This window comes from Corvus hawaiiensis, chromosome 7, assembly GCF_020740725.1.
Source record: "Corvus hawaiiensis isolate bCorHaw1 chromosome 7, bCorHaw1.pri.cur, whole genome shotgun sequence".
In the NCBI taxonomy this organism is placed as follows: Eukaryota; Metazoa; Chordata; class Aves; order Passeriformes; family Corvidae; genus Corvus; species Corvus hawaiiensis.
Genome location: NC_063219.1, coordinates 19411321 through 19531255, shown reverse-complemented (window position 1 = coordinate 19531255; position 119935 = coordinate 19411321). Strand labels below are relative to the sequence as shown.

At 41.8% G+C, this 119935-nt stretch overlaps 2 protein-coding genes across 8 annotated transcripts; both read left to right on the top strand.

Annotated features, from left to right (window-relative positions):
- The first annotated feature begins 915 nt into the window (after nt 1-915).
- MAP3K20 (mitogen-activated protein kinase kinase kinase 20) lies at nt 916-91324 on the top strand. Of its 4 annotated transcripts, none has more exons than XM_048308811.1 (20): nt 916-1058; nt 7736-7925; nt 29875-29962; nt 34120-34221; nt 34994-35059; nt 35983-36011; nt 36129-36266; nt 42536-42622; nt 46138-46212; nt 51462-51568; nt 57809-57944; nt 68613-68657; nt 69537-69567; nt 69687-69826; nt 71002-71064; nt 72060-72152; nt 83126-83242; nt 84765-84839; nt 85878-86028; nt 90364-91324. In XM_048308811.1, the coding sequence occupies exons 2-20, from the start codon at nt 7767-7769 to the stop codon at nt 91041-91043; spliced, it is 2382 nt and encodes a 793-aa protein (XP_048164768.1). In that variant the 5' UTR covers nt 916-1058; nt 7736-7766; the 3' UTR covers nt 91044-91324. The 4 variants fall into 4 exon arrangements, with proteins under 4 accessions (XP_048164768.1, XP_048164770.1, XP_048164771.1 ...); XM_048308812.1 differs by lacking the exon at nt 916-1058 and adding an exon at nt 7493-7513; XM_048308813.1 differs by lacking the exon at nt 71002-71064.
- Nucleotides 91325-96769: 5445 nt separating this feature from the next.
- Nucleotides 96770-111886, top strand: CDCA7 (cell division cycle associated 7). 4 transcript variants are annotated; one of them, XM_048308819.1, is made up of 10 exons: nt 96770-99199; nt 104243-104368; nt 104775-104885; nt 106318-106569; nt 106950-107027; nt 107713-107904; nt 108333-108473; nt 108900-109049; nt 109629-109765; nt 110075-111886. In XM_048308819.1, exons 2-10 carry the CDS (start codon nt 104303-104305, stop codon nt 110103-110105), a joined length of 1158 nt encoding a protein of 385 aa, XP_048164776.1. In that variant the 5' UTR covers nt 96770-99199; nt 104243-104302; the 3' UTR covers nt 110106-111886. The 4 variants fall into 4 exon arrangements, with proteins under 4 accessions (XP_048164776.1, XP_048164775.1, XP_048164773.1 ...); XM_048308818.1 differs by lacking the exon at nt 96770-99199 and adding an exon at nt 102641-102730 and having other exon boundaries at nt 107716-107904; XM_048308816.1 differs by lacking the exon at nt 96770-99199 and adding an exon at nt 102641-102730.
- Nucleotides 111887-119935: the final 8049 nt, after the last annotated feature.

The following is a 119935-nucleotide window of genomic DNA, read 5'->3' as shown; positions in this document are numbered from 1 at the left end:
GTGTCCTGGGGGCCATCAGGCACAGCATCGCCAGCCAGGCTCTGCACTGGTGCGGCCTCACCTCGAGTACCGTGTGCAGTTTTGGGCACCACAATTATGAGAAAGATATAAAGCTCCTAGAGAGTGTCCAAAGGAGGCCAACAAAGGTGGTGAAGGGCCTTGAGCAGAAGCCATATGAGGAGCAGCTGAGGTCACTTGGTCTGTTCAGCCTCGAGGAGATCGAGGGGAGACCTCACTGCAGTTACAACTTCCTCATGTGGGGAAGCAGAGGGTCAGGCACTGATCTCATCTCTGTGGTGACCAGTGACAGGACCCGATGGAATAGCCTGAAGTTGTGTCAGGGAAGGTTTAGGTTGGATATTATTAAGAGGTTCTTCATGCAGTGTGGGGTTGGGGACTGGAACAGGCTCTCCAGGGAAGTGGTCACAGCACCAAGCGTGACAGAGTCCAACGAGTGTTCGGACACCACTGTCAGGTACATGGTGCGATTCTTGGGGATGTCCTGTACAAGGCCAGGGGTTGGACTTCATGGTTTTTGTGGGTCCCTTCCAACTTAGCATAGTCTGTGATTCTGCGATTCTGTGATTCTGAGAAGCTGATGCTCCATCCCGCTCGCCTCACGCCAGCCCCAGCACAGCGCTCAAGGTGTGGGTGCAGGGTGCGCAGCCCGTGAGGGGCTACGCGCCCGGTACCCCGCCGCCCGTGTCCCAGGGTGGGGGGAGCCGCTCTCGCCTCCGCCCGCCGCACCCGCAGCCCGAAGGGCCGCTCCGCGCCGGCACCGCCCGCCCTGCCCCGGCACCGCGCCCCCTACAGGTAGGGCACCGCGCCGCCCGCACCCCCGAGCCGGCGGCGGCCGCGCCTTTCCGCGGGGCCCGGCGCGGAGCGCGGGGTGGCGCCGCTGCGAGGCGGTGCGGGGGCGGCGGCGGCTTCGGCTCCCGGCACCAACCGGAAGCGCGGGGGACGGAGCGGGAGACGCGGTCGCGCCGGTTGTAGCCTCCCTCGGCGGCTCCGGGATCGGCGCCGCTCGGGTCCCGCCAGCCCGGAGTCCCTCGGGAAAGGTGAGGACGGCGAGGCGCCCCCGTGGAGGCAGCGGTGGGGGCGGCGGCGCGGTGGGTGCGCGTTTCGCTGGGCGGAGGGAGGCGGCGGGCAGCCGGCGGGGCCGGGCCGGGCCGGGCCGTGGGTGCGCTCTCCGGGTTTGACGTTCCCCGTGCTGAAGCAACTTCAGAAGCCCCGTGAAGGGAGGCGGCCGGCCGGGCACACGGCCTGACCTTGCGTCGCCTTGGTGCCGCCGCGCCGGCCAAACGCCCCCGTGGTCAGCGGCGCCCACGCGTGGCCGCGCAGTGGGACGGGGGTCGGGAGAGGAGCCGTGCCCCGCCGGGAGGACAGGGCAGGGCAGGGCAGAGCGGTGTCCGCCGAGCGACACCCGGGCGGGACGGCCCGGCGCGGGAAAGGTGCTGCCGCTGGCTGCCGCCCGTGAGGGCGGGCAGCGGGACCTGGGCAGCCGGACATGGGCAGCTGGCGGCCGGCTGGGGGCTGCTGCCCTCGGCCACCCCTGTGCTCCTTAGACTGTGTATCAAATGCAGCGCACCTGCTGCATTTTGCTGTTGTTTTGGGCATGAAATAGGTCGGGTTGGGATTTGAAGTGTGACTTTCATTCCCTCCGGCTTTTTCGTTTTGCTTTTTTTAAGTAAGCTGCCGTTCTTTGTTTTTGCTGTGTTTGCTTAAGTTAGCTCGTTTCCAGCAGTATGATCTTTTATTAAGCACGCGTATGTGAGCCATCTATTACCCCTGTATCCAGCATGCTCTGCTGGGAGTTTCAGCGACAGAGCCATCGGGAAAGCCATGGATCATTACTTTTTCTAAGTTCCAGAAGCAGAAATAATTTGAAAGCACCGGATTAACTGGGTCACTGCCTGAAAACATCATAGCTTTCCGCAGGAGGCATGCGGTTAGATGTTTTCAGGACTTTGTCCTGAAATTGTAAGTCCTCAGAAGCCTACTTATTTTATCTATCCATAATGTGCTTTGCATACCGGTGGCATTGTGTGAATAATGGTAGCCCTGGAGAGCCTGGCTGACTCTGAGGGGAAGACAGAAACACGGACAAAACTGAGGCCCAGGTCCTGCAGTCTGGCCCGTGCCAGGACAGAGCTGTGCTATGGGCCTGAGTGCCGGCTTAGCTGCCTTGTCGTTCATGCATGCTATTGTGTGTGTGTGTACCTGCTGGCAGGCATCACTTACAAGGTATAATGTCAGTGAAGTGAGCAATTTAGGGGTCTTCTGAGATAGTATGTTTTCTATTTAAAGTGAAGCCTTTAAAGCGTTCAGTCTCCGCCACTGACACAGCTTGGCTTAAAAATTATTCTTTTCCTGCAGTACTCAGACTGTTGAGGCAGAGTTGAGCCCTTTTTCTGTAGCGATGGTTATGTAAATTAAAATAAAGTTAGAAATGTCATTAATGAAAGTTATGCAGAATTCTTAGGTTCTGACAAAGGACAGGCTCAAATGTTGTTGCTTCTGTAACTAAGGTAGGCAGAGCCATGCCTCCAGTCTCACCATCTGCAGGACTGCTTCTCAGTCTGATTAAGAAAGTTTAGGAGTTGTAGGGGTTATTTGCTTTATTTTAACTCATTGGGAGATTAGAAGATTAGGATATATTTAATTTGGATTTGTGCTTGGAGTTTGTTTGCATCTTATCCAGTTTGTTTGCATCTTATCCATGAGCAGTTCCTGATGTGATTAAGGGGTTTTTTATTTATAAAAACTTCTTTCTGCACTATCTTTTGTAGCTCAGTGTCACTGCAACTCCTTTTCTGTTTTCTGTTTGGACAAGACAGTGGTTAACCATGTTTTGGTGTTTGAGGGTAGGTTTTTAATTGGACATTTTAATTTGTTTTTCTAATATATATATTTTTTAGCTCTGTATAAATATGCTGCTGAAAAAATCCAGGTCGGTATGCTCAAGGACTGTAGGCCATGTTGGACACAAAGGATGATTTGGGTCTAAAAATGGATGGTCAAAGATCCTGAAAGCAAATGGGCTGTTTTGCCAAATAAGGAAACTTGGCACATTCAGCTGTGTATTTTAAGATAGCACAAGTGTGGTGTGCTACTACTTTATTGGCAATATGTTGGCAGTGTGCCTTCCTGAAAGAAGCACTGAATCCTACTTTGTGGAACCACGCAGTAAAGTGAGGGGCAGGGAGTTGCATGGTTGTTCCCTGTAATAAATTACAAAGGGTGTTCCTGAAGTAATTGAATACTTGAGCAGCGTCAGGTGCACGTGCAAGATGAGAGATGCAATTTTTGGTTTCACAGCCACGCACTAAACAAATTATGAGTTGCAGTTACTGTGCAGTTTTTAAATTCTTTACTCCCTCCTGTCTCTAAGTCCCTCAAGTGGAAGCTCTCCATGCTCTGGGAGCAGTAGCTGAATGACAAATAGGAGGGACTTCTGTTTTGTACGTGGAATAAAGCAGAGTATTGGGCATGGAAGCACTTTGCCTAGGTTGCAGCCTGTTTGCAGGGAGCTGTGAGGTATAAGTGAATGTGTCAGGTTCTTCCAGTGTCGCTGTGCTAAGATGCAGGGCAGCCTGCAGCAGGGTTGGTCTGCAGCCTGCGTGCCTGGGGGTTCCCTCACCTTGGGGGGTCGAGGGGGAGCAGCAAACATGGGGACCTAAGCAGGGTCAGGACCCTCATGTGGTTTAATCCCCTAAAGTGCTGTAATCACAAAAAGCCAGTGATGGCAGATGGTTTCCTACACCTACATCATTAGTGTACTGAACTGAGCTTGTGATGACATAATGTGGTGACTTTGCCTGCTACAAAGTGACTCTGCATAGTAGAATCCTGACATGTTAAATACTGATGTTAAATAATAATTTCAAATGTTAAACACTGCCAAATGCAACTCAGATCTGTTACTTTTTGGTATGAAATGAACAGCTTCTAACAACATGCTCAAATATAAGTTACTATGAGGAAAAAAAGAGCCAGGAGAAGATGTAGATGTTGCTGCAAGATTACAAGCTCATGTTAACTATTAGAAATAAAACAGAAAAAGGAGCAAATTCATTTTCCCCCAGGAAGATCCCATAGGAATAACTGAAATAACCAGCAATGTAATTATTTCCTGAAATACCTGTCATTCACTGTTTCTAAATTGTCATGTTTTCATTTAATCGAGAACAAGCAACAAAGTCAGTCAGTGTAGTGTTTCCCTGCTACACAGTGATGGTACTTACACACCTGAAACTGTGTGAGTGGGCAAGGAGGGTGTAGGTGCCAAACCCTCTTTAGCTGTCTGCAGAGGAGTTGCCATAATGCCCCAGGCCTGGAGGCCCTCTTGCAGGGGGCTGCTCTCCTGACTGCAGAAGTGTAAGATGCAAAAAAATGCTGCACATTGTTGGAATGCTGTGCTTGTTTCAGATGCAAGTGGAAGACTATGGAGTTTAATGAAATATCTGATCTATTTTTTTTTTCTCTTAACCAGTGGTATAAACTCAGGTTGCTAAATATCTTTAAGACAGGATGACAAGTTAATAACTGTGTGTGGATTTGTCACTTGAAATTGTTAATCTAAACAGTTGTTTTCTCAAACATAACACAGAGATTGATCTGAGGATTAATTGAGGATTAACTGCCTTGAATCCAAAACATGGAGTAATGTTTAAACAGGTCTGTTGTTTCATCTCGGAGAAAACTAATGTAGGTTTTTAATTACAGATCTCTCAATAAAGAATGTCTCTTGTAAACCTCCTCTACTTTCTCTGGAAAAAAGCATCTGGAAGAACCTGATGCAAACCAATGAATCATTCTTTAAATAACATTAACTTATTGTATGCTGGTGCCCTATAGCATCTCTACAACTACCTGAAAGGAGGTTGTGGCCGGGCAGGGATCAGCCTCTTCTCCCTGACAGCCAGCGACAGGACAAGAGGACGTGGTCTTAAGCTTGGGAAGTTTAGGCTGGACATTAGGAAGAATTTATTCACAGAAAGGGTGATTAGACATTGGAATGGGCTGCCCAGGAGGTGTTTAAGGAAAGACTGGATGTGGCACTCAGTGCCATGGTCTAGTTGACATGGTAGTGTTCAGTCACAGGTTGGACTCAGTATCTCAAAGGTCTTGCCACCTGATTCATTGTGTGATCCTGTGATCTGCAGCTGGTTGATTATGTAGGTAAATTTGAAACTGGGAGGGTGTTTAAAGAATGAATGGTAGCTTCTGCAAATGCTTGTGTGCCAGACACTGCATTGCGAGTGCATGAAAATTTAGGTAAAATTTGAAGCAGTAAGGAGGACCCATCAGAAAAGTACTCATTTGTATTTGTCAAGTGTCTGGTGTGCATGTTACTCTGTGCTAGTGTAATTTTCAGAAATCAAATAATTTACTAATTTGAACAGTTGATTTGGTGGTTCTGGGTGAACAGTAATGTTCAATAATTTGACAGCTCTTCAGAACTACTGAATTCAGATAGTGAAGGCCAGAAATATTTCTTTCCTGGGATGTGTTTTTCTTTTCACTTGGTTTCTTCTGTGCAATGATCTGTTATCAGCTATTCCTGCTTTCCTGTTAAATTTATGGTCTAGTCGGTGCATATGCTTTTGCCTGTGAGTAACATCACTCTTCCAACTAATTCTATTATCAGTAAGGAAATTGTTCACTTAAGTGTGATTACCCATGTGCATAAATATGTGAAGGGCTTCGGCCTTGAATTGTGAGGTCTTTGGGTTGGGAAGGCAGCCTGTTTTATTTGTCTGTAAAGTGTCACATATGCTTGAGACACCATGTACACAGCATGAACTTGGAGTAACTGCTGGAGTAAATAAGGCAAATGAACTTCTGTTTCTGAAGATCTGCTAATTAAGCAGCACTGGCAAAGAGCAAAACATTAAACCATTCAATACTCTCTTGGTTTGTAGGATTGACCAATTTTCTTTCCTTTGAGCTTTTTCTAAAGAAAATGTGTGCAGGCCATGCAAAGGATGACTCTGGGATGGCAGGAAATTAACGACAGCAACAAGGTTAAAACAAGAACAGAAGGTCAGCAGGACAGTTCAGGCACTTGTCTTAGGGAAGGGGCTGCAGAGCACTAGAAGAAGGGACTTTATTTCACATCCTACTGGTAATCCCTGCTCTGACTTGCAGCTCTGGGGAGAGAGCATTCATGTTCCCGAGAGCTCTGCAGGCTGGCTGTCAATGAAAGGCTTGAAGTCTGCTCCTTCCTAAAGAGCCTCCTGTAAACATAGTAAAGTTGTCGTGCTCTGGTCAGCATTTGTCTTTATGGGTGGTCAAGAGAAATAAAATGAAGCAGGCAGTTTCAGAGAAGGCTGTATGTTATGTATAGAAAAGTGTTGATATCTTCACCTCTCATTTGGAGAATAGCTGCAACCAAATATTCCTGCCAGAAATATGCCAGAAATTCCTGGTCAAATGGTATCTCAAAGTTTTGATCAGATTAGCTGCACAATCAGGAGACCCAGGGGGCAAATAATGCCTTTGTTACAGAAGGGACTAGCATAAAGGGATTCTGGCAGTCAGCAGTACAAGGAGTTGCACAGGTGTGTTTTCCAGCTCTGGGCAACACATAATGTGTGTTTCATCTCAAAAAGACCTGTGGAACCTGAGGTTCCCAGAAGGCATTGTATGTTTTGTTAGTGTAATTTACCAGTGAAATTGGACGTGTAGTTTTCACCATCAGCCCAAAATCTCTGGTTCTTTTCTGGCTTGTTTTATTAAAACCCATCTATCATTTTATGCTGATAAATTTACTCATTAATTGCAAGTATAGTAACTTTTGCTGGTAATTAAAACTACTTTGTCTAGACTGGTACATCTGAACTGAACCCATGGCAGACTTGCAGATGGCTCTGGAGGATGCTGTGTCTTGCAGTCCCATTAAAGACCTTAGCTTTCTGATCTTACATCATTAAAAAAAGAAACCTAAAATTAGTCATTGTTCATGCATTTAGGTGATAATGTTTCTTGAAATTCGCTACAGCCATAAGCTTTATCACCATGAAATCTCAGGGAAGGACATTCTGTTCCCCTGTCAGCAGACTTGGGATCGTCTCTTGAAACTGCCAACACCAGTCTTGGCACAGGCTGCAGAATTTCACATATTGTAACCCAGATGAATTACCCTGTACTTGTGCTTTGTTACAACGTGCAAACAGAACTGAGTCACTCAGGAAGGGAGATTTACCATGGCCAGGTTTTTCCACGTCCTTGCACGAAGTGCTCCAGCCTCGCCCGGAGCACTGTTAGGGCGCGTGGTGTGTGCCAAGGTGCCGCTGCTTGCCGGCCACCGCTGCTGCCCGGGCGGGTGGCGTGTGCCTCGTGTGGGCCATGGCAGTGTGAGGACGGCGTGCCTGGCGTGCCTGAGCGGGCAGGCAGCCCGGAGCCGAGAGCACGCTTCCTCCCTGTCCACAGGGACGGAGCGACGTGCCTGCCTTTTGCAGAGCTGCTTCCAGGGTGTTCGGGAAACGTCGGGATTACTCTGAGGAATACTGTTAGTTGTTTCTGTCCAACAGCTCCTCCTCATAGCTTGTGCAAATTATCCAAACTTTTGCACAGCCTGTTGGAATGCAAGTTCCCAGGCACTTTTCCTCTTGTGGCTTGTGGATTTTACTGTAGTGTGCTTTTAATTCTGATTTTTGGGTGACTGAGCATGGGTAAGAAAGTCCATAAATCCTTGGAGCATGTGCATTAATAAAAGCTTTTCTCTTTACAGGTTTTGCTGTGGTATATTTTGTCATTATGAGATGTCGTCTACCAGTGCTTCATTTGTGCAAATTAAATTTGATGACTTGCAGTTTTTTGAGAACTGCGGTGGAGGGAGTTTTGGGAGTGTCTACCGAGCCCGATGGATTTCTCAGGACAAGGAAGTGGCAGTAAAGAAGCTGCTCAAAATAGAAAAAGAGGTAAAAGTTTACTTTTCCTTCACTTTGTCTGCTGTGGTAACAAGAACAAAACTTCTTTTCTAGTGTTTTCCATCCTCTAGGTAATGCAGGCAAACTACCTTGGGATTTTTGTTGGTTTAATTACAAAACTCCATAAGTGATGATGTTACAGTAAAGACATAATGAGTGGTCCAAGCCGAGGGGGCTGATTTAAAGCATTATTGTTTTACTGTTCACTGTTCTCTCCCACTTTTCTTGTTTTGCAACTCTCCTCTGCCTGGCCCTGAGGAGGAAGAGTGCTGGCTGCACCTGTGGAGCTACTAATTTCCCTTTGATACCACCAGCATGTTGCTAGATAGGAAGTTCACTGTCATTACTTGGTACCATTTTCTCCTCTTGATGTCTGCTCTGTGGTTCACATCTGTATGTTCACTAGAGGCTTAGAGTTGTCTCTTCCCTGCCTGCTGAAGATTTTGATCTAGGGCTCCACTAGCTCCTAGTTAGTCACAGCCACATAGTCATAGCTTGGTCTTGCAATGAGGTAGTTTTAACCCTAACTGTTCTACCAGTCACCTTCCTTTGGGGCGTCTTGTGACCTGGAAAGGCAGACAGGTCCTTGGCAATCCTGAGGGAAAAGGCAGAATTAGCTTAGTGCACCTTTACCAGCTAAGGTTGGTTTGTTGTTCGTTTTTTTTTTTTTAGAGCTTTTTAAATTTCCTAGAAGTCCTTTAGACCCCTCAGCTTTGTACAGTTTCAGCAGAGACATGGTGTATGTGGTCCTCACAGCGCTCCAGTCTGCCTGCTGGTCAGCACCACAGATGGAGCAGTGAACACGCACCAGTGTAGTGATGGACAGCACAGTCACTGGACTGCTGTTCCATCAGAACTATATCTAACTTGTATACAATATCCTCAGACTATTTTAGGAAGACGGTTACAAGCTGGAGGACAGAGGAGCAGCGCTAGGCATAGTAGACTTAGTAAATAAGCAGACACCAAAGTTCATCTACCTCTGCAGCAGCCGAGCTGCCATGATTGTGTCATGCTTAGTGATGTGATAAGCATGTTTTATCATGATTAAGCATGTTGCTGTCTAAAATAATGTAAAAGGATCTCAAGGTTTTTCTAGGACAGTGGAAGATTTATACATTCTGTCCAATGTCAGTTTGTGCTGTTCTCTTTATTTCTACTATTTGTTAGTATCAAGATACATGAGAAGTAAAATTTGTGCTATGCAGTATCAGTAATGCTCTCCTTAAAAATCATCTGGCTGGCAGATCTCAGTCAGGGTCAGTGAAATACCTTTATTGAACATGTGTGTTTCTGAAGAAGTTACACCTGTATCTGTGCTAGACCTGTTGATATGTACTTAAAGCATTTTTTGAAAGTAAATTTAAAAACAATATTAATACATCTTGTGATGACATAAAACTTAATGGAATGGGAAAGGATGGAGAAATGACAATCCTTTGTATTACTTGACACGGTTGGACCATTCAACAGAAATCCATTTTTTTAAGACAGCACAACACAAAGTTCAGTTTGGAGTATCAAGGTACACAGGTTGTACAGTAGGAAAAGGAAACCATATGCCAGAAAGTTCATTATAATTGAAGGGTTTATTTAGGGATTAATGAAGGCTTGCAACTCAGTAAGAGCTCATATAATGGTGCTGTTAGGCAAATTAGGTTAATTGTTTTGCATATGCAAATCAGGGTCAAATAATTTGTAAGAACCAGGCGTGCTTTGTCTTGGTAAGTAGCACTGGGAAAATTGTTGTTAGGCATATGTGGTTTTGCTGTGTTTAAAAGAGCGTAAATGAATTGGAAGGGGAGCCCAAGGGAATCTGCAAAACACAGAATGGAACGTTAGTGAGGGTGGGGGTGTCAAGAGGGGGTGATGAATAGCATCGGTCAGGATGAGTTGACAGAAGTGGAGCAAGTGCCTTCCATCACAAATTTGTTTATTTTTCCTCAGACTAGTTATGATTTGCAGCTTAAACTAAACAAGACAGGTTATGGGAGCAGCTTGGTATGGGCACTTTCTCTTGAAAGTTTTCTGGGAAGGCAGCAGAGAGGCAAGAGGTGATGCCTTAAATAAGTCTAACAAGCTTTGGCAGAACTTTTCTGTCAACAACCTTAAAAAATTAAAAAGTAAGAGCTTATATAGAAAAATTGCATTTTCATATGGAAAAAACAATGGGCTCGTTTAATCTCTTGCAAAAAGTTATTGCAAGAAGTAGTGCTTGGAATTTGTAGCCATAAAAATTAGAATGGAAAAAAAAGCACAGATTATCAGGAGTGAGGATGAGTAACACTTGGCACACACTACAAATGGAAGGAGTGAACATGAAGGATTCTTTTCATCTCTTGGTCTTCTTACTGAGATATCTTTTTAGACAATTGTTTTTGTCAAGTTGTTGAGCTCAACACAGGAGCATCTTGCTGAAGTAGAGTGGCCTGTGCTGTACCAGAGGCCAACCTTGGTGGCCAGAAGGTCTTCTGACCCTAACGGCTGTCACATGTTTACACATGTAGCATCTTCATCTGTAGTGGTGACAATAATGAATGTCTGTGTCTGAACTGCGCTGAAAGTCATGGTGAGTTAATGACTCTTCTGATATCAATACAAAAATAACTTGCTGTAACTCTTGTGTATCTGTGTTTAGTAGATACTTGGATGCATTTAGTCCAGAAAACAAATTATTCTGTGCATTTGGACAATGCTGTCAGGCACTCTTGGGGATGGTCCTGTGCAGGCCTGAGAGCTGGATTCAGTCATCCTTGTGGGTCCCTTCCAGCTCGGTATATTCTGTGATTCTACTCTTTCTAGTTTATTTGGAAGGAAGTGTCCTTTTATCTCCATGACTGCTTGTCTTGTATTTCTGTTAACTGCTGCCAATAATCCATAACAACTGATTAGAGGGAAAACATAGGAGAGTTGTGAAAAACTTGCTCAGAGGCATTTCATGCTAGCCAAGTGCAAGGGCACAAGCCAAGTCAATAGAGCTGTGGTATCATTCTGCAAATATGTTGTATTTGTGTGTCATTTTATTAAACAAGCAAATCACAACCATCAAAGATGTTGAAGGTTTTGTATTAGCCAGGGGGCTAACAAGTTCTAACATGTGAAACAAAGCAATTTTTGTTCCAGCATAGCATACTAGAATATGTGCTTAGAAAAACTTGCAAATACTTGTAAGAGTGTTACTCAGACAGATTGCTTTGAAAGTCTTTGAAAACTGAGAAATACCTCTGCAAGGCATTAACTTTTTAGAGCAGACAGTACAACACAGCTTTATGGGAAGAGATGTGTGTTTATGTGAAAAAATACACATAAATAGGTCTGCTCGGAAAAATACATATATGCTGCAATGCCTTGATTAGAGTATCAGATGTGAAACTGGGCAAGACTTGTGCTGATTAAGTAAAACATAGGAATGTGGCCCGACTGATTAAATAGCAAAACAAAAACAAGCGAACAGCAGCAAAAGCAAAGCAAAACAAGAAGCAAAACAAAAATTAGGTTGCCATTTTACTATCTAGTACAAGCACTATAGTAGTTTTAGATTTAAAGTAGGAAACAGGAGCTCCTAGTGAATTGTTTCATGGAAAATCAAACTGTCAGCATGATGTTTATGATGCATGTGGCAGAGTCGGAATGCCTCCTGTAGCAGGATCTGTCCTTGTTCCCTAAGTGATAATTGTGTCCACTCATTGAAGAAAATTACACATCTACTACTCTGGAAGTTATTTAGTATTTTTTGAGAGATTTATACGAATTATTGGATAAACCCGTAATTTGGCTCCCACTGAAATGAATGAGAGAGACTGGGGCCAGGGGCCTTATTCTGAAAATTGCTAGCAGTTCTTTTGACTCCATTATCTTGAGCAGATAACTGCTGGAGTGAAGTGTTACAAATGTTGTTTTATGCCTTGCCATGTTAGCTTTTCACTGAAGAGCACTCACCTCCTTTGATTGCCCATCTCTGAAGTTCACCTGTTATTTGTCATTGCTTTTGAGGGCTGTGCTTTTGGTGGCAGTTTGTTGGCAACTGGAATGTGGAGCATGGTTTTTCACCAGGAGGTTTATTACTGGTGGAATTTCACCTGAAATTTGAATTTGATTTTAATATCACAGGTCTTTGAAAGTACTCCATGGTCCATAAGCTGTCTCCATGCTATTGATGGGCAGCAGTATTGCTTCAGCCATTGCAACCAGCGTACTTGGGCACAAGATCACTTGATTTCGTTCAGTACATATGTTCCCAGACTCCTTCAAAATGCTGGCAGCGGTCTGTGCAAACTGCAGGAGAGATGGAAAAAAACCCAGTAAAATGTAATTGTGATCTTATTGGAAATGCTTAAATATTTCTGGTGAACTAACAGAACTAACTTGTGGATAGAAACAGTTAAATCGAGCAGAATTAACTATGCATGCTTTGTTCAGTCATGTCTGTAATGCATTTGAGTTTTATGAGACTCAAAAATAAAAACATGTTTTCTCTAGTTTTGATGCTGTATTGCCTGGAGTCTGACTACCATGGAAGTTAATTTTATATTGTCAGGGTTTCTTGTATGTAATATGTGTGTTGTATGCTTTAGGGGATATTTTAATGCTTCATAAAATTTTTCATATGGCATATAATGCAGCTTGTTCACTTTTTTGATTTTTATGATCCACTTCTGGAAAGGACCGTCCAGAAGACATAGATTGTGCTTGTACCTTCTGAAGGGGATGAGTTAAGTATAATCATATGCATGTCACTGGAGTTACCTCATTCATGTTTGTAGTGCTAAAAGAGAGCATGTGATAATTTTAATGTGGGTCATGAGAATAAGGACTGGCAATGATTTTCCAGAGTAACAAGAGAAAAACAACAGATTAAAATAAAGCAAAACAAAACAAACTGGAATTGATACTTTAGTCCTGACAGGACTAAAAATAGTAGATGTTCTTTTTCTTTGTAGTTTGTAGCTGCTATGCTTGCTCTGGTGCCAGCCTTGAATGACTTTCTACACTGGGTCCTGGCTGTAATGAAGGGCAATTTTGATGCTCTATTATTATTTTACTAGCTCTTTCTAGGAGCTCCTACTCCCTTACCTCTTTCAGGTCTGAGTCAGCAAGTATTCAGAGGGATGAACAGTGAGAGAGGGCTTAGAGTGTGTGCTGTATGAAGTTATGCAGGGTGTAGTAGTCAAACATATGAACTTTCCAGGGATTATCTGCACCAATATTGAAAAATTACGAAGTTCATAGTAAGTGATCTCATGGGAATGCTTCCAGCTCCATATTAATTCAAAGAAATACAGAATCATACAATCAACTAGATTGGATGAGGCCTTTAAGATCATCAAGTCCAACCTATGACCTAACACCAGCTTGGCAACTAGACCATGGCATCGAGTGCCACATCCAGTCTTTCCTTAAATACCTCCAGGGATGGTAAAAGGAGATAAAGGACATAAAGGACATAAAACTATATTTATTATACCAGAGGAGTGTTTTAAAATGTCTTAGTTTCTGTTTTATAGAGTGGTTATTTTTCAAAGTTTTCTGTTTGGTTTTTGTAATATCTTTTGGTAAAGGAATTGGCTTAGAACACATCTCTTGGTGCTGACTAGGGTATTCCCAAAAGGTATCAAGAGGATACTTAGAACCTTTATAGACTGGAAGTTGTCAAAATTGCTTCAGATGCTCCAGCTGTTATGTATTATGTGTCTTGCAGAATAAATAATTTTGGATAGGACAGACTTCTGCAATGAATCTGACTGATTCTGTATTTGCCCTATTCTTGGCTTTCATTCAAGGGGTAATTTTCTGGAGGACTTTATTTTGTAAATGAATGTCATATTTCCAGGAGTCAAGTAAATGAGATTTTCTTAGTGGATGCTTTGGATAAGACTGTGTTGTGTCATGGCGTATGTGTTGCAACCAAAATATTATCAAAACCCCTTATTTGGGAGACACCAGTATAATGATGTAGCATTGACAGAATACAGTTATTCTTGCGAAGAACATGCTTTAGTTTCATTTTGTCTGTTTTAAGAAACTTCTTTCCTGTGTCTCTCCCTCCTAAACCAATCTTGGAAACATAGCAATCCAGACATAGAAAAGTATTTGTTTGTATTTTGCTACATTTTATTGTAGTGGATTTTTTTACTTGTGTATTAAAACGTATTTATACCAAGTTTTTCATTAGAAGCCTAACATCTGTGAGAGTTGCCTCATATAAATAATGAATATTTGTAGTACAAGTTGTGTGGCTTACTGATTTTTTTGACCAACTTAATTTGAGATTCGTACTTACACCAGCTTGTATATGCATGTTTTTTTAAATCAAGCCAACTTTGGGGTTAATTTGATACAGACATCAGCTTCAGTGAAACTGGCGTGTCAGAGCCCACACTGGCAGTCTGTTGCTTCAAAAGTTTTTTGAATCAGTTGAGACATAGTAACTGTCAGTGGTCTAAACCACTAGATTTTGTACTAAAATTATAAAGGGTTACGTACACATGTCCTTTTGACTGATGGCCAGTGTTGAACAGTTGCTACATAAGCAGATTTGATAAACAGGAAAATTAATAAGCTAAGATGCACCAGATATGTCTGTTCCTTTCTTTCACTTGTCCTTCGAATTGCCTTAAACTTTGTAAGTGAGAAGTGAAATTACCTTGCATGTGCTGCTTATTAGGAATATAGGTACAGCTTCCTTAGCTTGGTTGAGTCACAGGAACTTACTGTGTGCCTGATCCCTGGGTTAGGAATATCTTTGTGAGGTTTGGACCCTTTTATCTCAGTTATCTTTAATTTCAGTGGTTTGTTTTCTTTTTATTCAGAAGGTGCAACATCTGCAGGTGAACGAGTTTTTGTGCTGGTTTCCTATAAATTATGAATAACTGTTGTTTAGAATAGGGACAAAATCTGTCTCTGATTGTTTAGAAAACACTCTTTCTTATCCTTTTTGCTATCCACAACATGCAGTCTGTTAGGATATTGTTAAATGTTCTTTACTTTCATAATTAGTTTAACTCCACTGTATATTGTCTTAAAAATTATTCTGTCATTCTGCTGTAAGTTTTTGTTTGACAGTGGGCTGCTCATGTTTCCAGTAGATAGTTAGCTGCAATTAAGGGCATTTTTCCTAGGGTAGGGGTTTTTTTGTTTGTTTCTTTATTTTGGGGTTTTTTTGTGGATTTTTTTTGGCCTGTTTTTTTCTTTTAATTTTATTTTTAATTTTTCTCTAGATACGTTTCTTCTATTTCAGTCTTCTTTTTGCATGGAATCAGTTGTTATTTATAATTTGGAGGAGAGGTTGTGTTGCTTATTTCATTATGCCAGCAACCCTTGACATCAAATGGCAGCTCTTTTGTTTCCCCTCCCACGACATTTTCTGACCCTGAGCTTCTGTTGAAGTGATCAACTGCACAATGGTATTTTTGGATGTTTAAGCGGTCCTGAAGCTTTGCTGTAGAAATCTGATGGATACAGAAGAAATCCTTTTTTCTCAAAGTGCTGTTTTAGGCTGTTGCAGGCTCAGGCAATTGAGGATTGGTTCAAGTTACACTTATGTAGACATTTATTTAACTATATGGTTTTCTTAAAACAAGGTTACAAAACAAGTAGAAAATCACAATGATAGGTGAGTGGTAACTTGAGAGATGATAAGTGATTGCATGTTTGAGTCTTACATGTTTTGAGGGACAGCTGACGATTTAAGTGTCTGTGACCAACATGAAAATTTGTTGGCATTGCAATTCCTGGGGATACTAATTAAATAACGTGCACTCACTGCAGCATACAGAGTGACAAATTGTTTCTGATGGTTCCAGAGTAGCTTTTGAAGTGTGTGGAAGTATTGTTTGAATCTGACACAGTTTCTGGGTTGCTGCATGCCTGTGTGATGGTTCAGATGCAGTCAGAGACCTGTGCTGGAGTTGATGTGTTCTGAGTCTGGGACCATTAATGTCCTGAAGGTTGTTTTCCACAGGAGTATTCAAAGCTGAGCATGGGGGCCACAATCTTTGGTTGGGTCACCAAACTACCTGCGACACACATGGTAGCAATAGAATTCTAAACAATGTGTTTGGTGCTTTTAAGAGGGCAGTAAAATGCTCTGTAGAACTAGATAGGCCCTAGTTTACTTCCTTTTTTGTTTTTAGTCCTTAATTTTAAACTGGCTGCATGCGAGTTTTGTAAGGTTCTGGGGCACAAGATTTCACTGAAAACAAAGTTGAAGAAAAAAAAATATTGTAACTTGAATGAAAGCATCAAAATCAGTCTTTTTAATTGCAGTAACACAACTAAGACTGTAGAAGTTATTTCATATTTACCTACTGCTACTTACTAAGGTGCTGATAGAGAAAGTTTCCTTTTTAAGAGGACAATATAAACAGTCACAGGGAAACATTCAGATGTGTTTATGTTAGCTGGAGGCTGCAGAGGAGCCCAGAGAACAGCTTCAACATTAACTCTTCCTCTTATACTCAGTTAATTGTGTTAACACACCAGAGACTTGAGGCCAGTAAAGGCAAACATAGAGCTACTCTTCTGATCCAGCTGCCTCCAAACTACCCTATTTCTCTTTTTAAATGTTTCATCTGTTACAGTTCAGCTACTGGGGAAGAATCCTTTTTGCAAATATGTGTTTGTTTATTAGACTAATGTTTAGGGAATCTGCATTATGCATAATTTCTATTTAAGAAAGTTAGCTCCACAGGGAAACTGGGTGTCTTGCACGCAGGAGGGGCCCCCTATGGCTGCACCTCCTTGGCAAAATAGGGCCTGGCCCTTGGATGTAATTGAAGGGGAACAGTGGAACACCTTCCCACTTCTCTTCCGCCTCTGGTTGCTTATTTATTTTACTGCAAAACTTCTGAAAATTGAGGTTCCTTGTGGCTAAATGGTGGAGGTAAGGGAGAAAAAAATGGTCATGATATACACAACTGACCAAATAGCTGTGGGTTTTGTGTATTGGGCACCTGATTTTCCAATAGCCACATCAAAAGTAAGCATGGTTTGTAAAATCTCTTGAGCTGTTGTAGGAGAAGTGATGAAGCTCTTGACACCAGAATATGAGATGCAGTTGCTTGTACCAAGTTGCTCTTGGAAGATGGGAAAACCAAAAGACAGGCATGCAGGCTGGACGGGTGGCAGCCTTTGAGTGAAAGCTGAGGCACTCTGCAAATTATTATCTGGCAGGGGCAGCATAGGAGAGATGAGTAGGTCGTTCTGGAATCTTGTTAAAATCAACTAGTTGCTGCACCCTCAAGCGAATGAGTGACATTTTCCAAGAGGTTATCTTTTTCTCTTACTGGGAAGAGTTGTAGAGCTGAGAAAGTGTAGTGCATGCCTATGCGAGGTTAGAGTGGGGGAAAAGCACAGAAATCACTTCTTGTCTAATCTTGTAACAACTTTAATTTTAGTTATGTTAGATGCATTTGAGGCAAACCTTTCAGAAATGAAGGCTTATAAGCAGTGATTGGTGTGTTTCCGTTTTTGAGAACTGTGCACCTCTAGTCTCCTACACCAAGGAAAAGGCTTTTTGTCTTGTGGTGTCTCTCTATGCTGAGGGTGCTGTATGTGATGTAAGTATGTAGCAACACATGGCTACAATTTGGAGCTGTTGAATTCCTCTTTCTTTTGGATGTTGCCTTGCTATTATCCCTGTAAGAGTTTGTGAGAGCCCTAAAGACAAATGCAGGATCCAGACCCCACTCAAAAGGACCACACATTTTGGAGTTCTGCTCTTAACTTTTGGGTTCTCGGCTGTTTATGTATTTGTACCGGAGTCTTTATTGTAAAGTCATATAATGCTATAATTCTGGAAGGAGTCCTGCAGTTTTTCACTGGCTGGGAATAAAGCTCAGTCCTCCTAGGATCAACAAGCGTTCTGTTTTTACTTAATAAATTTGAAACCTGCAGTAAGAAATCTCCTGCCTTTTCACTAGTAGGATTCTGTGCTATACTGTGAGAAACGGGGTATTCGCTGCCTGTTGCAGCTGTTAGTGAGATGAATGTGAAGTAGCAGCACTAACAGGGTGCCTGACTCAAGAAATTCAGGGCGGTGACACTTGATTCTGTAGCAACATTGGCATCAGCTGTTAGCTCTGGTGACATGGTCGTTGCCTTGAAACTGTGACCCGAGTCCCCTTTTTGAGAAACGAAGAACCTGCAAACCCTTTTCAAAGACAAGGGCAGCTGCTTTGTTTGTCTTTTAAAAATCTGTATTTCTGCCTTTTTGCTTGGTCAATGTTTGGAACCATTGAAAAAGTAAATGTGACATGGGGACTGAGATCCTGCAGCTAGAGTTCCTTTATGATTACATATTCAACCACAACCTCACAAAGGAAAATGAGAGTCCCTTTTCCTTTATGTACCATATTTCAGTTTTCCCTTAGGTTTAAATTGGCGTTTTGGACTATATTCTCTCGAGCCACTGAAGAGCTTATCAGAAAAGGAAGGAAACAGAGGGAGGGAAAGAAAGATAGATTTCCAAATGACAAGCGTTTGAATAGTCGAAGTTCAATCCCTAAAACAAAAAGTGGAATCTTTTTTTTTCTAAATAATGTGCTTTACAGTCTCACCTCTCATCTTGAGAAACATAAAAGAGCAAGTAAAAGAGATGACCCAAATCACAGAGTCCTTTGAAAGAAGAAATTCAGCTGTTTTGAACACTTACAATCAAAGGAAGTGGTTTCCCTAATTACATGAACTATGTGAAAGCTCTCAGAATAGCTCTTCCACCCCAGGATTCCTTGCACTTTAGAAGTTTGCATAAAAGCTCACATGGAGAATCAGATGCAAAGTGTTTGATTCAAATTTTATTAGGCAGAAGTGAGCATACATTCCTCTCTCTGGGTTTGACAGCTGCTTGGGTTTGGACCACAAGCCTGGGTTTGATGGATTTCAGTCCTGTACTTAAATCTTTCACTCTTCAGGTTCTCTGGTGAGACACCCCTATCGAGAAAAGTAGAATTGAAAAAAATGGAGAAAGGATAGAGGGATCTCTTTGTGAGCTTTCAGTTGAGGATTCTTCACCCTGATTAGGCTGTTCATTGTTGTGAAAACCCCTCCTTGTACGCAGCTTTTATGAGGAATTTTGCTTCCTCACATTTTCAAGAAACTGTGTATCTTAAAAGATATATTTGGAAGAATTCGGATCTGAATTGTACAACTTTAGTATTATTCTAGCACCACCATTTACTTCAATCCATCAAAATCCTGAATTCAGTAAAGACTTTGAACAAAAAAGCAGTATTTTCAAAAGGCTATTACACCTTGTGGTTTCTTTTTGTGCATACACAATAATAAAGGTATGTTAGTCTAAACTAAACAGTGAGGACATCTGAAAAGATGCAGGACACTTCTAAAGGCTTAAGATCTATGGTGCTGTCCCTGAGGATACAATATGGACTAATTAATGGTTTAAATATTTAAAAATAATATTTGCAAGGCTTGCAGTAATATGCAAGACCATCACACTTGCTCTGCACAACAGTGACCTCAAAATGGTCCCATCCTCCCCTCAGAGCTAAGTACAGTAATTATATCTAGATTTGATAAGGACAGAGATAATTGATAAAATTGACCTTGAGGAGAGATCTTAAAACTTTTCAAAGTGCAACAATTCAAACTCAAGAAGGAAAAAAGGCAGAAGGGTTGTGACAACCTTCTGCATATATGAAATCAGCTAAACCCTCTTTATAGTAACACTGTATGCTAATCACAAGATACCATTAACTCCTCTTGAAGAAGAAGGAGAAATGTTTCTCTAGGTCCTTTTTTTCCTACCAATACTGGGGTTTTTTCCCCTCCCTGCCTTCCCAGGCAGAAGGAAGGACTTTATCTGGAGTAAGGGAACTGTCTCCTAGAAGTAAATACCCTCAGCAGGCCAGTGGTGTTGCAAGTAAAGTGTGCAGCACAGTAGCAGCAGGTGTAGAAAGGGAAGGGAAATGTCGCACAGCCATACAGCTGTGACAGGGCAGAGAAGAGTTCTTGCTGTGTCTTCTAGAGAGTTGTGTCTCAGGCAGCAAAGCTTTGCTAGAGGATGATTTTGCTTGGTTGAAGGAGAATGCTTAAAGTCATTCCAAACTTGCTTGACCTGAAGGTGCATGGAAAATTACATTTGCTTGTGTCTGATCGTTGATAGGAGTCAATTTCTTAGGCAAGGGCTTGGGTACGTCTGGCATTGGAAAATGGGAAGCTGTGGTATATATGATGCTGTTATTCTTCTATGCCAAAGGACCTGTTGTGGATTTGAATGTACTCTGTGCCACCAAACATCATGGAGCTCCTGGGCCCTGGATCCAGCTTGTGAGCTCAGTTCATTGTACTGAACTTTGCTAATCTAATCCTTGTCGTGCTTGGAGCATAAATCAAACAGCTAGTAGTTATGCAAAGGCTACGGGCATTGCTAGAATAGGAAGAGATGCAAATTCTCTCTGCTGCACTCAGATTCAGGTTAGAATTGTCATTAGCTGCAGCATGATGCCTTCTCTTCAGCTTTTTCAGTACAGTCCAGGAGAGAGAGGTTTTGTTGGACTCTGCACGTGACCCTGGTCCTGAAAGTTCCTGTGGTCCCAAGTATATGGAGTTCCTACTTCCTCTCTGCTGTTTCATTTATTGCAGGTTCTCAGGGAGCACAGTGCAGGGCAATGGGGTCAGTAGTGCATGTCAGTTGTTTTGTAACCACAAAATAGATGATCTTCATTTTTGTAACTGGTCTTTTAAATGTTATTCATTCCCCATTAGGTATATTGAGCTACCATAAAGGCAGCATGAAGAATCCCAAGAAAAAATAAACACTGGGTCCATGTTTATTAAAATAAAAGCTCAAAATTTCAGGAGTGTCATCTAGTTTTATTTTTTTGGTCATTGCTGCACAGCAGGAGTAGCATTTGAACCAAATTTCTAAGTAAAATACAATTTTCAGTCTTAGACGAAGAAGAGTGGCTTTTCTGAAAAGCAGGTAGACTTCACCATGATTCATGCTGGATTATTTGGACAGTTTCACATAAAATCATGATGTGTGTCATTCAGATAATGGTGTCAACTTGTTTTCCTGAAAACCTCAGATTCGTGAGGTTGTGCTTTGGGGTAGGTAAATGTCACAGAAAAATGCCTCTCATCCGTGGATGATTCTCATTTGGTTCAGCAGAGTGCCAGCATCTGTAGTTGGCAAGTACTTTCTCTCCTTCCTTTTTATGCCTGCTGGTCACAGCTGTAAGTTCTGTTTTGAAAGCTTCTTTGAGTTAGGTGGACTCCGGGTAGGGAGCGATTCATACCTTTTCTGCAGGGGCAGCTCATTTTTGAGTGATAGCTGGGAAGAACTTTGTGCAGAGCTCTAGCAGCCCATGTGCAAAACAAAACCTTATGGTTTGCTGTTAACATGTAACAGGTAACACGTCTTGTGAAGTGTTTGTTTCATTATGGTGGGCTCAGCCTGCCTGGTTGAGGAACATTTTCTGGAATTATAACATTCACTAGGATTCCAATTAGAGGGATCCCATCAAGTGTTGTCCCTGTCATTAGCTATAGCAGGTTTGATTTATCCATTCTAAGACAGCCTGTAAGTGAGTGTTCATCAAGAACATGATGGGTTTTTTTTACCTGTGGTTAAATTACAGTTTTCATGATCAAGATGGAAAAATACTTCATTGTAAGGATCATAACTGCTTTAGAGGAGTGGATCAGGATGCAGAAGTACAGCTGTTGCTGTCTCTGTTGGGGTCTGTGCTAATTGTTCAGCAAAAGCCATTGTATAATGAGATTTGACTTGTTCTGGGTTGTCTTATCCAGATTCCTTACAAATACTCTGCAGACCTCAGAAAAATCACTGCTCTAGTTGTGTATGTATGGCCAGGGCTCCTTGAGAGGGGATTCGTTTTGCCCATCACTTTCATACCAAAATGCCTTTTCAACAAGGTGCCATGAAACTTACAGTGAATTTGATATCAGAAATAATTTCCTTGGATATTTTTCCATTTGTTGAGTCTGGAATGATCCCTGTGTTGCATATTAGCCATGATATTTTCTCACCTGCAGAGTGTGCCAGGAATCAGAAAGTTTCAAGTTTCGTTATTCGGTTGTGTTTTAGGAATGTTGAGGGTTTTGTCGCTGTTCTTCATAGTCAAAGCCGGTTTGTGTTCAAAATGATTGTGAGTAACTTGGAAAATTTCCCAGCACTGAAAAGAGAAATGATGATTGCTGAAAATAAACAGCTCTATGGGAGCTCAGGTATTTCAGCCCTGCCGTTTAGTCCACTCATCTATTGTTTCTACTCAATTGCTGGTGTTGCTTTGCAGCTGGAGGCAGTTTAGTACTCCAAATCTGCCTGAATTAAAAATTACAAATATTGCAGGACATTGCTCATTTCTAAACTCTTACACCGATACAAATACATAGTTTTGAATGGTTTTACTTTATGTGAATAACAGTAGTGAAATCCAAACTAAACTTGTTCTTGGCAGATCTGCCTTTATCAGATACCTTAATATTAAATGCTCATACAATGTCACATTGTATGCTGCAAAATGTAACAATCCTGTGGGTGTATTTCTACTTGAAATCTGTCTAAGAAATGAGTTATTTTTCCATAATCTTTGGGTTTGTTTTTTGGTTGTTTGGATATTTTTGTAAATGGCACTGGAAATGTAACACAGAATTTTTTCAAGCTTACTAAACATTCTGTAAGGATTTTCTGCAGAAAGTGCCTCTGCTTGGTTTCATCAGTCTGTTAGCAGCCTCCTCTCATGGATAACAAGTTTTTAACCCTCCTCATGAGGAAAACCAACACCACGATCCTGCAATTTCTTGGTTAGTGTGGTGTGGCTCTGCGTGATCGTTGCACTGGGCTGATGGAGGTCAGAGTGAGAATTGAGCCAGTTAGCTTGATCTCACTCCCTCTTGCTGCACAGGGCAGAGGCTCTGCTGCCGCATCACAAGGACAAATCCACTGTGATTTTTAGAGGGACCAGCCTGCTTTTCATGGGCTGAACAAGCCTTTGCAGTGTTTTGACGGGCATATTCTGAATTTGCTAGTTTTACTTTTAATCTCATAGCCTTCAAATTATCCATAACATACCAAGTTGTGTGCAAAGCTTGCTATAAAGAACTATAGTAGAGTACAAAACCCAGTTTTCTTTTCAAATGGTCAGTATCCGATACATCTTACTACTAATAAGTCCTATGGTGCTGCATGATGCAAATTAATTATTTCAAAGTGAATTTCATAAGGTGGGGTGAGCCTATAACAGCATTTAATAAATTTATGTCCATATTCCTTACCTGTGGTACATTATGACAGTTTAACAGAACTGAGCTGTCTTGGTAGTGTGTTTTTTCTTTCTTTAAGATTGTAGCTTTAGAGTCAATATGAGGTATTTAAAGTGTGTGTTTCATCACAGTATCTCCAAAAATGAGATTTTTTTTTTTTTGATGATATACACCAGTGAATTTAAAATAATGGCAAGATGATTATATAGCAATAAGAATTTATTAGTTTCCTGTATATTTCCACTTTAGTCTCTGGGATTTGTAACAGTGTAGGACACAATTTTGGATGCAAATTTGATGCTTTCAAAGATTTCCTCAATCAAAATGCTTCAAAGTACAAATTTTGTACGTCATTGTAGACGTACTTATGAGAATTTAATTCTGTTATTTACAGAAATGCTGGTGACATCAATCTGAGAATGTAATTTAACTCTTTTCTGTATGGTTTAAGAAACAGGATACTGTTTCTTAATACAGCCTGAATATAGAGGCTGTGTTCTAAGATGTAAGTGCTGACAGTTTTAACATGTACGTGGCCTATAGAAAACAGCTTTTTTTAGGGATAAGTTATCATCTAAATGAGTACTAAAAAAGAAGCCCAAGCTCACACAGCTTTAAGTGACATGCAACCATAGTTTTAAAACTATGATGGCCTATGGGAAGAGATGGTAACACACGCTGGGAGTGTGCCCATTGAAGCACTTGGTAACTGCTTATTTGCATGTAAAAAAATCTCACTGAGGATTCTTTGGCTTTGCCATGTTCATGTGGGTTTTGTCTTGCCTAGTTAGTATTAAAGACAGTTTAACAGATTTAACAAAAATTCATTAAACTGGACAATCAGTATCTTTTACTCGTTATTTGGGGCCCCCAAAGCACAAAATTCTTGGTTTCATTTTTTTCCTTAGAAAACCTTATGAGAATAGACAAATCAGTAAGCAAAGTCCTAATTTTTTATTTTGTACCTGTTTAATTTTCTTTTTAGTGTTCAAAACTGTAATAATTACTTAACATCCTGCTATATAATTCATGGTAATAATTTTATGTTTCTGAAATTCTTTAAGTATCCCTTTATTGCATATTGAGAAGATAATTTGTTAGGAATGACAGATGCTGATTGTCTTAGTATTGCATCTGTAAAATGATGTTTTGGGCTTGTTCACCTAGAGAAACTGGTATGGTAAGAGGTGTCATCCATTCTTAGACATCAGTAAATTCACAAGAAAGAATTGGATTCATGAGACCCTGGAAATGGAGATAGAGTGGATATACTTTTGAGCAGGAGTCTAGAAATAAAGGTGTGGGATTTATATATATTAGCATTCTGTATCTTTTTTGTATGTGGTTGTCACTAATAGAATGATTTTACTAAAACATCAGCTGGCCTCTTCCAGCTGCCCTTTTATTAGGAGGTAAAACCTCCTGAGAGTAGCTAAGTTGCAACTCTCCCAAGAACATGACAAAGGTCAAAGCCTTTAAAATGCTACAAGACTTAGGAAAAAAAATATCTTTCCAAAGCTGTCTTAAGTGTGTCTAAATATCTCCTTAATAAACATGGCAAAAATTTCTCTGGAAAATTAAATAGCCAAACTTTTGCATAATGTAATAATAAATATAAGGCAGTTAAGGAAGTTGTGTTAATCAGATTAAGTAGCTAACCATGTCTAACTCTGTAATTTTGCATGGAGGGAAGGTGCCACTTGCTGTGCAGTTAACCTGATTTACTAGCAGGAAAGTTGGTTGGCTGCTGGCTGACCCAATGGTCTCACAAGTGGCTGCAGCTATTTCCTGTGTTATTCCTAAATCAGTGTGCTCAGACCAGGGTGGAAATGTACTTTTACTCTTTCCAGTCAGCTGCTCCAAAGCCACCTAGAAGAAGTGGTGGTTGAGTTGCTTTGGGCTCAGTTTGTCTGAACCCATGGAAAAAAGTCTTTTGATACTGAAAAACTCTGTGAACAGATGTTCTTCTACAGTTCCAGCTGTGCTGCTGGAATAGACTGCTAGCCCAAGCCCTTGATCGCTTCTCTTGACTACAAGTGTGAGCATAACAAATTTCTAATATATTTCCAAGGAGAACTAGAGTAACTAAAATATGCTGAGTCGTTTGGTCTTTGCTAACTTTAACTGCCTTGGGATAGGGAGCTCTAACAAGAGCAGCTGCAGCTGCTATGAGTAGCTGGCAAGCAACAACACAGCTGTATGCAAAGTGCCTCCGTCCACATCCTTACTGTCTTTGCGGCTGCAATTAAAGATCTGACGATACGGCCTTGTCTGATTCCCAAGTAATGCCAGCTCAGCATCAGGTGGCCATTGCCCACATCTGCAGTCAGCAGCGACCTTGAAGACCTCATCAGAGCTGATCTGCACTTGCTGCTTTTGCTGCATTGGTACAAGGCAGAGCAAAAACAAGTGTGGGCTTGGGTCATCCTGGTGAGCTGAGGCTTATGCTTCTCTTAACGAGACCATGCTGTCCAGGCAGCTTGCTTTGTCCCGTCATCTGCTGCTGGCTGTGCTTAGAATTTGTGTTCGTGGTTTCTGTCCAGCAATTGCGGAACACAGACGAGACCTAGAGGAGGATCTTGTTTTTTCCTGCTGAAACACCTGAAGATATGGTTATCCATGCATGGTTGTTTGTACTACAAGGTTAAGAACAGTACTAGTGGGTCTACAGGCATCTCTAGGGTGATGTCAGTCTTAGATGATGTAATTGTCATTTTCACATATGTTAATAAGTAGAGATTAAACAGGCATAAAACCAAATTACCTGTTAAACACTGTGATCCATACCATGGTTCACAGGACACAATTACACTGGTAGTACACTTAGGGATTACCTGAATTCCAAACTCTTATACTGTAATTGTTTTATTAATTGGGTTTGATTTACAGTAACCCAGTAAGTGAGAATTAAATTTAAAAGTTTTCAATGTAATTTGTTCTGACCTTGGATTTTGTGATATTTGAATTATGTAAGCAGTGGATTAGGTTTGTTTAGAAATCTGAATCCCTTTGCCTTTGAGAAATGGTGTGCAGTCTGTAATCCCTTCAGCAGGACTCCACAGAGGGACATAATTTTATCCATACCTGTGATGTAAGCGCAGTATGAACAGTTATAGCATAGTTTGATGGTCAGTAACAGGCTCTTACTTAGCTTATAATGGCACAAAGCATAGTATTCAACTCTACTGCAGTTACCTTGTGCATCTGTGTCTCTATGTTAAGTCCAGGGACTTTGTATTTATGTTTGGATGTGTTTCCTTCAGCAGAACTCCGCTAGTTCTGGTTCAATCCAGCCTTTAAAAAAATAAAATTCTGTCTTTCACACAAAAAACGGATGTAATGAAGTAGTTGAATACTTGTTACTTGTCATCGCTATTTAGGAAGTAAATTGGTACTCATTTAGCTTGCATAAAATAGATAGCAGCTTTACTGAGGGAAGAGCGTCATGCCTAACCTAGCAAGGGCTGACTTCTTCAACAGTCTTTAGACAGCCAGATGCATGACAAGATTTTCTTTCAAGCATTTAGGCATTTTGGATTTAAGTACAGTTTTGATGCTTAAAGGTGATTCTAAATATTCTTGTTAGTGTCTAAGAAATCTTTGAAATACCAGTCTTTAACCACCACTCTGTAATTTGCTATCTGAAAGTAATTTTCATTGAAATACGGCACCTTCTTGTCAAAGATAGTACAAAAGCTTCAAAGATATGGACTGGCTTGCATCTGATTCTCGCTGTAAGGAGTAAGTGTCTTTAAATTGGCTAATAGAGTTTACAGCTGATCTACAGCAACAGAAAAGAACAAAACATGAAAGGAATAGTCTAGAATCGCTAGTGCTAACCAACAGCAGAGTGATTAAAAGTGTTTAGAGAGGATTTCTTTCTGATATAATAGTCCTTAGGAACAGTTGGCAATTTTTTTTACCCCAAAGTTGTTAATTTTTGTATCTGTGGGCAATTAGAAGGTGCTTCTCTGGATTTCTTAGATGGAAGCTTGCTTTGGTATCTGTTAAATCCCAGATTAGGGTATGAACATCAGTGTGAAGGTGATGGTATTAGCCATGGTCAACACAGCATTTTTTTCATACTTCTGTAATGTGATCTTAGTGTATATAATGTAAATAAGATAATGGTAAAAATTTTCTTTTGCATTTCCAATGATAAAAGCGCTGTGTGTCTGTGCCAGTGAAGTACTTGTCTTCTTGGGCTAATGTTCATATTTCGTTTCCAGTCCCGTCGTGGTAGCACTGGGTGATTGGTCAGTCTTGAGTTTGCTGCTGGCGTTGCTGCAGTGTAGCCCTTCTGTTGTCCACTGACCCTGATGGGCTTTCACTGGATCCAGCAGCAAATTGTGTGAGATGGAGAACAGTCACTGCGTTCTGCACATAGTTGTGATGGAATAGGGAGCTATGGCACTTGGATTGTTAATCATGGCACAGTTTTAATCATTCTCCTAAAAGATTCATCTAGTACTACTTTTATAGCCGGGACCTAAATATATTATGCTATGGGAAAAAAATGTGAGACCCATCAATTTAATTCTAATAACCTCTTGAAGTACTTGTGTTGTAAACACCACAGCAGATGGCATGCTCAGTGCTTTGAAGACATGGTGTGTTTTAAGTACTTTACAAGAAGATGGTTTTATTCCATTGCTCCAACCAAGGTGTTCATGAAAAGGTGGTTTTAGATGGTTTGTCTAACTGTTTGTGTTATTCCTGTCTCATATAAGAATATTCAGATATGCAGTCAAGGAGAGTTAGGTCTCCTGGTAATCTGGCAGTAATGCTGGTAAGAATTAGAGGACATTGCCCAATTGAGTATTTCCTAAGGAATATACAAACATAATACAAAAGTTTCTGAGATGGAGATTTGGATGACTAAGCAGTCACCTGCATCCTCCAGGCTAGCAAAGGAGGTTGGAGGTACAACTCATGCTGCTGCTGCTGCAAGAGTCCCTTGTCTTGGGAGGCTGGTGGGGCTGCAGTTGGAGGGCAGAGCTCCTTCTGCTGGCAGATCCCTTGACTGGCTCTAGGAGTGTTGCTGTTTAACTGCAGGTGAATCTTCCCACATTTGCTTAGGTAGCTGCCAGTTAAATTATTTTGTGGCCTTGTAGATTCACTGAAGACAGAAAAGCTATAGCAGTTTTGATGCAGAATCCCATGGTACATCAGCTACTGCTACTGTAATAAATGTAGAGCTATAGCAAAGCGGTATTTGTTTGGCCTGTGTTTTATAGGGGGTACCATGATACATGTGCTTAATTGCATAATTACAGATAAAGGCATTAGATGACTCAATTTTTTGCTGTTGTTGCTTAAAGACTTTTTGAGTAACTTCAACACAGTTTTCAATTAAGACCTTTATCTTTAGCTAATGCACAGACATTTACACATATTCAATTAAATCTTTAACTATAGCTTTGAACTTAACTTGGGTTACACTAACTCTTCATGCTGCTTAGCCTGCTCAGCAAGAAAAATAGTATTACCATCAAGTGAGTAATCTTTTTTCATAATACCAGAAAATTAACTTCTAAAATGTATGCTGTTTTCAGCAAATCATACTGCAGGCTGACTCACCTAGAAGTCCACAAAATAATTTAATTGGCAGTTATCTAAGAATATGTGTGAAAACTCTCCTCTGGGTAAACAGCAACACTCCCACTGCCAGTCAAAGGTCTGTGAAGGGATCTGTCAGATACTTTTGATAAGTTCTGAGGAGTTAATTGTGATGTTGCTCTTGTTAGATGCTCTTGCCTGGTATAGAGTTAACATAATCTCGAAGTCTTAAAGTAAAGCATTACAGTGGAGAAAAATATAAAATAGTACATATCTGTATTTGCATAATATGTATATTTGTGCAAAAACATGTGTCTAAAATCTGTTGAGTATTTATTTTAATACACTACAGAGGTGAGACTGTTGAGACAGCTTCCAGGAGATATCTGACCTTTTTTCTCAAAAACTACAGGGTGTGTATGTCTTAATTTATGTTGGTACAGTCTCATTGTCTTGCAGTCTCTTGCTGAAGCCCAGCAGCATTATTCAAGTAGAATTTGAAGGTTTTGCGTATTTATCCAGAATTGCCAAACATCTGTACTCTACATTGAGGAGCAGTTTCAACTGCACTGCTGGCTATTTGGCAATCTCAAAGATGCTTGCTGTGTGTATTTAATCAGACTCCACAGCGCATGCCTGGAAATTCCACATTTCCAGTAAACATTGGATGGAACTGTGTGTGCATGGTATGCTGTAACAGCCTGGAACACTGGACTCGCTGAACCCATGGTACTTTGTGCATAAATACAAATTCTGGATAGGACTGCTGCTGCTTTGCCAAAAATCCCAGATCTTTCTTGGAATAAAGTTTTCCAAGGTCTTCAGTTTTTCCAAAGACTTAACTTCCTACATCAGTGCCTTGGCCATGAAAGAATAGTCTGAAATTTATTTTTCCCACCCCCCCCAAACATACAAAGCATTCATCTGCCAGACTCTCTCACTAGGTTTTCAAATACCAAGCATTTGTGAACAGTCTTTTCTAGATACATATGTGCTTTTATATATATTATATATATATACATATATATATAAAAAATATGTTGTATATGTGTGTGTACCCACTGAGGTATAAAATAAACTATCATAGTAAATGACCCATTCCTAATTGTCTAACTTGTTTGTTTGTTTTCAACAGGCAGAAATACTCAGTGTGCTCAGTCACAGAAACATCATTCAGTTCTATGGAGCTGTCATTGAACCTCCAAATTATGGCATAGTTACAGGTAAGAATTTTTTCTGACCTTTTTCTTGATTCTTTAAAACTCCAGTTTTAAAAGGTTATCTCCAATGTTGCCCAATTACAATGTTTTGCTAATTGTTCTGGTCTTCTTTAAATGTTAAGGGTGCATGGCACCACCTGCTTCAATGTAAGTGGGAGTGCTGGAGGTGGGAACCAGACTGGGAGCATAGCTGGTGGCAGCATGGAGGCAGATGGGGCCTAGGGTGTTCTTAATGCACAACTGCAGGACCCCTTTAAACAGAGGCTTGCACTGTGTTCTCTTTCCCTGTTCAGAGAACTGCTTTTCCATTTTAATTGGGCATGTCACAAAAGCAGAGATTTTCATGATACGAAGTTCTGGCTGGTTCTGTGAGGAGGGTAGGCTGGGTGCCTGCTCAGAGCAAAGCTGCCCCATGAGTTCTGCCTGCATTGAAAATAGGAGAATTTGCATTGTGAAGTGGACAAATGGAAGAGCTTGAAATAGAGTCAAGGGTTTATAAGACATTGTAAGACACCTCCCTTTATTCACTGGAAGCTAGGTTTCATTTGTTTTGACATTCTTAGAATTATGCAGAAGTTGGTTTTTGTGGTATTGTTGGGGTTTTTTGGTGGTGTTTTTTTTTTTTTTTTTTTACAGCTTTAAGCTTCCTGCCCTTATCTTGGGAGATAGTCCAGATACAGAATTTTCTCCCTTTCCTGTATGGGACAAACTACGTAAGATAGGAGTAGAAAGCAAAGAAATTTCCCATCTGCTGAAACAAATGTTTGGAGAAATAAAATGCATGATAGCGTGGATTAGGAGTCATGTTTTGGCATGTCTGTAACCTTTCAAAGTTCAATGTGAGGAGTAGTCTTCCGTGTGTGGCACAATCTAATACCAATTTGAGTCACTGCCAGTAAGGTTTTTATTGGTTCTTAGATGGTGGTCAGAACTTGTGAAAATTCAGTTATTTCTACCTGCCTCTTAGACTGCTGGTTATCACAGCCGATAGCAGTGTAATCTGGTGGGAGCACATCCAAAATGCAGCACTTTTCAGGGCATAGGGAGCTTTGCTTACTGCAGGAGTATCAGCATACTGGAGGTCATGGTGTGGCAGTCAGCATTCCAGAGGTGCGTGGGGTGACTACAGTCTTCACCACTCAGAAATGCATTGATGATAGCATATAGACAGGAGCTTGAATTCCTTCTGGAGGCAATAAAATTAATAGAAAGCTAATAAATCAAGTAATGTAATTTTACTAGCCTTTTTAATGTAAGTGTAAACCAGCAAGCAGAGTAGCAAAGGAGAGGTGTAATCGATGACCTGGGATGATGTCTGGATCAGAAGTCCTCAGCTTGATCTCACAAAAGGTCAGTGTTTGGAGGACATATGACCTGCTTACCAGTCACAGGACAAACAGCAATTAAAGTAATTCACTGTGCTGTTGAGAAGGAGGACTCTTTAACTACCTGTGAGAAAGAGACTATGGTGTGTAGTTCAACAGCTTTGTTCCACAGGAACTCTGATCACACCTGGCTAAAGAAGAAAGAGGTTTGGGGGTTTTTTAGCATACTGTGTTGATTCTCCGTGCAACTTCTAAGGAGACTGGAGTCCTATGGGTTGGAAGGGAAGCAAGGTTCCATTTCCCCACACTGTTTTCAAATGAGAGAATGGCTACTGATAAAAGAAATGTTAATTATGCTTAAAATGTCTTTTAGAGGGATTTTCACTTTGTGATCTTCTGGATGGCCTTCAGTGTTGCAAACTTAACCCTGTGTTTAGTCAGATTCATTCTTGGGAGAGAAAATCACAAACAAGAAGAAATCTTGAGAAACGAATGTTCCTTCAGAGTGATGGAGATGAGAGCATTGAGCCAAGTATTGGCATCTACTGAACATTAGCTGCATGTACTGTCTTATGTGGGGTTGTTAAAGAGTTCTCTGAGAAGGGCTACAGCTGCAGTTAAAAGGAATGCTTTCCTGCTGGGATGTATGTCAGTGTTCCAGCTCATCCTGATGCTCAGTGAGCTGCTGACGTGGATCACATTGTTCTAGATGTTACTGGCCATCTCTGTCAGCAGCAGTCTCAATGTGTAGCTTTCAGATACGGCCTTTGGCCACAGCTGCCTCATCCCAAAAGGTTCTTAGAGCTTCTGCCCCCATTGCACAGAACCATATGTATCCCATAGCCCATCACAGGGTGCGTCCAGTAAGGCAATCAGAGCTTTCCTTTCTAAAGCAAGTATTTCTTTTCCATTATTATTGACAAAACATTGTCCTTGCAATATGATTTCCAAATCCATAAGCTCCTAGTAAATACCTGTGGCACAATAAGTATATAGAAGAAATTATAACAGTGGAGCTTTGTTGATTGAAGCTTACTTGCCTCTGTTCACACAGAGTGGCAAAGGGCTGGAGGAGCTGAGTTGTCCCTGACCCTGCTGGATCAAATTATGCACTGTAAAGGCATGTAAAGCATGCAGCCAACCTATTCCTGAAGAAGCCATTTTTAAGACAGATGATGACATCACGGGTAAAAAAAGCTTCTGTTTTAATTGTGGAAATGTGCAGGTCAGCAGCTTACTCCTCTCTCGGTGACATCAGAAGGTACACGTCTGTCCTTTCAGTGGCAGGTTGTGCAGCGTGATCCAAAGCTAACACTTGAGTGTTTACTTTCAAGGGACTTGTTGTTTTCTCCCTCTTTCATTTAGCACTGGAGTCTTCCCATCTGGCCTGCCATGTTCTAGGCTGCAGATTCAGTTTGGTCTGTTTCCCTCCCCATGCAGTGGTCTCCCAGTGTTTTTGATTTCCTTGGTGAGGAACAATGGAAATTTTTGTATTCATTTAGCCTATCATGTATCAATCATTGATTAATATTATTATTTAAAAAATTCAGATACCTTTGATGTAGGCTTTTTGTGGCTGCTTTGAAATGATGTGAAGATTTTGAGAGTCTTCTAAGTAGGTTCTAAATTCTGCCTGAGAAGCACGCTGAATAGCCTTGGGAGAGAGGGACAAAAGGCTTAAGTTGCTCCTTGTATCCCTTGTATCCCCTGGTCTTTGTGCTACTTGGGCTGCGCTGGGTGGCATGTGCCTGCCCCGTCATTGCAAACAGATAAAAGAAAATGTATCAGCTGCTTCATCTTATGAACCTCCTGTTGTGTTTTTGGTGAAACATCAATGAATTCTAAATAAGCATAGAACTTATTTAAGAAATACTGAGGGGAAGAGCTACAGCCTTTAAACTACTGTACATGACCTGCAGCACAGGGAAATCTGTCCTGCTTATCTCCGTGTTAGATTTCTAGTTTCATCCTTCCGTTTTTTTCTCCATGGGAAATAGGAGACTTTCTACCTGCAAACCCTTTCCTCGTAACAGAACATTATGTATTTAGCATGTGGCTTTACTTAAAAAAAAAAAATTAAAAATTATATTTTGTTATGGGGCATCATTTATACACAGTACTGCTTACCAGTGGGGAGTATCCTCTGATTTTAGAAACAATAAGATGGATCTGATACCACCAAACTAATCTATTAACTGTTCTGATCAAGAGTGGCAAATGCACTGTTCAAAAAAGTAAGAATTTTAGATTATATGAAAGTGGTACTGTGGAGATTTGAGTTGTCTCCAGTTTCACACCTAAATATGTGTAGGTATAACTAGCTTGTTATTCCTGTTTTAAGCCCCGCAACTCTGATAGTCAGACTGGATTCCATCTGCCACACTTCCAAACACCAGTGGGCCCCAAAAGCCCTTGTTTGTATCTACAGAATCCTGCTGTGGGATTCTGTAGGTACAGTTAAGGGAAATTAAGAAAAACATCTGCTTGTCCTGAAAAAGGAGCATACAGAACCTTTTACTCTGGAATTTGAACTGCTTTGCCTGATCTTTCTTGATGCCAGACCTTTCTAACGCTTTTTCATTTTAATGCCTATTTTTCTATATGATTACACTTTTTTGTTTGTTTTTTCATTTTTTGTTAGTAGTAGATTATGTCTGTAGGGATAATCAGATAAACTCTCCTACTACACTGGTAATAATATTAGGCTGTCGACCCCAAGTTCTTTGTCATTAAGGCAGAGGTTGACTGCTTTGTAGAACTGGCAGAGTTTCTACTACATCTTTCAAGTTAGGTGCAATGTTTTAAAATGTTGTGTTTGTTGCTGTTTTTTAACAGAGTATGCTTCTGCTGGCTCACTGTTTGATTACATTAATAGTAACAAAAGTGAAGAGATGGATATGGATCATATCATGACCTGGGCCACTGACATAGCTAAAGGTAAGCAAGAATAGTGGCGTATGCTATCCTACACAGCCAGCAAATGTACAGCTGGAGATGCTTTTCTTAGAAAGTCAGGAGAGCCTTCCTAGTCTTCCTTATTTAAATTGTAACAAAACCAACCAAACATATATAAATAAAAAAAGCAAAACCCATTCACTGTTCTTTGTAATATGTTCCTTGTTTATTATGAATCCGAAATATTCTGGAGGAAAATGGCTTCTGTGAGCCAGTTCTGGTGTGCTCCTAAGTCCCAAGAGGATAATTTTGCTGATGTAGAATAATTATGAGGTAAAGTGCATAATTGCCCTCGCATTTGATTTGATTTGGGGCATTTAAGGAAGCTAAGGGCTTATTCTCAGCAAACATACTGAAATTCTTTGTATAATAATGTAGAATAAGCTGTTCCATCCTTTGTGTTCTCTGTGACTGACCACACAAGAACTAGTGTAAACTAATGAAAAAAAAGTAAATTAATATCTGGCTTAATTGTGTAGACACCTCCTTAACTATATAGTTAGAGAAAATAACTACATATGATGTTAAAAACCATTAGCATATCCATATAGATGCTCTGAGATATATGTGAGCTTTGCTTAGTGCTTTTTACTCGAGGTAGATTACAGGAAGCTTTGCTTCTCCTTCAGCATGTCAATACGGCATACAGGTATGGCAGCTCATAATGAGTACAGCTAGTGGGAACCAGGAAACATGACTGAGATATGTGATGGCCCTCCTCAGCCTAACTGGATTGTTCCTTTTTTTTGTGTAGGAATGCACTATTTACACATGGAAGCTCCAGTCAAAGTTATCCACAGGGACCTGAAGTCCAGGAATGGTAAAGTAGCAAAACACTGAAATGCTCTGTGTTTACTGTTACCTGTTAATGTGGCATTTAAGTCTGTGCCTGAGCTTTGTGAACAAGCAGAACTAACTAATGCCTTGGTTGTCATCAAAGCTTCACTTGTTGAAGCACAGAAGAGCCTGTTCCCTCCTCCCCATCCTGAGCCTGTCTGAAGTTCACTACAGACTTGGCATCATCTAGAGCACTGTGGAGGGCTCTTCCAACTTGTGTCTTGCTGGCCATGATTGGCCATCTCATCAGCTTTCAGACACTGCCTGGGCACTCCTCACATCCTTTTCCTATTTGGAAAGGTTGAGTACCAGGGAAGGCTGGCAGACACCAGACACAATAGGCTGGATAAGGTCTATTATTTCTTATCAGAAAATCTTGTCTTTACTGTGGCTTTTTTTGAGGTTTGACACATACTCAGGCTTTTGAGTAATACACATTGAGTGTGGAGTCTGTACTTAGCAATTGACAGTCGTTCTTGAAATTTGCTGAACATTGCCTTTTAGATGAAACTTCTACTACTAGTGGTGGGATAGGAGGGACACACAGGGAGATAATAGTCAAGAAATATGTAGGTCTCACCTTGGTTGTAGGCTTTCTCCTTTTATTAACAACTCTTCCCGAGAGCTTCTTGTTAAACCTAACTATACTGGGGAGAATGAAGTTCATCTGTGGTGGTGTTGTCTTTTAACTCAGTAAGACCTGAAAGGTTTTGCATTTCTTTGGAGGCTTGCAGGTATCCAGCATATGTTCTGTAAGCTTCTCAAAGGAACCAGGACAGGTGTGCACATTCAGGTGCTGGCTCACCTTAGGGTCATTTGTCTTATTGAAAAACAAAGTATTTTGCTGTAAAAATGTATTGGACTTGTTCTCAGCATTTTTGTAACCTTTTGTTTTTTCATTTTCAGTTGTTATAGCTGCTGATGGTGTGTTAAAGGTATGAACACTTTAATTATTTGAAAACAGATGCTGCTGCTTGACTGCATGTTTCCATGTCTGATGAATGAGGTTGATACTGTTAATACCAGTTTAATATTTTATTTATTTTTGCCAGATCTGTGATTTTGGTGCCTCAAGATTCCACTCCCATACGACACACATGTCATTAGTGGGCACGTTCCCATGGATGGCCCCAGAAGTTATTCAAAGTCTTCCAGTGTCTGAAACATGTGACACATACTCGTATGGAGTGGTGAGTGCCTCATCTCACTATGCATTGTAGCAGTTCTCTAGTGTGACAGAATTCACATGGTGCAAGAACAACAAAAAACCTCACACTTCCTTTTAAGACTGACCCATAATTTATAATTATATGCTTGAAAGTGGTAGAAGAACATAGTATTTTGCATGTTTGGTAACATCTGATTAGAGTAGCAGCATGCCAGCATAGGAAATGCATGCTTTGCCACAAGTATTCACCATATGTCCAAAGGCTTTCAGGAGCTGCTGAAAAACCTGCATCATGAATCTCAGCTTGTGGGGTTTTTTTGTGGAACCGAGGAGAAAAAGGTTGTCTTGTAATAGGGGTGTAACAGGATGAAATCATTAGCATTCCACTTTCCCCAAAATAGTGTCACTGATTTTTATTAAAAAACAACTGCTCTATGCTCAATTGTTTAAAAGACACTGCTGTCACTATCTGTGAGAATAGACCCCATCTGAAAATATAGAAGCCCAGCACTGCTTTGCTGAAGGGTAAGGAATTAGTTATAGTTCATAAGAATGTCAGGTTTTCAGATTCAGTAATGTGAATTACTTTACTCTGTCTACAGTTAAACTCTAATTTAGTTTTGCTCTGCAATATAAAGTAGGCTAGAAATAGCCCTACTGGTCATATCAACTGTGTGCCTAACCCCATAGCCTTTCTCTGCTAGAGGACAGTAAAGAGTACTTTGGGGGGGAAAGGAAAGGATGTGGGGCTGTAGTTTCCATGCATATCATTGTATTAACCATTTTTCTGTTTGGATTCAACAGTGGGTGGCAGAATGAGAAATTCTTCGCTACCTGTCAAATATTGTCTCTTTCTCTTTGAGGGATGGGAGGAGATAGATGTGAGGGAGGCACTGTGGTTTTAAGCTAGCACCTATGGCTATGCATAGCTAAGCTGATGTCTCAGTGGAGGATGACTTAAACTTTTTGCCAAACAGTTGTTTATAGTGAGAAAAAAATTTGAGACCTGATGCGGCATCACCTAACAGCGAAAAGTTTGAAGGTTTGAAAGGAGCCTTTATTGTCAGATTCAAAATCTTTGCTTAACTGAACTGGGTCACAAAGAGTAAGAGAACATAAGCTAGTAAAATGTAAATGTTAATGTAAACTGTTAATGGAAGCAATCACATATTATCCACTGAAGGGAAACATTCCAGCTTCAAAACAGAGCAACAATGTTAGAGGAAAAATTCCATACATGGTGTTATAGTTTAAACTGCTCACATAGTCATCCTAGTCTGAATTGACTTTAGGTAATGTTTTCAAAGTGGGAGAAGGTAAGAAATTGTTTAATATCTTATCATGTCAAGTATTAACAGTGCCTTGGGAACAGTATGCTGTGCATAGTTTATTTTGCCTCATTCAAAAAGTAAGGTTCCTTTGACAGTTCTGTGCTTGGAGGTAGAACTGAACTACCCTCCTTATGAAAACAGTTCAGTGTTACCAGAGTATTTTAATGTTGCTATGGGTGTGTAGTGCTTCTTTAGAACATCTAATAATGACCCACAATTTTTAATATATTATTTTTGAACTAATGTGTTCTACTGTGGGTAGAAGCTTATGAATTCACTTAGGCTAAAGTAATTAATCTTTTTATAACTCTAGTCTTGGAACGCCATCATTTTCAGAGGAGATTGAGGGGTAGAAATGAAGAATGGCAGTGGCCCAAGTTCTCTGTTGCTGAAATTGCTGATACAGTGGGTTATACCAGCAAGAAATGGCCTGAATATAATACTGAAAGTTGGAATCTCCCTATAATAAGTGTAAAAACTATCAGAGAATTAGCTAGGGGTCTGAAAACAAGAAATCTGAGAAAGGGTATTTTTGTCTTTTCAAGTTATTATCATCTATAAAAACAAAATGTAAAGAATCCCTTTTTGAAGCATAACACTTGCCAGCAGCTTTTGTGCTAGAGAGACAAATCTGCTTTACTTCAGTTAAAGTCCTCTTAACAAAGAACAGAATCCTTTCAAATGTAAACTAGTAAGATGCTAGGAATAGATATTTCATTTGCAATATTTCTCATCTTCCCCATGTTTTTCTTTAATTTCCTTTCTTCTATTTTTTTATCGGATGGTCTTTTCTTTCTACAAACCAATCTGTGATTTTAAATATTCTGTTTAAGCTGTGAGAGAGCTTTTCTCCATGAAGTGTTGAAGTTCTTCTGCAGCCTCATAGGTCTGAGCTGCTTCTCAGCTGAAACGAATTTTCCTTTTTGTTAGCAGTTGTGTACATGTTTATAGCTAAGGTTTAGATTAGCTTGTCCTGCTCTTCCTGGATGTTTAAACAGGCCTATGTATTCTCTGAGATACATAGTAAATAATTTATAATACTGTCATGAAATGCTAAAGCTAAATTTTCCAGGAGATTTATTACCACACAGAGACAGATCTTACACTTTCCTTCAGCCATGCTTTAGTTCTCTTTTCTGATTCATTTCCAAATCTGTACTCTTGAACAACTGAAACCAAGTGTTACAAGTGATGAACCCAGAAACTGACTTGTATGTCATTGTATGTTGCTCAAAAATTATTCCTTGCCATCTCTGCCATTCCTCGCTATCTCTGCCAGATAGGAAAGTGTATGTGGGATGACAGTGTCACTCTAAAAGCTGTTTCAAAATCATGAAGACATATGCTCAGAATATGTTACCCTGGCAGAACTGTTTGCAGTGCACCACAGTGTGTGTTTGTGTATCAGTATAAATGGGTTTAATCACAGAGAGCTTATCCGATGTAGCTGAATTATTTTATCACTTACAAGAACAAATAAGTAAAACCATTAATTGGCTATTGGGGGAATAGAGACTGCCATTAAATGTAGCAGCTGTTCAAACATTGCTTTAGCTATGAGAACATATGTTATTTATAGAGGGAATGTTGGCCAGCTCCAGGGGTTATCCCTTACTCTTTTTGAAAAGAATTACACGATCTTTAACTGCAGTTGGATCAATGCAGAGAAGACAGACCTAGTTTTCATGCCTAAGGGCAGTACCTCTGTGAGCGCAATGCTAATGCTTATGCTGTACTTCTGCTAACTGTGGCTCCTGACCATTGTCTATGAACAGTTTCCTACCAGACAAAACAATTTTTTTTTTCAGTGAAGGTGTTCAGAGTGTTTTCTTTTCCTCAAATTACTTACTTGGATGTTCCCCTATCCACATGGCACTTTGAATCTTTGTTGGCTTTGCATTGGTGAGGAGATGGGGTAGGGGTGTTGTGGGTTTAAGTTTTCCTTTGGGTTATTGTCACATAGTTGAGAGGATAGGAATTGAAATGCACAGCTGAGCTGACAGAAATAAGTGTGTGAGCTTTTTCTGAAGACAAAATATTTCTTATTCTCAGGTTCATGTATAGGGTGAACATACATACATTTATCTCTCCTTTCTGTTCCTCTATATGCAAAGATGAGTCCAACATCTTCAGAGGCTGCAGCTTATAAAAATTTTTTTTTTCAGTGAAGGTGTTCAGAGTGTTTTCTTTTCCTCAAATTACTTACTTGGATGTTCCCCTATCCACATGGCACTTTGAATCTTTGTTGGCTTTGCACTGGTGAGGAGATGGGGTAGGGGTGTTGTGGGTTTAAGTTTTCCTTTGGGTTATTGTCACATAGTTGAGAGGATAGGAATTGAAATGCACAGCTGAGCTGACAGAAATAAGTGTGTGAGCTTTTTCTGAAGACAAAATATTTCTTATTCTCAGGTTCATGTATAGGGTGAACATACATACATTTATCTCTCCTTTCTGTTCCTCTATATGCAAAGATGAGTCCAACATCTTCAGAGGCTGCAGCTTATAAAACCACTACATTAAATGGCCTTGCTTTGTTTTTCATCATTTTTTCTAGTTTGGCTGTTTTCTCTGTGAGCAGCTGCTGTCCATCATTACAGAGATGTGATGTGATTGTGAAAGCAGGTGATCCTCACCATCACAGATGGGAGGGGATGTGAACCATGTCAGTCTCAGTTAGATTATACACCAAAAAGGAAGGATAAATTGATTTCCCTATGAAGTGAGCTGGGGAGCCAGTTCTGAAAATGAACAAGTGTGTACCTCATAGTAAAGAGGCTGGGGTAAGTCAGGTTGAGGTCCTTGTCTGCTGCTGAATCACCTTGGGGAGAGGAAGAGGTAAATGAGAATGCAGAAGGTACCCATTTGCTGCTTTTTAAAAGACTGCTGATGCAATCATTCACCTTAGCTGATGATTCAGGGTAGCAAGTCCGTGAGAGGGGGTTGAAACTCATGTAAAACTGAACATAGAGACATGTCACCATTGGAAGGAAAGGCTTTCTCTATACAACTGGCCTGAATATGAAAATTGCATTGTTATTAAAATATTTTCTAAACCTGTGTAAGTAAATACAAAGGTTTCCAACATCCCACTTTATTATCTTTTACTTTCATTTATAAGTAAAATGAAGGCATTAAGAAAAATCCTTCATATTGTGTCAGATTGCTGGTTTTCTCTTCAACTATGTGCAGTGTTGGAAGTGTTTATAACTAGCGCTGTTGGTTTAGGGAGGTGGTGATCTGTTCGGGCAGTGGAAATAAACACTAAAGGTGTCATGATAAAGGAATTTGGTGCAAAATGTTCTGCGCAAGCATATGTGCATGAATGAAACAAGACAGCTCTTAAAATTTACAGTCTTCTCAAAGAAAGGTAGCATCGCCGTAGTTTTCCAGCTCAAGGCTCTTGAAGACATTTAACATGTATTTCATTATGTTCTTTATTATGAAGATTATTTAGATACTGCTCTATCTGATGTGCAAACTTGAGTTTTTCCTCTGTGGTTTCATGGTACACACAGATGAGGTGGTTCTGCAAGGCTGCTCAACCACATGTTTGATTTGGTCCAGGGACCTTTGTTTTAAACTGACTGTTCTGTACACTGCTATTTTGCCTGAAGTACATGGGACTGCTAAATGTTGTCCTTCTCTCACAATTAAATTTCCTTCTCTACCAGTAGAGAGGTGATAATTTGAGTTACAATTGAGGTGCCTATTTTTCCTTCTGAAAGGATTGAACTAACAGGGTAATTGAATAAGTCTGCAAAAGATTTCCCCATATATTTCTTATTCTCAGAAAAACTGTTCTTATTTTTCCAAGATACCCTTACCTTTACTAATCAGTCTTCTGACTCAAGCAGAATTATTCAAATCGGTCTATTGTTGGAGTACCCTGTTCACTTGATTAAAGGCCCAACTCTGCTTCAATGCATTTTTTTTGCTTGACCTCCATCTGCCAATATTGTTGCATTTTCTTTCTAATTATCTTCATAGCTGTCCACAATCCATTCAAAACGATGCAGCTGGAATAAACCTGGGCACTAACCCAAACAGTGAGGATACAGAGACTTGCATAAGGATCTTAATGCATTTTGGCAAATCCTGCATTAAATGTATTTTGTTGTTGCTGTTATACTTGATATGTGAGCCGAAGAAAAAGTTTGTAGATATTCGTAACTAGATGTGTATATGAAGGTTCTGCTGTAAAAAATTGGGGACATACACAAGTGGAGGTACAAAGTGCTATTAATTTGGTTGAATTCCAATATGTTGTACCAATAGCAGAAAAACAAGTTGGATTCATTGACTTGAAGCCTTTTTGATGATGTCAAACTCTTTTCTACAGAATAGCTTAGATTCTTGGGTACCGTGTTACCAAAATGCTAAAAGCATGCAAAATTAGGAGATCTTTCTATATCTAAGGACAGTATGTCTATAAAATCTGGAGGAGAACAGAGTAATTTTTTATATGCCATGTATTGCTTAGTTTAACATGATCACATACTTGGAGATAAACAATTACAGTTTTGATTGCAAAATTATATTTTTATAGGCATATCATAGGAGCAAAATACCTTTTGGATCACATTCACTAGTTGCAATTGCATAGAAATATTTTTAAATGAAAAATTACTGCAAAGCAAAGATATGTCTAGTTGGAGCTGAGAAGGAGAGGAGGAGTTCATTGTCTTCCCAAGTCCCAGTTGCCAAATGTGAACTTTATAGTGTACAAAGATAGTAAAAAAGCAACCGAGTTTTTCATCTTGGCTTTTCTGTAGGTGAAAAAGCAGAAACATTCAAATTAATTTTGTGAGAGGATCTCGCACACAAACACTGGTCCAAGTTCCTGCAAATGAAAACTGGTTGCCTGGTAATTGGATACAGAATAGTGCTGTATCAAGGTTTAATAATGTATTTAAAATACAAAGTACAGAAATAAAAATTCTTTTCTTTTTTTCTCTTCCAGGTTCTCTGGGAGATGCTAACAAGGGAGGTCCCCTTTAAAGGCTTGGAAGGATTACAAGTAGCTTGGCTTGTAGTGGAAAAAAACGAGGTAAGACTACGTTTCTACATTCAGGTACATAGATCAGAAAACAGTATTGGGGTTTTGCAAAAGACTTTTTCATCTTCTTCAAATTGAAAGTAAGTTCACGCGTATGGAAAGATTAGCAGTAGGAGCTAACACAAAGGGTCAAAGTGATGTTATTCCTCATGAATGGACCCTTTACATCTAATTGTTGCAGCTTCACGTCGTGATGCTGTAGATCAAAAATTGTACAAGTACTGTACTAGTTTCTCAGTCTCAATTGTAAAACCTAGGGGTTTGTTCTTAGTGATGAAAGAAGCCATTGCGTCCAAGGTAGGGGAACAGTTTAACTCCATCTCCTGCGTTTAGGACATCTTTTTACTGGCCGGGAGTTGATATATCTGTAAGAGACCTTCAGCTACTTCAACTTAACTCTCCCAGCAGGAGTCACTATAGTACAAGAAACTGCCGCTTAGATGAAAATTTCAAAAATAAAAGAAGAAAAAATAGTTTTAAAAAAAGAGAGAAATTACAGTTTTGCCACCTACGTTCAACACTACATTGAAGATGAGCTCCTCACTGGTATCGGCAAGGCTGTGGCATAGCTGCAAGCCTCCTCATGCAGAGTCTTTCCATTTCAAAAGCACTTCAGTGGTGTAAACACCGTTTGTACAGTGTCCCCAGCCTCGCTTTTCTTCTTCTCACAAATTGAGGCTTTCAGTTAGTTGGACATGTGAGCGTATATCTGAACACATAGTCCCTTGATATCAAAGACAGTAACTACATTTAAAAAACATTTAAAGTTGTGACTGTACCACACACAGACAAGCATGGAAATCCTCCACAAAGATGAAACCTCCTCTATCTAGACACAGCGGAAGCTTGGGAAACATTACAATGGCGAGGCAGTGGCTGTACAATACAGATTTCTATTCTTCTACATAAACTGTTTCTCAAAATGCTTCCGAGTTAAACAGAGGAGTTAGGTTTCCTCCTCTTAGTTTAATGTTTTTTGTTGGTGTTTTTTTCCCTCTCTCTTTTTTCTTCTTTTTGAGGACTGGATTAATTCCAGTGAGTGACACTGTGATATACCAATTAGTTGGAAATGCTACTATAACAGTGTGAAGATTGTGAATGTGGTCTTCTACTGTATTTATCAGAGCAGGGGGCACAAAGACACTCTTTCTCCTAGTTTAAGAAAAGCCTCATGCATCGTTTTGAAGGAGGAACCATAAAACCTTCCATCAATAGTATTTGTTTCTTGTGCCTACCATGTGCAGTTTTACGTGAAGGGTACAGAGTGGCACTGGGAATGTTTTAAAGAGATGTAGTGACATGCTAAAAGATGTCAGAGAGTACAGCACATTTCTCTAGAGTTTTCCAGAGCCAGGGATTGTGTAAAATACAGTATCAGCAAAATGTGGACATGACTATTTTACTCATGGCTGAAGATACCCAAGGGGTGGCATTCTCAGAGCCAGCTCTTTGCCTGTCAGGTACCACTAGCCTGCTGCTACCATTTTCCTTAGAGGGCTGTGAGGGAGCTTAGAGGGCATTGCATAGTTTTTATTTTTTCTGGCCGTGACTTGGATAACATGTCCAGCATAAGCCTTGTAAAAGTCAGTTGTGCTACTTTTCTTCTTAGTTTTCTGTGTCCCATAACAAGTGTAAGGGTCAGGTTCTGCTCTCAGTTCAATCTGTTGATATCAGTGGGATTGCGTGGTTCCAGTCCACAACAGGACTGAATCACTGTTGAGCCAGTCCTCCATTTTTTGGACTGCAAGTCTTTTAAAATCGGTGTGGGATCGAGGCCAAAGCGTAATTGCATAAGGTGAAAAATCCCCTTTGCAAAGCCTGAGGCCAGCAAATGGAGTAGATTCTAATGTTTCTGTATGGTTCTCCTTTGACACTCTGCATCATTTCACAGTGTTATTTTTATTGTGGTAGAGATTTTTTTTTTAAGCCAAAAAAGCAAAGCATGAGAGTTCAGGTTATGCTAGATATGATCTCATAATAAATTGCCACTGAGAAATATATTCTTTATTATAATATGACATTTGGAACCTGCTACCTCTATATTACATATTATATAGGTAACCTTCTGCACGAGTGAGACAAGTGGTGATTGCAACTGATTCTCCACCTCCTGGAACAGTGAGGGTTACAGCCAGTGTATTTTTAGGCCAATGACTCAATTAGAGATCAAGCACCAGTACAACTTATTTATGCATTTTACAAATTTCTGTGTATTTCTTCCACAGAAACCCTTGCACATTAATTTATGACATTAATAATCAGACTTCTGCAGTGCCTCGCCTCTGTATCTCATATTTCCAGTTTTTATGGTGTTCAAATGCTTGTGGAGCAGAATTGTTAAACTCTTACTTTTGGCTGCCGTGTCTTGTAAGGCTTTGCAGGTCATGCTGCAGTAATGTAATGGTACAGAGTGGCATAACTTGCTCTGCTTTGCTTCTGAAATGGCAATAGTAGGGCAGTTGAAAGGGTCTTCCTGGCAGGTTAGTCTGAACAGGACTGTAATACCTGGTTCTCACCTCTTAGAGGACAGGAACCCTTTTTCCAGCTTGATCTCTCTTACATTTGGACTCATTTTCACTGAGAAACTGGTTTTTTTTATCTAATTTTAACAAATATAATATGAAACATCTGAAGTCAGTTAACTATATTAGGGAGAGCAGAGGGATCTCCTTCAGTGTGTAGTGTTGGAGGCATGTGCAGTCAACTGGAGAGGCTTCAGTATCTGTGTATATGAGAAAGGATTTCCTTTTAGGCTTTCCAGTCTGGAGGCAGGCTGTTAATGTAAAAATCTTCTAAGGCTGGCTGAGTGAATTCTTTCATGGTTTAAAACTCTCAGCAAATGAAACCAAACTAGCTTCAAACTAATTCTCTGTAGTGAGTGGTCCTGGCTATAACCAGGAACTCCTTGTCTTCAGTCATTAGGAAATATTTATGAGTTCACTGTGCTCTGTGAGTGCTTTCTGAGATCTGCATGTCCTCATTAATCCTTCTGACCACAGGCTCCTGAAACATCTCGTTTCATGTAGAGCCTCACTTAACTCTTTTTAACTCACTTAATGTAATCTATATTTCAGCTATTTGTGTGTCAAAAGTGATTATAGTATTGTACAGCTAGATCATTTACGTGGGAGAAAGGAATTAAGGCAGGCTGTACATTATGCCTATCTGACAAGCATCTTAAAATACTATGCAGTAACCTCCACAAACTACTATGTTATAGTATTAAAAGCTGTTTGTCTTGGTTTTGCTTCTTCTCTCAGCTTTAAGGAACTCCATTTGTGCATTTGATACATTACTTTCTTATAGGTCTATTAAAAATTATTTGTGCTTCCTGCTAGTGGTAGTAATTTTGATTTTTCTTTCTCATATGTCTCCACATTTTTTATATTGTGTTTAAAAGAGGAAGTGTGCTTCAATTCTTTGAAGTCTATTGCTCTTATTGGAAACTGTTAGTAGCAGCCTAAAGGGAAATGCTTCCAGTAACTGGTACATTCTCTTTCCATTAGAGATTAACCATTCCAAGCAGTTGTCCCAGAAGTTTTGCAGAACTGATGCACCAATGTTGGGATGCTGATTCAAAGGTAATTAAATGTGTGTTTGATTTCTACACCAACACTCCAGCCTTGCTTTGCAAAATGCATTAGCATTTCTTCGGGGGACAAGTCTGAGCTGACACCATTGACACATTTCTTCACAAAGATACCCAGGACTGTCTTTTTTTTAAGTGGATTTATATATTTATACCTAAATGTGTGTCTCTCCCTTATAGTCAAGAGTTACTATGCTGCTAACTTTCCTGACTAGTAAAGACAATGGCAAGAAATATGGTATGATGGCCAAAATGTAGCCATTTTGGAGCAAGTGGAAAAATTGCAGATTTTGTATTTTCTTTCAAAGGTTAATATTTAATCCCTCTTGGATGTATGTGAGCATCACATTATGAAATACATATTTCAAGGTCCGGTTCTGTGCCCTACTTGTGTTGAAAACACAAGTATAAGTAAAGAATAAGTGAATCCGTAAGACATGGGTAGGAACAGCAGCAACACACTCTAAATTAACATTAAACCTTTCCTAATCTCTTCCCTTAGGACTTGAATGGTGAGCTTTATAATGACTTTACTGTAATAATATAATAATAGCAGTACCGTTTAACCATGAAAACAGAATAAAAAGTTAAAAGAGCTGCACCATTGTCCCTATTAATCTGCTGCTACAAAGAAGGGATTAAATAAGTATTTAGAGAGTAAAAGCTTTTGTAGATTATCAGAGTTACCTTGTTTAAATGGACTCTGCGACCATCGTGTTGTACATAAAACTGTCTGGAAGGAGCCTGTGGGCATACTAGCTTTAGTACCAAGGATTAATATCCATTTCCTTTGCCTATGAAAATATTTAAGACATTGAAGAATAGTTAAGCAAAGGAGATTGTGCTCTTCTACTCAAGTCAAGGCACCAGGAAGAACTTTGTTTCTTTAAACTCAGGAGAAAGTAGGCTACTACTTCAGAGAGACAAAGATTAATTCCAAGACAAAGTAGAGCATATAGGTGCTCTAAACTAGAATTTATCGCCAGACAGTAGCCATAGAGGAATAACAGGAGAAAGAAAATATCTATTCTTGGTCTCTCTTTTTAAAGCAAGGAGTTGCTTTCCTACAGAATGGATCTGGAAGACTGAGATCCATCAACATGTGATTTCCATGTGAACAGACATAAAATTGCCATTCCCTTAATAGCACCTTGTATTCTCCTCACAGAAGGGAGGGGAGAAACATGCTTAGAGTTTTTGAATCTACAAGTAGGCTGCTTAAGTTCTAGGTCAGTAATTACTGAAGAGGACTTTCAGAGCCAACTACTTATCTTTACTAACTGCTCCCAAATGTCAGCATCACTACCAAAGGCCTCAGAATAAGAATTATTGGAGCTTCTTTTCTGTAATTGTAGCACATACTAGATTAGCTCACTGCCTTGTTCAAGCCACATCCATAAGTGTCCAAAAGACTGTTGCTGTTTTTCAAGGAGAGGGAGGGATTTGCATGTTGTAAAAGAATGATGCTTAACCATCCGGCTGAGCAGAGTAATTTATCTGGGTATGGGCTGGTTCCTGGGGACCTTGTTCCCAGAGGTGTCTCTGATGCATGCAAAGTGTGAATCTCACGTGAGATGAGGTTTTTCTGACAGTCTGGTCTTCACTAGTTTTTTTCATGCAGCTCTTCCTCTGTTAGGCAATTACAACTTTGTTCACATGACTGAAATGGAGTTATTTGTGGTCACAATTTGGGTATGTGACTGACCTATTCAGTCACGTGTTGGGAAAGGATCACTACTTACAGTTCTCAAAATGCTTTGATAAAGGGCTGTGTGGCCTGCATGAGCCAAAAGATGGAGCACGCTCCTCTGAAATACTGCTCTGTGTAACGTTCCCTTTTTGCCGGGATTAGCTTTAGAAAATCAGATCGTTGATGCATGAACAAGTTACTGAAGGTCAAGCAGGGGTGAGCTTGAGTATGTCAGCTGCTCAAAAGCAGTTGCTAAGGTGCATACTTTTAGCCCACAGAAAGCATGAGGTAACTTTTGGTGGCTTACCCCTGAGAAATGAGGGATATGCATTTATGGTGGGGCTAAGGAATACACTTGGAGAGCTGCTGCAGAGCAGCTGGAGTGTCAGACACTGCTCACACCATAATTTCTTCATGGGAACAGACAGAGTTATTAATGCTGCTTTGAATTCTTAAGAATTTCTTCACACATGGGGAAAAATATTTGTAGTGCATTGCTCCACGAGATACTTGGGATGATAGTATTTATGCAGTTTAAACTGCTAGTTGAAACAAACAGTTCACACCTTAAAATTTCTACCAAACAAGTTGCTTTTGCTTGGGTATTAGGTAATTGTAGAAACAAGGTTGCTCATGACTGATGTCTTTGTTTACTGGGGTTTCGAGACATGGGTGAACAATTCTTTCTCATTTCATCTGTTCCTTCAGTTTCTCCCCACATCAAAGATGTTTATAAATTATGGAGTATTTTAATGGAAATCAGAAATCTGGGAACAGAGAAGGAGCAAAAAATGAAATCCATATGGATTAAATATCCTGGTTTTATGCAGACCTATTCAGTAAGAAATACTGAATGGAAGGAAACAATGAAAATATTAGCCAGAATTATTTCTAGAGGGGCATATATTTTAAAGATTTCAGTATGAGACATCACAGATATAAAGGGAAACAGTTTTCAAAGGCGACTCATGCCTTGATATTTTAAGAATCCCTTATAATGGCTTTCTAGAAAGTGCTAAGCAGTTATCCACTGAAAAGAAGACTTTTTTGTTTTTTTAAGTTTCTCAGCTCAGGCTCCCAGTTTCCCAAATCACTTCTTGCCAGTTTTAACCAAGGTACTATTCTGCACTTAGAGTGCATTTATTAAATCTGAAATTATCCTTTCCTAGGGGCAAAAGACCAACAAAACCCACATGACAGTGTAGGCTTGTGCCTTCCTGTCAGGTTTTTCTCCATGCAAAGCTGTTACCTGTAAATCTGGCAGCTGCAAAGCTGGCAGGGTTGCTGCTGGCTGTTCACAGAATTTGCACAGCCAGAGATGTACAGTACTTTGACAGTACTGTGTGACTCTGCATTTATTCCAGCTCCAGTTGCACAACTCAGCAGCTCCTTTGCCTGTACTGTAGGACCCACCAAGTGAGTGTTGCTGCTTCCCCCAAATCAGTTGGTTGATCCTTTTGCCCACCCTTAGTAAAAGCCCTGTTCTCTGTCATTGTCTCCACTCCGGTTACTCCAGACAAGCCTGACAGTAGAGTTGACTGTGCTCGCTTAGTGTCAGCCCTGCCCTGTACTTCCCAGTACACACCTGAGAAAAAAGAAGCAAGCAAAACTCCTAGAAGTGTTTTGTAAATTATCCTGAATAATCCATAAAATATTGTAGATAATGCAGCATGGTAATGTTTGCCCTTGATGTCTTCCTGAAAATAGAATTTGTTTAGTACAGGCACATTATGGTACCTGCCAGTCTGTTGGACAGTGTGTAGCAGTTCCAGTACCCTTCTAAATTGGAAGGAGCCACTGTCTCCTGTCTGGCAGCTTCCTCACTATTTGGGAAGCCATTGAATCTCTTCAACAGTTCACATCTGCTGGTATGGTTAGAAGAGATCCAGTAGTAGCAACAAAAAGGGTGTGAAGGCCATTGAAAGGTTCTTCTGCCCCAAAACTGCAGTGGAGTTGGTGGTGGTGTCACGGATGGATTTTGTGCGCTGAGCCCCCAGCGCAGCCAACTCCTGACCAGGGAGGTTTGGGCTCTTCCAGAGTGTGTTCAGAGGATCTGCTCAGCTGTCGCAGGTCCAGCAGCATCATGCACCTGGAGGGAAGGACGGCCGCCTCCCCAGCCCCCTGTAAAGGCAGGGTGACCCTGCTGGGTTTCCATCCAAGGGGCTGTGTCACCAATGCAAGCAATGTGCCGCTGAACAGGTACCTGTTGCCGTGAAGCTCAGCATGCCCAGTTTGCCGCTCCCTGCGTGCTGGGCTGGGGACCAAATTGTGTAAGCACATGGGTGGCTGGGGCAAGCATGTCTGTTGCAAAGAAAATCTGTGTAGCTCACTGAACTGCCCATTGCCCAAAATCATGGAGGTAGACCAAAAAATGACAGACAAAACCTCCAGTTACAGCCGAATAGTGCAGCATTACAGTATAAGAGAGCTTGTCTCTTTTTTTGTTATGCATTTGACACTTTTTCATGCTGTTTGACATTTAAAATAAAGAAATTTTCTTTCTTTTATAATGTGGAAATCACTTGGATCTTCCTGAGAGAGACACCTCAGCATTGTTCCTAATTGTTTTTGTGCTCCCAAATTAAAATGCACGTTTTAATTGCGGCATCTGTAATTTTAGCAGAAATGGTATAATTAAAGGCACGATAGAGAGAGAATGTGCATCATCCCCTTATTATGTATCTACATTTTGTTTCAACCTTTTGTCTCAACCTTGTCTGGGGTCTGTCAAACAGACTAACAGAGTCACCGCTCTTTCAAGAAACACGTTTAACTGTGGCTTTTTCAGTTTTCAGTTATTATCCTATTTCATAGCTTCCCCTTGGGACTAAGGGAAAAGTGAAAAAACCAGGGAAGTTTTAACTGCTCTTTCTGACTTGTGAGCACAGTGGGTGCTGGATGGAGAGCCCTGGAACAGAAAGTTCAGTAAATGAGCCCAGGACAGAAGAGCACAGGGTCCACTAATGTGAGCTTAGCTGCCAGATGAGACATCCTTCGCTAGCCTCAATCTTCACTTCTTCCCTGGCTGCTCCTGAGGTAGCTAAATGAGAGTTTTTCTGAAAAGTATCTCCTCTGCAAGAGGGGAACTGCAGCCAGAAACCTGTTTTTGATGGGCAGCTAAATGGCTTGTTCACACACCAAAGAGTTTATGTTAATACCTGTAAAAGGCCATCTGTATAATTACCAGTTGCTAGTGGGCCAGCCTTCTCTATTTGGAAGCATTTTCCTTCTTAGCTTGAGAAAAGTTATTCTTTCAAATTAAGAATCTAGATGATTATTGATGCTTCTAATGTTTAATGCTGTTAAGACATGGGAGACTAAGCTAAGGCTTGAGTCCTACTAGCCTTTGGGACTCTTCCCAAACTTTTCTTTAATGGAAGAACAAAAAGAAACCATTTACAGACTTACAATCCTCTTGTAGGATGCTGTGGTCAGAAAGAAGTGTGGCAATTTCTGTTAATTGTGAGGTTTCAGGTGAAAAATTCCTGCAGATAGTTTTAGTAGTTTTATATGAATGCAAATGCTCTGTTTTGGTTTTCTTTTTTCTTCAGAAAAGACCGTCTTTCAAGCAGATTATTTCAATCCTGGAATCTATGTCAAATGACAGCAACCTTCCAGACCAGTGTAACTCATTCCTGCATAACAAGGCAGAGTGGAGGTAAGTTTTCTTCCTCCCAAGATGAAACGATGTGGTTTTACATTGAAATGGTGTGAGTGTTTTTTTTCAGAAAGACATCAGACTCCGATGATGTACTGGTAGAAAATATGTGTGCTTGAAGTATTTTTAGAACGTAACTTACCTTGCTGTTTTTCAGGAATGCCCAGAATGTTGCGAAACTTGTAGTAGGAGCCAATGCACTTAGCTGTACCCTATATTTATTATTACACTGGTTTAGGCATCATGATATTTCTGGTTTTATGATTCATGTCTTAAAACCAATTACAAGTTTTCAGTCAATAGTGTGGGGGCAAAAGAGCTCGGATAATATATAATATGTAGGTTTGATGCAATTTTCATTGAAAGTGTATTGGTGATGTTAATATTCAAACCAAAAAAAGATAAGGGGCATAAACCCCTCCCCCTTCCAAGTCAAGGTCATGCATTCTACCATTTTTTATACATTCTCTCCTTTGTACTAACTGTGTGTCCACACATCCAGCATATGCCCAGGCCAGTCCTGTTTTTGCATAGTGTCCCAGCACCGCTTGACCATATGATTTTAGCTATTGCTGATTGTGATTGTTATTCATAAGTGATTATAAATGGAGATGAGATTTGAGAAAATTTTATTACATTACAGTTTTGAAGTAAAACTTCCAGCCTCCTTTTTGGAATGTGCCAAAACTTCAAAAACCTGTCCCTGAAGCTTATTTGTGGGTTAGAAAACTTGCTGCTTCCCAGTACAGACTTCTGTTTGAGAAGAAAAATTGAAAACAGATCTGCACAGGGAGATGATTTTTGCAGACGATCATGCCTCAGTCTATATTAAGAAGCGTTGGCCCTATGCCAAACAAGCAGGGAGCAGAAATACTGAAAAATTCCGTGCATCGAAGAAACCGGGACGGGGTGGAGGAAGGGGACGAGCACATGGAAATGGGGCTTGTGTCAAACCCGGCAATCCCGCGTTTCTTCCGCTGCCTTCCAAGGAAAGGCAAGACGTAGAGTTTTACTAGGGCGAGTGGAAAAACTGAGCCGTGGCTGGGACGGCCCCGCTCACACGGCGGGGTATAAATAGCCCGGGCCGGGCCCGCCCTGGCTCGGCCGCGCTGCCGGCGGCCCCGGGCCCGGGCGGGCGGCGGGGGCTGCGCGCCATCTGCTGGCGGCAGCGCCGCACTGCGCCTCCCGCGCCGCCCCGCGGGGCCGCCCCGCAGCGCTGCGTGCCCGGCCGGGGCTGCCGGGGCTGCCGGGGCCGCCGGGGCTGCCGGGGCCGCCGGGGCCGCCGGGGCCGCCGGGGCCGCCGGGGCCGCCGGGGCTGCCGGGGCTGCCGGGGCCGCCGGGGCCGTGTCCGGGCGCTGCTGTTTCGCGGCCACCGCCGGGCCCTCTGCCCTCAGACCGGTGTTCTAGGGCGTGGGACAAATTTAAAGTACCCATGCTTACTTCGTGGCCACCGTTGTTTATGCAGACTCTGAGCATCATATTGTGGTTTTGATGGCAGACAGAAGAAGGAGGGTTGGAGAAAAATACACCCTAGTGAGGGGTTTCTTATACACCCTATATAGTAAAAATATTTATTTAAAAGATGAGCAAGTACTCAAATGTCTTTAGGAAAAGCAAGTAACTGTTTGAATCCTGCCAATATAGCAAAATAAAAGCTCTGCTAGCTGACATTTGGTAACAAACATTGTTTTACTTAATCAGTTTATTTCTTGAAGTGTGATTCAGTTGGCCCAAGTATTTCTTGCAAATTTTGTTTTGATGCACCTAAATTTCTCAGATGAGGAATGTCTGAAAAGGTGTTAATGAAAAGCCATGTAGCAACAAAAAGCTCTTTAGTACTATCAAGTAATGGGAAAACTTCTTACCATGGAGACTTGTGTTAAAGATAAATATGGCATTTTTTCTGGACTAATAAATGACTTGGAGGCAAGGAAGTATGAGAGAGAAAATACAAATTCATGATGGGACATGATTTGCCTGAAAGCAAAGATGATTTCTAAATCAAGCCGAAATGAAAACACAGGGTTCAGAAAGAGCCCAAGTCATGTGGACGCTTGTTTGGAAGCTGGAGGGATGCTCTCCTACCCAAATTCTGGTAACAGCTGCCTGCCCTGATGCAAAAGCCATGTCTGTATGGAGGTGTTCATGAATGTTGAGCCAAATTAACAGAAAGGATGCAAAAAATATGCCGCCTGAAGTAGATGAAAGATGCATAAAGTGATCCCAAAGGATAAACTAAAAGAGACTAAGTTTGTTACTGAAAACAATTGCACAGAAGTTTAAGATGTTTTAACTTCTGCATTGAAAAATCTTTGCTTTTACTGCTTGCTTTTTTTCCCCCCCATGGTTTTTTATCCCACAGTGTTTTGCAAAGAGATAGCTGAACCAGCACTAGGGAAAGAATGAGATGTATTACCACAAAATAGGGAATTTTAATGAGGCCTGGATATCAGAGCCCTGGAGAAGGGTGAGCTTGGGAAAAGCAAAAGTTATGCTTGTTCCTTTGAGGGACCTCTGAATTAATGATCCAGATACTGCACTTTCATAAGGATACTGCACTTACCAAAGCAAATCAAAGCTCAGACAAGCTGGATTGTGTTTTTCCCCACTCTTAAAAAAAGGAAAGCTGAGGTTCTTTTTGTATAGACATGCTAAAACTGTAGCTATAGCAGCAAGCAACTGGAGTCTTCAGTATCACTGCCTGGCTGGCATGAAAACTGAGAGTGGGCTGAATCTATACATGACTGGTGGAGTTGATAACACAAATGATGCTTTGACTTATCTATATAATGTGGTCTTATTTGCAACATTTTCTAGTCTTAATTTTTATATTAATAACACATTTTGATTTGCTCGTTCTGTATTTCTTTAGAATAGTTCAGTGTCTTCTTTCCTAACTGTTCTACACGTTTGGCACATTTTATTATTTAATAAAATAGGGGCACTGTCTTACGCCCGAGTTGCGTAGGTCTGCCCTATGTTTAAGTTCATATTCTGTGATCTTTTTGGAGCCCTTTCTCAAGTCACTTGTATTACAGTAGGAAAAAATTACTGTAGAAGTAATGATGTTCCAATTCAGTGAGAGATCACATTTGTCTGCATTTAGTCATGTAGACTAACTGCATCTCTCCTTCCATCCTCTCCCTTTGAGTGGCTGCTCCAATGATTAAAAAAGTTTATTATTGATACTTATATTAGTCTAGTAAGTCAAGAAACATAAACAAATGCCAGTCATTGTTTTTAATCTGGGAATGTTTATCATTATAGTTTCTCATAATGCAGTGTTTGTTCTTCAGTGACACAGAATGAAATTATTCTAGAAAAACCAGTAAACTCAGACTGCAAAACTACAGAAGCAAACAAATCCACATGTCCTACCATGTATAATATTTCAAGCTGCTTCATTTATGGAGTAGGACTCATTAACTGGGCAATGTACAGTAACTTTCTCTTTAATTACACAGTTTCATTATGCAGTGGAATTATTTTTCAGAATGCAACGGTTTTTGCAGACTGACCTTGTATTATAAGAGAAGTTTCTGTCTAATGAAGAGAGGTAATTACAGTACAAAATAGACTTTTGACATAGAGAAAACTATTGTTACCAGGACTCCCCTAGTGCATAATATTATTTTAAAAGAGAATGTAATTTACATATGTAAAAAATAATAGTTGTGTGTAAGTAGCAGCGATGATGAGAGACAAACTAAGAAAAGCAGTGCTTGCAACTGCTCTCAAATTGCTCTGTAGTTCCCGCAGTAGATAGTATAGTATGTGTTGCACCTGCCAGAAAGGGTTTATGAGGGATATGGGTGTCTGGGGAGGAGTCGCTTTCTGACCTTTGGTCCAGTGCTTTTTAGTTTGTTCCCTCATTGTCTCTTCATTATGATGTGTGACCACTTCCTACCCAGCACAGAGATCTTGATCTATGCGTGCCTAAATATGACAGAGAATTTTTCTTGAAATCTGAAGCATGATATTTATGAGGGGCATTTGTTCTGACCACCACATAGAACAGCTCACTCAGCAGGACTCAAGTGTGATAAATGCCTATGTCCCCAGGTGGCTGATTTCTGCAGTAGAATTAAACATGATGGTAAAGTTTGCAATAGGATTTGATGGTTATTCTAGCTCTGAATCCTTTCACTGTACTTTGTAAGCATTACTCTCTGACAGAGGTATCTTATCAAAATGAGAAATCCATAAAATTTGGAATATTTATATTATTTGATTTGCTTAAATAGACTCTTTGGGTATGCTATTTTCCCACATTGAGAGGCTGAACTCTTTTAGGTTGATAGTGACAAAGAGTTTAATCATTCCATGCCAGGACAGGAGTCCTGGAAGGAAGAAGTAATTCTCTTTCTCCACCCAAATAGAAATGACAGCTAACTCCATTAGTCCTTCTACTTTCTTTATGAAAACATTAGAAGGAGCATATTGTGCCGGTTTGGCCAAATTTAGAGATATATCCTCTGAGAGAAGGCAGGTCACCACCCCTCCCCCACCAGGTTCGGGGAAAAATAAATTATCCTCAAAGGAAAGTGAAAGAGATAAAAACTATTTATTTAACAAACACACGGGAAAAGGAAAATAATGCTAAATAATAAAATCTTCCACTGGGAAACCTGGGAAAGTGTTCGAGTCCTCCCTTTGGTCTCCTTGGAGCTGGGGCTTGGGCCAGGGCCAGGCCCTCTGTGCCCGGTGGAAAGTCCTCCCAATGTGCTCTGATATTGAAGCAGTCCAGTAGAAAAGGGAGAAAATGCAAAATTCCAGGGAAGGAAAAAACTTCAGCTCTCAGTCTCTCTCCGGAGAAAAAGAAACTGAACAACTGGCCAAAAACTGACCTGGGGGCAGCAAGCCGGGTGCTTCTTCGCTCCCCTGCTGCAGCTGGGGGAAAAAAAGTCACTATCTCTGTGTGACCTCGGACAAGCTGCAAACTGCTTTGAAAAAGTTTTGTTCGGTTTTCCTTCCTCCTCTCAGGCTCAGTTTAGAGGCATAGAAAGGCACAAGAATTAATTTCTGGGTATAGGGCAGCAAATATGGGATACACATCATAAAGTCACCCCAAGACACATATTTTGTTCACAGTGTGTTAACACAAGAAAAATAACATGGAAGTTTGAGCAGAGTATTTGGCCTTGCAAAGTCCAAATAGCTATCTTTGGAGCTCTCTTTAGGATCTCTTGTCTCCTTAGGAGCTCACTTTTTCAAGGAGAAAAATAAAACACTGTGATTGACTCTTCCTACAACTGTCAGGATACAGGTGGCAGGCAGTGCACAATCTCCCAAACAGGCACAGAAATGGTTTGTTAAATGCAAGTTCAACCTCTGATAGAAATTGGTGATTTCTCTTTGATTACCCCACAAACAAAAAATATGTCTGAATCTGGTGACATAGTTGTTGTTCACCTTCTGTGTATTTGTGTAGTGCAGAACAAGAGCAGTCCAGTTCATGTGTTTAAAATATATTGTCCCTCAGAAAGCATGTCAAAGGAAACTACTTTCTTAAGGGAGGTACATGCAGTGAAACCAAATAAAGGTATCTACAGCTTCTTAGAGTATTGCCTTCGTTTCCTTCCTTTCCTACTTTTCATAGTACTTTTTTGCATGTATGGTGAGAAGGGGGGAGAAATAAACCAAATCCTTTTCACAACTGTTCCAAACTTGAGAAGCTTGTATTTGTAACCATTTGCAGGGCTGGGTCATATCATGGTTTGTATTTTTGCTCTTGTAGCTTCATGTAAAGAAACAGGAAGGTTAAGTGGGGAAAACATTCCTCCACAAAATGCTTCTGTGCATTTTGAGTGTAAGTCCAAATAGTATTTTATAGTCAAGTTATAAACCCAGACAAACGGGCTTCTTGGACTGCCTGTATTGTGTTGCTAATGCTTGTCCCATTGCCAGTTCTTAATGCAGTTTCTTTATGGATCAGATCATGTTTCATGATGCTGGGGGGAAAAAAAGGCATTTTTGTTTTTAAAATGTTTTTGTTATATGGTATTTTACTCTTTTAAATGTTATTTTTCTTCAACTGAAGGTATTATGGTTGTTCTCAAGTATAAACATTGCCATTTGTTCCTAAAGCTGTGAAAGACTTTGCATTTGGTAATTAAATGAACTGCTTGAGTTAGTATTGTACTTTTCAGCCTTTCACATTTAATTAACATTCAAGTGGGAATTATGAACAATTTATATCTGTCAGGAAAAGACAAGATGTAACAAATTGTCTCCGTGCAGATGTGAAATTGAGGCAACCTTAGAGAGACTAAAGAAACTGGAGCGTGATCTGAGCTTTAAAGAGCAGGAACTAAAGGAACGGGAGAGACGTTTGAAGATGTGGGAGCAGAAGTTAACTGAACAATCAAATACTCCTGTAAGTAGACAATAATTCAATCTTTCATCTTGTGTCAGAAGTATTTGGAGCTTTGTCTGTGTAAATCTCAAGACACACCAAGGAAGTAGTGCTCCTGTTTTCAGTTGTTCCTTTGGGCCAATTTTATTGCATCACTCCAGATAACAATATTTTTTAAAAATTTCATCTAATACATTAGATACCACGTATTACTGATGGTTCATATTGTGACGTGGGAATTTTAAGTAGTGTCCCATTGATTTATTTAGAGTTCTCAGCTTAAAAAGTTGTTTACATTCAATAAATTCTTTTTTCAACTAGAAAGTTTTTGACTTTATAGGATGCAGGATTTGGTCTTAAATGTAAGAATCATTTGTATCTTCTAGAAGGCATGTCAGGAAACTTATGCAGATTTTTTTGATTCTGTTCTTTTTCTTTGAGAAGAAGCAAATTCACATTCTGTGAAAAGGGGGTCAAAATTTGAAGTGTTGATTTAAGGTTTTGTTCATAGTTATAGTTAACATAACTTTGACTGGCCAGTTACCAGTTGGTAGAACTGCCACATTTCTATTAGTAAATTGAACAAAAAACCTTCCTTGCATTATCTTGAACTTCTTAATGAAATACTATGCTCTTCAACCACTGATTGGCAGGGGGAGGACCACAGGGTTAGTGCATGGCGAGACATATTACAACAGAGTTGTTAAAAAACAATACTGTGATACCTATTTGTTTTTAAAGCACTAGCTAAAACAAATACCAAATTGAGATTGCAGTAGTATATGATTTTTCTTATTTTCACGATTTTATCCTATTTAAAACCTTGATTCCAGCCAGACCCCTTTTACATATGACTTGTTTTTAAGGCATAGCTTATTGCTGTTGTTTGAATGAAGTTGCATTTATGTTCCAGCTGCGAACATGCAGTAATGAAATCATGGAGGATAAATGTTTTCCTATGTGCAGATTCTGTATGTTTTCGGTAGATATCTCTGTGCCTGCTTTAACACTTGCAAGATTCCAGTAACTGAGCTGTGGGCCATCCTCTCTCCTGAGCACAGCATGAGACACAGCCTTAACGAGCAAACCTTTTCACCAGCAAGGCCCTTGGGTTTTTTTATGCTGTACTTGCTTATGACTTGTACTTTTCACTTAGAGCTGGCATTGCTGCAAGAATAAAGCATTGTGCTAAGGCCTATTGTGCTAAGCATGAACTGTCTTTCTGCATAGCATTAACCCAACTCTCCTATTGCATTTAAATGCAATTTCTTCTAATAGAGAAATATAGGTTTGTTTTTTCTGTACATTTTAAGTGAACTGTTACACAAAACATATTTTTTTAAAAGCCCTTTTATTGGAAAAAATTTGACATACTGGCAAAAAAAGGGCTTGTTCAAGCAGGATTGGATTTTCTGTAACACTGGTTACACATACAACTATATTGTAAATTCATAGCTGTAAATCATTTACAAAATACTGTTGGGCATTCTGTTTGCAAGCTGTAATCCTTGGGAGTCAAGCATCTGTCTCCCTTCATTAGTTCAGGCAGTGTCTGCTCAGCAGCACCAAACTGGAGGGCTAAAACAGGGAGCTGCAGTGCTCAACTTTAAACTACCTTGACTGTAAAAACAGGAGTAAAGATACGGCAGCCAGAGGTGTGACACATCTTAGAGTTCCCATGAGGCATAAACCTGGCTCTTAGCCAGTGCTAGGCCTCGTTGTGTCTTAGCTGGTACTCTTGTCCCTGCTCTCTGTTCTGCAGTCACTTCTTCATTTTGCTCTGCAGCAAAGACCAGAGGCCAGCAGTGGTGTGCAGGAGGAGAAACTTAAACCAAGTGAATGGAGAACAGCGAAGCTGTCTCTGCCACTTGATTTCCCAATGTTGTAGCGTTGGTAGAAGCTTCATCCTGCATGGTAGGTAACTACGAGTGGCAGGCTGCTCCAGCTCCAAAGAGTAAAGTGTAGCTTCACACACTTCAGCATGAAGGAAGGATGAGTCCAGTATTTAGAAATGCTTCTGTGCATTTCTCTCTGCTCTTGTTTTAACCTTATTTCTGCTGCGTCTTATGCAACAGACACCTTTGAGTCTGATCTCTGAAAATTCTTTTGTGTGGATCTCCAAGAGCCTCTAGCACAAGGGAATCTGGAGTATTTTGGTGGAGTAAAATATATCCATAGCTGCAGTGAAATGGGAGACTTCTCTTGAAAGAAGATCTGACTTTAAGAAGGTAGTGTATGTAGCTAAGATGAACCTCTTATTTAGAGGAAGACAGTGAGCAAGGCATGAAATCCATATACTCACCTGTGATGCCCTGTACCTGCAGGTGGTCATTTAAGAACCGTGGAATTTAGAGAGATTGGTGGATCCCAGCCATTTCTAAATGTCTCTTCTGATAGTCATCATATGCAATGTGTCACTAAAGGCATGTCCTGTCCCAACAAACTCTTTAAATTCTCCAGATAACAAGATGGCAAAATATGGAGGAAGTAAAGTGATTATAATTTGCAAAATGAACCATTCACAGCTTACCCACTCTCAGGCATTGAACAGTCTGTGACGCAGAAATGTATTTTAGTGGAAAGCTGATGTGCAGCTTTGTTGATTTTTGTAGGGAATTCTTCCCATATGTCAGGGGATGCTCTTTGGAGCTCAACTGACTATAGCTACCTGGCAATGCAGTGTGTGTGCTGTCTACTAGGTGTTTTTTTTTAAAAGATTCCTTCTTTTTATCAGGAAGAGCTTTTGGTGATCCTTGATCCAACTAGCACTCTGTTGATGTCGTAACTGAGTTTTTTTGTACAGCCAGGTGTACAGAAGCTTAGCTGCAGGTTCTTTCATCACTTAGCTATAGGGTGCATGAAGAGTATTTAGGGCACCCCATCATCCCACCCTCTCAGTTTTATTTCTGTTTCTTAAACCCTGATCACTAACTTTGCTTAACCACAATGCAAATAGTAAGTCTATGTAAGCAGGGAAAGCTCAAGGGGAACAGAAGACAAATACTGTCTTTTTTAATGATAGAAAATCAGTCAATGTAAGTGGTTTTACCAAGAAATGGGCACTCTTTGAGCAACCTGGCTGTGAAGCCTCCTGTATCACATTCCAGGGCATCACTATAATCACCCCTGTAACCTGTTGTGACCAACTGCCTTTGACTCTTCAGTCAGTTTTCTGGTTAGGTTAAAAAAGATATGAAAACCCATGAAATTTGGATAGGTAGTTTTGCAAATGCTTTGGAAAGAAAGGTTAGTGCAGGTGTTCACACACAGCTCCTTTGCTGTTGTTTTAGTAGGTAGTTTAATTTAGGATGAAACTCCTGAGTTTTTATTCCCTGTGAAGCACAGGCAAACATGTCACAGAGGTTAGAGCCTGGCCACTCAGAAGAGTTATTAATCATTTAGCTGAAGAGGGCACATTTCATTTGTTACTACAAACAGACTGGATCAGGAGAATGCCATTATCTGTAGGTGAAGTTTATGTAAGTAGAAATTTAATACGATGTACAACCAAATGACAGATGTCTCTTGATAACCACTAAAGAAAAAAAAAAAAAAAGCTGAAGAAGCTGATGAGCTGACCAAAACCACCTCTCTTCCCCTGCCTGCTTGTCCCTGGGATGGCTTCTGAAAGTGTGGTGCTGGTACAGGCTGGAGGCTGGTTCTCCTGTCCTTTGCATTGGTGAGAGACTCATTTCTGATCGTGGCTGTTGCAGGGTGACCCTTTCTCTTCTTTTGAGCATACACTCAAAACCAGTCTGCTGTGGCTTTCAGTTCTGATATTTAGAGGCTCCTACTTCTACACAAACTGCAGAGCTTGTTTGGGTTCTCTGGTCTTAACCTGATTTATTCTTCAATCCTGAATCCGGTTGAATTAAGCAGCTCCAATTGCCTTGGAACCAGTCCACCTGGTTGGGAAATGTTGTATTCTGTTTAGTGCTGTACAGAATGAAGGATTGAAGAGTTTGAACCTTCTTTTGTCATGAAAGCTCTGTTGCCTGTGGTTCTTGCCATGCCACTCAGTGATTTTGCACTTTGTTTTAAGAACAATGACCCCAGAAGGACGCTGTCTGTTTTAATGAATTCTTACTTGACCTCCATGTTTAGATTCACTAATCGTATGCTTTCTGTTGATTGCTGACTAATCTGGTGGTGTCTTTTTCCTTGATTTTTAAATTGGTTCTAACTTTCACTTTTGCTCTGTCCTTTCCTCCTTTAAATAGTTTTTCTTACCTCTTGCTGCAAGAATGTCTCAGGAGTCTTACTTTGAATCTAAAACAGAGGAGTCAAACAGTGCAGAGATGTCATGTCAGATCACAGCAACAAGTAACGGGGAGGTAGCTGGCATGAACCAAAGTCTGAAGGCCTTGATGATGACGGGCTTTGGGGATATCTTCTCTCTGAACCAAGCAGGATCTGTCCTGCATTCTGGAATGCAGATAAACATGCAAGCCAAAAAGAATTCTTCTAAAACCACCTCTATGAGAAAAGGGAAGAAAATCAACATGGCTTTGGGTTTCAGTGAATTCGACTGGTCAGATGACGATGATGATGATGATGATTTTGATGACACAGATGATAGCAGCGAATGAAATAAGTTGTAGAAGTAACCCTGAAATCGTTTTAGCAAAGCAAAACAATAAAGTTTTAGAACAAGAATCATGTCAGTTTGGTCTGTTTAAATCCTGTAAAAGAACAAAAAACCAACAAACAACAACAAAAAATATCTTCTCCAGGCTGAGCATATTTGTGTGTAGAAAGATATGTTGTTTTTGTTTCGATTGTGCTGACTTATTTCTGCTTTGATGAAATTTGGAACTAAACTTTCCAAACTAATTGAGATTTAAGAACCATGATTATATCTGTAATTCCTAATGCCTGATTACAGAAACTATGGCTTGATAAATTTAAGATCTGGAAACACTGGGAGAAACTTCAATGCCTTTAATGCCATTAATGTACTTCAAATTTTTCTTTTGTGTTTTTTGTCATTTCCCTTACTCCTTTAATTGTCAATCATATGCATATACTTGTACTTCCAGATTTGCTATTCTCTGCATCCATTCTTTCATACTGGTGTAGTGAAGGGGTTTGCTGTGTTTCTAATTTAATGCCCTTTTCAAGGCAGCATTGTGGGAAGTCACAAATAGGTTTCTAGGAAGAGAGAAGCTTGGGGGGGAAGAGAGGGGTTAGTTAAATATAAGGTTTAAACATTGAATAGCAGCAGAACCCAGATAATCCCTATTAGTAGATGATTTGTATAAATGTTCTTTTTTCCCCCTCACGTGTATGTGCATGTGTATATAATTCACGCTAGCAAAGTAAACTGCAATCAGACCTCTGCATCTATTATCAGATATTGTGATCTAGAAGCTAATTTTCAGTTATGTTGATGTGAATCCATGAAGCCTCATTAACTTTGATGGACTTATTCTTGTACCTGAGAGCAAAAATCGGTGTTTGTAAATTTTGATTCTGTTGTATCTCCTAAACAGCATGTGCCATCCTTAGAAAAGGACAAAGAGAAGCTGCTATGACATTTCAGCTTGGGCCCTACTACTGTGGCTTGTGTGAAATTTTCCGATGGCAGTAACATCAGGAATATTTACTAGTCTCTACATACCTGTTTTTTGCAGCTACCTTTCTTTTAAAGTATTGTTGCTGCTGTTACAGCTTACCATAAAATTCAGTGTGTAATAATCTGCTGCAATAATTGCCTGCCAGGCACTTATGTTGAAAGCAGTGAGGATGTTTCTCCTGATGACCCCTTTAGTAGTGATGCAGAAGGAGGGAGGGAAACCAGTGCAAACACAGATGCAGGTTAGAAAGGAAGATGTTGTAAAATATTTGCCAAGGAAGAAGGGCAGCATTTCAAAAGAAAAATGTTACTGTGTAGTTCAGCAGTAGTGGGAATAAGCCATCAGAATTCCATTCTCAGTTACTGGAAGGGTTTCTTTTATGAAAACTTCTGGTTTTGAGTGGCTTCTTTAATTATAGGCTTGCCTGTTACACAGCTCTAACCTACATATTATCATGTTTGGTGGATAGCTTTGAGAAAAATGGATACATTAGATAACAGCAGGCCTGAAATCATTACATGTTCACTTAACAAAACAAAATTCTTTGAAAGAGTTTTTCTAGAGTAGGCACCTCTTTGGGTTGTGAGAAAGAATTGTTTTATCCTTGAGCATCAGCACTGGTCTGGCAAGTGCTGCGCTTCAAGCTGGCCTACTCCATTCAGGTTGCACAGGATTAGACCCAGCCGAGATGCATAGTTCCTGCAGGATGTCATTTAACCTTCTTCCAAACAGTTGCAAATATATTGATGTGAAGTTAACCTTCTTGTATCTGGAAGCTTTTCTCATGAGGAAATTTTAATTTAAATGGTGCGGTACATGTACAAAGTATCCCAAGGAGGAACTCCTTCGGCTCAGGTGGGGATGGCTTCTTGGGTCCATCAGAGCAACCTGATTTGAGGGAGAAGAGGAGACTTGGAAGGGCAAATAATGACATGGAAATAAAAACAAATAGCCTTTTCCAGTGCAGATTTGTACTATTTTTGTAAGTCTACGTCTGCTAACACCCACAGCAATGATACTATTTTTGTAACTGCCACTTTGCACTCAGCCAAATTTGATGGATTTGTGTCATGTAGTATGTGCACTTTAGATCTTAAGATGTGTGTCATTGTGCATGAATTACTGTACCACATAAGCTGTGTAGGGTTGTACAACTGAAAACAAAATTTGGTTCAGTACATTTAGAATTCAAAAACCCCAAAAAATCTGTTCCTAGCATTGATATTTTGCACTTTTTTGGTGTTTGACAATCTCAGAGCACTTCATGCACATTTATGTTTGTGTGGGTTTTAACTGAATTTGTAAATTCACTCTTTAATCTTTACAGAAATAAAAATAGTTAAGTAGTATGACACTGATTTTCGTAGTTGCAAAATCACAAGGTTTAAGTCTGTCTTCAAGGTTTTGTTCTTACCCAGGGGTGTAACTTACATCAGCAAATATCATCAGAATGTGGTAACGTGCTTGTAGTAATTTCTACTATCTACTTGTTTCAGTATTTTTGAATGGAACAAGATGGATTTTTTTCCCCTTTGCCTTTCTTTCCTCATGTTGTTTGTCAAAGCAAATTAAACTGTATTAAGGGAAAATTAAAGCTCTTGTAAAACTTCCCCATTCATTTGAAGTAGCAAAAGTCATCTCTGAATTGTAGGTAAGGTACTAACTTGTCAAAGTCTTCTGATGCGGTTGAGATAGTGTTATACTTAGGATATTGGCTGTGCTTACTGAAAAAGTAGTGGTACTGGTCGCATCTTTACTTTCCTGGGATGAGTTTCATACCAGATGTCTCCAGTTTACAAGCCGAATATTGTGTGTGAGAATCAAGCTGTGTTGTTTCTGCCTCTGAAATGCTTCTCACTAGATAAAAGCTTTAAAAGTGGCTCTGGTGGGCAGATATGGTGTTTGGAGGAGGTCAGAGTATTTCATCTTCCATACCTGATTTTGCTCTGCAGCGTATCCCAGTCCATCTTCTACCTGTCTCATCACCAGGTTATATGAATCTCCAGAACAGTCCACAGCCACAGTGTGTCAGCTTATGAAAGCATTAACCAAACCCGGAAGGCATTTCTCTGGCTGCTCTGGACCAAAACCAGAACAAACCACCAAAAGCCTTCCTGTACACACCTCTCAGCTCACTAGGCCATGCCAGGTCTTTTGGGTTCCCAGTTTTCGCTGTCTTCCATAAACCCTGAAGGTATTTGCAGTAAAATCGCTGCATTTGGTAGAGGGGAAAGGTAAGAACCAGGCCTGAACTTCTCATTTTTACCAGGCTGCTGTACTGCAAACATTGACTTAGGTGGGTAAATGGCCTCAGAGAAGAATGGGGAGGATCGACTTTTGGCTTGCTTAAAAGATGCATGGTCAGCTGGGACCAAGACAGGATGCCCATCTCCCAACTCCCTTTCTTTTCCTTCAGCAGTGGTGAAAAAAAATGGAAAGGGGACTTAATGGAGGAAAACTTTTGCTCTAGTCATTTTTGTGATGATGACATCACTAATTTCTTGGAGTAGCAAGTGCCTTAAGGTACAGTGTGTAGGTGTGCTGCATCGGCAGCCATTGTGCGCTCCCTGACATGGAGCTTGTCCCCTCTGGATGGGAGGCGCTTCCTGGAGGTGAGGTCTGGCGTGGCCTCTTGTCACACAGTCATGTTCTTGACTTGTCATTTGCTTATTGTTCCAGAGGTTTTCTTAGATGTTGATTGCCTTTCCTTCTGGGTTTTAAAGTGTTTATTCTGAGTTAAAAATCTGATGCAGTAATGATGGGTATTGCTCTCAGCAGTAGCAATAGATCTGTAACGTGCATATAGCTGTTAAATATTCAGCAGTATTACTGTGCATCTTTAGTGCTGTACTTCCTTTTTCTGTAATCAGGCTGCTTTTACAGGTTTTTAATAAGACATCTGACTTGGCAGAGGTTTTAACTACAGTCCTAGGTAGAACGTTCAGGTAGATAAAGTAAGTTCATTTAGTAATTTTCACAGCCCTTAAAATGTACTGGTAGGAATCTGGAGGAGAGACCTTTCCCCTTTCCCCCAGGCTTCGACTTAGTGTACACTGTAAAATCTGCACAGAGATTTCTGATGTGTGAAGATCTAATTTTAAAACTGTAGAACCAACAACTTTCTTTCAACATTTTATATTGTGTGCTAAATATTCATATGCCTTTTAAAGTCAGATATAGTCCACTGCATTTCTTGCTTTTGCACTACTGAAGAAGTTTTGTACTGAATAATAGGAGTCGATGCTACTTACACTTCAAGTTTGATCTGATGGAATTTGAATAGAAAATATTTTCACAGTGTTAGAAAACTTCATTTTCCCTTCTGAAAAAGCAAAGCTGAGCGCAATGCCTATGCCAAGATTCTTGTGCTGTAAACTGAATATATAATTTGTGTGGAACATGCAATGTTACACTTCTGTGTGGTAAAATCTTGCAGTGTCAGTTATCTTCCTTATTGCACTTGACATACCATGTCTTGTTTTATTCACACTGTGGATTCAATTTTCCAGTGTAAAACCAAAGCAAACAAACAAAAAGAAATCATACAATGTATTAAATTTCCTTGATTGGTGTCCTAAACTTTCTTTTGATGTGAACTTTTCCCTTGCTTCTCTTTTGTTCCAAACTTCTATTTTGCAATAAACATTTTGACAGTAAATTTTATGCATTTGTGTCACTGTGTAAAACGCTGGTGTTCCAAGAGGTTCCTTATTGTCTGCTGGTTTAAGTCACTTTTTTGTATTACTCACTGTGTGACATTTCTCCTTTATTCTCCCATTAAAAAAAAAAAAAAGAAAGAATACAGAACTATTCTGCCACTGGTTATATTTAAACATGAAGAAAGCTGAAAAAACCCACTGTACATCTAAAAATGCATTATCGGACTTCTGCAGTAAATTTTTCAGTTGTACAAATTACTGTACCAGGCTCCTGCTGCAGCACCAGCCAGTTTGACTAGAAGTACCTACAAAAGGCACAGCTCATGGCCTCCTGAGGGTGTTCACGATTGCCACTTGCCCTTCCTTGTACTTAAGTGTTGCTCCCAGCAGTACTTTTGCCTCACAGCATTCTGCCCAGGCTGCAGGTTGTTGTTAGTGTGCAGCTGGAGGACATGCTTGGCTTGTGGGTGGGGGCTGGGGAACCTGGGGGTGGCAGAGCTCTCCGGAGCAGGTGGCAAAGCCATGGGGGCTCGTGGGTAACCGAGCTGAGTCTCTCATAAATTACCATTATCTACATCAAAAGAGTTTGCAACTACACCATGATATGAAGCTTCTGGGAGACACTGACTGTCCAAACTGTCCAAATACAGATCTACAACAATTAATCTTAACCCTTTAAGCTGGATAAAATGCGAAGAAGGTGAAGCTTGGGATACCATATACCTGAATGAGTAAAATGGCGATCACTATCACAGTGACATCTTCTCCTCTGTCAGTTTTCAGATCATCCCAGAATTTTGTTTAATGCAGTGGTTTCCTAGTGCTTCAAGAGCTAAGACCATCTTGCATCCAACAAAATGTAGGAGGAGGCTGGGAAGTGCTGTACTCCCCCAGCCTTAGGGGAGCAGTTACAAAGCATTGGCAGAAACAAAGAGAGACTTGTCTGTACATGGACAGGAAGACAATCTGCAGTGGCCAGACTCCAAATTCTGTTTTTGCTGCTGTCTAGTGAAATTTTCCCTTCCTTTTGCAGAAAATGTCCATCATTTGGAAGGGAGTCATAACCCCAGCATTATTTTCATTGCAGAAATCAGGTGGTACCAAAACCATAGCAAAAGCCTTCCTGTAGTGTCAGAACCAAGAGGAGAGGCAGCTAGAGTCCCTTGCCATCGGATGGTTTACTCTTGCTTCCTGAGTTGTTTTTGTTGGAGATCTGCTGGTAGTTTTATCTGCAGAGAGTGATAGGATTGATTTAACACTGCCAACACGCTGTTGGAGCCAGCCCATGATCACTGTGAATCCAATGGTTTAGTACATCAGTACAAGTCACAGCCTAAGTCCTGCGCTTTGCAGGGAAAAAGGAACAGAATAGTATCGGCCACCAGAGTAAAATTTGGGTGGAGGGGAGAAAAATGGTCAGATGGTTTTCTTTTCAATTCATATCTCTCACACAGTTGCTGCCCTCCTTTGATATTTGTGCATGGACCGAAGAAGATGTGGTGAGTATTTTGTGTTAATGTGGCCAAGCTTGAGCTGCTGGAGCTCTCTAACAAATTACAGTGGGTGTGGTGGGAGGGAGGGCCGGATCAGAACATCTAGGGTGAGATGCTGTTTGTTTGGTGAAACTTGTGTCCCAGAAAGGCCTGGAAATGACCAGGAGTAAATTAAGAATTTGAGTTACCTTCCTGAAACAGCCACATTCTCCAGTGTCCAGAAAACAGTGGGAGCTGGGAACTGACAGGAACCAGGAGGGCATTTCCTTTAACGAATGTGGAAGTGCCCAAAGACCTGACCCTGGACAGGTTTTATCCCACTGTGTGCCACCTGGATGGCAATTAACTGAAAAAAGTTTGGGGCTATTTAGGGGGTGTGGAACCTCTTTTTCATATAAAATAATGGCATTGAGTGCTTTTTACCTTTTTATTCAGCTAAAAGGCTAAACAAGACACATTAGTGCTTTATCTCTGGCATAGTGATGTGTTTCAATGTCCTATCAAGCACTCTCTTTGTGTGTTGTGCATCATGGGGTTGTTTGGCTGACATTTACCAAAGGACTGTCTGGAAAGCCAGTGCAAAAGCCATAAAAGCCCTGGCTCCTTCACTTCAGTCCTTGTAGCACGTGACATTTCTCAGCTTCCGCTTCAGTCATTTCAGTTCTTCATGACAATAAACTGAGAAAGGTGGCTGCAAAATGGAAGGCAGGTTAGAAAAGCTAAATAGAAGTAATAATCACTTGCATTGGTGAATCTTGAGTCATCCCAAAGTGAGAAATGTTTTTAAATTTTATTTTAAAAACGATGATTACTTGTGAACTACAAATAACTGTAATACAAGATTGTGATAATTTGAACTTCAAGATTGATTCCTCTTTTTTGCAGTTTTTCTGGATGCAACAACTTACTAGAAAAGGTAAAAGCTATTCATGTGTACTTTCATATTTATATTTATGAACTAATATACATTTATTCATTCCCCCCCCCCCCAATAAGGTGCTGTGTGGATTTTTGAATAACCTCTTTTATCTTAAGGCGATACTTCTGGTGAAATGAGTGTCTATGCTAGCTTGTTTAAGGAACATCATATCACTGGGAAGCAATTGCTTCTTCTAGAAGAAGAGGATCTAAAGGACATGGGAATTGTTTCCAGAGGACACATCATCCATTTAAAGGTATTATCAGCATATATTGAATGTTGCACTAGGTTATAGTGTGAATATTAGAGTCTATGGGGTTTCAGTAGTATTAGCAACAAAAAACGTTACAAAGCTAAAAAGAGAACATATTTGATATCTAAAATAAACGGAGTTCTAGCTTCATATGGATCTAGAACTCAAAGCAACCTGAGCATTTTATGAGGCATGAAAATGTGCTGTAGTCTTTATACTCCTCTAAAGTTCTTGGTTTTCTGGTGAGCTGGATGGCAGTTCTGCTACAGATTCACCTAGGAGAGCCATTCTCCTAGCGGAAAAGCTTGGGAATCTTCAGAGAGAGCTCTCTTTAGCTGAAGGAGAAACAGATACAAAAACAGTTATTTGAACTGAAATATCAACTTCTCAACTTCCAGATCTCATTTATGTGTAAAGCATATTTAGACTAACAAAACTCAGTTGGAGAACTCTAAAGCTGATTGACAGCCAGGTTTCTTTACTCTTAGAACTTTGCTTTAAAACAGTGTTTTAAATATCTAATGTTTGTAATGGGTTAAGAAAATTATGGTCTGGAAAATGTGATCATGACAGCAGCAATGGTACTAGTACTGTAGCCACAGGAGAGAGTTCCGTTTTCTGGCAGTCAGCTTTGGAAAAGGGATTTTCTAAAAGCAGCATCTATAATTCTGTTGGGTCTCAATCATTTTAGATCACAATTTGCTAGTAAAGAGACACTTGTATTGTAATTGCTAGTCCTGCAAATTTAGCTTCATAAGTCACACAGATTTATTCCCCTTTTGCTCATCAGTCGTTTTTTCCATGCCCACACACCATTACTGATATATTTAATTTACATTTCCTACAGGGAAAATTATTGAAACTTAATAAAGTCAATAATGTCCAGAATGAAAGATCTCAGCTTCCTGGGTTGATTTGAGCATAAATAAAAACAACAAAAACAAGCTCCTGAACATCTCTTTTTCTGATTAAGCAGATCTGATTCTGAATGTAAATCGGGCCCAATCTACCACAACAGTTTACTGGACAGGGCTGTATTTTAAACTCTTCACACATGCCCTAATGTATCCACAGTGGAAAATAGAGGGCACATGGAGTTGTGCTGTTTTTTGTGCTGGTATTTGCAGGATGAGATTCTAAATAACTGCCATCTGGTTTTGTTGATTTTTTTTTTCTAGACTGCTATCGAGAAGTTAACTCATGACTACCTAAATCTGTTTCATTTTCCGCCATTAATTAAGGCAAGTCTCATTGTTGATATAAGACATACTTCTCGTGCTGGTATGAATATTTCACTGTTCTCATGTCTCAACTTGCCCCCATTCAGGGGAGGACAAGGCTGTAGTTCCTACAGAGGGTTGGAACAAATGCAGAGAGTCAACAGCAGCAATGGGTCACATCAGAACAAGTAATAGGATAATAAAAGTTGTTTTCAAGGTGGTTCTAAGATTTTATCATGGAGCTGGTGGAATTAAATTAAAAGACAACTGGTCGTGATTAGTTTGCTGTCATTAATCAGAAACTACTTTGAAGAGCCATCCCTCCAAACTGCTGCCACCAGCTGATTACCACTGAAGAACAGCAGACTCCTGGCCCAGAATAAGCCCATGATTCCTCAGTTTGCTAATGTTATAGGAGAGAAGGATGATTTAGTGTCTAGTCACCCTTACGTTAATCAACTGGTTTTCTGATATCAGTAATAAGACCCATGCAAAAGGGAGAGAGTGTTTGAGAACCTTGGTGTTGCTAGATCAAATATTTGCCTGATTTAGTTCAGTGAACTAATCAAGGAATTCTAGACCCCAAATCCTGAAGTAGCTTTTTTAGTCATAATTTATTGCACAGCTATAGAGTGAAATCCACTTAAAGCGAATTTGCATATAGCAAAACTCTGTTCCCTGGAGGGGAAAATGAAAGTCAGAGCATTGCCGCCTTGCCGTGCCAGCTGCAATTCCAATGGCAGAGGCTGCCACAATGCTCACAGGGACACTGCACTGTGCCAGAGCAGCTCAGCCAGGAGCAGAAACTGTGCAGCATCTCCCAGTTGCCATCCACCACCCACCCTAAACCCATGCAGAAGCCTTTGCCCCTCTTGGCGTGTGATGTCTCCTTTCTGCTGCCTGTCAGACTTGTAGCATCTGAAAGGCAAATCCTTTCTGCCACCAAAGGGTGTGCTCCTGTCTCCCAGTGGGTTGTGGTAGATGTGAATTCTCACCTTTGCCTTTTTTTTTGGCAGGATTCTGCAGGTGGAGCTGAAGAAAGCATAGAGAAAGTAGTGAATCTTGAACTTGTCTTTGGTTATCACTTGAAGCCAGGAAACGGTCCAAAGGTAAGCTGGGAGTGCTAGATCAGGTGGTTTGATTAAGAGTCCCTACTCAGAGGGCCCAGTATCTTCTGGACACAAAAGATAAATTGGCATGAGAATCCTCTTATTTTGGAAAGTGCCAACTGAATGTCAAGGTGGCAAATGGGGCTGCGTCAGTGATGAGGAACCATGCCCCAGAACAGGCAAGGAAGGAAAGAGTGGCACAGAAAGTTTTGGCTGAAAGCTTTTGTTTTCTTGTGAACAATTCTTTAAATTGTATTTTTTGTAATTTGGGATTTCATTTTGTTCCTTTTATCCCAATGGGTGTAAAATAATAACCTGTTTATTAAAAACAGTTGAGCCGTGGCATATCCCTGATGTTGGTGGGCAGATTTCCTTTTGTCTCATTAGAAAGGAGATACTGTTTTATGCAACCAAGAGGAGTTTGGAAAATACATGGTATGCATGGCTGCTGGCTGGGCAGGATGGGACTGGTCCTGGTGGTGACTGTGTGCCCTCATGGTACTGGGGAAAGAGGGAGGGGTAGTTGCAGCACATTGCACAAAACTGCTGCACTTCAGCTGGTAAAAGGCAATTGCCAGCATGCCACATCCTAATCAAACCTCAGCTCCGAGCCGAGCTGGTTCAAGGATCTCTCATTACACCCTGTGTAACAGGAGTATTGATGACTCCAGATGTTCCAGCAAAGGATTTCTACCACATTGTTTTTTCTCAAGAGTGAGGTTTGTCCCGTGCTTTTTGTTTTCTTTGTCCAGCTTGCCATGGACTCTGAGTTCAAGGGTTTTAGAATTAATCATCTATGTGGAAATGGTGTGCAAAGCATTTCTGAGCTAGAGTCAGGGGTTGTGACAGCAGGATTTGTTTCCTTTTGTATTTGATAAATCTGCATTGTGTGTCCACCCTAAACTTGTGGGAGGCTGACTTTCATCTTGTGTTATCTGGCTGCTTTGCTTTCAGGGCATATTGTTTGCAGAAGTCTCTTGATTTCTGTACTTGGTGGTGCTTGCAGAGAAAGCATTTAGGTTTGAACTTAGTAGGAACTTGTACTCATACTGAAATAATTTTATCAATTTGAAAAAGCTTTTTGTCAGGAGATTTTCTTTTTTAGTTTGTTTCTTTTATCCTGAGTACTTCTTTCCTATAAAAATCTTCTTTATCACTATGTGAATTACTTAGACTGTTACAGTGTTCTTGAATGCATGTTGCTTATGCAGCTGTACAGCTGCTTTTTTGTAGGTGTGCATTTTTCTCTCCCATGTGCAACTAACTCTTCAAGGAACTAAAAGTCCATGAAATAGCTCGTATCTCCCTTCCATTTCCAATATAGGCTGTGAGCCATAGTGCAGGGTGGTGGGCAACCACCCCCAGGAAAGAGCAAAAGAAGGAGCAAATAGACCTCTGCACACTGTAGAGAAATTCATGTTGTACTAACACCTCGAAAGTTTGAAGATGAGTAGATGTTTTAGCCATGACAGCAAGTGTGCAAATGAGACTGTATGCAGAGTCTATGGGACAGAAGCTGAGTTGTTAAGAGAGGGCAGAGTTAGTTCAATGGGCCTGTGTAGTATTGACATAACCTCTGCAGGCTTCTGACAACGTTTTTTATTTGGTCCTGCCTTCCCTGTGAGCTCCTAGTTGCTTCTGTCTGCTCTGTGTGCTGTTGGGCCCTTTTCTAAGGAAGCCATTCCCTCCCAAGCTGTGGTTGCATGCCAGGCATGCCTTCCTTGTCAGCTGCCCTGCTGCAGCACCCCATGTGCTTAGTGATGCCATTCCAGGGAATGCACAGTTTGTCCCCTGAATATGTCTGGGCTGGAAACATCTGTCTGAGATCTGCACGTTAACTTGTACCTGCCTTTAAAGATGTTGCAGAAGAGACAGTTTGAGAAAGTGGACTGGAAGAAGTAGATTGTCTGAGCTTTTGGGCAGGATGCTAGGGCCAACATGGGCAAGTAATTTGCATTAAATGTAACACTAACAAAGACTGGTGTTGTACATACTGTATAGGAAATTTGGCTAGCTTGCTTCTTTGAAAACCCCTGGATACAATCTTGTAGCTCCCCTAGAGGCCGCTTTGAGCCAGGTACTATTGCCATCTAGATTTGTTCCAAAATGAACTGGGAATAGGGCAAAAACCAGGATCGAAAGGTTTAAACTTCTTTTATTGTCCCATTTTTGCAAAAGAGTGGTGCCTGCTCCTGTAAAACTGGGTCAGCAGAAGCACTTGGGATCATACCTTCCACCATCTTTATAGCTAAAAAGCTGGCCTACATCAGTTTAAAAATAAATTTCTCAAAGGAACTTTACCCTAATCAGTCCCTATAACCAGCTGCCTAGCTAAGAAGCATTTCTCCTGTTCTAATCATGTGTAAAAAGAAGCAAAAAGCTCAAATCTGGGTTACACATTGACGGTGTGTGTTTCCTGGGTGATGTGTTGGCTGCTAGACTTGTGTACAGCAAGGGAGGTTGTTAGGCTCAGCTGGGAGGGCTCTGTAAGGAGAACAGGTCATGCTGGGAGATTTTACACCAGGCTGGCTCTGTGCTGGTCTTCTGGGTCAAGTTCCCTTTAGTTATTGTAGTGCATCTTCTAGTTGCACCTGGAAGCAAGCCCATCCATGTCATTAGAGGTGGCTCTGCCCAAGCATGGGACAGGATGGACACACAGGACAAAAGCCTCCTGGTCCAAACTAAAGCTCTGGAGTGGGCACAGCCATGGAGAGCATCATGACCGGAAAAAAGAGCAATACCACTGGATATAAAAGTGCTGGAGAAGCTGGTCCAGGACCCAGAAACCATTTCAGGGGTGCAGGTTAATTCAGATGTGTTTGGCTGGTAAGAGCACAGCACCATCTGTGTGTGAAGATGGTTCCTCAGGGCACAGGTGTCCTCTCCCGGGCACTGCGCCGTGCCCCATCAGCACAGCCAGCACACCTTCCTTCGTCAGCAGGCAGAAACTTAAGGGCCTTAGGAATGGCAGTGCCTTTTAGCAAGGATCCTCCTGGATATGCTTCAGGACAGCATTTGAATGTTCAGTCTTTTCTGTATGCTGAATGAAACACTGACTTCCCAGTAAACAGCTTTACCAGCCCCATATTTTTTATCTAATTTAAACTGCATCTTGTAGTGGGATTATGTTGGTTTCCACCAGCTGACAGATGCAGTCATTTCATTACAGTTTCCTTCCCTTTTTAGCTGCATCTTTGGAGGCAATAAAAGCTCCGTTGACCTTTGTGCTCTCTGAATGCATCAGGAGTGAGCACCGCAAAGCTAACCTGGTTTTTAGAGGTTTCTTTTCCAACTCTTGTAGTTCAAGTTATGTGGTTACTTCCATTTACTGCCTTTTCATGACCTTTCTGTACACAATTCCCAATGAGCTGAAAGGTGATAGATTTAGAGTTTTTTTCCCCACAAATTAAAAAAAAAAAGCAGGGGACCACCAATTAACTCCAAGATGGAGAGTAAAACAACAAATCCCGGCAGTTGTGGCTTGAGCTGATTTGCAGGACTGCAGGGGGAATTTTCAATGGCTTTCTCATCCTAGATGGCTCATTAAAATTTCCCAATCAGGGAAAGGTGCCTGAGCTATGTCAACTCCACACTGATGAATCACCAAACCCCTTGAGAAGGACGCCTTACAGTCTTTTTTCCTTCTATTGATGCATTCTTTAGTTTTGGTCCTCAAAGGGGCAGATTTCACTATGCCATTGAATATTTTCCTTTTTTACCAATAGTGGCACAATTTGACCTATATCCAAACACAAAGCCTTGAAGTTGGCTCACCATTTTGCCTTATTTTCCCCCAGTTGTCTCTCTCTCCATTTGACAAAGGTAAGGAGCAGAGCCTCTTCAAAACCATCTGCTAACTGTGTGAACTATTTTCTAGCCTTGACTATCTGAACTGAGATATATTTTAATGCTATTATTTAAACGTATAGTGCAAAAGGTAATATATGATTAAGGCTACTTTAAAGTGACATTATGACCAGCTCTTCATGTGGAGAAGCTTAGGCTGGCAAAATGCAGGCACTACACGAAAAAACAGCACTGAAGTAGTTGTAACTGGAATGCGGTTTCACAAGTGCTTGAGACCATTTCTGCTGTTTGTTCCTCTCCACCCTCCCACTATATCAACGCTTACAAGTCCTTTCTTTAGTTTCTTAAAAATAAAGCAAGAGCCAAGGTATAAAATTTTAAATTTCAGTTTTACAGTTTTTCAGTCGTTTATAGTCTCCATGCTCTGTGGGTATTTTAACCCTCTTCAGTAAGTATAGCTGGAAGAGGAATTGGTTTTTTCTGATCCTTCCTTTGCAAAATAATCACAGGTACCTTGACTTTCTAACATGGGGTTATTTATCCTTGTCTCAAAACCTCATCTTCCAAATCCTCTCTCTTTAATTCCATCTCAAAGCACAATGCTTTCACTACTAAAGACTAATAGTAATTATTAGTAAAGACTAATAATTACTAATAGTAATTTTGCTAATTACTCTGCAAAAATCAGAGTAGCTGTGTTTGTGTGCTATTTTCATAGATTTGCTCCTATTCTAACAAGTAGTCAGTGAAGGGACACAAAAAATAACCTAAGCTGTAAAATGAAACCACAGCCACATTAAAATATTGCCACCACCATTAAGAACAGAATAACGTAGTCTGCCAAGAAGGTGGATCAGTGCAGGTGATCTGAACTCTTGATATTTTCTTCCAAAGACTCTTTTCAGGACCATGTATTGTTTTTGCAAGAGGTGGAACTGGTATAACTCCATCATCTCCACTGCGACTGCTCCAGCTGTAGCATCCATGTGTAACTGAGGTCAAAGTCAAGCTAAGACCTTTAAAAATGCTTGTGTAGGCAGTGCTAGACCAGGGATTCCTATTAGAAATTATTCCATAGCCCTGAAGAGACATACAGACTTTTCAGCTAGGTATTTTGCTCACTTGACTTTCTAGACTTTTTAATCTAAAGATTTATTTTTATACCTTGACCACTGAATTAACTTGCTGTCTTCCACACGATATCTCTCTTGTACAGCCTTGGTCACAGATATGTCTGCAGGAGCACAGACGGGTTCCCAGTGATCTGTAGGCTTGGCATGTGCCATCCAGACAAAAGCCTGGAAGAGGAGCCTTTGTTCCCAGCATATGCAGGACATGTCCTGTGGCCCTGCCATGCCTTTCCTGAGCTCCTGTGCACCCTTGTTCCTACAGCCAATGTCTTGCAGAGCTGCAAGCCCCAGAGTGTGAGCAGTCACCTCCGTGTGCTGCAGTGGGGGTGTGGTGTCCACACAGCTCCAGCACACTGTCCCCACGAGTGGTCCACAGGAAATGCCACTGGGGGACAGTACAGGAGGGCACCCATGCAGGCCTCAGGGAAGGGATTCCTTTTTCGTGCTTCCACCTTGATCCTGCTGTTGCAAGCAGGCTGCTCATGTGGATGGTGCCTGCGACTGCAACACCCCCGTTTGCTTCTGATCACATGGCAAGGGCAGCTTTTGGTAAATGCTGGAGTGTCACTGAGCTCTTGCCTTGCCTGCTGCAAGCCCCTGTTCCCGGGGCACACACAGCAGTGCCTGGTATTTACCATTATGGGCCACTCTGTTGTGCACAGAGCTCCACAGCGCTGGATGTTGAAGAAGGGCACTGTCAGGGGACAGATATTTTTGGTACTGCTGGTTGGGCTGCGTAGGTGTTACAGGGCCTCGCGCTTCTCCAGGCAAAGCTGCAGCCGTTCAGTGCCTGTTGCCTTGCAGAGGAGTACGGGCTCTGGCTCGGAGGAGGCACCCAGGCAACTGATAACATAAATATATCTTCTGCTTGCTTTGTTTCTGTACATTTTAAGACCATCTCTCTCGCAAGGCCTCCCCTCCGCCCCTCTTTTTTTCTGCCTGCACAGCTGAAACAAAACCGGCGGTGGAGCCACCTTCTCTTGCTGGAGCCTGGCTGGCAGCAGCCTGCCCTGACCTGAGACACCAGCCATTGTTAAGGGTATAACACATTTACATATTTTGCAATAAAACATCAGTTATTTGCATTACTGTGTCAAGTTTTATTTGATTCTTTCACCTAAAAATGACTCATTTTCCTTTCTTGTATTTTAAAAACCAACTACTCTAAGCTTGTTTGAGAATAATCAAAAATTGCCCATTTAGCTAGAAGTCATTTTCTTTTCAAAAGGCAAATGTTATTTAATCTTTCAGCTGTTCATTGTGCCATCATAAATACTTTCTTTTCAGCACAGTTGTGGGGACTGAAATGAGCCCACTAATTGCCTCCCATTTCGACTGACATGTGGTGGTTTAGTGGAAAGAGAACACAGCGGGGAGAAGGAAATAGGAGGCTGAGAAAATGAGAGCTAATTATTTTCACTGCCTCATGTCAGGCTCTGTGTCAGCCTTGTTTTTACAAACTGGAAGGTTTAGCACTAAATAAAACAAACTGGCGTCATGTTTTTATATACTGGCAGTGTCATGGAAGCAGCTGCACATCTCAAAGACAATATAATGCCTGCATTCGCATGGACACCATCTGACAGCCACTGTGAGCCACTGCTAATGAGGATATCACAGTGGTGCCAAGTGAAAGGTGCTGAATTATGTATGATTCTTCATCAGTGCAGCAATAGTCCTGTACATCATTATGAGACATTGTTTTGCTGAAGAGATTAAAACATTCTTAGTTCCAGACCCTGCAACCTATACATGCTACAAGAGGTTATTAATGGAATTTTTAGGGAGAGTTTCTTGTGGATTTCTTTTTGGTTAAAAATATCTCATGGGACAAAGCTGTGGTGGGTCATGACACTATATATATAAAGAAGAGAAGCAAATTAACCATAATTGTGTTATCTTCCCTTAAATCCAGTATAATAAAATATAGTGTAGCAGGGTGATACATAATGATAAATAACCCAAGTGCTGTCACTAGATGTTCAACTCTAATGCCTTTAAAACAGCAGGTTTCAGCAGCCGAGATAGATAATAGCTAAGAATGTAAAGGAGCTTCTGGAGACCTAAATCATCAACATGCTACTACTTTTAGTATCAGCATGGCCAACATTTTTTTCATATTTGTTTCATCTTGCACTACATCTTACTTTTCTTCTAATATCCAGTTATCTGCTACAATGCCACTTCAATTTTTATTTCAATCTTTAAAAAACCAAAAAAGTTTATTGCAACCAGTGATTTTAAAATTAATCCTTGATTTAGGCCCCCTTGAAAAATGGAGTGCCTCCCTAGCAAAGGTTTTAAGCTGTTGTTGCAGGATGTGTGTTTGCTGTTTAGAGCCTGTGCCTGATCTTTTTCATTTTCCTTTCAGGTTTTTTTTGCAGACATAAACGCATATGGGGTTAAAGGAGTATTGTCACCACAGTAAGCTGGAGACTTAATTTTTAAAGTGTTCTTACTTTCTGTTTCAAAGCTGAGGAGAAGCAGCTCAAATACATGTGTGATTTGCTTTTCTTTCCTACAATAATTTTCAGAGGTTGTTCATTTATTGGCTTTGTCCAAGTGTTATTCAGAAATGTTTTCACACAGAGTTTTGCAGGTTGTGCCTTTCAGTTCTGAAACAAGATAAATTTTTAAAACAAAAAGCTGGAATTTTTTATTTAGATCAAAATCAAGCAGGTAGATATTGGGAGGTATTTTAATGCTTGAATGATAAGATGTCCCAGGAAGTCCCTTTGAAGGACTTGTGTAAGCATATCTATCAACCAGACACTTTGAACAAGCCATTTCCAAATTATTTTCCCACATACGCCTGGCACTAAAAGTAGTTTTGATCTAAGAAGTCTTATGGCTACAATTCATCAAAGAATTGAAATTCGTATGCTTGGTTTTTCTAGTCAAATTTTTTGCTTAAATGGATGAGCATCTCCTATTACAAGAACCTGAAACTCCATTGGAAGATGGGGAAATATGTCCCTTTCTGCAGCACACAAATCTTGCATTATTGAACAAAATGGTTACTAGGTTTGTAAGACAAGTAGCCATCTACTTATCTTAGACATTTGCTAAGTGCCTTGATTCTAAAGTCACCTACCTCCTGCCTTTTCTATTTCCTTCCTTCCTTCCTTCCTTCCTTCCTTCCTTCCGAATTCCTTCCAAATTCCTTCCTTCCTTCCGAATTCCTTCCTTCCGAATTCCTTCCTTCCGAATTCCTTCCTTCCTTCCGAATTCCTTCCGAATTCCTTCCTTCCTTCCTTCCTTCCTTCCTTCCTTCCTTCCTTCCTTCCTTCCTTCCTTCCTTCCTTCCTTCCTTCCTTTATATATTTTCATTTTTTCTCCTAATGTCCCCTTCTCTTTCTTTCCTCTTACTCTCCTTCTCTCTCATTCTCTCTTTCTCCTTTCCAGTAATGATTTTCTAATAACACAGAATGAAAACCTTTCCAAATAAAATGAGACATGAATTTTTGAGGGACCAGAGTGGGTATCCTAGTATGGTACCTTGCCCTCTTGGTATCGGCACAGTGTTGCTGGAGAAGGCTCCAAGGAGGACCAAAGGTTTGGGGACTGGATTTGAGGGACAGGAGAGTTTCTCTGAAGATGCAGTTCAGAGCTGAGGAAGGCAGTGTTTGTGCAGGCCTCAGGTATCCACCCACCCCTGTGTGGGGCAATCTGATCTGTGACCACATGGAGAGGGATCCTGCCTGTGTGACAGATCTCGCAAGGGGATAGGCAGCGGCAGTGCCCACCCCCTGCCAGGCCTTGGATGCTTGTCAGACTTTTCTCTAGAAGTGGTAGGTTGATTTATTTTGTTTATTAAAATGAGATCATATTTGTCATATCTAGTCTGCAGGGAAATGTGAGTCAACAGCACGAAGTCCTGAGTCAGGAGGGCTTGGGAGCCCTGGCACAAGGTGCAGCTCTAGCTCTCAGGTGCTTGGCACTGGTGCTATTCAGAGATGGCAGATGTGCTGAACTAACTGGAGGATAGTACTTTATGTCAGTATTTTTTTCTTTTCTTGGCTCAGGTGTTTTCATAAAACTTAGAAATGTCATCAAGCATCTTGTCTCTAACCTCAGGTTTGATTGGCAGAAGCATGAACGTCCTGCAAAAAAGTCTGGCAGCAAGAACGTTGTGGGCAAGGAGAGGAGCACAGTTCGAGAGATGAGGAGGAGTCAGAGACAACTTGCTTTGCTGTTGCTGTTTCAAAGCACGTGGCCTGCTCAGCCAATGTCAGGGCCAGTGCACAGTGCTGAACTGCCTGGGACAGGACATGCATTACCCTGGGTCAGCTCACAAATGCAAAAAGCAGGACAGAAAAGAGACATGCAAAGAGATACAGTCTGTGATTAGGAAATGTAGGCACAGTGTGACTCTGGCACCTGATCAGGTTGCACAGGAAGCCAGTAGCAGAACTGGGAACTGAACTTGGTGCCTCTGAGTCTTGGCTGGTGCCCTGACCACTGAACTGCAGTTCCCATCACTCAAACTCACACCAGGGTAGTGCGAAAACCAACTCACACGCCCTCTCTGCTTGTAAAATGTGGAAGCCTTCAATGGGGACAGATGGACACATAGGGCCAAATGCTGTCATAAACATAATTTCTTGTTGCAGTTCAGAAATGATTATATTTCAGTTTACTTTTATCTTGGAATTACCAATTCAATGCATGATGGAAAGCTTTGAGCCTTCTGAGGGCTGAGCTCCTACATTACATTTATGAGAGATACACGTGCAGACACCAGCAGAAATCACCTGTGTGAATGGATGCTTTTTAGGCTGCTGGACGTTTGTCTTTGCAGATAGCTCCTTACACAAGCCTGCAGCCTGAAGTGTCCATCTGTGTCCCCACTGAAAGTTTTTGCATTTTCTGAGCAAAACCAAGGTGAAGACTGCCTCCTGCATGCACTGAGCCCACACCTGCCTTACAGGTGGCCTGTGGCAGACACAGACCCTACTGAACCCCTGGCACGTCTGGAGGAGCTCCTGTCTCCATGAAGGGAAGATTCCCTCCTTCCTGTATGAAGATAGAGACACTCTGCTTCACTGTAGCGCTGTGGTCCCTCAGGGGACTGATTTTTGAAGGAGCTCAGTGCACTGCACAGTACCTCATCCCCAAAGCACCTGCTGGGCAGACCAGCAAATGTCTGGTTTGCACCATGGACAAGCAGTCTCTGGTCCCCAGTGGGAGCCTCCCTGGCCACAGACACGAACCCCAGCTCCAGCACTCAGTCTGTGTGGGATGTCCTGCAGGATGCTGCCAGCTGTCACTTTCTGCAGGCTCACACCTGTGCAAAGTGTGGGATGTTGGTCCCCTGTTCAGCTCAGGGAATTAAGGATACCTTTTATTGCTTTGGTTTATTAGACTCACTGTGATTATTTTCTAAGCTGAGCTTGTTTATAATTAATAGTGCAATTGGAGGCAAGCGCAAGTTGAGGATGCTCAGTGCCTCGCTGGGCTCTCGGTATCTAAAATAACTGAGCTGTAAGAACAAGCTCATCCTTTTGCCCATTATTTGAGTGATTGTCTTGAAGATGTTGCACAGACTCTGGTCATTTATTCTGGGGTTCACCAAGATGATATCCTTGGGGCTGGCTGCCAGCACTGGCTGTGACCCCAAGTGATGGCTCCCACCACTGCCTGTCCCCCACTGCCCCAGGGTGGGTGTGCAGAGCTCCCAAGCCACGTGCTGCAACAGGCTGTCTGTCTGAATGAGGTCATTCAGGGACACCACACCTCGGAAGACATCAGACCTGTCAGCGTGGCTGCTGCCTCACAGGTTGAGCTAAGAGAAGAGGGAACAAGAAGACTGAGGGTTTTCCATTATCAACACTGTACTGCAAACATGCATATCCTAAAACATGTATATGTTCCTTAACTTTCTTGCTGCGTTGTTTTTTCCCTTCATATATTGAGGATTAGATTTCAGGTTGCTTCAGCTTTCAGTTTTGTTTCATTTTGGGTTTTGTTGTTGGGGGTTTTTTTTCCTATTTGTATTCTAACAATCCAACATTCTTTTTTTTTTATTATTCATAGGATTGTAAATGGAAAATGTACATGGAGATGGACGGGGATGAAATTGCAATAACCTACATAAAAGATGTGACATTCAACACTAACCTACCTGATGTAGAGATTTTAAAGATGACGAAGGTATTTACAGTCTTAAAGCTTTCACAAATTCACAGATCTCAAACAAAGACATAAAATACCACAGCAGTCGACTTTTGTGCTTGCAGAAGCTCAATCTCTTGACAGCTTTTAAATAAAATGCACATTTTAAATAGAATTGTATCATAATAGGAGTTAGGTATTTTGGTTTTCCTTTAAGCTGACAATAATGTTAACAATAGACAAATAAGAGAAGGAACTAATTTATATTTTCTTGTTTTAATTCCATGTTGTATCCTCTGAATTTATTACCCCTTTTGAAGAAAAGAATGTTCAAAAAATTGCTTGATTTTTCAAGAGAAGAAACCAATTTAAATGTTCCAGAAACTTCATGTAATTTGTCGGAGGCGTTTTGTTGGCTTTTTTCTTTTTTTTTTTTTTCTTCTTTTTGGCATGGTTTTAGAAATTTTACCTGGTTCTAAAACTCTCTCTTTCATGCAACAGTGGATTGCAAAGACTGAAACCCATTGCAGAAAGTACAGCACTGAACATCTGCAATTCATTGTCACTGGGCATTTTACCCTGTTTCAGAACCTGCCTGTAAATATTTACCAGTAAGCATTTAGACTGCTTTTTCCTAAGGAACAGAAGTTTTGTTAACACAGAGGGCATTTTGTTAGCTATTATTTTAATTGTTTGTTTTTATTAATATGCTCCCCTTGATAATAGCTAACAAAATAAAGTTCTAAGTGAAAAAATATACAGCTTGATTGCCAATTAGAATGCTGCTCTAATGTGCACTGGTAAAAACACCCAAACTCTTGAGTGCTTTTAGCTGTGAGTTTTTGGGGCAAAATTGGGGGGGAAGCCTTTAGTTATTTTTTCTGAAGGAAAAAAATGAAAAAGCAGATTGTCAACAGTAAAAATTTTAAGGAAAATATGATATAGGTATATTTGCCAAAGAAGATTCTAATATTTAATTCATGCTAATACTATTTTTATAATTATTGATTTCTGTAACAACACTTGTGGGGTTTTTTTGGTTATTATTATTATTACTGTTGCTATTACTATATTAGTTTTCTGTCTAATTTTAATCTTGGACATTTCAATTTTTCCTTTAAAAAAGCTGTGAAGTTAAATAAACTAACAGCTACATACAGTACCATTACCTTTTCACATACTTCAACCTTTTTATATTTGTCAAGGAATATCTCTGAGAATCTATAGATATTTGTTCATGTTTTCCTCTGTAGATCTAGCAGGAAAAAAAGTGTGCATGCATGAAATTGAAAAAGGTTTATGCCCCCACAAAAAAATTCCATGTTGTCTCATCTGCTGTGTGTTATGTATGGAAATCTCTTCTCAGTTTCCTTTTGTAAACAGGGAAGTAAATATTTCAAAAATATATCGCTTTGTCTCATAAAATGTTAAGATTAGTATTGATGTTAACAATATAGGAATGAATGAAAAGAGGCAAATGCTGTAAATACCTTTTGGGCGATTTAGAAACAAGTGGGGCAGTGAAGAGCACCTTATAAAACTCCCACCATGTTTTTTCCAGCCACCGTTTGTAATGGAGAAATGGATTGTGGGCATAGAAGAACACCAGTCTGTAGAATGTGTTGTTACATATGAGGTAAGATCTAAGAAACAAATAAAATAGTTGATCCAAGATAAAACCTACACAGGAGGTGTGGAAATAACATCCTCTGGCTTTGTTATATCCTGTAATCAAGTCTCAGCAGCCTGTAATTAATTGTAAAATATAAAGTCCAGAGCAAAAGCTGAATGAAGTTTACAGAGGCAATGGCCTCAGACTGCGGCCTGCGATGGCTCTTGTTCTCAAGGATGAAAGCTCCTTTTGCTTGAAGTGTAATGGTCAGTGATGTTTGCATTATTTAAAGAAGCTGGTTTTTATCTTTTCAATGATGTGCTAATTAGGAGAGCAGAGAAGCAACAGGAGAAGATAGAAAATGAGAAATCAAGAATAAGATAAGATAAAATAAAATCCTGAATACAATTTGATGTGATAGAAATTAGCTTTGTAAAAAGAGTTTGCAGTTACTTACAAAAGTGATTGTAAGTATTTTATAAAGACTTACTGTGTGTCAGAAGAAGGTTAGTAAATGAGATTCCAGCTCTGTCCTGAACAAGGATTCAGGCAGTGATGGAGAGATGGGGAAATCCTGGGCCTTGCTTGTCTCAGAAGTGCCGAAGTAGTTTTTTTCAGGCTGAAGTTTCTCACAGGATTCATAGGTCCTTAACAGCAGACTGAAGAGCTTGATACTCCAGGAAAATTTTGTTGGGGGTCCCTCTGCAAAAAGACCTGCTTAGTCCTACCTCTTTTAGCAGAAAGCAGTGCACAGTTGATGCTCACATTAATAGAACTAGTAAAATGTATTTTTGTGTTTCTAGAGGAAGGCCTTCAGATCTTTCCTCCACAGGGTACAAGAATTGATGCAGTTATTCACTACCACATTTTTAGCATAATCACAAGTACCAGCCAAAATTATCTAGAGTCTAAAAATATTTGAGAACTAGCTAAGTGGTTTTGCAAGACAGACTCTATATTGAAAGCACTGCTGCCACCCAGGCACTAGTGGAAGTCCCCTCATAGGGGAGCTTAGTGTGTTGTGTGTTGTTACATCCTCACACTTGTGTCCTTCCTGAGCAGAGTGATGTTAGAGCTCCCAAAAGCACAAGGCACATCCAAGCTATCTGCTGGAGCAAGATGAAAGCACAGGACGAGGTTGAGGCAGTACAGCTCATAATACAGACCTCACACTCCAACTCGGAGGGGAATTCACGGAGCAGATCCGACTCAGGTGAGTCAACACATATGAACTTTATTGCTGACATAGGCAGGGTGTATATGGGGAGAACAGCAAAAAATGGGCACATCAACTGCCCCACTCAGCTTGGTGTCACCTGCAGGCATGCTGAGGGTGCCCTCGACCCCTCTGTATGTCAGTGATGAAGATAATAAATAACACTGGTCCCAATATGAACCCCTGAGGGACATCACTTGTCACTGATGTATACCAGGACTCTGAGCCATTGACCTCTGCATGCAACCATTCAACCAATTCCTTATCCACCTAAGAGTCTACTCAGCAAATCCATCTCCATCCAATTGAGAGAGGATGTTGGGGGTGATCATGTCAAAGGCTTTACAGAAATCCAGATAAATGACATCTGTAGCTCTTCTCTTGTCCACTGACAGGAATCATTTTAAGATCAGGAAGCATTTTGCTTCTCCAGTCCTCATCCTGCTATCCATTGACTTGATAGGAGTGGGAAGAGAGGCTGCCATTGAGGCAGAGGCAAAGAGGCTGCATTGAGGCAAAGCCTTCTCCCCATCTGTTGTCACCAGTTTTCCAGTGCTGTTTATCAGGGGGATACAGCTTCTTTGATCTTCTTATTTTGTTAACATAGCTGTAGAAACCCTTCTTGTTATTCTTTGCATCCCTTGCTAGGTTCAGTTCCAGCATTGTTTTGGCCTTCCTCAATACATCCCTATACAACCAAACTTCAGGTCTATACTTTTCCCAGGTTGCCTGTCCTTGTTTCCACTTGCTGTGCTTTCGCTTCTTTCCCTTGACTTTGACCAGCAGTTCTCTACTCAGACACACCAGTCTCTTGCCTTCATTGCCCAATTTCTTGCTCCTGGAGAGCTCTTGCACTCTATGGAAGACTTCCTTAAAGATCTGCTAGCTCTGTTCCACTCCCTTGTCCCCAGGGGATTCTATTGACTATGTCCTTGAGGAGCTGGAAGTCTGTTTTTCTAAAGTTCGTGAGCCTAACGTTACCTGACCCATGTCCCTCAGAACTGCAAACTCTACCAATGATCATTGCAGCCCAGGCTGCCTCCAGTCTTGATGTCCCTGAATAACTTGCTTACATTGGTGGCCGTCAGATCCATTTTTCCCTCTGGTAGGGCTGTCTGTTACCTGTCTCTGAAGGATAAGGGGAATGACCTGTATGCTCCTATAGGAAGCAGGCTGGAAGCAGTCCATGGTGATAAGCTCAAACTCAACTGGAGTGCTTCGGCCAGCTCTTCCCTCCCACCCTTAGCCACCCAGCACACAGCTTTGCATGGATGGGCTTGGATAAAGGGCACCTCCTGTTAGAGATGTGTGGGTGCAGATTGCTCTTGCTCTGGCCAGTGCTCTTGCAGGGGGACACACACACTGAGGCTGTAGCCTCAGAAGCTGCATGTGGGGTGCCAAAAAGTCCCCTGTGGATGATAGGCTGTTTTGACAGGTACCATACTGCCAGCCTGGCAGACACAAGTGCTCCTGACATCCTGCTCTTCTGTGAGGAATTGTGGAAATCTTCCCACTGCATTCTTCTTCCACAGCTCAGCTTGCCCATTTGAGCCAGCCCTAGCTCATCATTATCTGACTTCTGGAATGGTGTTTGTTATGGGTTCTGGGGCTTGATTTGTTCAGTGAGATACATTTAATAATGCAGTGGGCTTTACAATTTCCACTCTTCCAGTTTTCATTTCCTAATTAATGTATGCTACTGACAGATTCACACTTGGCTCAGTTGACTCTAGCACAGTTCTGCCTTTAAGATGTGCTGTTGTTTTTGTAAAAGTGTTTGGTAGCCAAGCTGTTTTTCTCGGAAGTGTTTGGGTTGGGACACCTGAGGGGCAGTACAGGAGCTGGAACAAGATGCCAGTGAGCAGAGGAAGAACTTCTCAATTTTGTACACTACTGGCAACTGTAGAAGAATGGCCTTGTGAAGCCAGAGGTGCTGGACTTGGACTACAGACACATCTAAAATGGGTGTGCTTATTCCTAAGCAATTGTGATCCATTTGCAACACAATTACGTCTTGTAACGCTAATGGCACCTAGAGAGTGTCCTAGAAGACACATCTTTACTGCAGATAGCTTTGCAGATAGAGGTTACCCTGGTTTTGGGGTGATGAACCCTGCAGCCATACCAAAGTGTGGTGTGTATCTTCACAGGTTGGCTTGGCCGCTGTAAGCCGAAATGGTTGCTTTTTTTCAGTGAGTGGTGGGAGAGCTTGTCTGTCCCTTTGGCACACTGGAGGAGTTACATGGAGGCACTAATGTATTGTCAGCAGCCAATTGAATAGGCACAGTTCAGAGCAGGTGGGTTACCAGCCAGCACGAAAGCTGTGCCTCAGCTCTAGCAAACCTTCTGGCCTGTCTTCTTTACCGGACCACCTATCCCAGTTTTAAAAGACCACCAAATCCAAGCACAGAGGTAAGGGTAATACCTGTCTAATAGGCTAAAATAACCGGCAGTGAAGGTACTACCTCTGTGGGCTACCACACAGAGCACTTCACTCAGTGTACAGAGTTGGTGGCTCAGAGACCATGTGAGGGAGAAGCCCTCCAACCCATGAGAGGCAGCCCCACAGGGCACACTGGGAGATCCTTGCTGGGCAGCTGGATCCTGGGCTGGCAACTGCTGTTGGCTGTAAGGAGCAAGGACTGAACAGTCTGAAGGGAGCCCCTTGCTCAGGGAGATCAGCACTGGTCCCATGGGGTCTGTGATGGCCACCTGAGTGTTGGTAACAGATGAAAACCCAAACTCGAGTCCTGAGCCTGCTGTTTCCAGGTTTATGAGGTCTGTGATTTACATCCACATCCTTGGTAGGAGGGCACAGGGGAATGACAGAGGCGATACTGTCTAGCAAGTACACTTTGGCATGCATGTTTCTTTTGAAACCATGACTTTCAAGGAGGTTAAGAAGCAGAGGAGACAATTCCCATCTGTCTTTCTCTGAAAGAAGGTTCACCTCTAAGTGCAGGTGGACCTATCTGCTGTGTCGGTGTCACACACACTACGACAGGAAAGACAGTTTCCTTTTGACATACTTGACAATAAGTTGAAGTGATTTAAATCTCTTTGGATTCAAACAAAGTCTGGGGAAAAGAGGAGTGGAAGAGATCATCCATTACATTTTAACAGGAGCAATCCTAATGAGGACAGAGCCGCTATCCAGCTCCCACAAAACTCCCCATGGTCAGTGAAGTGTTCCAGCAAGAGGCAGCAAGGGTTATGCTTTCCTGTTGGAATGATATTAGCAATCTTTAACGACAAATCATTCAAATCTCTCTAGAACAAAATTATTTTACCTGCTCCCTATGGATCTTTGGCCAGAGCTGTGGCCTCAGATAAGAGGAATTCCTGTTCTCTGCTCTACCCACGAAGTAGCAAACCAGGCAGCCCTTGCAGTTCAAATGGAAAATTTACAGCTATTGTATTTGCTAAAGGCTTTCATGGAAACCACAGGACTGACTTTCAAAACCACTTCAGTCTGATCTCTGAAAGCTACAACTTTTGTTACGACCCCAGGGCTATGACAGTAGATGTAGAGGGAACTGTAATACCCTGAGTTGCTCACAGTTAAGCACTGTCTGAGCCAGGCTGGCTGAAGCCTGATGCCTCACTGGCTTTTCCACATACAGAGTGGGTTTTCTGCATGAAGCTGGATGCCAAGTGGATTGAATTCTGAATTTGTAGTAGCAGCAACAACTGAAGTAGCTCTGGTTTTTGTGGTGTATAGTAGTTTGAAAAGAAATTGGAGCCAGAGGAGGTGAACGTGGCTGCCACAGCTGGGATTTGCACTGGCTCTGCACCGCTTCCTCTCTGTGCTGGGCTGCGAACAGCACGACTGTGCTGGATGGGAGAGATGCAGCTGGAAGGCAATGTTGCAGCAGTACTGGTACCTTGGGGTGATGTCTGTGCCTGCTCTGGAGGTCTCCAGGCTCTTCTGTAATGAAAGCTGTGGAGAAATCTGCTGAGGTTGCTAAGAGCATCATAGGGCATGTTTAAAACCAGGTTGGGTTCAAAAGCCCAGGAGGCACCTGGGAGTGGGAACCCACCTGAAGAGCCAAGTCGATGGCTCAGTAAGTGTATTCTGGTCTAAGCTCCATAATCTGCAGTGGCATCAGAAATATCTGTATCACTTGCTATTTTAAAAGCCCAACATTATGTTCAACCATAACACTGAACATACTCAAACCTAGGACTATTTGCTGCAAGGCTAGGAGGGGAAGGGTGGTTTGAGGTTCTTCCGAGAGAAACGCTGGTACCTAACCTCACACCTTCGGTAAACCTGAGAGCTGTTTTCCATCGATTACAGAAAGCTGACTCTTGTTTCCATTTCCCTGCCAGGCACTGACAGTCAGTGGATGCAGACACTGCGCATGCACCAGATAGCAAAAGCCATTTCTCTCCAGCACGGCCACCCCCACAGCCCGACCACAGTCACCCATTACCTGCCCTACCTTCGCAGCCAGGACTCCTACGCTGCTGCCGTCAGGAGGACACGTGCTCCGGTCAGTCACCAGCTCACATCCATCAGCCACTCGAGGAATTCCTCTCCCCTGTCACACAGTTTGATGAGAAACCTTTCAAATCTGCACTTGAACTCAAAAGGTAGCAGCGCCTCCAGCACAGCCTCTGACACCCCTTCGGAGAGGGACAGGTCTGCGGGCAAAGGCAGAAATGCCTCGCACAGCGCTACCTCCCGCAGCTCCTCGGACGGGCGGCGCAGTGGGACCAGCTCCCCAGTGCCCCCTCGGCACGCGGGGAGACCCAGCAGGACTTCTTTGCCAGCGGCCCCCCCGGCCTCCCAGCACCGCAGGTACCCGCGCACCCCTCCGCAGCCCACGGCCATCCCTGGCATGCCCCCACAGAGTGACAGCGAGCCCAGGAGGGGCGAAGGGCAGAGCAGAGCCAGCGAGGGCGGGTGGATAAAGGTGCAGCACACAAGGAAACCTCACAGGCAGGCCGCCGGCAAGCCGGGAAAGGACAGAGCCAGGGGGAGCTGGCGGGGCCGGAGGATGTTCTGAGAGGAATTTGGCCCTTTATTTAACTGAACGTTCAACCCAGAGAAGATATGCCTGCTCCTATTAAATTTGCTGCACCAAAGCCGGTACCCGTCTGGCTGTGGCCTGGCAGTGGACAGGGGGAGCTGCCACCTCTCCTCCTGTCACTGTCAGCACCAAGGGATTTTATTTGATTTTCTCCCCTCTGTTTGGCTGCTTGTGTTCTCAGCTGACTGGATATTCACTCATTTGCTTAATATTTCAAAAATAAAATCCGTAAGGCACAGCCAGGTGCCACAATGAAAGGCTCTCCATTTCATCCTTAGGAGAGTTGTGCTGTTACCTCTCTCCTCACCTCACTTTGCCTCTAGATGCTGAGTCCAGCTCTGAGCAGGGTCTCCTCGCCCCTTGTCTATTCTGCTTCTGCCAGGGCTTTAGGAAGAGGTAGTATTTTTATCAGACCAGCATAATCTGAAAAAAAGGGACACAGGGACATTTTTCTTCAGGTCCACTTTAATAGCTTCACTTCTCCACTTTCAGCTTGCCATCCCTTCTCAGGAATTTCTTACTTTGTTCCTTATTAAAAGCCGCAACATTAGCTACCCAACACCACTGAGCACACTCTGTCACATACACAGTTGTCTTAATCAGAAGGAGAATCAAAAACTACGCTTTATTCTTTTGGTGAAAAAAAATTAAAATAGAGTGAGAAGAAGGCATTGCCTTTTATCATAGTTACAACTAACCCCACTGAGGTCTATGATAATATTTATCCCTGTGCAGCTGGTATTTTTTAATTGAATTTTTAAATGGCCAGACTGTGTCGCTTTTGTCTTTCAGTCTTCAGGTAGTAAAGACAAGGTCAGCAAAGTTTCTGATTAATGTGGTCTTTAGCTCTGCTGAGAACAAAGACACAGCTTAGACTCAGTTGGCGTCAGAAAGTTTCTTCGTGGCCTTTTCACTCCAAGTTGATTTCACACAATTAAAAAGGAGAAAAAAAATTTTGGGTTTCACAAGATGCAAGAGAAGAAAAAAGGAAGAAAGAGATAAAGGAAGCTGAACCCAAAGCAATGCATGGTACACTCTGAAAGCCAAGGAACTGTGAATTAGAGATGCCTTTGAACAGGGTGCTGCACACCATCCATCCCAGATGGTACTTGCTGGCACACCATTGTGAGCAATGCTGGCAGAGCTGCTGGCATGTCACCTGCTCAGGGTGAGGGGGCATCACCATAGCCCTGTCACTGGATGTTCTAAATTCCCTGCTCCACACAAAGGCCACTCCTGTGGGCACATGCAACTCTCCTTCCTCTGATTGCCACCAGCCCCAGTGAGGGCTGTGCCCTGGGGTGAGTTTCCAATACCTACCAGAACTGGGACTCACATTTCATGAATTCAGGACAGGGTCCACCAAAACCAATGGAGCAAGACACAAATGACACCAGGTGTCAGGAATTGCATCTCTCTCACTGAAGTGCCTTTACCTCTGACAACAGTTAAGAGCAGAAAAAAAGAGAAGCTTTACCTTGAAGTGAATTCAGCTGCATGTGATGCCCTGTGGTAACAACATTTGCCATTTTCTTGTTGCTTCAAACTGGCTGAAAGCTAGTTAGTAACCCAGCTTCTGGCCCTGGTTTACTGAGCCTGACAACTAATTTGGGTGACATGGACAATCTAGTACTGGATGTTTCTCTGTCACAGCTTAGGAGGGGACTGGGATTTTGTAAAGGTTGGGGATCCTCCCCTGACATTTCTTGCCATGACCAAAATGGGTTGGAGGATACCAACTAATAGTAACTGCACCTGAGAGTAGTTGCTAGAAATGTGCTTGTGTTATTAAAATTTGGATATGCATCTCAGGAATCACAGCTGGACCTGCACAAATCCTAAGAAAGAAATTGCAAGGGCTTGGAAGGGCACCTTTCTCTTCTGGGGTGATCAGGATGGCAGTGTAGTTGTCCAAGCCTGAGACACTGTGGCCTGGTGGTGGCAATTCAAGATTTATCAGCTGCCTGTGGTTGTTTGTCAAGATGTCCAGCAGGATTCCTCTGCTGTTTGTAAGCTATTTAGTGCTGTGCCTCATTTTAATCTGCAATGTACTGTTTGTCCACATCTGTTGTATTAAAGTGTTCATTAGCATTTAAAGAAGGAGCGGATGGTATTGATCATGCCCATTAAAATTAAACAATCATGCATTAGTGACTGATTAGGAATCCTTTTGCTGCACCAGCACTGCTGGTTAAAGCAACAGTGAGTGAACTTGTAAAAAAAAATTCTCAGCAAGATCTAGTTTTCCATCTAGTTTTTATCACTTTTAATGTGGCTACTCCCTATCTTGGTGATAATGCATTATAAATAAAATTGTGCTTACATTTTCACACACACCCCCAGTACTTTACAAAGCTGAGCTTTTTTTTTCATGTTTTACTAACATGCAGCTAGAAGACCATGCACAGCAATGTGTAAAATCAGATTGTCTCAGGCAGCTACGCCTCAGGAAATGCTCTTTGGAAAGGAGCCATGTTATGTTCACTTAGGGTTTTCTTACAAGTCTGTTAAAGCCAACCATATTTAAGTACCAGTATGTCTAGATTTGCATGGCAGGAGCTGGACACACTGCCCTCCATCCACACACATATCCCTGGCAGTGCTGCAACTGCTACACCCTCCCGCCAGGGCTGACTCTGCAAGTGGCACAAAATACCAGTGCTTAGAGCTGCCCCTTGATTTCCTGGCTTTTCTTTCTCTTGGGCTTCATATCTCCATGCATGGATGTTGATGTTTTCTTAATCCCCAAAAGGTACCTGCATTTTCCTCTTCCAGGGTTTAAAATGCTCTGAATTGTAAGAAGCGAGCTCTGAGGTGTCTGCTGGAATGGATGATGAAAAACAGCAAAGAGCTCATGAAGGCAGATTCCGAACTGGACATCCAAAGTGAGTGAGTATTTGCATCCAATTGAGAGAATGCTTACAAAATCAGATGCAAATTTTCTTTTCCTTTTTTTGTTTTTAATGTGAGACTTGCTGTCAGAGCTTACACCAGAATCTGTTTGTTCATTCAGCAGCATTTTACTCTGGATCTTGTGTGAATCACAAGAGTTGCCCAGCTCTCTCTGGATGCGAGACATCAGCTGGAAAGCTTCAGGGTGAACAGCAGCATCTCTCCCCGGCCATTGGTTCTTGACCCTGCCGGTGGGTTGTGAGGGAGGAAGCAGTGCTCAGTTCAGACAGGAGGAGCAGGTTAACCTCAGCATCATGGCCCTTGGTTTTCTGAAACTTTACAGGCTTTACCTCCACAGATGATGTCTTCATGGCATGAGCAAAAACACTTCTTTCTTTTTCTGCCAACAAGACACGTGGTTCAATTTTTTTGATGTGTTTTTTTCTTTTTTTTTGTCTTTCCCATATACCAAAGGATGTCTTAAAAAAAAAAAAAAAAAAGAGGCCGGAGAGCAGTCACTGCTGAGGGTAGCAATCACTCTTCTTTAGCTCAGTGTCCCAGAGCTGGGTCTGACCCTGTTGGATATTGTCTTCCTAAGAACACAGGTTTCCCCAGCAGCACTGCCACTGCCATCAGGACTGGCTGTAAGAGATGAGTGTCCTGGGGACCTGCCCCATAGAGGGAGTGACAGCCAGACCAGCAGCTTGCCGTGGTGCTGCACTCTCTGGGAGCTTGTTCCCTGTGTCTTGCAGGTCAGAGCCATGTGCTGCTGTGCTGTGAACCAGCTGGCAATTCAGGCGCCTGTGAAACCCTGCTCCTGAGCAGGGCAGCTCGTGAATGGGAGACTCCCTGGAGCAAAAACATTGCCCAGGCCTGCAAACACAGGCTGCTTTTGTTCACATACAGCCAGGGGGCTGCCCACAGGCAGCTTGCTCAAGAGACAGAGGTCTTTCTGAAAGGGAGAGAGATGCTTAGAGGGTTTTGGTAGCTGCTCACCTGCCTGAGTGGCGAGCGCATGAAATGGCAGAGTAACCTGTCACGCAGCTCGACCCCTCACACAAACCTCTTCTTTTCCACAGAGCCTTTGCAAATTCACAGGACGATTGTCACAGAGGTGACAGCCCACTGAACTGTCCAAGGGGCACCAAAATCATAAACAACTCCAGGCTGTTCCTCAGCCTAACCCCTTGTGACATGAGCAGACCATCAATCCATCCCAGGATGGTGGAGGTGCAGAGGTCGCTTTTTATGACCTGGGCAGGAATTTCCCACAGCTCAGGGTTTTATTTGGGCAACACTGTAATCTCTTTCTCTTCCTGCATTTTTACGTGTTGCTTTGGCCTCCTATTGATTTCGACACACATACCAAAATGTAGTGCCTGTGCTGGTCTTATCAGGAAGATGAACAGAATTAATGATCGGAGAGGGGAGATGAGGTGGTCATCCAACCCCTTTTTGCTAGGATATGCAGCTCCCAGGGTTTCAGTCTGTCTGCCTGCTGCCACGGCACACGGTACCCCTGTGCTCAGGGAAATTTGGCCATACTGCCTGGCTGGAAAGGGATGACTTTGGGAACTGCTCATCCTGTGCTGATGTTGCTGAGAACTGCCTTGAGCAGGGGGGATGCCAGTGGCCCCTCTGTCTCCTCATCCACACCCTGACCTCAGTGATGGACCAGTGGATAAAACACTGCCATGCTCCCAGTGGTTTTCAGGGCTGGGGTTCACAGCTGTTGTTGCTGCTGGGGGGTTTATTTCCATGAAGTGCTAGAGAAAGCAAACAGTCCCTATTCAGTGGGGGGGGGGGGGGTGGGGGGGGGGGGGGAGAGTGCCCATTTGTGCCTCCCCCCAGCACTGCCATGACTGAGCTAAGGCCCCATGAGAACCTGCTTTCTTGCTGTGAAATGGGGATGGCTGCTTTTGGACATGGTTTACTTTTTAAAGAAAGAACTGGCAACTGCAGTTTTGCTCTATCTTACCTGCTCCCACTGATTATTTTCTAGCAGTTGGCCATGTATGACAGCATGCTGACCAGAATCTGGCAACTTGCTGAGCTGATTGAAGGAGCAGATGTTGCCTCACTGAGAGCAACAGTCCCCAGCCATGGCACCCCTCACCTCTGTCCTGCTCTCTAGCTCAGCTAATGCTGCTCAGGATAAAATCCCACGTATTTTAAGACTTTCTATAACTTGCAGACTTGCTGCCAAGAAGATTGGACTGTGCATCAAATATATGCAATTGATTTTTCGGATTGTGCTAGAGAATGCACTTTGACATAATAATAATAATTATTATTATTACTTTAGGCTGGGAAAGATGGGCAGTGACTTATGTAACTGTGGAAAAACCCCAAACTGAGGGGCTGACATGTCCATTTTGTGACATGACATGGCATCTCATATCACAAAATGGAATCAAATAGCTGTGCTACCTCCGAAATTTGCATCTGACAGAATTATTTTCTGTATGTGTGTCCACCGTATAAGGGTTTTTACCTAACATTCTTATCTAATGAACTGCCATGCTTAGCAGCTCAAGCCAGTTTGTTGCAAGAAGTTGGAGGTTAGAGAGGAGAAGTCTATTAAGGCAGTAACACTAATAAGGGTCTGCCAAGATCACGTTTGAGTGAATGTAAATCCAGGGCATTTGAGATGAACAACTCAGAGGATAGAGGAGTGGCCTCTTGGGAGAAATGCGAGCTGAGGCTGAAGGTGCAGCCCGTCCCTGCAGCTCCCACTGCAGCAGCACCCAGGCTCCGCACAGCCGCAGCCCCTGCTCCCGTCCCTGCCCGGGGCCGGAGCCTCCTCCCGGACACTTCCCGGGGCGCTCTGGCAGGTGCTGGCGGGCGGAGACACGGGCACTGTGCTGTGCAGAATGAAGTAGCTTGGTACACCTGGGGCTCAACACACACATTCCTTTTCCTGCCTTAGCAGGCAAGGTGAGGGCTCCCTGCAGCAGAGAGGGCATTTTCCTCATGCTGTGAAAAAACCCAAGGGCTTGAAAACTTGAGATGTGCCCTGGGAACCTGTGGCAGGCACTAGCGAGCCCTGAGGGACTCTTTCTACTTGTCCCCCTCACTTCCTCCCCCCTGAGAGAGCTGCCTGGGGAGAGAGATCCCTGGGGAGAAGGTTATGCCGCCACATGTCCTCCCACCCCCATCCTCTCCCAGCAACCACATCTTGCTGAAGGCTGGTGGAGGCAATGCAAATCAACATTTGCAAAAAGGCAATGGCAAAGCTCGTGTAAAAGGGCAAAAAAAGAGACTACAGTAAGTATTTTTGATTATTTCCTGATAGCCTTCTGTTTCCCACAGCTATACAATTGCAGAACATTTTGTAAATGATTTCTTTATGATGTGACTAAATGTAATTTGCGTTTTCAAAGGGAAATACAAATCAAAGCCCAACAATGAAAGGGCTGGGATTTTGAGCTTTTAAAAGTGGCTACTGCATATCAAAACCAGCTACTTTCGAACAACATTTTTTGCTATGCATTTTGTGGAATGGCTACACGACAATCAAATGAGCATTGTAATTATGCTCCCATAATGTGCATCATAATGCTCTTGGCTCCAAATGATCTGCTGTGACTTACATTTGGAATAATCATTAAGGTTTCTATCAAAAATGACCACATTTCAGCCATTTTCTTAGTGCACCGATGAATGTAGTATCAACTGCACTTTTTCTGACACTGATCTGTATTATTCCTTTGGTTTTCCTTCTCTTATTCTTTTGGTTTTTGTGGTCTTGGCAGTTTGTGTCAAAGAAATACAGTATCGGATAAGATCGGACATGACCACCTTCAATCCAACATGCAGGATGCATTGGCACACAGCCTTTACTAACAAGAAAATCATAGCAAAGCACAAGGAGATAGAAACCTGTTAAACTAAAAGGAGAAAATCTATTTCTCCTTAGAGAGAAAAAAAAGGAAAAAGATACTAATTGCATTGTGGAGGTATTTTATGGAGCTAGTACAGCTGGTCTTACTAGAAACAGATCGTACATATTAAATATTATATCTATTTTACAAAATCTGATTCTACCTATGAGAGCATAGTGTTAAGGTATTTACATTAAAAAGGTACTCCATAAAAATGCATGTCCAGCAAACACATAGAGGTCTAGCTGTAATTAAATCTCCAAAAGTGATGTTCTGTGTAAGAACAAGTATGTCCTTTCTGGATTGCAATCAATAGCAGGTTACCTGATTATACACCTTATTATGTCTTGTATAGTAGTGTGAGCCACTGGAGGGTGATGTGTGAACAAAGAGATATGCTTGATCAGATCTTTTCAAGAAACACACCTTACAGGAGAGAGAAAAACAATTAGTGTGTGTTATAGGTTACCGATTTACAATTTACATCATAAATCAATGTCTGATTATTTTAATGCAAAATGTTTTTAGCTTCATTTTATTGCACTAATGGTTTCAATAACACACTATAATTTGCTCAGATGAAGAGGTGATTGGACAGCTCTTACATAAATTTTTAATTACTGTCATTAGTGGCTGCAGTCTTATTCTTTCCTGTGGAGCTAAGATACGTGTCATTGCATTGTGCTACGGGTACTCAGTGGCCATGAGAATCCAAACTCTCCCTTTCCTCTTAAACGCATGCACCCATAAATATGTGTCACTGTGCAAGTCTCATCACAATAAATACTAGCATCACACAGACATTAACTAATGTGTCCACATGCTATTTTAGGCAGGTGTGGTGGTGCATCCCCCACCCTTGGGCCATACTATGATCTCAGAAACACTCATTAAGCCTTGGCCTTGACAAACACCACCTGGGCTAAGGTCCTCTTGAACTTAACAGAAACACTGCCAGGAGCTTATGCTTTCTAGTGTGGCTGTTTTTAACGAACAGCCTTGAAAACTGATTTTTCTTGCCTGAATAATAACCCAAGTGGAACAACATTTTTGTTCCCAGACTTTCGAAGAAAATTATTGACCCAAATTGTGGCCAGGATGGAAAATTACTATGGCTAAAGCCAACCCTTTTGTGACCCTATAAAGAGCAGTCCTAAGTGAGACCCTTTGAGCCCTCCTGGACCGCAGCAGGCTGTGACCAACACCTCCCCCTCAGTGGGGCCTCCCAGGGCCAGCCAACACTCACGTTTGCCATACTTGGGGGACCACCACCGATCGCCAGCAATGGAGCCTGGGCTACCTCCACTCCTCGAGACTCAACACTTTGCCCACTGAGAAGATCCAAAGGCATCCGATGTGAGTACTTTGCTGAATTCAAAGGGAACTTTTGAAATGTATATACCTTGTGTGTACTCCTTTGGGTCCGCATGTGAGTGTGAATGTGGTATAGCAAATGTACTATGAATGTTGCTCTCCTAGATTCTTAAGTAGTTTAGGTTTGTAAGTAAGTTAGGCCTATTACTGAGTTACTGTTGTGCTATAGTAAATTCTGTAAGAATCTTTTGTTTAATTGTTTACATTAATCTGTCATTAAGTGCTGTTGAGTTTAAGTGCCATTAAAACATTTACGCCTAAACCGTTTTTCAGGTGTGGGGCTAAGTTTGTCAAGGAAGTCCATTCTGAACCTTGTGACTCAATGGGAGGGTCTCCCTTATTTTTTTTTATCCTTAGTCTTTCTCGGCCTTACCCTTTTTTCATGTAGATAATTTCTGGTTGATTTTAGTTTTAGATTGATTGTAGACTTCAGTACAATTTTTCTCTATGTGCTTTAACCATCTAGTAAGTAGTAGAGTGAACCTTGCCAATGAACTTTGTCATGCTTTCATTGTTATATTAAACATGCTTTTGCTGATACCTTTGCCAGGGATTCTTTCGGTGTCCTAAAACACTCATTCATAACAGCAGGTAAAAATGTATAGCTCCAATTTAAAAAAAAAAAGAGAAAGGAGCATAAAGTGTGTTGAGTGTAGTTAAGATAGGAACTGTGTAGGAGAGCCAGGGACGGGGCAGCAGGATTCCTGCCTCCAGAGAGAAAAGCTGTGTTACAATGCTAACAGCCAAAATCTGCGGGGTGACATGGAAAACAGCCCTTGTCCTTCATCCCAGCAGACCAAAGGTCACATCTATTGTTCCTGACAATGGGGCTATTGTTGGAGGTCCATGTTCTCGCTACTGCTTGAAGCTCCTAACATGTAAACAACTTTGATTCCCCTAGATAGATGCAGAAAGCATTGCACGCTCAATCTACTGCATGTCCCTTCATAATTTCAGCCAATTCCCTTAGCAGGTCTTCCAAGGGCTGCTACCATGTAGTGACAGCTCATTTCAAGGAAAGATGAGACCTTAACAGACTATTTTATTGAAAACACCTGATAAAATACTCCAGATGATCTTTGCCGACATGTGAGCCCTGAGGGGTGAGCTGGCTGGTAGCACTGGACAGGCTGTGCAGGACCCTGACTGGGGGACTGAATGGGCAGGGATGTTTTCCTCTACTCACATTAGCCTAATGTAAGTGTGGCTGAAAATGCAATGCTCACCTGAGTTCACCTTTGCATGTCTTCAGCTTCTGTTAATAGCTAGATGTAGGACAGTGGTGCTGCCTATGTCTTGACAAACACAGAAAAACTTTTTCCATCATGGTAAAGCCAGTTGGTAAGTTTGTTCTGCCCATCCGCTGAGGGCACCTGTGCCCTGCAGGGCAGAGCAGGGCCATGCAGGCCATGAGGATGAAAATGGGAAATCACAGTGTCACAGGTCACAACAACCATCTCCTGAGTTACAGACCTTCATTTTCTGGTACCCTTGCTGTGTGCTGTAGGAAGGGAAGCCTCTGCCCTTCACATACATCCCATTTCTCTTTCCCTTTCCTGCTCCCTTATCCCCAGTCATCTGTAAAATATGTGAGCTGATATACACAATTTTCAATAAAATAATTATTTTTCACATATTAAAAAAACCTTGACAATACAGTTCACAAAATGTCCTGTCTGGATTCCCCACAAAATCTCTGCTCTGGCCTATTAATTTGAAAGCCATTTGAACTACATGTGCAGTTTGAAGATTTGAAGAATGCTGTTTCCATTAAGCATTACACGGAAAATTAACTGCAGTCTGAAGTTTTGCTTCAGCTAGTGCCATCAGTACTCCATAACATTTCATATGATGCTCTTAAAAGCTGTGAAGGTTGGCTACTTCTCTAGTAAAATTCTGGTAAGTGATTCAAGATGTTAAGGGCTTTTACTCTTAATAAACTGGATCTCTTCTTCCATGTAAGTAAATAAGTATTTGTAGATTTCTTTTTCTGAAAGAAGTAAAACTACATCAAAATTCAGAAAACATCCCCCTCTTCCCAACTGAGCTGTCTTATTTGGAAGCCATCTGGGTGGCAATCTTCCACTAATTTGGATTTAGAAGAATGGAGTGTGGTCTGGTCTCTGGAGAACTGGTTTAGTTTGTCTGCTTTTGTGTGTGTGCTGAGAAGCCAGCAGTGCAGGTAAGTATGTAATTATGGGCTTATTTAAAATGGAGATTCTTTTACGTGACAGATTGCAGCATGCGCAGGAAGAATAATGCCCGGAGAAAATAGAACACCTCTGTGAGGGCTCTTGTACTCTATTGTGCTGTAGCCTATTTACAGGCTTTGGCTCAGAGATGATTCGTGGTTTGCCTTACACAGGCACAGGTTTCCACGTGCACGGGGCCTCCTCCCTCCAGCCGATTGCAGTGGGGACTCGCCTGCTGTCAGGGAGGCACGTGGAAATGCTGAGCAGCAAGAGTTGCACTGGTATTGAGCCCTGCTCAAACCCCAGGATAAACAGAGGATTATAGCAAACACCAGGGCCACAAATCCCATACAGCTTCTTCAGGGCTTCTCCCATTACTATCGCTGCCAAATATTGCATAGCAGTTATTTTGCTGTGTTTAACGGCCGCACTTGATTTAACGTGCTATTATACATGTTACCAAAAATGGTTTAAAATGACTGATCTATTTTCTTCTGGCCCGTCTTCAAATAGTATTTTGATTGCAAAGGGCAAGGCAGCCAACTTCTTTGTAAAATTCTGTTGAACTGTTGTTACCCGAGGAGCAGAGGCGTCACCTCGTCTCACTCCTCTCACTCATCGGTGGGGCCCTGGTAAGCGACCCTCCATTCCTCGTGGGACTCGGGGTAGCCTGCGCGCTGCGGGGTGAGTGTTCCGACGCACTGTACTTGTACTACCCTGCCTGGCAGGCGGTGCTGGGTGCGGGCTCTGCTGGGAGCAGCCGGGGCACAGACCCTTGGCTTTCTTTCGTGGAGAAGCCCCGCTGCCCTTGAAAACTGGCAGGTTTGGGGGGTTTATTTCAGAGTGAAGCCAACCTAGGTATGGCATATAAAAATTGCTTTTTAAAAAAAGGAGTAGAGACCACGGGGGCTTCCCAGCAGGCCCCGGCTAGGCACGACCGGCCGCGGCCCCCGCCCCCATTCTGCACCCGACTCCCGCCGCGTTCCGCCCGGGAGCTTTTCGCGCCACGGGCCAGGCCCTTGCAGCTCCACAAAGCTCAAACCGCGAATAGAAAAAAAAAAAAGGGGGCTCCGCACTGGCCCCTTCGGGGACATCACGGGAGACCTGATGAGCTCCTCAGCAGAGGTGGGCGGGCGGGCGCGGGGTGAGCTCGCCGGGTGCCCAATCCCGTGGGGGTGTGCGCTGCATCTGCCAGGACGCGGGCGGCAACGCGGGAAAGGCGCCGCCGGGCCCCGCCCCCCGCGGTCCAGCCGCTTTGGCGCGAACCTTCAGTTCCCCGCGCTCGCCCGCCGCCGCCAGCATGGCCCCGCCGCGCCCGCAGGTGAGCGCTGCCTGCGGCCGCCGCTGCCCGCCGGGCTCGCCGCAAGGCTGCGGATCGCTGCTGCTGTAGGGAGGGGGGAGGTTGTGGCGCTTGCCGCCGCTCCCGGGGCCCTCCGGGGTCTTGCGAACCAGAGCAAGCTGGGTTAAGCCGCGCTGCGGAAGGCTGGTGGGGTCGGGTGGGGGGGCTCTTTCGTTTGGGCACCCCAGGGAGAGCGATGTGGGGGCAGCCCCACCACTCGGACCGGCAGCCTCGGGTCTCCTGCTCCGCCGCGTGCAGTGCGGTGGGAGCATGGGGGCGGCCCGCGCATGGCGGTGCCCTTAACTGAGGTGGGGGTCTCGGCTTGGGAGTCGCGCTCGGCGGGGAGCTGGCGGCCCACAGCCATGCGCCCATCGCCCCCGCCTCGCCGAGGGCGCGGAGGCAGGCGGGGGGCGGCCCCACGGGACGGGACGGGCGAGAAGGAGCGCAGGGGTCGGCGCGGCGGCCGGCGGGTGGCTGGGCCGCGTGTGTGCGGGGCGGCACCGTCTTAGCGGGAGGCGGGGGAGGCACTGGCGGGACCGCGCCTGAGGGGACGGGCGTGTCTGCGAGCCCCTGGCCGCCCCGGGTCATCTGGGCTGGGCTTCCGTGCCCGAGGCCCTCGGTGCGGGCCGTGCCCCCGGCTGCGCGCACCCTCAGCCGCGGCGGGCGGCACCAGAAGCCGCCCCTTTTGTGGTCTGGGGCCGGCCGGGCCGAGCCGCTGTTGGGTGCTCGGCGAAACTGTGAAGCGAAAACCCGCAAGTAGAGCGGTGCTGGGGAGAGGACGGAGGGCTCCAGGTTGGCCCGGGCAGCTGCTGTTTAAGCCCTGTCTATCCAGCGTTTGGCCCGGCCGCGGCCAGCGCTCACGACCGTGGCAGCACCTCAGCGTGGGTACTGCCCCCCCGCATCGATGCCACCCTCGGGGGATAAAATGGGTCACTGCCAGTAGAAACATTTCCGGGGAAAGGAAAACCTGAAGCCCATAAAAAAAAATCTTTCAAATCGGTGGCGAAATGAAAAAAACAGCAAGCTGCTTTGTCTAGAACAGTTGTTTCAAATCTGTGGATAGGATTCTTTGGCCCTTTCTTAAGAGCTGCAGAGTGTTTAGTGTTTGCCTCAAACTGAAAGTAATAAATGAATCAAAGTAGGTTTCCAGGTGCTTTTCGTGTACTTGCACTTTTTTCTATCACTGGCTATTATGATTGGGAAATGACATGATTTATGTGCTTATTTCCACTTGTCTGTTTGCATACGAGAAGTATTCTTAAATACTGAACGATACTCATCTGTAACAATGATCAGAATTTTACCAGAGTAAAAACTATTGTCATTCCTAACTCTGAGATTTATTTCAAAGCTGATGTTTGTTTTCTGACTTGCATTCAAGATTGCTCAACATCCTAAAATGTTCGATCCTAAGCGTCAATAAAAAGATATTTTTAAAAGCTACTGTGCTGCCGTAGGTCTCTTCTTAATGGTGTTGCTGTTGTCCTTTTGTAGCGCCGAGGTTGTTCGGGAAGGAGAAACTTCACAGCCTTTCGAAATACAAAACTGATTCCCATGGAAACATCCTCATCCTCTGATGACAGTTGTGACAGTTTTGGTTCTGATAATTTTGCAAGCACAGTAAGTACAGTACAAGAACAAATAATTCCATATGTGCAGTACTAGTAAAGGTAACAAAAATGTAAACTTTATAAAGCTGGTAAATGTTTTGTGCACAATTAAAACTACTTGCTCTGCTTATGTTTTTGTATAGTAGTTATAAACCTTTGTGGTATACTGTAATTTCATTTCACTCTTTACTTGTGCTTCTAGGTGGTAATTGTTGGGAACAGATTACCTATCAATTCTAGCCTTTGAAATGTCACCTAACCTAGTGTGCCTGGTAATTTGTAGCTGTGGTTCTGAAACCCCTTGTGAAATGCCTTAAGTCTTCCTTTTCTTTATTAAAAAGCTAGCTTGTACTGCACTTGTAAATGCTAATAATTTTCTGTGCAACTTCAGTTAAAGGATATTTTATTTTTTTTAGAAATGCAAATTTAGGTCGGATATTAAAGAAGAACTGGCAAAAATTTTTCATGAAGCCTCTGATGATGAATCTTTCTGTGGCTTTTCAGAAAATGAAGTTCAAGATGCATTGGTAAGACAGTTGATTTTAGTTCGCTATTTTATATTTGAATTCTTACACATTCTTCGTTGGAAAACAATGCCAGCTTCAGCTTGAAAGTTCAATGTTTCAGAAAGAAGCATCATTTCATTTAGTAAACAGTCTGAGTAGCCAAAGTTTAATTTTCTTTTTGTCTCCATGAAAAGCACTCAAGATTCTGAGCTTTTAAAATCTGCCTCATGTATTTTGAAATATATCTCTTAAAACTGTCTTGCTGGATGTTACTCTGTTGGACCCTAACGTTTCTGGTTTCCTCAATACGAAATGTTAGGCTAGCCCATGGACTCCAGCAAACCTCAGAAAAATTTGTGTGTCTTGACACACAGTCAGACCTCCACTCTGACGGTGTAACAGGGAATGCATGTCTTTCAGCATTAGAGAAATAGTGATAGGTGCTGAAATCTGCCTTCCTGCTTTTCCTTGACATCAGTGCAAGGTCAGTTTTATTGCTTAAAAAGGTCAGTGGTCGATATTCAGAAGAGAAATTGAAGTAGTACCACGTTTGGCAAAAACAGGTTTGTCATAACTTCAGGACATGTTGAGGAATGACTAGAAAAGAAAAATGTCTAATTGGAAGAAGACACATCTGAGTTAAAACAATACTAAAGAGAATAAGTAGGAGACAAAGCTGGAATAGATAAGTAGAAAAAAGAATCAATAACTGCACATAAAGTGCAACCAAAATCACATACCTGGTTAATAAAAACCCTGTGTAAATAAAAACGGCCATTTGATGCCCACTGTTACTGCTGATCAAAATCAGACTGTGTTATTGTGTCTAAAAAGAAAAATCAAAGCCCATTGCAAAATGAGCTTTTAACTAAATAATTTATGTCCTCACTGAACCATTGGTTCTAGGAGAATCTGTAAGCAAGACATCAGAATTCAAAGATTGGAAAATACTGGGATTTTATTCATAATTATTTCATTGGCTGGCTCTAGAAGGAAGTTTCCATTTTTTATCATTGATAGTATGAGATGGCTGTTCTTGGCCAAAATTGGGTTTGACCTTGTGCAGAGAACTACATGGTGTCTTTTTTTACAGCCAAATGCTATATGTAGCAAAACTGAGCCCTTTAAAGGCAGTTCTCTTTCTCACACCACACACACAAACTATTTTTGCTATTAGACCTGCATGTGACAGCTGACACTGCTGCAACTGGACCTACACTCCCTTTTCTGGTGTGTTTGGCACGACCATGTAGGTCTCCCTGAGAGGTTTTTATCCCCGTGTCCCCCCCTCTCCTTCCCTCCCGCTCCAAAGTGCACTAGAACACTAGGACTGGATGTCTGGATTTCAGCCAGGTAGCCTCTTAAACCACTCCCAGACAAAATGTTGTTGACTGTATTTACCTGCACAGCAACTCTCCTGGATTTACATGCTTCCATTCTGGTTTGTTAATAGAAATTGGAATCGGATTCAGAGGAGACTGATACAAGTGCTGAAAGTGCGATAGATCAGAGAGGGCAGAAATGCCCTGTTCCTCTGAAAGTAGCCATGAGGTTTCCACCTCGAAGATCGGAGAGGAGGAAGGGTGAGATGGAACCTGTTCCTGAAACACTGATGCCTGCTCCAGATTCAGACTCTGACACTGAAGAAAATGGTGCTATGTTTTTAGAAAAAAGAGCTTTAAACATAAAGGAAAACAAAGCAATGGCAAGTACTCAATGTCTCCCTGGGGACCCTCCCTTTTTCCCCCCTCCCTTTCGACTCTTGGGGGACCTCTGTTTAAATTCACTGTAATGGGAACTGCATGAATGCATTAAGACGAATTTGCATTCCTAAAATATAAATCTGATACTTTACATTTACTGGCATATGAAAATCCATAGGCTGCAAGCCTAACAACATAATAAGTTTGAGTATTTCCAAATTACTTGCAGTCACTAAAACATAAATAAGACATAAATGTAAAGAGTTGAAGAGTGACTGCATTTCCTATAAGTAATTGTACTTTTAGCCAATTGCCCTAGTAGTCTGTAATAGCACATAAATACCCTTTTAAGGCTCTGCTTCATTTTTCTTTCTCTTGTTAGCTTGCAAAACTAATGGCTGAGTTGCAAAATGTTTCTGGTATCTTTGGTGGGAGAAAATCGTTGCCAGCTGTCAGTCATGTGAGTATAAACTTGCTGTATCTGCCTTCAGATTTCTAAGAGTCAAATTCTGACATTACAAAGCAGGATTCTCAATGAAAAAACTTAATAAACCATGCAAATCAAAGTCCAGTTAGAATTTTATTGCTTTCTAAAACAGGTGTCCTCATTATGTAATTCCCTTTTGATTTGTCACAGTGTAAAGCAGAACAGATTAATTTAGAAAGGTTAAGTGTCTCCACAGGCCAATAAAACTAAACAAGGTGCTGTGTAAATATGCGGTTATACAAAGGCTGGAGATAAGGGGGGGCAGCTCAGACTTTGAAGCTCAGACCTGAATATTCCGTGAACTTGGAGCCTTGAAAAACACCTGGCATTTAGCCTAACTTTAAAGAAGGTTGTGAATCAGCAGTGTAATGAATTTCACTGCTGATCTATTTGTAAGCTGGGTGAAGATGAGAACAACACTAAAAATTGCCACTCCTCATAGACACAGGTTCTGCTGCTTTTGACTATTCCTCTGTGACTAGCAGAATGTTTAAGATGAATTTGCTTAGGATCTTCTTAACCTTGTGTTTTCTGATTGGGACAGGGATAGATACGTCTTTGGAAAAGCTGGGAGGAAGGCATCTTTAGAGGAGGAATTCAGTAGGGACAGGAGCTATCTGTGTTTTCACCTGTTTAATTAGGGGCTTTTAAACTTTAGCAGGGACCAAAGCGACTTCCAAGGCGTTCCTTGCCCAAATGTGCCTTGAGGAGGAACCCAGACCGAAGTTCTCGGCCTCACACAAGGTCCAGGTCCTTGATTGAAGGTCCTCCTACTCTTGTACCAGAAGAGGAAGAAGATGACCGGTACATCTTAGTGAGAAGAAGAAAGATGTCTGACGAATACCTGGAGGTATGATGACGGTCTGGTTCTCCTGTTGTGAGTTTTGAGGGTGGTTTTGTATTCTTTCAAGAGAACAGCAATTCATAGAGTTGATGAGGTTTATCAGTATGCCATGGCCTTGGAAGAAGTGGAAAAAAAAAAAGGGGGGGGGCATTTTGCACGTGTTCTGCACTTCCCCTTCCTTGTCCTTAGAAAACCATTTCCTCTTTCACTCCAGAAGGAGTGAAGCAAGATCAGTAGCATCGCTGCACCCCGAAGGTGACAGATCAAGTGAGGGTGCTAAAGCTGCATGCATATCATATGTCTGTACAAAGTTCTGTTATATCTTGCTTAAATATATGATGGGTGTTTGAGACTTCAGCATTGCTGTGAAGGTCCTTGCCTTTGTATAGTTTTTGCTGAAACTAATACTAAAAGTATTGTGTCTTGCTATTCAGCATGAAGCCCGTACTCCCAGGAGGGGTCACCGTGGTGCCGTGGCTTTTCCACACGTTGTGCGCCCAGTTGAGGACATAACAGCGGAAGAGCTGGATAATATTTGTGTATCTGCAAGAGAAAAAGTATATAACAGGGCCATGGTAAGTATATTCCAACTTTGTGAAATGTGTACTTTGTGAAGTCATTTTTTTGTTACACTGTGTTTGTTTGCATCAAAGAGAGCACACTCCCTCTCACTGAGAGAAAAGATGTGATTTTTGGCAGAAATAGGTGTGAGGTCTTGAAATGCCCCTTCTTATTTTTGCCTGAATTTGTAGAATGGCCTTTACCAAGCCAATTAGCTTTCTGTCACTCTGCAACAGCTAATACCTAAGTGATACCAGCCAGGGAGAATGATTACCAGACACTGAAGATGCAGTGTTAAAACAGTCTTGGTTCAAACTTTGCAAGGTGGCTTTCTGTTTCAGGATAAGCACTGCTAGCTCCCAAAGAGATTTTCTTCAATGCCTTATTCCCCTAACTAAAATGCCATCTTAAATGTCTTGTTTCTTTTTCCTGTGTTCTAGGGATCCACCTGCCATCAGTGTCGCCAAAAAACCATAGACACCAAGACAAATTGTCGTAACCCTGATTGCATAGGAGTGCGGGGCCAGTTCTGTGGGCCGTGCCTCCGCAACAGATACGGGGAGGATGTCAGAGCAGCACTGCTGGACCCGGTAAGACATGCTCAGGGGTGGTTTATTGTCCTTGACTTGCACAGCCAGAGGTGTTGGTCACTGACAGCAGTTTTAACAGAGCTGCTTACAGTGCTGTAGTACATCGTGCAGTCCTGGCGTGATTCACCCTGAATCACAGAGCTGTGTTGCGTAGAACTTGTTGTATTTACTACTTCTGTAGTGTTATTTGCAGGAGTAAAGTATGAGAACAGAGCAGCAGCCGAAATATTCTTGTGTTTGAGTATCAGAACAGTGTTCTCTTTCGCCTTGCATTAGTGCTTAATGCCCTATGGAAAGAAACTGTATTGTGGACAAAGTGCTGCTGTTGTGGGCTGTGATGTAGGAGTTAAACAGAGTGGAATGCTTCCTGTGGTTACGTGCAAGGCAGGCAACAGAGAGTTTAATCACCTACAGACTCAGGAGTTTGTAGTCTTGCACTGGTTTAGACAACTTTATGCAGTGCTGATGTTCACTGCAGAACTCACTGTGGAGCAGGGCACTCTTCCAAGTTGTGGGTGTGAGTTGCATCTGGCATAGCGTCTCAGCTGAAAGGGCTTGTTGTTGTCTCTCTTTGTGTAGACATGGAGGTGCCCACCATGTCGTGGGATCTGCAACTGTAGTTTCTGCAGACAGCGAGATGGCCGATGTGCCACAGGTGTCCTGGTCTACCTGGCCAAGTACCACGGCTTTGACAATGTCCATGCCTACTTAAAAAGGTGAGCGTGCCGTTGTGTCAGTGACGTGGTTGCATTCAGTGGGATAAGCATCTCAAAAGTGGGAGGGCAGAGATGTCCACATCCTAGTTCGTCAGGTAAATCTCAAGATTAGTCTGTGTTGCCTCCAGAATCCGAGATTTTTCCCTATGATTGTTCTGATACACTGGTTCTCACCAGAAACAAATGATACATCCACTCTGCCTTTTAGCTCTTAACCTCAGTGTGTATTGTCAGGGCTTCCACTAATTGATCTAAAAGAGTTTTCAGTGTTTTGCTACAAGCTGATTCATGTTTTTACTTGTCTTTCAGTCTGAAACAAGAACTTGGAATGGAAGACTGAAGCTGTGGCTGCCTTTAAGTTACATACTCTTTTCAACTACGTCATATTATTGCCTGCAGTGAATTGTTTAATCAAATGAGATTACAAAGTGCCTTCCCTGCTTCCCTCTCCTTTTGGGTAAAAAAGGATAAAAACCTTTCATTTTTTTCAGTATAAACCATAGTTGGGAAAGCTGTTCAATGAAGGTCTTTGCCCAGAGGCCACTGTTTTCTCTTTAAACAACTTTGCAAATCAGATAGCATCAGTCCTTGTTTTCATGATAGTAACTTTGTTTTTTTCTTCCTGAAGGGAGATGGGGCTTTAAGCCATTCGTTTCACTCATGCAGCGATCTCTGCTGCAGGTTTACTTATGCTCCAAAATTGTTTACAAAAAGATAGAGATATTCTGAAAACTTGGGGTGGTTTTCTCCACAAAACCAAGCAGCCAAGTTCTGCAATACAGACACTTAATGATCAAATGGAATTGTAGAATTCTCTGAAGCAGCAGCATGTTCTTAAGTTCAAAAAGGAAGCCCTGTAAGTTGCAGCTGAGCAGTCTTCAAGCACTAATATTTGGTTTTATAGAGTACTAAAAGTTCATCCTGGCCATTTGAAGGGAGACTCTCTGAATTAAAAAATGCAGCAGAAGCCGTTTGACGTGGCACTTTGTGTTTTTGCTGAGATAAGGCCACTGCTGAAAGCTTCCACAGCACTAGCATTGCCTACTGGTGATGTGATGTGAACATACTGGTATACATTGTGTAGTGACCACTGTCTGAAACAGAATGCTTCGTGTGTTAAATGACTGTGTTCGTGGACTCTCTTCTCCCTGTTCTTGCTGCAGCTGCAGAACTGCTTTGCAGAGTCAGCAGTGGTCCTGGGGAAGAGGGATACCTCCAGACCAGGGCTTGGTGAAGCAGAGGGGTGGCAGTTCATGTGGCTGTTGGCCAGCTTCAAGTGGATGAAAGGTGGTAACTTGTTTAATTTGGTTATCAGGAAAAGGGGCAGTGCATGTTTCTGTATCTGGCTCTGTGTGATTGTTGAAGGTTCTTTCACATGACATTTGTGAAATGTAAGTACAGCAGAAATGGAGCTGAAGAATTCTGATATGCTGAGTGCATGGGGTCTCCTGTACTCAGTGTTGTGGAAAAGAAGGTGCCATGAAAATTGCATCCAGAGAACCACAAAGTTTGTAAATGTGCTTAGTTTGGTTATGGAAACTACTGTGTAAGCTTTGTATAAGGTTTAGAAGGTAATGTTATAAATAATGTACAGTTTAATAGTAGAAAAATCAACATGGGATTACACTTCTCTGCTTGCGCCGTATTTGCACTGTGTGTACACAAAATGATCCGCAGTTCATACCTTTCTGGGAATTGCATCAGTGTGTGTGGGAGGGGAGGAGAGAGGAATTTAGAAACAACAGATACTTATGTCTCAGACTTGCAGTTCTGTTTCATAAATCATCTCTCCTATAGAAAATCTCCTGTCCTTTCTTCATCTGTTTTTATAGTGTGAATAGCTGTGCAATCTGAGGTGTGGAGAGTGCTCTTCCCTCTAGGTACATTTTGTGAAGAAGGAACTCATTTTAGAAATACATGTTCTGACAGATAAAAGTGGTTGGTTTTTTTTTCCTCCTAATTGCTTGGCTTGCCTTCTGATTGCTAGAGTGTGAAAGTACTGTGCTAAAAGCAGACCCTTGTGTTATATTACAGAGACTGCTGTATTTAGATTTACTCAGATCTGTACTGTTCTGTACAAAATTTTTCATTTTGAAAATAAAGATTTTCAGATTTAGAATATTTTCATCTCTGAACTGTTTTTAAAAAGCCTGTTAGAGCTGTACTTCTATTTTACCACTTTCAGGTGAACTTATGCTGTGACATAAAGGACTTGGTTGTTCCCGTCATACCTGGGGGAGCAGTGGGACTTGGACATCTTATTGTCTCTGGCCCTGTGTTTCTGAGCCAGGCTTGCTCTGATATTCATGCTGCTTGGATTGAATTGTTTGGTACCTGGTGACTCACTTGTGATGGTCAAAATACAGAGTGCTTAGTTCAGGCTCGATACAGGCTCTAGGCATGTGTGCTTTGTGTTTACCCTTCTGCTTTTTCTCTACTTTTTTTTAAACCAGATGCCTACATCCTGAGCTGACAAGGATGAGGATAAAATTTTGGACACAAGTTGGAGTAATGTGGCTGCCATTTAAATTTATTTATTTATTTATTCTTTTACAAACAAGCTCTTAAGTAGCCTCTCAGGAGCTCTTTCCTGGAGGAGAGAATTACCTGAGGGGCCTTGATTGCAGGCTGATGGTGAAGACTGGTTTTGACACTTGTGCTGCTTTTTTGTTCTGGGTCTAGAGACAGGAGTTGTATGAGGCTGTGGCAGAAGGGTTATACAAGGCTGGCCCGAGTGAGAGGAAATGGGAAAGAAGTGATCCAGCAGAGTGACTGAGCTGTCCCGGATACTGTTCACTGGTGAAATCCTCACCTCGTTACTCTCACCTAAAAGCTGTGTTTGGATGTGCCTTTCATTGCACTGCTGATGGTGTGAGAATAAATTCATATTTAAAAATTGTGTAGGATGTTAGTTTGTGTTTTACGTGATGATTTTGAGGTGTCTCAATACATCACTTTCCCCAAGCCCCTCTACCACAGCTACTTAAATGCTGTTGATGTGGACTTGAAAAATAGTTAATGAGCTCATGGTTTGTAAGTGCAGTGGAAGAGCAGCAGTTTAAGAAACTTGAGAGGAAAAGGTTCTGTCAGCTTTAAAAACCAAAGATACATGGAAATAGAGTATCACTGTGTAAGGAAGGGCAAAGGAATGAAGCTCATGTGTGAGGTAGAATGACTACTGATTTATTATTGAAAAAGGCTGCATGAGTTGACATTCCCTCACTACTCAGATGTAGAGCCAGGTGATCTTGTGCATAGGTCTGATAAAACTTTTTTTAACCTGGTATAATAATTTATAATGAATATATGGTATATACTGATTAAATTTGCCATAACTTCCTTATTATCAGAAGACTTTTTTTAGACCGGTATATATTAATATGTATGTCATTTGCTTCTTCCCCATTCCACTTGCTTTTTAGTTAAGCCAAACATTGAAGCATAAGCTCTCTTCAAATCTTGAGAAAAAAAATTTTGTCCTCCTTAACAATTAAAGTTTTTTTCATTATAAACCAGCCTGGCAGTGTTACTTCACAGGCTGAAGCAGCATACAGTAAACATTGCAGAGCAGCACACTTGGCTGCTTAACCAGTTATATTAGCGTAGGGAGCTGCAATGGAATTTTAACTTTGGAAACTACCTCTCTTCCTTCCTAGCCTCTTGTCCTGATAGACCTTCATTTTGTCTGCCAGCAACCTAAAAATGTATTTTGAAGAGAAAAGCGTAGAGATGGCAACATACCAAAGCATCATCATCATTTGCTTAGGTAGGCAAATGAAATGAAGCAGGGCAAAATGGTGGCATCTAGTTAAAGAATGGCCTGAAATGTTTCAGGGTGAGGGAACACAGCTGACTTTGAAACCATCTGTAATACACTGTGCACCTGAAACTTTAGGCAAGAGTCACCCACTGACCTGTGCTGGCATAATCCAGTTTATTCACTTACACCTGTTTGTGAGTGCAGCTCTTGGATGGCTAACGGCGTGAGCAAGTGGGGAGATTTTGGAAACACTGCCTACTGTTCTTTCATGTTCTTGGCCTCTAAAGCAACTTTAAGTGAGTAAAAAGATAAAACTGTCAAATAGAGGCTTGTCAGTCTGTGGGGTCATAAACACCAGCACCAAGATAACCTGGGCTTTGTTGTAGATACACAAGTGCATGGGCTCCAAATGCCAGAGAGAGAAGACAGCACCACACTGATATGACTGGCTCTCACTCCTTCCAAGTAATAAGCCTGAGTCTCCTAAAAGGGTGTCAAGAACCCCACAAACCCTTTGGATCTGGGAAACGGTGGGGGAATTGTATGTTTGGACTCAAAAACATAATGATCAGTGCTACAGGTAGGAGTCCTGAAAATGGAAGCTGGGAGGGGAACTAGGAATCCTGTTGTGACTGATACTTACAGGAAGTTATGGGTATTGAATCTGTATGAAAATACGTCTAGAGCATAGAGATACAGTCATGTTAAACTAGATCTTGTTGCTGTTTGGTACAGGCTTTCTTCCAGCTAGAATTGATCAAGCTCTTGTTCAAAGGATGGCAGGCAATTCTGTTATATGAAAAAAATAAACCGGAAGTCATAGTTTGGTCAGGATGGGGTGTAAGAAGGCATGCATCTGTCTGGTAATAGTTTTTGTACTGATCACTTGGACTAGAAAAAAAAAATCAGTTGAAGTGTAGCTCCAGCTGTGTTGAAGCCTACTGATACAATCTTTCCCTTGGTAAAGGGTAAAGGTAAAACTTATGTCTACTCCTGGAGGCAGGCAAAATGTTACTGAAATTACAGATTTGTGTTTGGGCTCAAGCTAGCTTTATATCCTTTCCTGTCTTAATATTAACTGCAGGCACAGAGAATGAAATTATGTGCTAGGTTGTGTTAAGAGGTGTAAATAACAGAAGCCTATGGCAACCACCCTCATTTCTTTTAATCACATACACAATAACAAAGCAACCCTACCGGTGCTCCTTTTGGCCTTCCCTTACCTCTTTATAGCTTGAATATCCATGTAAAAGTGGTGTGTTTGTGAATTGCTACATAAGCTTCACAACTGACTCACACTAGGACTGAAGGTGAGAGCTCTCCCAAGCAAACTCCTGTTTGAAAATGAAACTACTGTGTCTCGGTTTTCGAGACAAGACTTCAGAAGGAAACACTCCAGAATGCGTGTTCCTCCTCTTTTCCTCCGTCAATGAGACAAATGGGTCACAAGAAGTGAAAGTGGGAAAAAGAAGCCAAACTGTTTATTAGCACATGTACAAAACAGGGTAGAACAGGATCAAAAACCCCCTCAAAATACAACAAATTCCCAGAGAGGGAACAGACACATGGGCTTGGACCAGCTGGGGCCACCCCTGCAGGCTCCCCGGACCGGCAAGGAGGGAAGGGAGGCAGTGAGGCAAGGGGAAGGGAAGGGAAAAAAGAACAAGGAAAAAACCCAACAGAACCTTTTCCCAGCTAGCTGGAACACAAAGGAAATCGAAAAAGCACAGTGCTCCCGGCGTGCTCCCTCCCGAGCCCCTGGAGCCCCTGGGCTGAGCCGTTCAATGCCCCCTCAGGTCCATGTTGGAGGCACGGCGTCCTTGGGCATTGAGCAGACGGTTAAGGAATAAAGCGGCTTCATAACATCACCCCAGGACATACTGGAAAGACTATACTGAATATTTAAACATCTTAGACTTGAGAGAGATTTAGATGGTTTCTACTTTATTATAGAGCTGAGATAAAATAAATTCAAGCAGTGTCCACTATTTCATTTAACACCTTGGAGGTTCACCATTTTTAGATGTGCTCTAAAGTTCCAGATATAGAGGCTTAGCAATGTTCCTACTCAAATGTGAATGAACACAGGCACTCTTATCTTACATGATTCTCTTCTTATACAGCTTATTAGCAGAATTTAGCAGTAGGAAAGATTCTATTTCTTAGTGCTTTTGTGCTATGTGTTTTTTTTTTTGTTGTTGGGTGTGTTGGGGGGTTGGTTTCGGTTTTGGGTATTTCTTTTTGAGGCTAGTTGTAATGTGAATACAAGTGATAACAGTGAATCATCAGGAAAAAAACCCCTTTGGAAATAAGCCAGAGTCAAATTCTTTTCTCGTGCTCTGTTCAATCTGCTTCCTCTTTAAAAGAAAACTTTCACATTAGCAGAAAAATAAATGCTTAGCCAGAGTTCTTTTTGTGTCCCTTTCAGCAGGGAGAAGGGAATGAGTGTGCCGAGCTCAATGCCCATGCTGGCTTCCTCCTGCCGTGGAGAGTTAACACTCTAAAGCTTTTTCTTCCCCCTTTATTTCTCTTTCCATTTAATTCTTATGAAAAAGTTGCGATGTTACAATTTTGGTACTGGAAACCAAGCACAGAGTTTTGTTGTGAGGAACTGAAATGCTTTGATGTAATCCTATTTTTCTTCTGGGAGAAGTAACTTCGAGTTTTTAAATGGTTGGTGTGGCTAGAAAACAGCATCTATACTACAAAGCTCTGAAAACACCTCCAGTAAATAAAAATATACCTGTATATATGATATCTATGTGCCCATTACCGAATACAGATACAGTGTCCTGTCAAAGCCTGCTGGTATGATCTTAAACAAGTCACTTTTCCTGTAGTTGCAAGACCAAAACCCCATTCACTCACCTAACTAAAGCCTGCTTTGGAAAAAATTAACGCTTGAATGTTCTTAATGTGATTACAATTAATTTTCATCAACACCTGCAGACTTACCCACAGCAAAGAATAATGCTTTTCTGTTTTTTTTCTATGTACCTACTAAGCACAGGCTGGAGACACACACCCTTTCTCCTTGCAATTAGAGTCAGTTTATTTCTTTGATATACTCACTAGTAAGTGTATTTTACATTCTAGCTGATGCACGGGAGTTGAGAGTATTGTAGTCTCTTAGGTACCATTGGTTTTATTCCCACTTGTTTTTCCAGTTTCTAAAATCTCATGTCTAGCTTTTGATTTCTTTCCAGTTCTGAAGAAAAGTTATGAATGAGATGAACAGTTTGGCTGATGTCAGGCTTAACTAACTTGGTAATTGAGCCTGACTGCTGAAATGTAGCTTCTGTTTTCCCCTGTACAGATACCACATTATACTTTTAACATATTGGGATCCACAAGGAAATGTGATTCCTGCCATATCTTAGGGTTCCCTAATACATAGTGCAACAGCCAGCCTCGCTGGAGCTCCCTTGCGCTTCCCAGTGTGCCATGGCTTGCTGTATAATATGCAAGAAGACATGGATTTTGTAAATGGCTTCGTTTCTACAAAACATTCAACTCCTCTGGACACTTAAAAACACCTCGAGCTCTTTCTGCCTCAATTTCTGAGCAATGTTTTCTTGGTGTTTGCATGGCACCTAAACCATTTTCCGTCACAAAATAGTTGCTGCAGCCAAGAGCGGTACTAGAGGTGTCAGACCAGGGTACTGTTGCTAGTGCTTTTACCTGTAGTGCTACTGAGCTCTGCAGTGCTGTGATTAGTTTGGTTTTGGGACATGGAGCAACAAAAATAAAAAGAGGGGAGAGAATCTGTCTTGTAGTTGCTTTGTTGCAAAGATCATTCAGCAGCTCCCACCACTGGTGAGATGAGGGAGGTTATGCTTTGTCTGGCAGCCTATCTGGAAGCACAGGTATTTTTCATCCAGTGTTGGTGAGACTAAGGTTCCTTTACATCTGTCACAACAGAAGCCTGGGTATAAAGGGGCCTTATGAGAGCAAATGTTAAGTGTCCTGAAGCAGAAATGTTATTAAGTAGCAACTACGGTGGATCTAAGTCCTGAGGTTCTCTGTAGAGTTAATTGCTGTGCTTTACTTGGAGGTAATGTTTGCGTGTTGGTGAGAGCCAGAGAGGCTGTTCTGGTGACACAGCTTGGTAAATGCACTGTGCTCAGCCCAGGGAAATCTAGTGGAAGCCATCAGTTTGGAGACTGAGTGTGGGAGACTGAGCTAACAATCTCAAGACTCCCAGGTTTCCTTAAATGAAACAATCAAGGGAGAAAATGCAGAAAATGTGGTTCCAAAATGTCCGTTAAATAGGAAAAAATCCTTTCGGGTACGTGAATTGCCCCTAGTGACCCTAGGTTTACCCACACCCCTTTTTCTTTTGCCCTAAATGAAAGTCTTGCTTAAACAAAAACCTGATAGCACAGACTAGCAGTGCTATTTATTGATGTAGATAAATTTACTTTAGAATTATTTAAGTAGTGCTTTAGCTAGGGAATTGGATCTATCTAATGTGGTATAGGATAGCTGGAGGTGCAGAAAACGTTCTCATCCGACAAAAATGTAAAGGGTTTCCTCCTGGTCCTGAGCTCCTCTGATGTATGTCCTAAGACATTGCCAGTGCATGCCTTTTGTTACAGTTCACTGTTTTGCTACAGTTTTGTTTGCTGAAGTCTGCAATTGCTGAAAAAAAGGAGTAAATGATGCTGGAAAGTAAATATAATTTGCAGCCTCAGTTTGAACTGTAGGTTCATGTTCAGCATATTGTATATTTCTTTATTTTTCTTAAACCTGTTAGAAGAATGTTCCATCTGAGCAATTGCTCTAAAAGCAAATGAAACGTAAGGCATCATTGTTTGTTCATATGTTAGTTCTCCGAGATAAAATGCATTTTTGTATCCTGCTAATAAATCCTAAATTTTTTTGTTATCTGACTTACTCATCAGACTAGAGCAGGCTGCTTTCTTGAGGGCTAGAAGAGACATTCCCATTGTAGGACTCCTTAACCTCCAGACAAACCCTTTATCTTCACTAATGTGCATTATTTTACGTTTTGCAACATATACTCCAAATCCTGTTTTGCCATCTGCTCTGTGGCAATTGAGGCTTCAGAGGGTTGGCTACTTATTACTTAATAGCCATGGATAGAAATACAGTAAATTCTTTACAAAATAAAAATCAATACTCACTGACATACTGCATATTGAAGAAAATAATTGTTTATGGCACACAGCTTAAGCTGTTCTGGTAATCACGTTGAAAAATACAATATTTATTCATTAGATCAAATTTAATGAGGCCTCCTGGCAGTAATTATAAAAATTACTGTAGCAGTAAATTACTAATGAGTTGTGATGTGCTTCCTACCTGTGAGGAAGGACTGGGGGTTGAAAAAATTGATATCCAGACAACACTAGGGAGGGTGAGATCTTGAGGCTAGGAGTCAAGCTCACAGCAGCGCGGAAGTTGTTCACTGCACCGGAATGGTTAAACTGAAAAAAAAGAGGAAAAAGAAATAGCAGAGAGACTAATAATCATGAGTTTCACTTTAAATGGATTGTAGCTCTAGGTTTGTTTCCAAACTGACACCTATAGGCAAGGGAACAATGTTATCAATGTGAGGAACAGACTTCTGTACCTCATCTTGCTACAAACGCAGCTGAAGTGACCCAATTTACTGTAGCAGATCTTAGGCTGGGAACAGTTTCTTGCTTTCCAGTTGTAATAAAGTTCCATGCAAAACACAGCAAAGAGGACAATGTTTTCTTAGTGCCCTTAAATCTTCAGAAGAGTCACCTAAGACGCGGAGCTAAGACAAAGGTTGAAATCCCCCACCAGCTTGCTTTGATGCAGGGGAGTTTGACCCGGATTTCTTTTTTCTGAGACAAAGCTTTAAGGAATGCAGAGGCTTTTGGCAGCAAATGGTACACCGTATGAAGTACACCAGGGCATAAAGGTGTAAAAATGGTGCCACTTCTATCAAAGTCCAGGTTTCTGCTGATTACAGGGTGTTGCTGCAGTAGCAGAGACTGGCTAGAGAAAGGGGTTCTGCTGTATGCCAAAATTAATGCAAAAATGAATTGGCATGTAATTATGTTTCTATCTGTAGCTTGTAAAGGTGCCATAGATGTGGCAGGTGGCCTTTGGTATTGTAAAACAGTGAATTGGCTAGGTTTTAGCAAATACTTGCTGCAGAAGATTGATTCTGGATTGAAACATCTACTCAAAATCAAATAGGAAAGGGCTGTGCATTTTTATTTCTCATGGCACAGAACTGCTCTTATATACATTGCTGATGCTTTAAAAGGAGTGGGGAAATCTAGCTCGACTTATTTACTCCTTATGTTGGTATGTTGTACTAAAAGGAGCCACTGGGCATGGATACTTCCACACACCCATAGACATTGTGAAGCCAAAAGGGGAGACAAGTGTATCCACTCACCCTGGAGTCA

Bases quoted from the DNA above. Each gene is read 5' to 3' on its own strand.
- CDCA7 (XM_048308816.1), top strand. From the start codon at position 102,710: ATGGCCCCGCCGCGCCCGCAG. The intron at 107,028-107,712 runs GTGAGTATAAAC...TTTAAACTTTAG, and splicing joins CGTTGCCAGCTGTCAGTCAT to CAGGGACCAAAGCGACTTCC. The intron at 108,474-108,899 runs GTAAGTATATTC...CCTGTGTTCTAG, and splicing joins AAGTATATAACAGGGCCATG to GGATCCACCTGCCATCAGTG.
- MAP3K20 (XM_048308811.1), top strand. From the start codon at position 7,767: ATGTCGTCTACCAGTGCTTCATTTGTGCAAATTAAATTTGATGACTTG. The intron at 68,658-69,536 runs GTGAGTATTTTG...TCTTTTTTGCAG, and splicing joins CATGGACCGAAGAAGATGTG to TTTTTCTGGATGCAACAACT. The intron at 84,840-85,877 runs GTAAGATCTAAG...CTTCCTGAGCAG, and splicing joins AATGTGTTGTTACATATGAG to AGTGATGTTAGAGCTCCCAA.